Raw genomic sequence first — 144,179 nt, forward strand, 5'->3', positions numbered from 1 at the left:
TCTCTATCACTCTCAGACTCTCTCAGACACTCCCTGACACTCTTGGACACTCAGACACTCTCTATCACTCTCTGACACTCTCAGACACTCGCTTTCACTCTCTGACATTCTCTGACACTCTCAAACACTCTCTGACACTCTCACACATTCTCTATCACTCTCTGACGCTCTCTGACACTCTCAATCACTCTCTGACAAGCTCTGAAACTCTCTGACACTCTCTGACACACTCTTTCACTCTCTGAAACACTCTGACACTCTCTGACACTCTCAGACACTCCCTAACACTCTCTGACACTCTCTGACTCTGTCTATCACTATCTGAGAAGCTCTGATACTCTCTGACACTCTCTGACACTCTCTTTCACTCTCTGAAACTCTCTGACACTCTCTGACACTCTCAGACACTCCCTATCACTCTCTGACAATCTCTGACTCTCTCTATCACTCTCTGACAAGCTCTGACACTCTCTGACACTCTCTTTCACTCTCTGAAACTCTCTGACACTCTCAGACACTCTCAATCACTCTCTGACACTCTCAGACACTCCCTATCACTCTCTGACACTCTCTGAATCTCTCTATCACTCTCTGACAAGCTCTGAAACTCTCTATCAATCTCTGACACTCTCTGACAATCTTAGACACTCCCTATCACTCTCTGACAATCTCTGACTCTCTCTATCACTCTCTGACAAGCTCTGACACTCTCTGACACTCTCTTTCACTCTCTGACACTCTCTGACACTCTCTGACACTCTCAGACACTCTCTATCACTCTCTGACACTCTCTATCACTCTCTGACCTTCTCTGAAACTCTCTATCACTCTCAGACACTCTCAATCACTCTCTGACACTCTCTGACACTCTCAGACACTCTCATACACTCTCAGACATTCTCAATCACTCTCAATCACTCTCTGACACTCTCTGGCACTCTCTATCACTCTCTACCACTCTCTGACATTCTCTGACAATCTCTATCGCTCTCAGAAACTCGCTGACACTCTCAGACACTCTCGATCTCTCTCTGACACTCTCAGACACTCTCTATCACTCTCTGACATTCTCTCTCACTCTCTATTACCCTGCGACACTCTCAGACACTCTCAGACAATCTCTGAAACTCTCTGACACTCTCTGGCACTCTCTGACACTCTCTGACACTCTCAGACACTCTCTGACACACTTTGACACTCTCTATCACTCACTTATACTCACTGACACTCTCTGACATTCTCAGACTCTCCCTGACACTTTCAGACCCTCTCAGACACTCTCTATCACTCTCTGAAACTCTCTATCACTCTCTGACCTTCTCTGACACTCTTTATCACTCTCAATCACTCTCTGACACTCTCTATCACTCTCTGACACTCTCTGAGACTCTCTAGCATTCTCTGACACTCTCTGACACTCTCAGACACTCTCTATCACTCTCTGACACTCTCTATCACTCTCTGACCTTCTCTGACACTCTCTATCACTCTCAGACACTCTCAATCACTCTCTGACACTCTCTGACACTCTCAGACACTCTCAGACATTCTCAATCACTCTCAATCACTCTCTGACACTCTCTGACACTCTCAATCACTCTCTGACACTCTCTGACACTCTCAGACACTCTCTACCACTCTCTGACATTCTCTGACAATCTCTTTCACTTTCAGACACTCGCTGACATTCTCTGACACTCTCAGACACTCTCTGATACTCTCAAGCACTCTCTATCACTCTCAGACACTCGCTGACACTATCTGACACTCTCAGACACTCTCTATCACTCTCAGACAGTCTCAGACACTCTCAGACACTCCCTGACACTCTCTGACACTCTCAGACACTCTCTATCACTCTCTGACACTCTCAGACACTCTCAGACACTCTCTATCACTCACTGACACTCGCTGACATTCTCTGACACTCTCAGACACTCTCTGATACACTCAGACACTCTCTATCACTCTCAGACTCTCTCAGACACTCCCTGACACTCTTGGACTCTCAGACACTCTCTATCACTCTCTGACACTCTCAGACACTCGCTTTCACTCTCTGACATTCTCTGACACTCTCAAACACTCTCTGACACTCTCACACATTCTCTATCACTCTCTGACGCTCTCTGACACTCTCAATCACTCTCTGACAAGCTCTGAAACTCTCTGACACACTCTTTCACTCTCTGAAACACTCTGACACTCTCTGACACTCTCAGACACTCCCTAACACTCTCTGACACTCTCTGACTCTGTCTATCACTATCTGAGAAGCTCTGATACTCTCTGACACTCTCTGACACTCTCTTTCACTCTCTGAAACTCTCTGACACTCTCTGACACTCTCAGACACTCCCTATCACTCTCTGACAATCTCTGACTCTCTCTATCACTCTCTGACAAGCTCTGACACTCTCTGACACTCTCTTTCACTCTCTGAAACTCTCTGACACTCTCAGACACTCTCAATCACTCTCTGACACTCTCAGACACTCCCTATCACTCTCTGACACTCTCTGAATCTCTCTATCACTCTCTGACAAGCTCTGACACTCTCTATCAATCTCTGACACTCTCTGACAATCTTAGACACTCCCTATCACTCTCTGACAATCTCTGACTCTCTCTATCACTCTCTGACAAGCTCTGACACTCTCTGACACTCTCTTTCACTCTCTGAAACTCTCTGACTCTCTCTGACACTCTCTGACACTCTCAGACACTCTCTATCACTCTCTGACACTCTCTATCACTCTCTGACCTTCTCTGAAACTCTCTATCACTCTCAGACACTCTCAATCACTCTCTGACACTCTCTGACACTCTCAGACACTCTCATACACTCTCAGATATTCTCAATCACTCTCAATCACTCTCTGACACTCTCTGGCACTCTCAATCACTGTCTGACACTCTCTGACACTCTCAGACACTCTCTACCACTCTCTGACATTCTCTGACAATCTCTTTCACTCTCAGACACTCGCTGACATTCTCTGACACTCTCAGATACTCTCAGGCACTCTCTATCACTCTCAGACACTCGCTGACACTATCTGACACTCTCAGACACTCTCTATCACTCTCAGACAGTCTCAGACACTCTCAGACACTCCCTGACACTCTCAGACACTCTCAGACTCCCTCTATCACTCTCTGACACTGTCAGACACTCTCTGATACACGCAGACACTCTCTATCACTCTAAGACTCTCTCAGACACTCCCTGACACTCTTGGACACTCACTGACATTCTCTGACACTCTCTATCACTCTCTGACACTCTCTGACACTCTCTATCACTCTCTGACACTCTGTATCACTCTCTGACACTCTCAGACACTCCCTATCACTCTCTGACACTCTCTGACTCTCTCTATCACTCTCTGACAAGCTCTGACACTCTCTGACACTCTCTGACACTCTCTGAAACTCTGTGACACCGTCAGACACTCTCAATTACTCTCTGACACTCTCAGACACTCTCTAACACTCTCTGACACACAGTATCACTCTCTGACGCTCTCAGACACTCTCTATCACTCTCTGACAATCACTGACACTCTCAGACACTCTCGATCACTCTCTGACACTCTCTGACACTCTCTGACTCTCTCAATCTCTCTCTGCCACTCTCAGACGCACTCAGACACTCTCTATCACTCTCTGACACTCAATGTCACTCTCTGACTTTCTCTGACACTCTCTGACAATCTCAGACACTCTCTATCACTCTCTATCACTCTATATCACTCTCTGACACTCTCTGACACTCTCAGACACTCTCTATCACTCTCGACCACTCTCTGACATTCTCAGACAATCTCTATCACTCTCAGGCACTCTTGGACTCTCTCTGACACTCTCAGACACTCTCTGACACACTCAGACACTCTTCATCACTCTCTGACACTCTCTGACACTCTCTGACACTCTCGGTCACTCTCTGACACTCTCAGACACTCTCTATCACTCTCTATCGCTCTCTGACACTCTCAGACACTCTCTATCACTCTCTACCACTCTCTGACACTCTCAGAAACTCTCCACCACTCTCTGACACTCTCTATCACTCTCTGACACTCTCAGACGCTCCCTATCACTCTCTGACACTCTCTGACTCTCTCTATCACTCTCTGACAAGATCTGAAACTCTCTGACACTCTCTGACACTCTCTTTCACTCTCTGAAACACTCTGACACTCTCTGACACTCTCAGACACTCCCTATCACTCTCTGACACACTCTGACTCTGTCTATCACTATCTGAGAAGCTCTGATACTCTCTGACACTCTCTTTCACTCTCTGAAACTCTCTGACACTCTCTATCACTCTCTGACAAGCTCTGACACTCTCTGACACTCTCTTTCACTCTCTGAAACTCTCTGACACTCTCAGACACTCTCAATCACTCTCTGACACTCTCAGACACTCCCTATCACTCTCTGACACTCACTGACACTCTTAAACACTCTCAATCACTCTCAGACACTCTATACCACTCTCTATCGCTCTCTGACACTCTCAGACACTCTCAATCACTCTCTGACACTCTCAATCACTCTCTGACACTCACAGACAAACTCAGACATTCTCAATGGCTCTCAATCACTCTCTGACACTCTCTGACTCTCTCTGATACTCTCAATCAATCTCTGACACTCTCTGACACTCTCAGACACTCTCTATCACTCTCTGACACTCTCTGATACTCTCAATCAATCTCTGACACTCTCTATCACTCTCTGACACTCTCTGACTCTTTCCGATGCTCTCTATCTCTCTATGACACTCTCTGACACTCTGCATCACTCTCTGACACTCTATATCACTCTCTGACACTCTCAATCACTCTCTGACACTCTCAATCACTCTCTGACACTCTCAGACACTCTCAGGCATTCTCAATGACTCTCAATCACTCACTGACGCTCTCTGACACTCTCTGACACTCTCTGACACTCTCTGACACTCTCTGACATTCTCTGACACTCTCTGACACTCTCTATCACTCTCTGACACTCTGTATCACTCTCTGACACTCTCAGACTCTCTCTGTCTCTCTCTGACATTCTCTGACAATCTCTATCAGTCTCAGACACTCTCTGACACTCTCAGACACTCTCTATCACTCTCTGACACTCTCAGACACTCTCTATCACTCTCTACCACTCTCTGACATTCTCTGACAATCTCTATCGCTCTCAGAAACTCGCTGACACTCTCAGACACTCTCGATCACTGTCTGACACTCTCAGACACTCTCTATCACTCTCTGACATACTCTCTCACTCTATATTACCCTGCAACACTCTCAGACACTCTCAGACAATCTCTGACACTCTCTGACACTCTCTGGCACTCTCAGACACTCTCCGACACTCCCTGACACTCTCAGACACTCTCTGACACACTTTGACACTCTCTATCACTCACTTATACCCACTGACACTCTCTGACACTCTCAGACACTCCCTATCACTCTCTGACACTCTCTGACTCTCTCTATCACTCTCTGACAATCTCTGAAACTCTCTGACACTCTCTGACACTCTCTTTCACTCTCTGAAACACTCTGACACTCTCTGACACTCTCAGACACTCCCTATCAGTCTCTGACACTCTCTGACTCTGTCTATCACTATCTGAGAAGCTCTGATACTCTCTGACACGCTATTTCACTCTCTGAAACTCTCTGACACTCTCTGACACTCTCAGACACTCCCTATCACTCTCTGACAATCTCTGACTCTCTCTATCACTCTCTGTCAAGCTCTGACAGTCTCTGACAGTCTCTTTCACTCTCTGAAACTCTCTGACACTCTCAGACACTCTCAATCACTCTCTGACTCTCTCAGACACTCCCTATCACTCTTTGACACTCTCTGAATCTCTCTATCACTCTCTGACAAGCTCAGACACTCTCTATCAATCTCTGACACTCTCTGACAATCTTAGACACTCTCAATCACTCTCAGACACTTAAACCACTCTCTATCACTCTCTGACACTCTCAGACACTCTCAATCACTCTCTGACACTCTCAGACACTCCCTATCACTCTCTGACACTCTCTGAATCTCTCTATCACTCTCTGACAAGCTCTGACATTCTCTATCAATCTCTGACACTCTCTGACACTCTTAGACACTCTCAATCACTCTCAGACACTCTCAATCACTCTCTATGACTCTCTGACACTCTCTGACACTCTCTGACACTCTCTGACACTCTCTGACACTCTCAGACACTCTCTATCACTCTCGGTCACTCTCTGACACTCTCTGACAATCTCAATCACTCTCTGACACTCTCTGACACTCTCAGACACTCTCTATCACTCTCGGTCACTCTCTGACACTCTCTGACACTCTCTATCAGTCTCTGACTTTCTCAGACACTCTCTATCAATCTCTGACACTCTCTGACACTCTTAGACACTCTCAATCACTCTCAGACACTCTATACAACTCTCTATCTCTCTCTGACACTCTCAGACACTCTCAATCACTCTCTGACACTCTCAATCACTCTCTGACACTCACAGACAAACTCAGACATTCTCAATGGCTCTCAATCAATCTCTGACACTCTCTGACACTCTCTGATACTCTCAATCAATCTCTGACACTCTCTGACACTCTCAGACACTCTCTATCACTCTCTGACACTCTCTGATACTCTCAATCAATGTCTGACACTCTCTATCACTCTCTGACACTCTCTGACACTCTCCGATGCTCTCTATCTCTCTATGACACTCTCTGACACTCTGCATCACTCTCTGACACTCTATATCACTCTCTGACACTCTCAATCACTCTCTGACACTCTCAATCACTCTCTGACACTCTCAATCACTCACTGACACTCTCTGACACTCTCTGACATTTTCTGACACTCTCTGACACTCTCTATCACTCTCTGACACTCTGTATCACTCTCTGACACTCTCAGACTCTCTCTGTCTCTCTCTGACATTCTCTGACAATCTCTATCACTCTCAGACACTCTCTGACACACTCAGACACTCTCTATCACTCTCTACCACTCTCTGACATTCTCTGACAATCTCTATCGCTCTCAGAAACTCGCTGACACTCTCAGACACTCTCGATCTCTCTCTGACACTCTCAGACACTCTCTATCACTCTCTGACATTCTCTCTCACTCTCTATTACCCTGCGACACTCTCAGACACTCTCAGACAATCTCTGAAACTCTCTGACACTCTCTGGCACTCTCTGACACTCTCTGACACTCTCAGACACTCTCTGACACACTTTGACACTCTCTATCACTCTCTGACACTATCTATCACTCTCTGACCTTCTCTGACACTCTTTATCACTCTCAATCACTCTCTGACACTCTCTATCACTCTCTGACACTCTCTGAGACTCTCTAGCATTCTCTGACACTCTCTGACACTCTCAGACACTCTCTATCACTCTCTGACACTATCTATCACTCTCTGACCTTCTCTGACACTCTCTATCACTCTCAGACACTCTCAATCACTCTCTGACACTCTCTGACACTCTCAGACACTCTCAGACATTCTCAATCACTCTCAATCACTCTCTGACACTCTCTGACACTCTCAATCACTCTCTGACACTCTCTGACACTCTCAGACACTCTCTACCACTCTCTGACATTCTCTGACAATCTCTTTCACTTTCAGACACTCGCTGACATTCTCTGACACTCTTAGACACTCTCTGATACTCTCAAGCACTCTCTATCACTCTCAGACACTCGCTGACACTATCTGACACTCTCAGACACTCTCTATCACTCTCAGACAGTCTCAGACACTCTCAGACACTCCCTGACACTCTCAGACACTCTCAGACACTCTCTATCACTCTCTGACACTCTCAGACACTCTCTATCACTCTCCACCACTCTCTGATATTCTCTGACAATCTCTATCACTCACTGACACTCGCTGACATTCTCTGACACTCTCAGACACTCTCTGATACACTCAGACACTCTCTATCACTCTCAGACTCTCTCAGACACTCCCTGACACTCTTGGACACTCTCAGACACTCTCTATCACTCTCTGACACTCTCAGACACTCGCTTTCACTCTCTGACATTCTCTGACACTCTCAAACACTCTCTGACACTCTCACACATTCTCTATCACTCTCTGACGCTCTCTGACACTCTCAATCACTCTCTGACAAGCTCTGAAACTCTCTAACACTCTCTGACACACTCTTTCACTCTCTGAAACACTCTGACACTCTCTGACACTCTCAGACACTCCCTAACACTCTCTGACACTCTCTGACTCTGTCTATCACTATCTGAGAAGCTCTGATACTCTCTGACACTCTCTGACACTCTCTTTCACTCTCTGAAACTCTCTGACACTCTCTGACACTCTCAGACACTCCCTATCACTCTCTGACAATCTCTGACTCTCTCTATCACTCTCTGACAAGCTCTGACACTCTCTGACACTCTCTTTCACTCTCTGAAACTCTCTGACACTCTCAGACACTCTCAATCACTCTCTGACACTCTCAGACACTCCCTATCACTCTCTGACACTCTCTGAATCTCTCTATCACTCTCTGACAAGCTCTGACACTCTCTATCAATCTCTGACACTCTCTGACAATCTTAGACACTCTCAATCACTCTCAGACACTTAAACCACTCTCTATCACTCTCTGACACTCTCAGACACTCTCAATCACTCTCTGACACTCTCTGACACTCCCTATCACTCTCTGACACTCTCTGAATCTCTCTATCACTCTCTGACACTCTCTATCAATCTCTGACACTCTCTGACACTCTTAGACACTCTCAATCACTCTCAGACACTCTATACCACTCTCTATGACTCTCTGACACTCTCTGACACTCTCAATCACTCTCTGACACTCTCTGACACTCTCAGACACTCTCTATCACTCTCGGTCACTCTCTGACACTCTCTGACAATCTCAATCACTCTCTGACACTCTCTGACACTCTCAGACAATCTCTATCACTCTCGGTCACTCTCTGACACTCTCTGACACTCTCTATCAGTCTCTCACTTTCTCAGACACTCTCTATCAATCTCTGACACTCTCTGACACTCTTAGACACTCTCAATCACTCTCAGACACTCTATACCACTCTCTATCTCTCTCTGACACTCTCAGACACTCTCAATCACTCTCTGACACTCTCAATCACTCTCTGACACTCACAGACAAACTCAGACATTCTCAATGGCTCTCAATCACTCTCTGACACTCTCTGACACTCTCTGATACTCTCAATCAATCTCTGACAATCTCTGACACTCTCAGACACTCTCTATCACTCTCTGACACTCTCTGATACTCTCAATCAATCTCTGACACTCTCTATCACTCTCTGACACTCTCTGACACTCTCCGATGCTCTCTATCTCTCTATGACACTCTCTGACACTCTGCATCACTCTCTGACACTCTATATCACTCTCTGACACTCTCAATCACTCTCTGACACTCTCAATCACTCTCTGACACTCTCAATCACTCACTGACACTCTCTATCACTCTCTACCACTCTCTGACATTCTCTGACAATCTCTATCGCTCTCAGACACACTCTGACACACTTTGACACTCTCTATCACTCACTTATACTCACTGACACTCTCTGACACTCTCAGACTCTCCCTGACACTCTCAGGCACTCTCAGACACTCTCTATCACTCTCTGAAACTCTCTATCACTCTCTGACCTTCTCTGACACTCTTTATCACTCTCAATCACTCTCTGACACTCTCTATCACTCTCTGACACGCTCTGGCATTCTCTGACACTCTCTGACACTCTCAGACAGTCTCTATCACTCTCTGACACTCTCTATCACTCTCTGACCTTCTCTGACACTCTCAGACACTCTCAGACATTCTCAATCACTCTCAATCACTCTCTGACACTCTCTGACACTCTCAATCACTCTCTGACACTCTCTGACACTCTCAGACACTCTCTACCGCTCTCTGACATTCTCTGACAATCTCTTTCACTTTCAGACACTCGCTGACATTCTCTGACACTCTCAGACACTCTCTGATACTCTCAAGCACTCTCTATCACTCTCAGACACTCGCTGACACTATCTGACACTCTCAGACACTCTCTATCACTCTCAGACAGTCTCAGACACTCTCAGACACTCCCTGACACTCTCCGACACTCTCAGACACTCTCTATCACTCTCTGACACTCTCATACACTCTCTATCTCTCTCTACCACTCTCTGATATTCTCTGACAATCTCTATCACTCACTGACACTCGCTGACATTCTCTGACACTCTCAGACACTCTCTGATACACTCTGACACTCTCTATCACTCTCAGACTCTCTCAGACACTCCCTGACACTCTTGGACACTCTCAGACACTCTCGATCACTCTCTGACACTCTCTGACACTCTCGGTCACTCTCTGACACTCTCTGACACTCTCAGACACTCTCTATCACTCTTGGTCACTCTCTGACACTCTCTGACAATCTCAATCACTCTCTGACACTCTCTGACACTCTCAGACAATCTCTATCACTCTCGGTCACTCTCTGACACTCTCTGACACTCTCTATCAGTCTCTCACTTTCTCAGACACTCTCTATCAATCTCTGACACTCTCTGACACTCTTAGACACTCTCAATCACTCTCAGACACTCTATACCACTCTCTATCTCTCTCTGACACTCTCAGACACTCTCAATCACTCTCTGACACTCTCAATCACTCTCTGACACTCACAGACAAACTCAGACATTCTCAATGGCTCTCAATCACTCTCTGACACTCTCTGACACTCTCTGATACTCTCAATCAATCTCTGACAATCTCTGACACTCTCAGACACTCTCTATCACTCTCTGACACTCTCTGATACTCTCAATCAATCTCTGACACTCTCTATCACTCTCTGACACTCTCTGACACTCTCCGATGCTCTCTATTTCTCTATGACACTCTCTGACACTCTGCATCACTCTCTGACACTCTATATCACTCTCTGACACTCTCAATCACTCTTTGACACTCTCAATCACTCTCTGACACTCTCAATCACTCACTGACACTCTCTATCACTCTCTACCACTCTCTGACATTCTCTGACAATCTCTATCGCTCTCAGACACACTCTGACACACTTTGACACTCTCTATCACTCACTTATACTCACTGACACTCTCTGACACTCTCAGACTCTCCCTGACACTCTCAGGCACTCTCAGACACTCTCTATCACTCTCTGAAACTCTCTATCACTCTCTGACCTTCTCTGACACTCTTTATCACTCTCAATCACTCTCTGACACTCTCTATCACTCTCTGACACGCTCTGGCATTCTCTGACACTCTCTGACACTCTCAGACAGTCTCTATCACTCTCTGACACTCTCTATCACTCTCTGACCTTCTCTGACACTCTCAGACACTCTCAGACATTCTCAATCACTCTCAATCACTCTCTGACACTCTCTGACACTCTCAATCACTCTCTGACACTCTCTGACACTCTCAGACACTCTCTACCGCTCTCTGACATTCTCTGACAATCTCTTTCACTTTCAGACACTCGCTGACATTCTCTGACACTCTCAGACACTCTCTGATACTCTCAAGCACTCTCTATCACTCTCAGACACTCGCTGACACTATCTGACACTCTCAGACACTCTCTATCACTCTCAGACAGTCTCAGACACTCTCAGACACTCCCTGACACTCTCCGACACTCTCAGACACTCTCTATCACTCTCTGACACTCTCATACACTCTCTATCTCTCTCTACCACTCTCTGATATTCTCTGACAATCTCTATCACTCACTGACACTCGCTGACATTCTCTGACACTCTCAGACACTCTCTGATACACTCTGACACTCTCTATCACTCTCAGACTCTCTCAAACACTCCCTGACACTCTTGGACACTCTCAGACACTCTCGATCACTCTCTGACACTCTCTGACACTCTCGGTCACACTCTGACACTCTCAGACACTCTCTATCACTCTCTATCACTCTCTGACACTCTCTGACACTCTCAGACACTCTCTATCACTCTCTACCACTCTCTGACACTCTCAGAAACTCTCCACCACTCTCTGACACTCTCTATCACTCTCTGACACTCTCAGACACTCCCTATCCCTCTCTGACACTCTCTGACTCTCTCTATCACTCTCTGACAAGCTCTGAAACTCTCTGACACTATCTATCACTCTCTATCACTCTCTGACACTCTATGACACTCTCTGACACTCTCAGACACTCTCTATCACTCTCGACCACTCTCTGACATTCTCAGACAATCTCTATCACTCTCAGGCACTCGTTGACTCTCTCTGACACTCTCAGACACTCTCTGACACTCTCAGACACTCTTCATCACTCTCTGACACTCTCTGACACTCTCGGTCACTCTCTGACACTCTCAAACACTCTCTATCACTCTCTATCACTCTCTGACACTCTCTGACACTCTCAGACACTCTCTATCACTCTCTACCACTCTCTGACACTCTCAGAAACTCTCCACCACTCTCTGACACTCTCTGACACTCTCTATCACTCTCTGACACTCTCAGACACTCCCTATCCCTCTCTGACACTCTGTGACTGTCTCTATCACTCTCTGACAAGCTCTGAAACTCTCTGACACTCTCGGACACTCTCTTTCACTCTCTGAAACACTCTGACACTCTCTGACACTCTCAGACACTCCCTATCACTCTCTGACAATCTCTGACTCTCTCTATCACTCTCTGACAAGCTCTGACACTCTCTGACACTCTCTTTCACTCTCTACCACTCTCTGACACTCTCAGAAACTCTCCACCACACTCTGACACTCTCTGACACTCTCAGACACTCCCTATCACTCTCTGACACTCTCTGACTCTGTCTATCACTATCTGAGAAGCTCTGATACTCTCTGACACTCTCTTTCACTCTCTGAAACTCTCTGACACTCTCTGACACTCTCAGACACTCCCTATCACTCTCTGACAATCTCTGACTCTCTCTATCACTCTCTGACAAGCTCTGATACTCTCTGACACTCTTTTTCACTCTCTGAAACTCTCTGACACTCTCAGACAATCTCAATCACTCTCTGACAATCTCAGACACTCTCAATCACGCACTGACACTCTCTGACACTCTCAGACACTCTCGATCACTCTCGGTCACTCTCTGACACTCTCTGACAATCTCAATCACTCTCTGACACTCTCAGACACTCTAATTCACTCTCTGACACTCTCTGACTCTCTCTATCACTCTTTGACAAGCTCTGATACTCTCTGACACTCTCTTTCACTCTCTGAAACTCTCTGACACTCTCTGACTCTGTCTATCACTATCTGAGAAGCTCTGATACTCTCTGACACTCTCTTTCACTCTCTGAAACTCTCTGACACTCTCTGACACTCTCAGACACTCCCTATCACTCTCTGACAATCTCTGACTCTCTCTATCACTCTCTGACAAGCTCTGATACTCTCTGACACTCTCTTTCACTCTCTGAAACTCTCTGACACTCTCAGACAATCTCAATCACTCTCTGACAATCTCAAACACTCTCAATCACGCACTGACACTCTCTGACACTCTCAGACACTCTCGATCACTCTCGGTCACTCTCTGACACTCTCTGACAATCTCAATCACTCTCTGACACTCTCAGACACTCTAATTCACTCTCTGACACTCTCTGACTCTCTCTATCACTCTTTGACAAGCTCTGATACTCTCTGACACTCTCTTTCACTCTCTGAAACTCTCTGACACTCTCAGACACTCTCAATCACTCTCTGACACTCTCAGACACTCTCAATCACGCACTGACACTCTCTGACACTCTCAGACACTCTCGATCACTCTCGGTCACTCTCTGACACTCTCTGACAATCTCAATCACTCTCTGACACTCTCAGACACTCTAATTCACTCTCTGACACTCTCTGACACTCTCTGACACTCTCTGACATTCTCTGACACTCCATATCACTCTCTGACACTCTCTGACACTCTCTATCACTCACTGACACTCTCTGACACTCTCCGATGCTCTCTATCTCTCTATGACACTCTCTGACACTCTCTATCACTCTCTGACACTCTGCATCACTCTCTGACACTCTATATCACTCTCTGGCACTCTCAGAAACTCTCAATCACTCTCTGACATTCTCTGACACTCTCTATCACTCTCTGACATTCTCTGACACTCTCTATCACTCTCTGACACTCTGTATCACTCTGTGACACTCTCAGACACTCTCTGACACTCTCAGACACTCTCAATCACTCTCTGACACTCTCAGACACTCTCAGACATTCTCAATTACTCTCAATCAATCTCTGACACTCTCAATCACTCTCTGACACACTCAGACACTCTCTGACACTCTCAATCACTCTCTGACAATCTCAGACAATCTCAGACATTCTCAGACACTCTCAGACACTCTCAGACACTCTCTATCACTCTCAATCACTATCTGAAACTCTCAATCACTCTCTGACACTCTCTGACACTCTCAGACACTCTCTATAACTCTCTGACACTCTCTGACACTCTGAATCACTCTCTGACACTCTCAGACATTCTCAATTACTCTCAATCACTCTCTGACACTCTCTGACACTCTCAATCACTCTCTGAGACACTCAGACACTCTCTGACACTCTCAATCACTCTCTGACTCTCTCAATCACTCTCTGACACTCTCAATCACTCACTGACACTCTCAATCACTCTCTGACACTCTCTGACACTCTCTGACACTCTGAATCACTCTCTGACACTCTAAGACACTCCCTATCACTCTCTGACACTCTATGACTCTCTCTATCACTCTCTGACAAGCTCTGACACTCTCTGACACTCTCAATCACTCTCTGACACTATCAGACACTCCCTATTAATCTCTGAAACGCTCATACACTCTCTATCACTCTCTGACACACAGTATCACTCTCTGACGCTCTCAGACACTCTCTATCACTCTCTGACAATCACTGACACTCTCAGACACTCTCGATCACTCTCTGACACTCTCTGACACTCTCGGTCACACTCTGACACTCTCAGACACTCTCTATCACTCTCTGACACTCTCTGACACTCTCAGACACTCTCTATCACTCTCTACCACTCTCTGACACTCTCAGAAACTCTCCACCACTCTCTGACACTCTCTATCACTCTCTGACACTCTCAGACACTCCCTATCCCTCTCTGAAACTCTCTGACTCTCTCTATCACTCTCTGACAAGCTCTGAAACTCTCTGACACTATCTATCACTCTCTATCACTCTCTATCACTCTCTGACACTCTCTGACACTCTCTGACACTCTCAGACACTCTCTATCACTCTCGACCACTCTCTGACATTCTCAGACAATCTCTATCACTCTCAGGCACTCGTTGACTCTCTCTGACATTCTCAGACACTCTCTGACACTCTCAGACACTCTTCATCACTCTCTGACACTCTCTGACACTCTCGGTCACTCTCTGACACTCTCAAACACTCTCTATCACTCTCTATCACTCTCTGACACTCTCTGACACTCTCTGACACTCTCAGACACTCTCTATCACTCTCTACCACTCTCTGACACTCTCAGAAACTCTCCACCACTCTCTGACACTCTCTGACACTCTCTATCACTCTCTGACACTCTCAGACACTCCCTATCCCTCTCTGACACTCTGTGACTGTCTCTATCACTCTCTGACAAGCTCTGAAACTCTCTGACACTCTCGGACACTCTCTTTCACTCTCTGAAACACTCTGACACTCTCTGACACTCTCAGACACTCCCTATCACTCTCTGACAATCTCTGACTCTCTCTATCACTCTCTGACAAGCTCTGACACTCTCTGACACTCTCTTTCACTCTCTACCACTCTCTGACACTCTCAGAAACTCTCCACCACACTCTGACACTCTCTGACACTCTCAGAAACTCCCTATCACTCTCTGACACTCTCTGACTCTGTCTATCACTATCTGAGAAGCTCTGATACTCTCTGACACTCTCTTTCACTCTCTGAAACTCTCTGACACTCTCTGACACTCTCAGACACTCCCTATCACTCTCTGACAATCTCTGACTCTCTCTATCACTCTCTGACAAGCTCTGATACTCTCTGACACTCTCTTTCACTCTCTGAAACTCTCTGACACTCTCAGAAACTCTCCACCACACTCTGACACTCTCTGACACTCTCAGACACTCCCTATCACTCTCTGACACTCTCTGACTCTGTCTATCACTATCTGAGAAGCTCTGATACTCTCTGACACTCTCTTTCACTCTCTGAAACTCTCTGACACTCTCTGACACTCTCAGACACTCCCTATCACTCTCTGACAATCTCTGACTCTCTCTATCACTCTCTGACAAGCTCTGATACTCTCTGACACTCTTTTTCACTCTCTGAAACTCTCTGACACTCTCAGACAATCTCAATCACTCTCTGACAATCTCAGACACTCTCAATCACGCACTGACACTCTCTGACACTCTCAGACACTCTCGATCACTCTCGGTCACTCTCTGACACTCTCTGACAATCTCAATCACTCTCTGACACTCTCAGACACTCTAATTCACTCTCTGACACTCTCTGACTCTCTCTATCACTCTTTGACAAGCTCTGATACTCTCTGACACTCTCTTTCACTCTCTGAAACTCTCTGACACTCTCTGACTCTGTCTATCACTATCTGAGAAGCTCTGATACTCTCTGACACTCTCTTTCACTCTCTGAAACTCTCTGACACTCTCTGACACTCTCAGACACTCCCTATCACTCTCTGACAATCTCTGACTCTCTCTATCACTCTCTGACAAGCTCTGATACTCTCTGACACTCTCTTTCACTCTCTGAAACTCTCTGACACTCTCAGACAATCTCAATCACTCTCTGACAATCTCAAACACTCTCAATCACGCACTGACACTCTCTGACACTCTCAGACACTCTCGATCACTCTCGGTCACTCTCTGACACTCTCTGACAATCTCAATCACTCTCTGACACTCTCAGACACTCTAATTCACTCTCTGACACTCTCTGACTCTCTCTATCACTCTTTGACAAGCTCTGATACTCTCTGACACTCTCTTTCACTCTCTGAAACTCTCTGACACTCTCAGACACTCTCAATCACTCTCTGACACTCTCAGACACTCTCAATCACGCACTGACACTCTCTGACACTCTCAGACACTCTCGATCACTCTCGGTCACTCTCTGACACTCTCTGACAATCTCAATCACTCTCTGACACTCTCAGACACTCTAATTCACTCTCTGACACTCTCTGACACTCTCTGACACTCTCTGACATTCTCTGACACTCCATATCACTCTCTGACACTCTCTGACACTCTCTATCACTCACTGACACTCTCTGACACTCTCCGATGCTCTCTATCTCTCTATGACACTCTCTGACACTCTCTATCACTCTCTGACACTCTGCATCACTCTCTGACACTCTATATCACTCTCTGGCACTCTCAGAAACTCTCAATCACTCTCTGACATTCTCTGACACTCTCTATCACTCTCTGACATTCTCTGACACTCTCTATCACTCTCTGACACTCTGTATCACTCTGTGACACTCTCAGACACTCTCTGACACTCTCAGACACTCTCAATCACTCTCTGACACTCTCAGACACTCTCAGACATTCTCAATTACTCTCAATCAATCTCTGACACTCTCAATCACTCTCTGACACACTCAGACACTCTCTGACACTCTCAATCACTCTCTGACAATCTCAGACAATCTCAGACATTCTCAGACACTCTCAGACACTCTCAGACACTCTCTATCACTCTCAATCACTATCTGAAACTCTCAATCACTCTCTGACACTCTCTGACACTCTCAGACACTCTCTATAACTCTCTGACACTCTCTGACACTCTGAATCACTCTCTGACACTCTCAGACATTCTCAATTACTCTCAATCACTCTCTGACACTCTCTGACACTCTCAATCACTCTCTGAGACACTCAGACACTCTCTGACACTCTCAATCACTCTCTGACTCTCTCAATCACTCTCTGACACTCTCAATCACTCACTGACACTCTCAATCACTCTCTGACACTCTCTGACACTCTCTGACACTCTGAATCACTCTCTGACACTCTAAGACACTCCCTATCACTCTCTGACACTCTATGACTCTCTCTATCACTCTCTGACAAGCTCTGACACTCTCTGACACTCTCAATCACTCTCTGACACTATCAGACACTCCCTATTAATCTCTGAAACGCTCATACACTCTCTATCACTCTCTGACACACAGTATCACTCTCTGACGCTCTCAGACACTCTCTATCACTCTCTGACAATCACTGACACTCTCAGACACTCTCGATCACTCTCTGACACTCTCTGACACTCTCGGTCACACTCTGACACTCTCAGACACTCTCTATCACTCTCTGACACTCTCTGACACTCTCAGACACTCTCTATCACTCTCTACCACTCTCTGACACTCTCAGAAACTCTCCACCACTCTCTGACACTCTCTATCACTCTCTGACACTCTCAGACACTCCCTATCCCTCTCTGAAACTCTCTGACTCTCTCTATCACTCTCTGACAAGCTCTGAAACTCTCTGACACTATCTATCACTCTCTATCACTCTCTATCACTCTCTGACACTCTCTGACACTCTCTGACACTCTCAGACACTCTCTATCACTCTCGACCACTCTCTGACATTCTCAGACAATCTCTATCACTCTCAGGCACTCGTTGACTCTCTCTGACATTCTCAGACACTCTCTGACACTCTCAGACACTCTTCATCACTCTCTGACACTCTCTGACACTCTCGGTCACTCTCTGACACTCTCAAACACTCTCTATCACTCTCTATCACTCTCTGACACTCTCTGACACTCTCTGACACTCTCAGACACTCTCTATCACTCTCTACCACTCTCTGACACTCTCAGAAACTCTCCACCACTCTCTGACACTCTCTGACACTCTCTATCACTCTCTGACACTCTCAGACACTCCCTATCCCTCTCTGACACTCTGTGACTGTCTCTATCACTCTCTGACAAGCTCTGAAACTCTCTGACACTCTCGGACACTCTCTTTCACTCTCTGAAACACTCTGACACTCTCTGACACTCTCAGACACTCCCTATCACTCTCTGACAATCTCTGACTCTCTCTATCACTCTCTGACAAGCTCTGACACTCTCTGACACTCTCTTTCACTCTCTACCACTCTCTGACACTCTCAGAAACTCTCCACCACACTCTGACACTCTCTGACACTCTCAGAAACTCCCTATCACTCTCTGACACTCTCTGACTCTGTCTATCACTATCTGAGAAGCTCTGATACTCTCTGACACTCTCTTTCACTCTCTGAAACTCTCTGACACTCTCTGACACTCTCAGACACTCCCTATCACTCTCTGACAATCTCTGACTCTCTCTATCACTCTCTGACAAGCTCTGATACTCTCTGACACTCTCTTTCACTCTCTGAAACTCTCTGACACTCTCAGACACTCTCAATCACTCTCTGACACTCTCAGACACTCTCAATCACGCACTGACACTCTCTGACACTCTCAGACACTCTCGATCACTCTCGGTCACTCTCTGACACTCTCTGACAATCTCAATCACTCTCTGACACTCTCAGACACTCTCTATCACTCTCGGTCACTCTCTGACACTCTCTGACACTCTCGATCAGTCTCTGACATTCTCAGACACTCTGTATCAATCTCTGACACTCTCTGACACTCTTAGACACTCTCAATCACTCTCAGACACTCTATACCACTCTCTATCTCTCTCTGACACTCTCAGACACTCTCAATCACTCTCTGACACTCACAGACACACTCAGACATTCTCAATGGCTCTCAATCACTCGCTGACACTCTCTGACGCACTCTGATACTCTCAATCAATCTCTGACACTCTCTGACACTCTCAGACACTCTCTATCACTCTCTGACACTCTCTGATACTCTCAATCAATCTCTGACACTCTCTATCACTCTCTGACACTCTCTGACACTCTCCGATGCTCTCTATCTCTCTATGACACTCTCTGACACTCTGCATCACTCTCTGACACTCTATATCACTCTCTGACACTCTCAATCATTCTCTGACACTCTCAATCACTCTCTGACACTCTCAGACACTCTCAGACATTCTCAATGACTCTCAATCACTCACTGATACTCTCTGACACTCTCTGACACTCTCTGACATTCTCTGACACTCTCTGACACTCTCTAGCACTCTCTGACACTCTGTATCACTCTCTGACACTCTCAGACTCTCTCTGTCTCTCTCTGACATTCTCTGACAATCTCTATCACCCTCAGACACTCTCTGACACTCTCAGATACTCTCTATCACTCTCTGACACTCTCAGACACTCTCTATCACTCTCTACCACTCTCTGACATTCTCTGACAATCTCTATCGCTCTCAGAAACTAGCTGACACTCACAGATACTCTCGATCACTCTCTGACACTCTCTGACACTCTCAGGCACTCTCAGACACTCTCTGACACTCTTTGACACTCTCAGACACTCTCTGACACACTTTGACACTCTCTATCACTCACTTATACTGACTGACACTCTCTGACAATCTCAGACACTCTCTATCACTCTCTGACACTCTCTGATACTCTCAATCAATCTCTGACACTCTCTATCACTCTCTGACACTCTCTGACACTCTCCGATGCTCTCTATCTCTCTATGACACTCTCTGACACTCTGCATCACTCTCTGACACTCTATATCACTCTCTGACACTCTCAATCATTCTCTGACACTCTCAATCACTCTCTGACACTCTCAGACACTCTCAGACATTCTCAATGACTCTCAATCACTCACTGATACTCTCTGACACTCTCTGACACTCTCTGACATTCTCTGACACTCTCTGACACTCTCTAGCACTCTCTGACACTCTGTATCACTCTCTGACACTCTCAGACTCTCTCTGTCTCTCTCTGACATTCTCTGACAATCTCTATCACCCTCAGACACTCTCTGACACTCTCAGATACTCTCTATCACTCTCTGACACTCTCAGACACTCTCTATCACTCTCTACCACTCTCTGACATTCTCTGACAATCTCTATCGCTCTCAGAAACTAGCTGACACTCACAGATACTCTCGATCACTCTCTGACACTCTCTGACACTCTCAGGCACTCTCAGACACTCTCTGACACTCTTTGACACTCTCAGACACTCTCTGACACACTTTGACACTCTCTATCACTCACTTATACTGACTGACACTCTCTGACAATCTCAGACACTCCCTGACACTCTCAGACACTCTCAGACACTCTCTATCACTCTCTGACACTCTCGATCACGCTCTGACCTTCTCTGACATTCTCTATCACTGTCAATCACTCTCTGACACTCTCTATCACTCTCTGACACTCTCTGACTCTCTCTGACACTCTCTGACATTCTCTGACACTCTCTATCACTCTCTGACACTGTCTATCACTCTCTGACCTTCTCTGACAGTCTCTATCACTCTCAGACACTCTCAATCACTCTCTGACACTCTCTGACACTCTCAGACACTCTTAGACATTCTCAGACATTCTCAATCACTCTCAATCACTCTCTGACACTCTCTGACACTTTCAGACACTCTCAATCACTCTCTGACACTCTCTGACACTCTCATACACTCTCTGCCACTCTCTGACATTCTCTGACAATCTCTTTCACTCTCAGACACTCGCTGACATTCTCTGACACTCTCAGACACTCTCTGATACTCTCAGGCACTCTCTATCACTCTCAGACACTCGCTGACACTATGTGACATTCTCAGACACTCTCTATCACTCTCAGACAGTCTCAGACACTCTCAGACACTCCCTGACACTCTCAGACACTCTCAGAAACTCTCTATCACTCTCTGGCACTCTCAGACACTCTCTATCACTCTCTACCACTCTCTGACATTCTCTGACAATCTCTATCACTCTCAGACACTCGCTGACACTCTCAGACACTCTCTGATACACTCAGACACTCTCCATCACTCTCAGACTCTCTCAGACACTCCCTGACACTCTTGGACACTCTCAGACACTCTCTATCACTCTCTGACACTCTCAGACACTCGCTAACACTCTCTGACATTCTCTGACACTCTCTGACACTCTCAATCACTCTCTGACACTCTCAGACATTCTCTATCACTCTCTGACGCTCTCTGACACTCTCAATCACTCTCTGACACTCTCACACACTCCCTATCACTCTCTGACACTCTTGACTCTCTCTGTCACTCTCTGACAAGCTCTGACACTCTCTGACACTCTCTTTCACTCTCTACCACTCTCTGACACTCTCAGAAACTCTCCACCACACTCTGACACTCTCTGACACTCTCAGACACTCCCTATCACTCTCTGACACTCTCTGACTCTGTCTATCACTATCTGAGAAGCTCTGATACTCTCTGACACTCTCTTTCACTCTCTGAAACTCTCTGACACTCTCTGACACTCTCAGACACTCCCTATCACTCTCTGACAATCTCTGACTCTCTCTATCACTCTCTGACAAGCTCTGATACTCTCTGACACTCTCTTTCACTCTCTGAAACTCTCTGACACTCTCAGACACTCTCAATCACTCTCTGACACTCTCAGACACTCTCAATCACGCACTGACACTCTCTGACACTCTCAGACACTCTCGATCACTCTCGGTCACTCTCTGACACTCTCTGACAATCTCAATCACTCTCTGACACTCTCAGACACTCTCTATCACTCTCGGTCACTCTCTGACACTCTCTGACACTCTCGATCAGTCTCTGACATTCTCAGACACTCTGTATCAATCTCTGACACTCTCTGACACTCTTAGACACTCTCAATCACTCTCAGACACTCTATACCACTCTCTATCTCTCTCTGACACTCTCAGACACTCTCAATCACTCTCTGACACTCACAGACACACTCAGACATTCTCAATGGCTCTCAATCACTCGCTGACACTCTCTGACACACTCTGATACTCTCAATCAATCTCTGACACTCTCTGACACTCTCAGACACTCTCTATCACTCTCTGACACTCTCTGATACTCTCAATCATTCTCTGACACTCTCTATCACTCTCTGACACTCTCTGACACTCTCCGATGCTCTCTATCTCTCTATGACACTCTCTGACACTCTGCATCACTCTCTGACACTCTATATCACTCTCTGACACTCTCAATCATTCTCTGACACTCTCAATCACTCTCTGACACTCTCAGACACTCTCAGACATTCTCAATGACTCTCAATCACTCACTGATACTCTCTGACACTCTCTGACACTCTCTGACATTCTCTGACACTCTCTGACACTCTCTAGCACTCTCTGACACTCTGTATCACTCTCTGACACTCTCAGACTCTCTCTGTCTCTCTCTGACATTCTCTGACAATCTCTATCACCCTCAGACACTCTCTGACACTCTCAGATACTCTCTATCACTCTCTGACACTCTCAGACACTCTCTATCACTCTCTACCACTCTCTGACATTCTCTGACAATCTCTATCGCTCTCAGAAACTAGCTGACACTCACAGATACTCTCGATCACTCTCTGACACTCTCTGACACTCTCAGGCACTCTCAGACACTCTCTGACACTCTTTGACACTCTCAGACACTCTCTGACACACTTTGACACTCTCTATCACTCACTTATACTGACTGACACTCTCTGACAATCTCAGACACTCCCTGACACTCTCAGACACTCTCAGACACTCTCTATCACTCTCTGACACTCTCGATCACGCTCTGACCTTCTCTGACATTCTCTATCACTGTCAATCACTCTCTGACACTCTCTATCACTCTCTGACACTCTCTTACTCTCTCTGACACTCTCTGACATTCTCTGACACTCTCTGACACTCTCTGACACTCTCAGACACTCTCTATCACTCTCTGACACTGTCTATCACTCTCTGACCTTCTCTGACAGTCTCTATCACTCTCAGACACTCTCAATCACTCTCTGACACTCTCTGACACTCTCAGACACTCTTAGACATTCTCAGACATTCTCAATCACTCTCAATCACTCTCTGACACTCTCTGACACTTTCAGACACTCTCAATCACTCTCTGACACTCTCTGACACTCTCAGACACTCTCTGCCACTCTCTGACATTCTCTGACAATCTCTTTCACTCTCAGACACTCGCTGACATTCTCTGACACTCTCAGACACTCTCTGATACTCTCAGGCACTCTCTATCACTCTCAGACACTCGCTGACACTATGTGACATTCTCAGACACTCTCTATCACTCTCAGACAGTCTCAGACACTCTCAGACACTCCCTGACACTCTCAGACACTCTCAGAAACTCTCTATCACTCTCTGGCACTCTCAGACACTCTCTATCACTCTCTACCACTCTCTGACATTCTCTGACAATCTCTATCACTCTCAGACACTCGCTGACACTCTCAGACACTCTCTGATACACTCAGACACTCTCCATCACTCTCAGACTCTCTCAGACACTCCCTGACACTCTTGGACACTCTCAGACACTCTCTATCACTCTCTGACACTCTCAGACACTCGCTATCACTCTCTGACATTCTCTGACATTCTCTGACACTCTCAATCACTCTCTGACACTCTCAGACATTCTCTATCACTCTCTGACGCTCTCTGACACTCTCAATCACTCTCTGACACTCTCACACACTCCCTATCACTCTCTGACACTCTTGACTCTCTCTGTCACTCTCTGACAAGCTCGGACGCTCTCTGCAACTTTCTGACACTCTCTATCAATCTGGGTCACTCTCTGACACACTCTATCTCTCTCTACCACTCTCTGACATTCTCTGACAATCTCTATCACTCTCTGACACTCGCTGACACTCTCTGACACTCTCAGACACTCTCAAACATTCTCAATCACTCTCTGACACTCTCCGATGCTCTCTATCTCTCTATGACACTCTCTGACACTCTCTATCACTCTCTGACACACTGCATCACTCTCTGACACTCTATATCACTCTCTGGCACTCTCAGACACTCTCAATCACTCTCTGACATTCTCTGACACTCTCTATCACTCTCTGACATTCTCTGACACTCTCTAATACTCTCTGACACTCTGTATCACTCTGTGACACTCTCAGACACTCTCTGACACTCTCAGACACTCTCAATCACTCTCTGACATTCTCTGACACTCCATATCACTCTCTGACACTCTCTGACACACTCTATCACTCTCTGACACTCTCTGACACTCTCCGATGCTCTCTATCTCTCTATGACACTCTCTGACACTCTCTATCACTCTGTGACACTCTGCATCACTCTCTGACACTCTATATCACTCTCTGGCACTCTCAGACACTCTCAATCACTCTCTGACATTCTCTGACACTCTCTATCACTCTCTGACATTCTCTGACACTCTCTATCACTCTCTGACACTCTGTATCACTCTGTGACACTCTCAGACACTCTCTGACACTCTCAGACACTCTCAATCACTCTCTGACACTCTCAGACACTCTCAGACATTCTCAATTACTCTCAATCACTCTCTGACACTCCCAATCACTCTCTGACACACTCAGACACTCTCTGACACCCTCAATCACTCTCTGACACTCTCAATCACTCTCTGACACTCTCTGACACTCTCAGACACTCTCTATAACTCTCTGACACTCTCTGACACTCTGAATCACTCTCTGACACTCTCAGACATTCCCTATCACACTCTGAAACGCTCAGACAATCTCTATCACTCTCTGACACACAGTATCACTCTCTGACGCTCTCAGACACTCTCTATCACTCTCTGACAATCACTGACACTCTCAGACACTCTCGATCACTCTCTGACACTCTCTGACACTCTGTGACTCTCTCTATCACTCTCTGACACTCTCTGACACTCTCAGACGCACTCAGACACTCTCTATCATTCTCTGACACTCTCTGTCACTCTCTGACATTCTCTGACACTCTCTGACAATCTCAGACACTCTCTATCACTCTCTATCACTCTCTGACACTCTCAGACACTCTCTATCACTCTGTGACATTCTCAGACAATTTCTATCACTCTCAGGCACTCGTTGACTCTCTCTGACACTCTCAGACACTCTCTGACACTCTCAGACACTCTTCATCACTCTCTGACACTCTATATCACTCTCTGACACTCTATATCAATCTCTGACACTCTCAGACACTCTCAGACACTCTCAATCACTCTCTGACACTCTCAGACACTCTAATTCACTCTCTGACACTCTCTGACACTCTCTGACACTCTCTGACATTCTCTGACACTCTATATCACTCTCTGACACTCTCTGACACTCTCTGACACTCTCTATCACTCTCTGACACACTCTGACACTCTCCGATGCTCTCTATCTCTCTATGACACTCTCTGACACTCTCTATCACTCTCTGACACGCTGCATCACTCTCTGACACTCTATATCACTCTCTGGCACTGTCAGACACTCTCAATCACTCTCTGACATTCTCTGACACTCTCTATCACTCTCTGACATTCTCTGACACTCTCTATCACTCTCTGACAATCTGTATCAATCTGTGACACTCTCAGACACTCTCTGACACTCTCAGACTCTCTCAATCACTCTCTGACACTCTCAGACACTCTCAGACATTCTCAATTACTCTCAATCACTCTCTGACACTCTCAATCACTCTCTGAGACACTCAGACACTCTCTGACACTCTCAATCACTCTCTGACACTCTCAATCACTCTCTGACACTCTCAATCACTCTCTGACACTCTCAGACAATCTCTATCACTCTCAATCACTCTCTGACACTCTCAATCACTCTCTGACACTCTCTGACACTCTCAGACACTCTAATTCACTCTCTGACACTCTCTGACACTCTCTGACATTCTCTGACACTCTCTGACACTCTTAATCACTCTCTGACACTATCAGACACTCCCTATTACTCTCTGAAACGCTCATACACTCTCTATCACTCTCTGACACACAGTATCACTCTCGGACACTCTCCGATGCTCTCTATCTCTCTATGACACTCTCTGACACTCTCAGACACTCTTAGACATTCTCAGACATTCTCAATCACTCTCAATCACTCTCTGACACTCTCTGACACTTTCAGACACTCTCAATCACTCTCTGACACTCTCTGACACTCTCAGACACTCTCTGCCACTCTCTGACATTCTCTGACAATCTCTTTCACTCTCAGACACTCGCTGACATTCTCTGACACTCTCAGACACTCTCTGATACTCTCAGGCACTCTCTATCACTCTCAGACACTCGCTGACACTATGTGACATTCTCAGACACTCTCTATCACTCTCAGACAGTCTCAGACACTCTCAGACACTCCCTGACACTCTCAGACACTCTCAGAAACTCTCTATCACTCTCTGGCACTCTCAGACACTCTCTATCACTCTCTACCACTCTCTGACATTCTCTGACAATCTCTATCACTCTCAGACACTCGCTGACACTCTCAGACACTCTCTGATACACTCAGACACTCTCCATCACTCTCAGACTCTCTCAGACACTCCCTGACACTCTTGGACACTCTCAGACACTCTCTATCACTCTCTGACACTCTCAGACACTCGCTATCACTCTCTGACATTCTCTGACATTCTCTGACACTCTCAATCACTCTCTGACACTCTCAGACATTCTCTATCACTCTCTGACGCTCTCTGACACTCTCAATCACTCTCTGACACTCTCACACACTCCCTATCACTCTCTGACACTCTTGACTCTCTCTGTCACTCTCTGACAAGCTCGGACGCTCTCTGCAACTTTCTGACACTCTCTATCAATCTGGGTCACTCTCTGACACACTCTATCTCTCTCTACCACTCTCTGACATTCTCTGACAATCTCTATCACTCTCTGACACTCGCTGACACTCTCTGACACTCTCAGACACTCTCAAACATTCTCAATCACTCTCTGACACTCTCCGATGCTCTCTATCTCTCTATGACACTCTCTGACACTCTCTATCACTCTCTGACACACTGCATCACTCTCTGACACTCTATATCACTCTCTGGCACTCTCAGACACTCTCAATCACTCTCTGACATTCTCTGACACTCTCTATCACTCTCTGACATTCTCTGACACTCTCTAATACTCTCTGACACTCTGTATCACTCTGTGAAACTCTCAGACACTCTCTGACACTCTCAGACACTCTCAATCACTCTCTGACATTCTCTGACACTCCATATCACTCTCTGACACTCTCTGACACACTCTATCACTCTCTGACACTCTCTGACACTCTCCGATGCTCTCTATCTCTCTATGACACTCTCTGACACTCTCTATCACTCTGTGACACTCTGCATCACTCTCTGACACTCTATATCACTCTCTGGCACTCTCAGACACTCTCAATCACTCTCTGACATTCTCTGACACTCTCTATCACTCTCTGACATTCTCTGACACTCTCTATCACTCTCTGACACTCTGTATCACTCTGTGACACTCTCAGACACTCTCTGACACTCTCAGACACTCTCAATCACTCTCTGACACTCTCAGACACTCTCAGACATTCTCAATTACTCTCAATCACTCTCTGACACTCCCAATCACTCTCTGACACACTCAGACACTCTCTGACACTCTCAATCAATCTCTGACACTCTCAATCACTCTCTGACACTCTCTGACACTCTCAGACACTCTCTATAACTCTCTGACACTCTCTGACACTCTGAATCACTCTCTGACACTCTCAGACATTCCCTATCACACTCTGAAACGCTCAGACAATCTCTATCACTCTCTGACACACAGTATCACTCTCTGACGCTCTCAGACACTCTCTATCACTCTCTGACAATCACTGACACTCTCAGACACTCTCGATCACTCTCTGACACTCTCTGACACTCTGTGACTCTCTCTATCACTCTCTGACACTCTCTGACACTCTCAGACGCACTCAGACACTCTCTATCATTCTCTGACACTCTCTGTCACTCTCTGACATTCTCTGACACTCTCTGACAATCTCAGACACTCTCTATCACTCTCTATCACTCTCTGACACTCTCAGACACTCTCTATCACTCTGTGACATTCTCAGACAATTTCTATCACTCTCAGGCACTCGTTGACTCTCTCTGACACTCTCAGACACTCTCTGACACTCTCAGACACTCTTCATCACTCTCTGACACTCTATATCACTCTCTGACACTCTATATCAATCTCTGACACTCTCAGACACTCTCAGACACTCTCAATCACTCTCTGACACTCTCAGACACTCTAATTCACTCTCTGACACTCTCTGACACTCTCTGACACTCTCTGACATTCTCTGACACTCTATATCACTCTCTGACACTCTCTGACACTCTCTATCACTCTCTGACACACTCTGACACTCTCCGATGCTCTCTATCTCTCTATGACACTCTCTGACACTCTCTATCACTCTCTGACACGCTGCATCACTCTCTGACACTCTATATCACTCTCTGGCACTGTCAGACACTCTCAATCACTCTCTGACATTCTCTGACACTCTCTATCACTCTCTGACATTCTCTGACACTCTCTATCACTCTCTGACAATCTGTATCAATCTGTGACACTCTCAGACACTCTCTGACACTCTCAGACTCTCTCAATCACTCTCTGACACTCTCAGACACTCTCAGACATTCTCAATTACTCTCAATCACTCTCTGACACTCTCAATCACTCTCTGAGACACTCAGACACTCTCTGACACTCTCAATCACTCTCTGACACTCTCAATCACTCTCTGACACTCTCAATCACTCTCTGACACTCTCAGACAATCTCTATCACTCTCAATCACTCTCTGACACTCTCAATCACTCTCTGACACTCTCTGACACTCTCAGACACTCTAATTCACTCTCTGACACTCTCTGACACTCTCTGACACTCTCTGACATTCTCTGACACTCTCTGACACTCTTAATCACTCTCTGACACTATCAGACACTCCCTATTACTCTCTGAAACGCTCATACACTCTCTATCACTCTCTGACACACAGTATCACTCTCGGACGCTCTCAGACACTCTCTATCACTCTCTGACAAACACTGACACTCTCAGACACTCTCGATCACTCTCTGACACTCTCTGACAATCTCTCACTCTCTCTATCACTCTCTGCCACACTCTGACACTCTCAGACGCACTCAGACACTCTCTATCACTCTCTGACAATTTCTGTCACAAACTGACTTTCTATGACACTCTCTGACACTCTCTGACACTCTCAATCACTCTCTGACACTATCAGACACTCCCTATTACTCTCTAAAACGCTCATACACTCTCTATCACTCTCTGACACACAGTATCACTCTCTGACGCTCTCAGACACTCTCTATCACTCTCTGACACTCTCTGACAATCTCTCACTCTCTCTATCACACTCTATCACTCTCTGACACTCTCTGACACTCTCAGACACTCTCTATCACTCTCGACCACTCTCTGACATTCTCAGACAATCTCTATCACTCTCAGGCACTCGTTGACTCTCTCTAACACTCTCAGACACTCTCTGACACTCTCAGATACTCTTCATCACTCTCTATCACTCTCTGACACTCTCGGTCTCTCTCTGACACTCTCAGACACTCTCTATCACTCTCTATCACTCTCTGACACTCTCAGACACTCTCTATCACTCTCTACCACTCTCTGACACTCTCAGAAACTCTCCACCACTCTCTGACACTCTCTGACACTCTCTATCACTCTCTGACATTCTCTGACACTCCCTATCCCTCTCTGACACTCTCTGACTCTATCTATCACTCTCTGACAAGCTCTGAAACTCTCTGACACTCTCTGACACTCTCTTTCACTCTCTGAAACACTCTGACACTCTCTGACACTCTCAGACACTCCCTATCACTCTCTGACACTCTCTGACTCTGTCTATCACTATCTGAGAAGCTCTGATACTCTCTGACAATCTCTTTCACTCTCTGAAACTCTCTGACACTCTCTGACATCTCAGACACTCCCCATCACTCTCTGACAATCTCTGACTCTCTCTATCACTCTCTGACAAGCTCTGACACTCTCTGACACTCTCTTTCACTCTCTGAAACTCTCTGACACTCTCAGACACTCTCAATCACGCACTGACACTCTCTGACACTCTCAGACACTCTCTATCACTCTCGGTCACTCTCTGACACTCTCTGACAATCTCAATCAGTCTCTTACACTCTCTGACACTCTCTGACACTCTCTGACACTCTCTTTCAATCTCTGACACTCTCTGACGCTCTTAGAGACTCTCAATCACTCTCAGACGCTCTATACCACTCTCTATCTCTCTCTGACACTCTCAGACACTCTCAATCACTCTCTGACACTCTCAATCACTCTCTGACACTCACAGACACACTCAGACATTCTCAATGGCTCTCAATCACTCTCTGACACTCTCTGACACTCTCTGACACTCTCAATCAATCTCTGACACTCTCTGACACTCTCAGACACTCTCTATCACTCTCTGACACTCTCTGATACTCTCAATCAATCTCTGACACTCTCTATCACTCTCTGACACTCTCTGACACTCTCCGATGCTCTCTATCTCTCGATGACACTCTCTGAACTCTGCATCACTCTCTGACACTCTATATCACTCTCTGACACGCTCAATCATTCTCTGACACTCTCAATCACTCGCTGACACTCTCAGACACTCTCAGACATTCTCAATGACTCTCAATCTCTCACTGACACTCTCTGAAACTCTCTGACACTCTCTGACATTCTCTGACACTCTCTGACACTCTCTATCACTCTCTGACACTCTGTGTCACTCTCTGACACTCTCAGACTCTCTCTGTCTCTCTCTGACATTCTCTGACAATCTCTATCACTCTCAGACACTCTCTGACACTCTCACACACTCTCTATCACACTCTGACACTCTCAGACACTCTCTATCACTCTCTACCACTCTCTGACATTCTCTGACAATCTCTATCGCTCTCAGAAACTCGCTGACACTCTCAGACACTCTCGATCACTCTCTGACACTCTCAGACACTCTCTATCACTCTCTGACATTCTCTCTCACTCTGCATAACCCTGCAACACTCTCAGACACTCTCAGACACTCTCTGACACTCTCTGACACTCTCAGACACTCTCTGACACACTTTGACACTCTCTACCACTCACTTATACTGACTGACACTCTCTGACACTCTCAGACACTCCCTGACACTCTCAGACACTGTCAGACACTCTCTATCACTCTCTGACACACTCTATCACTCTCTGACCTTCTCTGACACTCTCTATCACTCTCAATCACTCTCTGACACTCTCTATCACTCTCTGACACTCTCTGACACTCTCTGACTCTCTCTGACATTCTCTGACACTCTCTGACACTCTCAGACACTCTCAGACACTCTCTATCACTCTCTGACACTCTCTATCACTCTCTGACCTTCTCTGACACTCTCTGACACTCTCTGACATTCTCTGACACTCTCTGACACTCTCTGACACTCTCAGACACTCTCTATCACTCTCTGACACTCTCTATCACTCTCTATCACTCTCTGACCTTCTCTGACACTCTCTGACACTCTCTGACATTCTCTGACACTCTCTGACACTCTCTGACACTCTCAGACATTCTCTATCACTCTCGGTCACTCTCTGACACTCTCTGACACTCTCTATCAGTCTCTGACATTCTCAGACACTCTCTATCAATCTCTGATACTCTCTGACACTCTTAGACACTCTCAATCACTCTCAGACACTCTATACCACTCTCTATCGCTCTCTGACACTCTCAGACACTCTCAATCACTCTCTGACACACTCAATCACTCTCTGACACTCACAGACAAACTCAGACATTCTCAATGGCTCTCAATCACTCTCTGACACTCTCTGACACTCTCTGATACTCTCAATCAATCTCTGACACTCTCTGACACTCTCAGACACTCTCTATCACTCTCTGACACTCTCTGATACTCTCAATCAATCTCTGACACTTTCTATCACTCTCTGACACTCTCTGACACTCTCTGACACTCTCCGATGCTCTCTATCTCTCTATGACACTCTCTGACACTCTGCATCACTCTCTGACACTCTGTATCACTCTCTGACAGTCTCAATCACTCTCTGACACTCTCAATCACTCTCTGACACTCTCAGACACTCTCAGGCATTCTCAATGACTCTCAATCACTCACTGACACTCTCTGACACTCTCTGACACTCTCTGACATTCTCTGACACTCTCTGACACTCTCTATCACTCTCTGACACTCTGTATCACTCTCTGACACTCTCAGACTCTCTCTGTCTCTCTCTGACATTCTCTGACAATCTCTATCAGTCTCAGACACTCTCTGACACTCTCAGACACTCTCTATCACTCTCTGACACTCTCAGACACTCTCTATCACTCTCTACCACTCTCTGACATTCTCTGACAATCTCTATCGCTCTCAGAAACTCGCTGACACTCTCAGACACTCTCGATCACTGTCTGACACTCTCAGACACTCTCTATCACTCTCTATCACTCTCTGACATACTCTCTCACTCTATATTACCCTGCAACACTCTCAGACACTCTCAGACAATCTCTGACACTCTCTGACACTCTCTGGCACTCTCAGACACTCTCCGACACTCCCTGACACTCTCAGACACTCTCTGACACACTTTGACACTCTCTATCACTCACTTATACCCACTGACACTCTCTGACGCTCTCAGACACTCCCTATCACTCTCTGACACTCTCTGACTCTCTCTATCACTCTCTGACAAGCTCTGAAACTCTCTGACACTCTCTGACACTCTCTTTCACTCTCTGAAACACTCTGACACTCTCTGACACTCTCAGACACTCCCTATCAGTCTCTGACACTCTCTATCACTCTCTGACCTTCTCTGACACTCTCTATCACTCTCAGACACTCTCAATCACTCTCTGACACTCTCTGACACTCTCAGACACTCTCAGACATTCTCAATCACTCGCAATCACTCTCTGACACTCTCTGACACTCTCAATCACTCTCTGACACTCTCTGACACTCTCAGACACTCTCTACCACTCTCTGACATTCTCTGACAATCTCTTTCACTTTCAGACACTCGCTGACATTCTCTGACACTCTCAGACACTCTCTGATACTCTCAAGCACTCTCTATCACTCTCAGACACTCGCTGACACAATCTGACACTCTCAGACACTCTCTATCACTCTCAGACAGTCTCAGACACTCCCAGACACTCCCTGACACTCTCAGACACTCTCAGACACTCTCTATCACTCTCTGACACTCTCAGACACTCTCTATCACTCTCCACCGTTCTCTGATATTCTCTGACAATCTCTATCACTCACTGACACTCGCTGACATTCTCTGACACTCTCAGACACTCTCTGATACACTCAGACACTCTCTATCACTCTCAGACTCTCTCAGACACTCCCTGACACTCTTGGACACTCTCAGACACTCTCTATCACTCTCTGACACTCTCAGACACTCGCTTTCACTCTCTGACATTCTCTGACACTCTCTGACACTCTCAATCACTCTCTGACACTCTCAGACATTCTCTATCACTCTCTGACGCTCTCTGACACTCTCAATCACTCTCTGACAAGCTCTGAAACTCTCTGACACTCTCTGACACACTCTTTCATTCTCTGAAACACTCTGACACTCTCTGACACTCTCAGACACTCCCTAACACTCTCTGACACTCTCTGACTCTGTCTATCACTATCTGAGAAGCTCTGATACTCTCTGACACTCTCTGACACTGTCAGACACTCCCTATCACTCTCTGACAATCTCTGACTCTCTCTATCACTCTCTGACAAGCTCTGACACTCTCTGACACTCTCTTTCACTCTCTACCACTCTCTGAAACTCTCAGAAACTCTCCACCACACTCTGACACTCTCTGACACTCTCAGACACTCCCTATCACTCTCTGACACTCTCTGACTCTGTCTATCACTATCTGAGAAGCTCTGATACTCTCAGACACTCTCTTTCACTCTCTGAAACTCTCTGACACTCTCTGACACTCTCAGACACTCCCTATCACACTCTGACAATCTCTGACTCTCTCTATCACTCTCTGACAAGCTCTGACACTCTCTGACACTCTCTTTCACTCTCTGAAACTCTCTGACACTCTCAGACATTCTCAATCACTCTCTGACACTCTCAGACACTCCCTATCACTCTCTGACACTCTCTGAATCTCTCTATCACTCTCTGACAAGCTCTGACACTCTCTATCAATCTCTGACACTCTCTGACAATCTTACACACTCTCAATCACTCTCAGACACTTAAACCACTCTCTATCACTCTCTGACACTCTCAGACACTCTCAATCACTCTCTGACACTCTCATACACTCTCAATCACTCTCTGACACTCTCTGAATCTCTCTATCACTCTCTGACAAGCTCTGACACTCTCTATCAATCTCTGACACTCTCTGACAATCTTAGACACTCTCAATCACTCTCAGACACTTAAACCACTCTCTATCACTCTCTGACACTCTCAGACACTCTCAATCACTCTCTGACACTCTCAGACACTCCCTATCACTCTCTGACACTCTCTGAATCTCTCTATCACTCTCTGACAAGCTCTGACACTCTCTATCAATCTCTGACACTCTCTGACACTCTTAGAAACTCTCAATCACTCTCAGACACTCTATACCACTCTCTATGACTCTCTGACACTCTCTGACACTCTCAATCACTCTCTGACACTCTCTGACACTCTCAGACACTCTCTATCACTCTCGGTCACTCTCTGACACTCTCTGACATTCTCAATCACTCTCTGACACTCTCTGACACTCTCAGACACTCTCTATCACTCTCGGTCACTCTCTGACACTCTCTGACACTCTCTATCAGTTTCTGACTTTCTCAGACACTCTCTATCAATCTCTGACACTCTCTGACACTCTTAGACACTCTCAATCACTCTCAGACACTCTATACCACTCTCTATCTCTCTCTGACACTCTCAGACACTCTCAATCACTCTCTGACACTCTCAATCACTCTCTGACACTCTCAGACAAACTCAGACATTCTCAATGGCTCTCAATCACTCTCTGACACTCTCTGACACTCTCTGATACTCTCAATCAATCTCTGACAATCTCTGACACTCTCAGACACTCTCTATCACTCTCTGACACTCTCTGATACTCACAATCAATCTCTGACACTCTCTATAACTCTCTGACACTCTCTGACACTCTCCGATGCTCTCTATCTCTCTATGACACTCTCTGACACTTTGCATCACTCTCTGACACTCTATATCACTCTCTGACACTCTCAATCACTCTCTGACACTCTCAATCACTCACTGACACTCTCTGACACTCTCTGACATTCTCTGACACTCTCTGACACTCTCTATCACTCTCTGACACTCTGTATCACTCTCTGACACTCTCAGACTCTCTCTGTCTCTCTCTGACATTCTCTGACAATCTCTATCACTCTCAGACACTCTCTGACACACTCAGACACTCTCTATCACTCTCTACCACTCTCTGACATTCTCTGACAATCTCTATCGCTCTCAGAAACTCGCTGACACTCTCAGACACTCTCGATCTCTCTCTGACACTCTCAGACACTCTCTATCACTCTCTGACATTCTCTCTCACTCTCTATTACCCTGCGACACTCTCAGACACTCTCAGACAATCTCTGACACTCTCTGACACTCTCTGGCACTCTCAGACACTCTCTGACACTCTCTGACACTCTCAGACACACTCTGACACACTTTGACACTCTCTATCACTCACCTATACTCACTGACACTCTCTGACACTCTCAGACTCTCCCTGACACTCTCAGGCACTCTCAGACACTGTCTATCCCTCTCTGAAACTCTCTATCACTCTCTGACCTTCTCTGACACTCTTTATCACTCTCAATCACTCTCTGACACTCTCTATCACTCTCTGACACTCTCTGACACGCTCTGGCATTCTCTGACACTCTCTGACACTCTCAGACACTCTCTATCACTCTCTGACACTCTCTATCACTCTCTGACCTTCTCTGACACTCTCAGACACTCTCAGACATTCTCAATCACTCTCAATCACTCTCTGACACTCTCTGACACTCTCAATCACTCTCTGACACTCTCTGACACTCTCAGACACTCTCTACCGCTCTCTGACATTCTCTGACAATCTCTTTCACTTTCAGACACTCGCTGACATTCTCTGACACTCTCAGACACTCTCTGATACTCTCAAGCACTCTCTATCACTCTCAGACACTCGCTGACACTATCTGACACTCTCAGACACTCTCTATCACTCTCAGACTCTCTCAGACACTCCCTGACACTCTTGGACACTCTCAGACACTCTCTATCACTCTCTGACACTCTCAGACACTCGCTTTCACTCTCTGACATTCTCTGACACTCTCTGACACTCTCAATCACTCTCTGACACTCTCAGACATTCTATATCACTCTCTGACGCTCTCTGACACTCTCAATCACTCTCTGACAAGCTCTGAAACTCTCTGATACTCTCTGACACACTCTTTCACTCTCTGAAACACTCTGACACTCCCTAACACTCTCTGACACTCTCTGACTCTGTCCATCACTATCTGAGAAGCTCTGATACTCTTAGACACTCTCTTTCACTCTCTGAAACTCTCTGACACTCTCTGACACTCTCAGACACTCCCTATCACTCTCTGACAATCTCTGACTCTCTCTATCACTCTCTGACAAGCTCTGACACTCTCTGACACTCTCTTTCACTCTCTGAAACTCTCTGACACTCTCAGACATTCTCAATCACTCTCTGACACTCTCAGACACTCCCTATCACTCTCTGACACTCTCTGAATCTCTCTATCACTCTCTGACAAGCTCTGACACTCTCTATCAATCTCTGACACTCTCTGACAATCTTAGACACTCTCAATCACTCTCAGACACTTAAACCACTCTCTATCACTCTCTGACACTCTCAGACACTCTCAATCACTCTCTGACACTCTCAGACACTCTCAATCACTCTCTGACACTCTCTGAATCTCTCTATCACTCTCTGACAAGCTCTGACACTCTCTATCAATCTCTGACACTCTCTGACAATCTTAGACACTCTCAATCACTCTCAGACACTTAAACCACTCTCTATCACTCTCTGACACTCTCAGACCCTCTCAATCACTCTCTGACACTCTCAGACACTCCCTATCACTCTCTGACACTCTCTGAATCTCTCTATCACTCTCTGACAAGCTCTGACACTCTCTATCAATCTCTGACACTCTCTGACACTCTTAGACACTCTCAATCACTCTCAGACACTCTATACCACTCTCTATGACTCTCTGACACTCTCTGACACTCTCAATCACTCTCTGACACTCTCTGACACTCTCAGACACTCTCTATCACTCTCGGTCACTCTCTGACACTCTCTGACAATCTCAATCACTCTCTGACACTCTCTGACACTCTCAGACACTCTCTATCACTCTCGGTCACTCTCTGACACTCTCTGACACTCTCTATCAGTTTCTGACTTTCTCAGACACTCTCTATCACTCTCTGTCATTCTCTCTCACTCTGCATAACCCTGCAACACTCTCAGACACTCTCAGACACTCTCTGACACTCTCTGACACTCTCTGACACTCTCAGACACTCTCTGACACACTTTGACACTCTCTATCACTCACTTATACTGACTGACACTCTCTGACACTCTCAGACACTCCCTGACACTCTCAGACACTGTCAGACACTCTCTATCACTCTCTGACACACTCTATCACTCTCTGACCTTCTCTGACACTCTCTATCACTCTCAATCACTCTCAATCACTCTCTGACACTCTCTATCACTCTCTGACACTCTCTGACACTCTCTGACTCTCTCTGACATTCTCTGACACTCTCTGACACTCTCTGACACTCTCAGACACTCTCTATCACTCTCTGACACTCTCTATCACTCTCTGACCTTCTCTGACACTCTCTGACACTCTATGACATTCTCTGACACTCTCTGACACTCTCTGACACTCTCAGACACTCTCTATCACTCTCTGACACTCTCTATCACTCTCTGACCTTCTCTGACCTTCTCTGACACTCTCTGACACTCTCAGACACTCTCTATCACTCTCGGTCACTCTCTGACACTCTCTGACACTCTCTATCAGTCTCTGACATTCTCAGACACTCTCTATCAATCTCTGATACTCTCTGACACTCTTAGACACTCTCAATCACTCTCAGACACTCTATACCACTCTCTATCGCTCTCTGACACTCTCAGACACTCTCAATCACTCTCTGACACTCTCAATCACTCTCTGACACTCACAGACAAACTCAGACATTCTCAATGGCTCTCAATCACTCTCTGACACTCTCTGACACTCTCTGATACTCTCAATCAATCTCTGGCACTCTCTGACACTCTCAGACACTCTCTATCACTCTCTGACACTCTCTGATACTCTCAATCAATCTCTGACACTTTCTATCACTCTCTGACACTCTCTGACACTCTCCGATGCTCTCTATCTCTCTATGACACTCTCTGACACTCTATATCACTCTCTGACACTCTCAATCACTCTCTGACACTCTCAGACACTCTCAGGCATTCTCAATGACTCTCAATCACTCACTGACACTCTCTGACACTCTCTGACACTCTCTGACATTCTCTGACACTCTCTGACACTCTCTATCACTCTCTGACACTCTGTATCACTCTCTGACACTCTCAGACTCTCTCTGTCTCTCTCTGACATTCTCTGACAATCTCTATCGCTCTCAGAAACTCGCTGACACTCTCAGACACTCTCGATCACTGTCTGACACTCTCAGACACTCTCTATCACTCTCTATCACTCTCTGACATACTCTCTCACTCTATATTACCCTGCAACACTCTCAGACACTCTCAGACAATCTCTGACACTCTCTGACACTCTCTGGCACTCTCAGACACTCTCCGACACTTCCTGACACTCTCAGACACTCTCTGACACACTTTGACACTCTCTATCACTCACTTATACCCACTGACACTCTCTGACGCTCTCAGACACTCCCTATCACTCTCTGACACTCTCTGACTCTCTCTATCACTCTCTGACAAGCTCTGAAACTCTCTGACACTCTCTGACACTCTCTTTCACTCTCTGAAACACTCTGACACTCTCTGACACTCTCAGACACTCCCTATCAGTCTCTGACACTCTCTATCACTCTCTGACCTTCTCTGACACTCTCTATCACTCTCAGACACTCTCAATCACTCTCTGACACTCTCTGACACTCTCAGACACTCTCAGACATTCTCAATCACTCGCAATCACTCTCTGACACTCTCTGACACTCTCAATCACTCTCTGACACTCTCTGACACTCTCAGACACTCTCTACCACTCTCTGCATTCTCTGACAATCTCTTTCACTTTCAGACACTCGCTGACATTCTCTGACACTCTCAGACACTCTCTGATACTCTCAAGCACTCTCTATCACTCTCAGACACTCGCTGACACAATCTGACACTCTCAGACACTCTCTATCACTCTCAGACAGTCTCAGACACTCTCAGACACTCCCTGACACTCTCAGACACTCTCAGACACTCTCTAACACTCTCTGACACTCTCAGACACTCTCTATCACTCTCCACCATTCTCTGATATTCTCTGACAATCTCTATCACTCACTGACACTCGCTGACATTCTCTGACACTCTCAGACACTCTCTGATACACTCAGACACTCTCTATCACTCTCAGACTCTCTCAGACACTCGCTTTCACTCTCTGACATTCTCTGACACTCTCTGACACTCTCAATCACTCTCTGACACTCTCAGACATTCTCTATCACTCTCTGACGCTCTCTGACACTCTCAATCACTCTCTGACAAGCTCTGAAACTCTCTGATACTCTCTGACACACTCTTTCACTCTCTGAAACACTCTGACACTCCCTAACACTCTCTGACACTCTCTGACTCTGTCCATCACTATCTGAGAAGCTCTGATACTCTTAGACACTCTCTTTCACTCTCTGAAACTCTCTGACACTCTCTGACACTCTCAGACACTCCCTATCACTCTCTGACAATCTCTGACTCTCTCTATCACTCTCTGACAAGCTCTGACACTCTCTGACACTCTCTTTCACTCTCTGAAACTCTCTGACACTCTCAGACATTCTCAATCACTCTCTGACACTCTCAGACACTCCCTATCACTCTCTGACACTCTCTGAATCTCTCTATCACTCTCTGACAAGCTCTGACACTCTCTATCAATCTCTGACACTCTCTGACAATCTTAGACACTCTCAATCACTCTCAGACACTTAAACCACTCTCTATCACTCTCTGACACTCTCAGACACTCTCAATCACTCTCTGACACTCTCAGACACTCTCAATCACTCTCTGACACTCTCTGAATCTCTCTATCACTCTCTGACAAGCTCTGACACTCTCTATCAATCTCTGACACTCTCTGACAATCTTAGACACTCTCAATCACTCTCAGACACTTAAACCACTCTCTATCACTCTCTGACACTCTCAGACCCTCTCAATCACTCTCTGACACTCTCAGACACTCCCTATCACTCTCTGACACTCTCTGAATCTCTCTATCACTCTCTGACAAGCTCTGACACTCTCTATCAATCTCTGACACTCTCTGACACTCTTAGACACTCTCAATCACTCTCAGACACTCTATACCACTCTCTATGACTCTCTGACACTCTCTGACACTCTCAATCACTCTCTGACACTCTCTGACACTCTCAGACACTCTCTATCACTCTCGGTCACTCTCTGACACTCTCTGACAATCTCAATCACTCTCTGACACTCTCTGACACTCTCAGACACTCTCTATCACTCTCGGTCACTCTCTGACACTCTCTGACACTCTCTATCAGTTTCTGACTTTCTCAGACACTCTCTATCACTCTCTGACATTCTCTCTCACTCTGCATAACCCTGCAACACTCTCAGACACTCTCAGACACTCTCTGACACTCTCTGACACTCTCTGACACTCTCAGACACTCTCTGACACACTTTGACACTCTCTATCACTCACTTATACTGACTGACACTCTCTGACACTCTCAGACACTCCCTGACACTCTCAGACACTGTCAGACAGTCTCTATCACTCTCTGACACACTCTATCACTCTCTGACCTTCTCTGACACTCTCTATCACTCTCAATCACTCTCTGACACTCTCTATCACTCTCTGACACTCTCTGACACTCTCTGACTCTCTCTGACATTCTCTGACACTCTCTGACACTCTCTGACACTCTCAGACACTCTCTATCACTCTCTGACACTCTCTATCACTCTCTGACCTTCTCTGACACTCTCTGACACTCTATGACATTCTCTGACACTCTCTGACACTCTCTGACACTCTCAGACACTCTCTATCACTCTCTGACACTCTCTATCACTCTCTGACCTTCTCTGACCTTCTCTGACACTCTCTGACACTCTCAGACACTCTCTATCACTCTCGGTCACTCTCTGACACTCTCTGACACTCTCTATCAGTCTCTGACATTCTCAGACACTCTCTATCAATCTCTGATACTCTCTGACACTCTTAGACACTCTCAATCACTCTCAGACACTCTATACCACTCTCTATCGCTCTCTGACACTCTCAGACACTCTCAATCACTCTCTGACACTCTCAATCACTCTCTGACACTCACAGACAAACTCAGACATTCTCAATGGCTCTCAATCACTCTCTGACACTCTCTGATACTCTCAATCAATCTCTGGCACTCTCTGACACTCTCAGACACTCTCTATCACTCTCTGACACTCTCTGATACTCTCAATCAATCTCTGACACTTTCTATCACTCTCTGACACTCTCTGACACTCTCCGATGCTCTCTATCTCTCTATGACACTCTCTGACACTCTATATCACTCTCTGACACTCTCAATCACTCTCTGACACTCTCAATCACTCTCTGACACTCTCAGACACTCTCAGGCATTCTCAATGACTCTCAATCACTCACTGACACTCTCTGACACTCTCTGACACTCTCTGACATTCTCTGACACTCTCTGACACTCTCTATCACTCTCTGACACTCTGTATCACTCTCTGACACTCTCAGACTCTCTCTGTCTCTCTCTGACATTCTCTGACAATCTCTATCGCTCTCAGAAACTCGCTGACACTCTCAGACACTCTCGATCACTGTCTGACACTCTCAGACACTCTCTATCACTCTCTATCACTCTCTGACATACCCTCTCACTCTATATTACCCTGCAACACTCTCAGACACTCTCAGACAATCTCTGACACTCTCTGACAATCTCTGGCACTCTCAGACACTCTCCGACACTCCCTGACACTCTCAGACACTCTCTGACACACTTTGACACTCTCTATCACTCACTTATACCCACTGACACTCTCTGACGCTCTCAGACACTCCCTATCACTCTCTGACACTCTCTGACTCTCTCTATCACTCACTGACAAGCTCTGAAACTCTCTGACACTCTCTGACACTCTCTTTCACTCTCTGAAACACTCTGACACTCTCTGACACTATCAGACACTCCCTATCAGTCTCTGACACTCTCTATCACTCTCTGACCTTCTCTGACACTCTCTATCACTCTCAGACACTCTCAATCACTCTCTGACACTCTCTGACACTCTCAGACACTCTCAGACATTCTCAATCACTCGCAATCACTCTCTGACACTCTCTGACACTCTCAATCACTCTCTGACACTCTCTGACACTCTCAGACACTCTCTACCACTCTCTGCATTCTCTGACAATCTCTTTCACTTTCAGACACTCGCTGACATTCTCTGACACTCTCAGACACTCTCTGATACTCTCAAGCACTCTCTGTCACTCTCAGACACTCGCTGACACAATCTGACACTCTCAGACACTCTCTATCACTCTCAGACAGTCTCAGACACTCTCAGACACTCCCTGACACTCTCAGACACTCTCAGACACTCTCTATCACTCTCTGACACTCTCAGACACTCTCTATCACTCTCCACCATTCTCTGATATTCTCTGACAATCTCTATCACTCACTGACACTCGCTGACATTCTCTGACACTCTCAGACACTCTCTGATACACTCAGACACTCTCTATCACTCTCAGACTCTCTCAGACACTCCCTGACACTCTTGGACACTCTCAGACACTCTCTATCACTCTCTGACACTCTCAGACACTCGCTTTCACTCTCTGACATTCTCTGACACTCTCTGACACTCTCAATCACTCTCTGACACTCTCAGACATTCTCTATCACTCTCTGACGCTCTCTGACACTCTCAATCACTCTCTGACAAGCTCTGACACTCTCTGACACTCTCAGACACTCCCTAACACTCTCTGACACTCTCTGACTCTGTCTATCACTATCTGAGAAGCTCTGATACTCTCTGACACTCTCTGACACTGTCAGACACTCCCTATCACTCTCTGACAATCTCTGACTCTCTCTATCACTCTCTGACAAGCTCTGACACTCTCTGACACTCTATTTCACTCTCTACCACTCTCTGACACTCTCAGAAACTCTCCACCACACTCTGACACTCTCTGACACTCTCAGACACTCCCTATCACTCTCTGACACTCTCTGACTCTGTCTATCACTATCTGAGAAGCTCTGATACTCTCAGACACTCTCTTTCACTCTCTGAAACTCTCTGACACTCTCTGACACTCTCAGACACTCCCTATCACTCTCTGACAATCTCTGACTCTCTCTATCACTCTCTGACAAGCTCTGACACTCTCTGACACTCTCTTTCACTCTCTGAAACTCTCTGACACTCTCAGACATTCTCAATCACTCTCTGACACTCTCAGACACTCCCTATCACTCTCTGACACTCTCTGAATCTCTCTATCACTCTCTGACAAGCTCTGACACTCTCTATCAATCTCTGACACTCTCTGACAATCTTAGACACTCTCAATCACTCTCAGACACTTAAACCACTCTCTATCACTCTCTGACACTCTCAGACACTCTCAATCACTCTCTGACACTCTCAGACACTCTCAATCACTCTCTGAAACTCTCTGAATCTCTCTATCACTCTCTGACAAGCTCTGACACTCTCTATCAATCTCTGACACTCTCTGACACTCTTAGACACTCTCAATCACTCTCAGACACTCTATACCACTCTCTATGACTCTCTGACACTCTCTGACACTCTCAATCACTCTCTGACACTCTCTGACACTCTCAGACACTCTCTATCACTCTCGGTCACTCTCTGACACTCTCTGACAATCTCAATCACTCTCTGACACTCTCTGACACTCTCAGACACTCTCTATCACTCTCGGTCACTCTCTGACACTCTCTGACACTCTCTATCAGTTTCTGACTTTCTCAGACACACTCTATCAATCTCTGACACTCTCTGACACTCTTAGACACTCTCAATCACTCTCAGACACTCTATACCACTCTCTATCTCTCTCTGACACTCTCCGACACTCTCAATCACTCTCTGACACTCTCAATCACTCTCTGACACTCACAGACAAACTCAGACATTCTCAATGGCTCTCAATCTCTCTCTGACACTCTCTGACACTCTCTGATACTCTCAATCAATCTCCTACAATCTCTGACACTCTCAGACACTCTCTATCACTCTCTGACACTCTCTGATACTCACAATCAATCTCTGACAGTCTCTATCACTCTCTGACACTCTCTGACACTCTCCGATGCTCTCTATCTCTCTATGACACTCTCTGACACTCTGCATCACTCTCTGACACTCTATATCACTCTCTGACACTCTCAATCACTCTCTGACACTCTCAATCACTCACTGACACTCTCTGACACTCTCTGAAATTCTCTGACACTCTCTGACACTCTCTAGCACTCTCTGACACTCTGTATCACTCTCTGACACTCTCAGACTCTCTCTGTCTCTCTCTGACATTCTCTGTCAATCTCTATCACTCTCAGACACTCTCTGACACACTCAGACACTCTCTATCACTCTCTACCACTCTCTGACATTCTCTGACAATCTCTATCGCTCTCAGAAACTCGCTGACACTCTCAGACACTCTCGATCTCTCTCTGACACTCTCAGACACTCTCTATCACTCTCTGACATTCTCTCTCACTCTCTATTACCCTGCGACACTCTCAGACACTCTCAGACAATCTCTGACACTCTCTGACACTCTCTGGCACTCTCAGACACTCTCTGACACTCTCTGACACTCTCAGACACACTCTGACACACTTTGACACTCTCTATCACTCACTTATACTCACTGACACTCTCTGACACTCTCAGACTCTCCCTGACACTCTCAGGAACTCTCAGACACTCTCTATCACTCTCTGAAACTCTGTATCACTCTCTGACCTTCTCTGACACTCTTTATCACTCTCAATCACTCTCTGACACTCTCAATCACTCTCTGACACTCTCTGACACGCTCTGGCATTCTCTGACACTCTCTGACACTCTCAGACACTCTCTATCACTCTCTGACACTCTCTATCACTCTCTGACCTTCTCTGACACTCTCAGACACTCTCAGACATTCTCAATCACTCTCAATCACTCTCTGACACTCTCTGACACTCTCAATCACTCTCTGACACTCTCTGACACTCTCAGACACTCTCTACCGCTCTCTGACATTCTCTGACAATCTCTTTCACTTTCAGACACTCGCTGACATTCTCTGACACTCTCAGACACTCTCTGATACTCTCAAGCACTCTCTATCACTCTCAGACACTCGCTGACACTATCTGACACTCTCAGACACTCTCTATCACTCTCAGACAGTCTCAGACACTCTCAGACACTCCCTGACACTCCCTGACACTCTCCAACACTCTCAGACACACTCTATCACTCTCTGACACTCTCAGACACTCTCTATCACTCTCTACCACTCTCTGATATTCTCTGACAATCTCTATCACTCACTGACACTCGCTGACATTCTCTGACACTCTCAGACACTCTCTGATACACTCAGACAGTCTCTATCACTCTCAGACTCTCTCAGACACTCCCTGACACTCTTGGACACTCTCAGACACTCTCTATCACTCTCTGACACTCTCAGACACTCACTTTCGCTATCTGACATTCTCTGACACTCTCTGACACTCTCAATCACTCTCTGACACTCTCAGACATTCTCTATCACTCTCTGACGCTCTCTGACACTCTCAATCACTCTCTGACAAGCTCTGAAACTCTCTGATACTCTCTGACACACTCTTTCACTCTCTGAAACACTCTGACACTCCCTAACACTCTCTGACACTCTCTGACTCTGTCCATCACTATCTGAGAAGCTCTGATTCTCTCAGACACTTTCTGACACTCTCTTTCACTCTCTGAAACTCTCTGACACTCTCAGACACTCCCTATCACTCTCTGACAATCTCTGACGCTCTCTATCACTCTCTGACAAGCTCTGACACTCTCTTTCACTCTCTGAAACTCTCTGACACTCTCTGACACTCTCTGACATTTTCTGACACTCTATATCACTCTCTGACACTCTCTGACATTCTCTGACACTCTATATCACACTCTGACACTCTCTGACACTCTCTGACACTCTCTTTCACTCTCTGAAACTCTCTGACACTCTGACACTCTCAGACACTCTCTATCATTCTCTGACACTCTTTGACATTCTGTGACACTCTCTGACATTCTCTCACACTCTCTATCACTCTCTGACACTCTCTGACACTCTCTATCACTCTCTGACACTCTGTATCACTCTCTGACACTCTCAGACACTCTTTATCTCTCTCTGACCCTCTCTGACACTCTCAGACGCTCTCTGACACTCTCTGATTCTCTCTGACACTCTCCGACACACTCCATGTCTATCCGACACTCTCTATCACTCTCTGACGCACTATATCACTCTCTGACACTCTATATCAATCTCTGACACTCTCAGACACTCACAGACACTCTCAATCACTCTCTGACACTCTCAGACACTCTAATTCACTCTCTGACACTCTCTGACACTCTCTGACATTCTCTGACACTCCATATCACTCTCTGACACTCTCTGACACTCTCTATCACTCTCTGACACTCTCTGACACTCTCCGATGCTCTCTATCTCTCTATGACACTCTCTGACACTCTCTATCACTCTCTGACACTCTGCATCACTCTCTGACACTCTATATCACTCTCTGGCACTCTCAGACACTCTCAATCACTCTCTGACATTCTCTGACACTCTCTATCACTCTCTGACATTCTCTGACACTCTCTAATACTCTCTGACACTCTGTATCACTCTGTGACACTCTCAGACACTCTCTGATACTCTCAGACACTCTCAATCACTCTCTGACATTCTCTGACACTCCATATCACTCTCTGACACTCTCTGACACTCTCTATCACTCTCTGACACTCTCTGACCCTCTCTATCACTCTCTGACGCACTATATCACTCTCTGACACTCTATATCAATCTCTGACACTCTCAGACACTCTCAGACACTCTCAGACACTCTCAGTCACTCTCTGACACTCTCAGACACTCTAATTCACTCTCTGACACTCTCTGACACTCTCTGACATTCTCTGACACTCCATATCACTCTCTGACACTCTCTGACACTCTCTACCACTCTCTGACACTCTCAATCACTCTCCGATGCTCTCTATCTCTCTATGACACTCTCTGACACTCTCTATCACTCTCTGACACTCTGCATCACTCTCTGACACTCTATATCACTCTCTGGCACTCTCAGAAACTCTCAATCACTCTCTGACATTCTCTGACACTCTCTATCACTCTCTGACATTCTCTGACACTCTCTATCACTCTCTGACACTCTGTATCACTCTGTGACACTCTCAGACACTCTCTGACACTCTCAGACACTCTCAATCACTCTCTGACACTCTCAGACACTCTCAGACATTCTCAATTACTCTCAATCACTCTCTGACACTCTCAATCACTCTCTGACACACTCAGACACTCTCTGACACTCTCAATCACTCTCTGACACTCTCAGACACTCTCAGACATTCTCAATTACTCTCAATCACTCTCTGACACTCTCAATCACTCTCTGACACACTCAGACACTCTCTGACACTCTCAATCACTCTCTGACACTCTCAGACAATCTCAGACATTCTCAGACACTCTCAGACACTCTCAGACACTCTCTATCACTCTCAATCACTATCTGAAACTCTCAATCACTCTCTGACACTCTCTGACGCTCTCAGACACTCTCTATAACTCTCTGACACTCTCTGACACTCTGAATCACTCTCTGACACTCTCAGACACTCCCTATCACACTCTGAAACGCTCAGACACTCTCTATCACTCTCTGACACACAGTATCACTCTCTGACGCTCTCAGACACTCTCAATCACTCTCTGACAATCACTGACACTCTCAGACACTCTCGATCATTCTCTGACACTCTCTGACACTCTCTATCATTCTCTGACACTCTCTGTCACTCTCTGACACACTCTGACACTCTCAGACGCTCTCTATCACTCTCTATCACTCTCTATCACTCTCTGACACTCTCAGACACTCTCTACCACTCTGTGACATTCTCAGACAATTTCTATCACTCTCAGGCACTCGTTGACTCTCTCTGACACTCTCAGACACTCTCTGACACTCTCAGACACTCTTCATCTCTCTCTGAAACTCTCTGACACTCTCGGTCACTCTCTGACACTCTCAGACACTCTCTATCACTCTCTGACACTCTATATCACTCTCTGACACTCCATATCAATCTCTGACACTCTCAGACACTCTCAGACACTCTCAATCACTCTCTGACACTCTCAGACACTCTAATTCACTCTCTGACACTCTCTGACACTCTCTGACACACTCTATCACTCTCTGACACAATCTGACACTCTCCGATGCTCTCTATCTCTCTATGACACTCTCTGACACTCTCTATCACTCTCTGACACTCTGCATCACTCTCTGACACTCTATATCACTCTCTGGCACTGTCAGACACTCTCAATCACTCTCTGACATACTCTGACACTCTCTATCACTCTCTGACATTCTCTGACACTCTCTATCACTCTCTGACACTCTGTATCACTCTGTGACACTCTCAGACACTCTCTGACACTCTCAGACACTCTCAATCACTCTCTGACACTCTCAGACATTCTCAATTACTCTGAATCACTCTCTGACACTCTCTGACACTCTCAATCACTCTCTGAGACACTCAGACACTCTCTGACACTCTCAATCACTCTCTGAGTCTCTCAATCACTCTCTGACACTCCCAATCACTCAGTGACACTCTCAATCACTCTCTGACACTCTCTGACACTCTCAGACACTCTCTATCACTCTCTGACACTCTCTGACACTCTGAATCACTCTCTGACACTCTAAGACACTCCCTATCACTCTCTGACACTCTATGACTCTCTCTATCACTCTCTGACAAGCTCTGACACTCTCTGACACTCTCAATCACTCTCTGACACTATCAGACACTCCCTATTAATCTCTGAAACGCTCATACACTCTCTATCACTCTCTGACACACAGTATCACTCTCTGACTCTCTCAGACACTCTCTATCACTCTCTGACAATCACTGATACTCTCAGACACTCTCGATCACTCTCTGACACTCTCTGACACTCTCGGTCACACTCTGACACTCTCAGACAATCTCTATCACTCTCTATCACTCTCTGACACTCTCTGACACTCTCAGACACTCTCTATCACTCTCTACCACTCTCTGACACTCTCAGAAACTCTCCACCACTCTCTGACACTCTCTATCACTCTCTGACACTCTCAGACACTCCCTATCCCTCTCTGACACTCTCTGACTCTCTCTATCACTCTCTGACAAGCTCTGAAACTCTCTGACACTATCTATCACTCTCTATCACTCTCTATCACTCTCTGACACTCTCTGACACTCTCTGACACTCTCAGACACTCTCTATCACTCTCGACCACTCTCTGACATTCTCAGACAATCTCTATCACTCTCTGGCACTCGTTGACTCTCTCTGACACTCTCAGACACTCTCTGACACTCTCAGACACTCTTCATCACTCTCTGACACTCTCTGATACTCTCTGACACTCTCAGACACTCTCTATCACTCTCTACCACTCTCTGACACTCTCAGAAACTCTCCACCACTCTCTGACACTCTCTGACACTCTCTATCACTCTCTGACACTCTCAGACACTCCCTATCCCTCTCTGACACTCTGTGACTGTCTCTATCACTCTCTGACAAGCTCTGAAACTCTCTGACACTCTCTTTCACTCTCTGAAACACTCTGACACTCTCTGACACTCTCAGACACTCCCTATCACTCTCTGACAATCTCTGACTCTCTCTATCACTCTCTGACAAGCTCTGACACTCTCTGACACTCTCTTTCACTCTCTACCACTCTCTGACACTCTCAGAAACTCTCCACCACACACTGACACTCTCTGACACTCTCAGACACTCCCTATCACTCTCTGACACTCTCTGACTCTGTCTATCACTATCTGAGAAGCTCTGATACTCTCTGACACTCTCTTTCACTCTCTGAAACTCTCTGACAATCTCTGACACTCTCAGACACTCCCTATCACTCTCTGACAATCTCTGACTCTCTCTATCACTCTCTGACAAGCTCTGACACTCTCTGACACTCTCTTTCACTCTCTGAAACTCTCTGACACTCTCAGACACTCTCATTCACTCTCTGACACTCTCAGACACTCCCAATCACGCACTGACACTCTCTGACACTCTCAGACACTCTCGATCACTCTCGGTCACTCTCTGACACTCTCTGACAATCTCAATCACTCTCTGACACTCTCAGACACTCTCTATCACTCTCGGTCACTCTCTGACACTCTCTGACACTCTCTATCAGTCTCTGACATTCTCAGACACTCTGTATCAATCTCTGACACTCTCTGACACTCTTTGACACTCTCAATCACTCTCAGACACTCTATACCACTGTCTATCTCTCTCTGACACTCTCAGACACTCTCAATCATTCTCTGACACTCTCAATCACTCTCTGACACTCACAGACACACTCAGACATTCTCAATGGCTCTCAATCACTCGCTGACACTCTCTGACACACTCTGATACTCTCAATCAATCTCTGACACTCTCTGACACTCTCAGACACTCTCTATCACTCTCTGACACTCTCTGATACTCTCAATCAATCTCTGACACTCTCTATCACTCTCTATCACTCTCTGACACTCTCTGACACTCTGCATCACTCTCTGACACTCTATATCACTCTCTGACACTCTCAATAATTCTCTGACACTCTCAATCACTCTCTGACACTCTCAGACACTCTCAGACATTCTCAATGACTCTCAATCACTCACTGACACTCTCTGACACTCTCTGACATTCTCTGACACTCTCTGACACTCTCTAGCACTCTCTGACACTCTGTATCACTCTCTGACACTCTCAGACTCTCTCTGTCTCTCCCTGACATTCTCTGACAATCTCTATCACTCTCAGACACTCTCTGACACTCTCAGACACTCTCTATCACTCTCTGACACTCTCAGACACTCTCTATCACTCTCTACCACTCTCTGACATTCTCTGACAATCTCTATCGCTCTCAGAAACTCGCTGACACTCTCAGATACTCTCGATCACTCTCTGACACTCTCTGACACTCTCTGGCACTCTCAGACACTCTCTGACACTCTCTGACACTCTCAGACACTCTCTGACACACTTTGACACTCTCTATCACTCACTTATACTGACTGACACTCTCTGACAGTCTCAGACACTCCCTGACACTCTCAGACACTCTCAGACACTCTCTATCACTCTCTGACACTCTCGATCACGCTCTGACCTTCTCTGACATTCTCTATCACTGTCAATCACTCTCTGAGACTCTCTATCACTCTCTGACACTCTCTGACTCTCTCTGACACTCTCTGACATTCTTTGACACTCTCTGACACTCTCTGACACTCTCAGACACTCTCCATCACTCTGACATTGTCTATCACACTCTGTCCTTCTCTGACAGTCTCTATCACTCTCAGACACTCTCAATCACTCTCTGACACTCTCTGACACTCTCAGACACTCTTAGACATTCTCAGACATTCTCAATCACTCTCAATCACTCTCTGACACTCTCTGGCACTTTCAGACACTCTCAATCACTCTCTGACACTCTCTGACACTCTCAGACACTCTCTGCCACTCTCTGACATTCTCTGACAATCTCTTTCACTCTCAGACACTCGCTGACATTCTCTGACACTCTCGGACACTCTCTGATACTCTCAGGCACTCTCTATCACTCTCAGACACTCGCTGACACTACGTGACAATCTCAGACACTCTCTATCACTCTCAGACAGTCTCAGACACTCTCAGACACTCCCTGACACTCTCAGACACTCTCAGAAACTCTCTATCACTCTCTGGCACTCTCAGACACTCTCTATCACTCTCTACCACTCTCTGACATTCTCTGACAATCTCTATCACTCTCAGACACTCGCTGACATTCTCTGACACTTTCAGACACTCTCTGATACACTCAGACACTCTCCATCACTCTCAGACTCTCTCAGACACTCCCTGACACTCTTGGACACTCTCAGACACTCTCTATCAGTCTCTGATACTCTCAGACACTCGCTATCACTCTCTGACATTCTCTGACACTCTCTGACACTCTCAATCACTCTCTGACACTCTCAGGCATTCTCTATCACTCTCTGACGCTCTCTGACACTCTCAATCACTCTCTGACACTCTCACACACTGCCTATCACTCTCTGACACTCTTGACTCTCTCTGTCACTCTCTGACAAGCTCGGACGCTCTCTGCAACTTTCTGACACTCTCTATCAATCTCGGTCACTCTCTGACACACTCTATCTCTCTCTACCACTCTCTGACATTCTCTGACAATCTCTATCACTCTCTGACACTCTCTGACACTCTCTGACACTCTCAGACACTCTCAGACATTCTCAATCACTCTCTGACACTCTCCGATGCTCTCTATCTCTCTATGACACTCTCTGACACTCTCTATCACTCTCTGACACTCTGCATCACTCTCTGACACTCTATATCACTCTCTGGCACTCTCAGACACTCTCAATCACTCTCTGACATTCTCTGACACTCTCTATCACTCTCTGACATTCTCTGACACTCTCTAATACTCTCTGACACTCTGTATCACTCTGTGACACTCTCAGACACTCTCTGACACTCTCAGACACTCTCAATCACTCTCTGACACTCTCTGACACTCTCAGACACTCTCAATCACTCTCTGACATTCTCTGACACTCCATATCACTCTCTGACACTCTCTGACACTCTCTATCACTCTCAGACACTCTCAATCACTCTCTGACACTCTCAGACACACTCAGAGATTCTCAATGGCTCTCAATCACTCTCTGACACTCTCAGACAATCTCAATCAATCTCTGACACTTTGTGAGACTCTCTGACATTCTCTGACACTCTCTATCACTCTCTGACATCTCTGACACTCTCTTAAACTCTCTGACACTCTGTGACACTCTCTGACAGTCTCTATCACTCTCTGACACTCTGTATCACTCTCTGAAACTCTCTGACACTCTCAGACACTCTCTATCACTCTCTGACGTTCCCTGACACTCTCTGACACTCTCTGACACTCTCTATCACTCTCTGACACTCTCTGGCACTCTCTGACACTCTCTATCACTCGCTGACACTCTGTATCACTCTCTATCACTCTCTGACACTCTCAGACACTCTCAATGACTCTCAATCACTTTCTGACACTCTCTTTCACTCTCTGACTCTCTCTGACACTCTGTGACAATCTCTGACACACTCTATCATTCTCTGACACTCTCAGACACTCTCTGTCACTCTCTGACACACTGTATCACTCTCTGACGCTCTCAGACACTCTCTATCACTCTCTGACACTCTCAGACACTCTCTATCTATCTCTGACACTCTCTGACTCTCTCTTTCACTCTCTGAAACACTCAGACACTCTCTGACAATCTCAGACACTCCCTGTCACTCTCTGACACTCTCTGACTCTGTCTATCACTATCTGAGAAGCTCTGATACTCTCTGACACTCTCTGACACTCTCTTTCACTCTCTGAAACTCTCTGACACTCTCTGACACTCTCAGACACTCCCTGTCACTCTCTGACAATCTCTGACTCTCTCTATCACTCTCTGACAGGCTCTGACTCTCTCTGACACTCTCTTTCACTCTCTGACACTCTCAGACACTCCCTATCACTCTCTGACACTCTCCGACTCTCTCTATCACTCTCTGACAAGCTCTGAAACTCTCTGACACTCTCTGAAACTCTCTGACGCTCTCAGACACTCTCAATCACTCTCTGACGCTCTCAGACACTCTCAATCACTCTCTGACACTCTCTGACACTCTCTGACTCTCTCTATCACTCTCAGACACTCTCTGACACTCTCAGACGCAATCAGACACTCTCTCTCACTCTCTGACCTACTCTTTCACTCTCCGACTTTCTCTGACATTCTCTGACACTCTCAGACACTCTCTATCACTCTCTGACACACTGTATCACTCTCTGACGCTCTCAGACTCTCTCTATCACTCTCTGACAATCTCTGACACTCTCAAACACTCTCAATCACTCTCTGACACTCTCTGACACTCTCTGACTCTCTCTATCACTCTCAGACACTCTCTGACACTCTCAGACGCAATCAGACACTCTCTCTCACTCTCTGACCTACTCTTTCACTCTCCGACTTTCTCTGACATTCTCTGACACTCTCAGACACTATCTACCACTCTCTATCACCCTCTATCACTCTCTATCACTCTCTGACACTCTCTAACACTCTCAGACTCTCTCTATCATTCTCTACCACTCTCTGACATTCTGTGACAATCTCTATCACTCTCAGACACTCGCTGACATTCTCTGACACTCTCAGACACATTATCAAAAGGATGTGGATGCTTTGGAGAGGGTGCAGAGGAGGTTCACCAGGATGTTGCCTGGTATGGAGGGTGCTAGCTATGAAGAGAGGTTGAGTAGATTAGGATTATTTTCATTAGAAAGACGGAGGTTGAGGGGGGACCTGATTGAGGTGTACAAAATCATGAGAGGTATAGACAGGGTGGATAGCAAGAAGCTTTTTCCCAGAGTGGGGGTTTCAATTACTAGAGGACACGAGTTCAAAGTGAAAGGGGAAAAGTTTAGGGGGGATATGCGTGGAAAGTTCTTTACGCAGAGGGTGGTGGGCACCTGGAACGCATTGCCAGCGGAGGTGGTAGATGCGGGCACGATGGAGTCTTTTAAGATGTATCTGGACAGATACATGAATGGGCAGGAAGAAAAGAGATACAGAAGCTTAGAAAATAGGCGACATGTTTAGAGAGAGGATCTGGATCGGCGCAGGCTTGGAGGGCCGAAGGGCCTGTTCCTGTGCTGTAATTATCTTTGTTCTTTGTTCTATCACTCTGACACTCTCAGACACTCTCAATCACTCTCAGACACTCTATATCACGTTCGATCACTCTCTGACACTCTCTGACAATCTCAATCTCTCTCTGACACTCTCTGACACTCTCTGACACTCTCTATCACTCTCGGTCACTCTCTGACACTCTCTGACACTCTCTACCAGTCTCTGACATTCTCAGACACTCTCGATCAATCTCTGACACTCTCTGACACTCTTAGACACTCTCAATCACTCTCAGACACTCTATACCACTCTCTATCTCTCTCTGACACTCTCAGACACTCTCAATCACTTTCTGACACTCTCAATCACTCTCTGACACTCTCAGACACACTCAGAGATTCTCAATGGCTCTCAATCACTCTCTGACACTCTCTGACACTCTCTGACACTCTCAGACACTCTCAATCAATCTCTGACACTCTGTGACACTCTCTGACATTCTCTGACACTCTCTATCACTCTCTGACATCTCTGACACTCTCTTAAACTCTCTGACACTCTGTGACACTCACTGACACTCTCTGACACTCTCTGACAGTCTCTATCACTCTCTGACACTCTGTATCACTCTCTGAAACTCTCTGACACTGTCAGACACTCTCTATCACTCTCTGACGTTCCCTGACACTCTCTGACACTCTCTATCACTCTCTGACACTCTCTGGCACTCTCTGACACTCGCTATCACTCTCTGACACTCTGTATCACTCTCTATCACTCTCTGACACTCTCAGACACTCTCAATCACTCTCTGACACTCTCAGACATTCTCAATGACTCTCAATCACTCTCTGACACTCTCTTTCACTCTCTGACTCTCTCTGACACTCTGTGACAATCTCTGACACACTCTATCATTCTCTGACACTCTCAGACACACTCTGTCACTCTCTGACACACTGTATCACTCTCTGACGCTCTCAGACACTCTCTATCACTCTCTGACACTCTCAGACACTCTCGATCTCTCTCTGACACTCTCTGACACTCTCTTTCACTCTCTGAAACACTCAGACACTCTCTGACACTCTCAGACACTCCCTGTCACTCTCTGACACTCTCTGACTCTGTCTATCACTATCTGAGAAGCTCTGATACTCTCTGATACTCTCTGACACTCTCTGACACTCTCTTTCACTCTCTGAAACTCTCTGACACTCTCTGACACTCTCAGACACTCCCTGTCACTCTCTGACAATCTCTGACTCTCTCTATCACTCTCTGACAAGCTCTGACTCTCTCTGACACTCTCTTTCACTCTCTGACACTCTCAGACACTCCCTATCACTCTCTGACACTCTCCGACTCTCTCATTCACTCTCTGACAAGCTCTGACACTCTCTATCAATCTCTGACACTCTCTGACACTCTTAGACACTCTCAATCACTCTCAGACACTCTATACCACTCTCTATCCCTCTCTGACACTCTCAGACACTCTCAATCACTCGCTGACACTCTCAGACACACTCAGACATTCTCAATCACTCTCAATCACTCTCTGACACTCTCAATCACTCTCTGACACTCTCTGACACTCTCAGACACTCTCTATCACTCTCGGTCACTCTCTGACACTCTCAGACACTCTCTATCACTCTCGGTCACTCTCTGACACTCTCTGACACTCTCTACCAGTCTCTGACCTCCTCAGACACACTCGATCAATCTCTGACACTCACTGACTCTCTTAGGCACTCTCAATCACTCTCAGACACTCGATACCACTCAATATCTCTCTCTGACACTCTCAGACACTCTCAGACACTCTCTGACACTCTCAATCACTCTCAGACACTCTCAGACACACTCAGACATTCTCAATGACTCTCAATCACTCTCTGACACTCTCAATCACTCTCTGACACTCTCTGACACTCTCAGACACTCTCTATCACTCTCGGTCACTCTCTGACACTCTCTGACAATCTCAATCACTCTCTGACACTCTCAGACACTCTCTATCACTCTCGGTCACTCTCTGACACTCTCTGACACTCTCTACCAGTCTCTGACATTCTCAGACACTCTCGATCAATCTCTGACACTCTCTGACACTCTTAGACACTCTCAATCACTCTCAGACACTCTATACCACTCTCTATCTCTCTCTGACACTCTCAGACACTCTCAATCACTTTCTGACACTCTCAATCACTCTCTGACACTCTCAGACACACTCAGAGATTCTCAATGGCTCTCAATCACTCTCTGACACTCTCTGACACTCTCAGACACTCTCAATCAATCTCTGACACTCTGTGACACTCTCTGACATTCTCTGACACTCTCTATCACTCTCTGACATTTCTGACACTCTCTTAAACTCTCTGACACTCTGTGACACTCACTGACACTCTCTGACACTCTCTGAAAGTCTCTATCACTCTCTGACACTCTGTATCACTCTCTGAAACTCTCTGACACTCTCAGACACTCTCTATCACTCTCTGACGTTCCCTGACACTCTCTGACACTCTCTGACACTCTCTATCACTCTCTGACACTCTCTGGCATTCTCTGACACTCTCTATCACTCGCTGACACTCTGTATCACTCTCTATCACTCTCTGACACTCTCAGACACTCTCAATCACTCTCTGACACTCTCTGACACTCTCAGACATTCTCAATGACTCTCAATCACTCTCTGACACTCTCTTTCACTCTCTGACTCTCTCTGACACTCTGTGACAATCTCTGACACACTCTATCATTCTCTGACACTCTCAGACACTCTCTGTCACTATCTGACACACTGTATCACTCTCTGACGCTCTCAGACACTCTCTATCACTCTCTGACACTCTCAGACACTCTCTATCTCTCTCTGACACTCTCTGACACTCTCTTTCACTCTCTGAAACACTCAGACACTCTCTGACACTCTCAGACACTCCCTGTCACTCTCTGACACTCTCTGACTCTGTCTATCACTATCTGAGAAGCTCTGATACTCTCTGACACTCTCTATCACTCTCTGACACTCTCTGGCACTCTCTGACACTCTCTATCACTCGCTGACACTCTGTATCACTCTCTATCACTCTCTGACACTCTCAGACACTCTCAATCACTCTCTGACACTCTCTGACACTCTCAGACATTCTCAATGACTCTCAATCACTCTCTGACACTCTCTTTCACTCTCTGACTCTCTCTGACACTCTGTGACAATCTCTGACACACTCTATCATTCTCTGACACTCTCAGACACTCTATGTCACTCTCTGACACACTGTATCACTCTCTGACGCTCTCAGACACTCTCTATCACTCTCTGACACTCTCAGACACTCTCTATCTCTCTCTGACACTCTCTGACACTCTCTTTCACTCTCTGAAACACTCAGACACTCTCTGACACTCTCAGACACTCCCTGTCACTCTCTGACACTCTCTGACTCTGTCTATCACTATCTGATACTCTCTGATACTCTCTGACACTCTCTGACACTCTCTTTCACTCTCTGAAACTCTCTGACACTCTCTGACACTCTCAGACACTCCCTGTCACTCTCTGACAATCTCTGACTCTCTCTATCACTCTCTGACAAGCTCTGACTCTCTCTGACACTCTCTTTCACTCTCTGACACTCTCAGACACTCCCTATCACTCTCTGACACTCTCCGACTCTCTCTATCACTCTCTGACAAGCTCTGAAACTCTCTGACACTCTCTGAAACTCTCTGACGCTCTCAGACACTCTCAATCACTCTCTGACACTCTCAGACACTCCCTATCACTCTCTGACACTCTTTGACTCTCTCTATCACTCTCTGACAAGCTCTGACACTCTCTATCAATCTCTGACACTCTCTGACACTCTTAGACACTCTCAATCACTCTCAGACACTCTATACCACTCTCTATCCCTCTCTGACACGCTCAATCACTCGCTGACACTCAGACACACTCAGACATTCTCAATCACTCTCAATCACTCTCTGACACTTTCAATCACTCTCTGACACTCTCTGACACTCTCAGACACTCTCTATCACTCTCGGTCACTCTCTGACACTCTCTGACAATCTCAATCACTCTCTGGCACTCTCTGACACTCTCAGACACTCTCTATCACTCTCGGTCACTCTCTGACACTCTCTGACAATCTCTACCAGTCTCTGACCTCCTCAGACACACTCGATCAATCTCTGACACTCACTGACTCTCTTAGGCACTCTCAATCACTCTCAGACACTCGATACCACTCAATATCTCTCTCTGACACTCTCTGACACTCTCAGACACTCTCTGACACTCTCAATCACTCTCAGACACTCTCAGACACACTCAGACATTCTCAATGACTCTCAATCACTCTCTGACACTCTCAATCACTCTCTGACACTCTCTGACACTCTCAGACACTCTCTATCACTCTCGGTCACTCTCTGACACTCTCTGACAATCTCAATCACTCTCTGACACTCTCAGACACTCTCTATCACTCTCGGTCACTCTCTGACACTCACTGACAATCTCAATCACTCTCTGACACTCTCTGACTCTCTCTATCACTCTCAGACACTCTCTGACACTCTCAGACGCAATCAGACACTCTCTCTCACTCTCTGACCTACTCTTTCACTCTCCGACTTTCTCTGACATTCTCTGACACTCTCAGACACTCTCTATCACTCTCTGACACACTGTATCACTCTCTGACGCTCTCAGACTCTCTCTATCACTCTCTGACAATCTCTGACACTCTCAAACACTCTCAATCACTCTCTGACACTCTCTGACACTCTCTGACTCTCTCTATCACTCTCAGACACTCTCTGACACTCTCAGACGCAATCAGACACTCTCTCTCACTCTCTGACCTACTCTTTCACTCTCCGACTTTCTCTGACATTCTCTGACACTCTCAGACACTCTCTATCACTCTCTGACACACTGTATCACTCTCTGACGCTCTCAGACTCTCTCTATCACTCTCTGACAATCTCTGACACTCTCAAACACTCTCAATCACTCTCTGACACTCTCTGACACTCTCTGACTCTCTCTATCACTCTCAGACACTCTCTGACACTCTCAGACGCAATCAGACACTCTCTCTCACTCTCTGACCTACTCTTTCACTCTCCGACTTTCTCTGACATTCTCTGACACTCTCAGACACTATCTACCACTCTCTATCACCCTCTATCACTCTCTATCACTCTCTGACACTCTCTAACACTCTCAGACTCTCTCTATCATTCTCTACCACTCTCTGACATTCTGTGACAATCTCTATCACTCTCAGACACTCGCTGACATTCTCTGACACTCTCAGACACATTATCAAAAGGATGTGGATGCTTTGGAGAGTGTGCAGAGGAGGTTCACCAGGATGTTGCCTGGTATGGAGGGCGCTAGCTATGAAGAGAGGTTGAGTAGATTAGGATTATTTTCATTAGAAAGACGGAGGTTGAGGGGGGACCTGATTGAGGTGTACAAAATCATGAGAGGTATAGACAGGGTGGATAGCAAGAAGCTTTTTCCCAGAGTGGGGGTTTCAATTACTAGAGGACACGAGTTCAAAGTGAAAGGGGAAAAGTTTAGGGGGGATATGCGTGGAAAGTTCTTTACGCAGAGGGTGGTGGGCACCTGGAACGCATTGCCAGCGGAGGTGGTAGATGCGGGCACGATGGAGTCTTTTAAAATGTATCTGGACAGATACATGAATGGGCAGGAAGAAAAGAGATACAGACGCTTAGAAAATAGGCGACATGTTTAGAGAGAGGATCTGGATCGGCGCAGGCTTGGAGGGCCGAAGGGCCTGTTCCTGTGCTGTAATTATCTTTGTTCTTTGTTCTATCACTCTGACACTCTCAGACACTCTCAATCACTCTCAGACACTCTATATCACGTTCGATCACTCTCTGACACTCTCAGACATTCTCAATCACTCTCTGACACTCTCTGACACTCTCTGACATTCTCAGACACTCTCTATCACTCTCTACCACTCTCTGACATTCTCTGACAATCTCTTTCACTCTCAGACACTCGCTGACATTCTCTGACACTCTCAGACACTCTCTGATACTCTCAGACAGTCTCTATCACTCTCAGACACTCGCTGACACTATCTGACACTCTCAGACAATCTCGATCACTCTCAGACAGTCTCAGACACTCTCAGACACTCCCTGACACTCTCAGACAATCTCAGACACTCTCTATCACTCTCTGACACTCTCAGACACTCTCTATCGCTCTCTACCACTCTCTGACAGTCTCTGACAATCTCTATCACTCTCAGACACTCGCTGACATTCTCTGACACTCTCAGACACTCTCTGATACACTCAGACACTCTATCACTCTCAGACTCTCTCAGACACTCCCTGACACTCTTAGACACTCTCAGAAACTCTCTATCACTATCTGACTTTCTCAGACACTCGCTATCACTCTCTGACATTCTCTGACACTCTCTGACACTCTCAGACTCTCTCTATCACTCTCAATCAGTATCTGACACTCTCAGACACTCCCTATCACTCTCTGACAATCTTGACTCTCTCTATCACTCTCTGACAAGCTCGGACGCTCTCTGGCACTTTCTGACACTCTCTATCAATCTCGGTCACTCTCTGACACACTATATCTCTCTCTACCACTCTCTGACATTCTCTGACAATCTCTATCACTCTCTGACACCCGCTGACACTCTCTGACACTCTCAGACACTCTCAGACATTCTCAATCACTCTCAATCACTCTCTGACACTCTCTGACACTTTCAGACGCTCTCTATCACTCTCTGACACTCTCAGACACTCTCAGTCACTCTCTGAAACTCTCAGACACTCCCTATCACTCTCTGACACTCTCTGACTGTCTCTATCACACTCTGACAAGCTCTGACACTCTCAGACACTCTCAATCACTCTCTGACACTCTCAGACACTATCTATCACTCTCTGACACTCTTAAACACTCTCAATCACTCTCAGACAATCTATATCACTTTCTATCACTCTCTGACACTCTCAGACACTCTCAATCACTCTCAGACACTCTATATCACTTTCGATCACTCTCTGACACTCTCAGACATTCTCAATCACTCTCTGACACTCTCTGACTCTCTCTGACATTCTCAGACACTCTCTGACACTCTCTGACACTCTCTGACACTCTCAGACATTCTCAATGACTCTCAATCACTCTCTGACACTCTCTGACACTCTCAATCACTCTCTGACACTCTCTGACACTCTCTGACACTCTCTGAAACTCTCTGACATTCTCTGACACTCTCTGACACTCTCTGACACTCTCTATCACTCTCTGACACTCTGTATCACTCTCAGACACTCTCAGACTCTCTCTGTCTCTCTCTGACATTCTCTGACAATCTCGATCACTCCCAGACACTCGCTGACACTCTCTGACACTCTCAGACACTCTCTGACACTCTCAGACACTCTCTATCACTCTCTGAAACTCTCTATCACTCTCTACAACTCTCTGACATTCTCTGACAATCTCTATCGCTCTCAGAAAATCGCTGACACTCTCTGACACTCTCAGACACTCTCTGACACTCTCAGACACTCTCAATCACTGTCTGACACTCTCAGACACTGTCAGACATTCTCAATGTCTCTCAATCACACTCTGACACTCTCTGATACTCTCTGACACTCCCTGTCACTCTCTGACAAGCTCTGACACTCTCTGAAACTCTCTGACTCTCTGTATTGCTCTCTGACAAGCTCTGACACTCTCTGACACTCTCTGACACTCTCTGATACTCTCTATCTCTCTCTGACAAGCTCTGACACTCTCTGACACTCTCTGACACTCTCTATCACTCTTGGTCACTCTCAGACACTCGCTGACATTCTAAAAACACTCTCAGACACTCTCTGATACTCTCACACACTCTCTATCACTCTCAGACACTCGCTGACACTCTCTGACATTCTCAGACACTCTCTGTCACTCTCAGACAGTCTAAGACACTCGCAGAAACTCGCTGACACTCTCAGACACTCTAAGACACTCTCTATCACTCTCTGACACTCTCAGACACTCGCTATCACTCTCTGACATTCTCTGACACTCTCAGACACACTCTATCACTCTCGATCACTGTCTATTATTCTCTACCACTCTCTGACATTCTCTGACAATCACTATCATTCTCAGACACTCGCTGACACTCTCTGACACTCTCTGACACTCTCAGACAATCTCTATCATTCTCTGACACTCTCTGACACTCTCTGACACTCTCTATCACTCTCCGACACTCTGTATCACTCTCAGACACTCTCAGACTCTCTCTGTCTCTCTCTGACATTCTCTGACAATCTCGATCACTCCCAGACACTCGCTGACACTCTCTGACACTCTCAGACACTCTCTGACACTCTCAGACACTCTCTATCACTCTCTGAAACTCTCTATCACTCTCTACAACTCTCTGACATTCTCTGACAATCTCTATCGCTCTCAGAAAATCGCTGACACTCTCTGACACTCTCAGACACTCTCTGACACTCTCAGACACTCTCAATCACTGTCTGACACTCTCAGACACTGTCAGACATTCTCAATGTCTCTCAATCACACTCTGACACTCTCTGATACTCTCTGACACTCCCTGTCACTCTCTGACAAGCTCTGACACTCTCTGAAACTCTCTGACTCTCTGTATTGCTCTCTGACAAGCTCTGACACTCTCTGACACTCTCTGACACTCTCTGATTCTCTCTATCTCTCTCTGACAAGCTCTGACACTCTCTGACACTCTCTGACACTCTCTATCACTCTTGGTCACTCTCAGACACTCGCTGACATTCTAAAAACACTCTCAGACACTCTCTGATACTCTCACACACTCTCTATCACTCTCAGACACTCGCTGACACTCTCTGACATTCTCAGACACTCTCTATCACTCTCAGACAGTCTAAGACACTCGCAGAAACTCGCTGACACTCTCAGACACTCTAAGACACTCTCTATCACTCTCTGACACTCTCAGACACTCGCTATCACTCTCTGACATTCTCTGACACTCTCAGACACACTCTATCACTCTCGATCACTGTCTATTATTCTCTACCACTCTCTGACATTCTCTGACAATCACTATCATTCTCAGACACTCGCTGACACTCTCTGACACTCTCTGACACTCTCAGACAATCTCTATCATTCTCTGAAACTCTCTATCACTCTCTGACACTCTCAGACAATCTCTATCACTCTCTGACACTCTCTGACATTCTCTGACAATCTCTATCGCTCTCAGACACTCTCTGACACTCTCTGACTCTCTCTATCACTCTCTGACAAGCTCTGAAAATCTCTGACACTCTCTGACACTCTCTGACACTCTCTTTCACTCTCTGAAACACTCAGACACTCTCTGACACTCTCAGACACTCCCTATCACTCTCTGACACTCTCTGACTCTGTCTATCACTATCTGAGAAGCTCTGATACTATCTGACACTCTCTGACACTCTCTTTCACTCTCAGACACTCTCAGTCACTCTCTGACACTCTCAGACACTCCCTATCACTCTCTGACACTCTCTGACTCTCTCTATCACTCTCTGACAAGCTCTGACACTCTCAATCACTCTCAGACACTCTATATCACTTTCGATCACTCTCTGACAAGCTCTGACACACTCTATCACTCTCTGACACTCTCTGACATTCTCAGACACTCTCTATCAATCTCTGACACTCTGTGACACTCTCTAACACTCTCTGACACTCTCTATCACTCTCTGACACTCTCAGACACTCTCTATCTCTCTCTGACACTCTCTGACACTCTCAGGCACTCTCGATCACTCTCTGATATCCCCTGACACTCTCAAAAACTCCCTGACATTCTCTGACACTCTCTGACACTCTCAGAAGCTCTCAGACACACTCTATCACTCTCTGACACTCTCGATCAATCTCTGACACTCTCTGACACTCTCAGACGCTCTCAGACACTCTCTGTCACTCTCTGACACTCTCTGTCACTCTCTGACATTCTCTGTCACTCTCTATCACTCTCTGACATTCTCTGACAATCTCTATCACTCTCTGACACTCTCTAAAACTCTCTGACACTCTCAGACACTCTCTGGCACTCTCAGACATTCTCAGACACTCTCTATCACTCTCTGACACTCTCAGACACTCTCTATCACTCTCTAAAACTCTCTGACATTCTCTGACAATCTCTATCACTCTCAGACACTCGCTGACACTCTCTGAAACTCTCAGACACTCTCTGAGACTCTCAGACACTCTCTATCATTCTCTGAAACTCTCTATCACTATCTGACACTCTCAGACACTCTCGATCACTCTCTACCACTCTCTGACATTCTCTGACAATCTCTATCGCTCTCAGAAAGTCGCTGACACTCTCTGACACTCTCAGACACTCTCTGACACTCTCAGACACTCTCAATCACTGTCTGACACTCTCAGACACTCTCAGACATTCTCAATGTCTCTCAATCGCACTCTGACACTCTCAGAGACTCTCTGATACTCCCTATCACTCTCTGACAAGCTCTGACACTCTCTGACACTCTCTGACACTCTCTTTCACTCTCTGACACTCTGTATCACTCTCTGACACTCTCAGACACTGTTTATCTCTCTCTGACACTCTCCATCACTCTCTGACTCTCTCTGACACTCTCTGACACTCTCCGACACACTCTATCTCTCTCTGACACTCTCTATCACTCTCTGACACTCTATATCACTCTCTGACACTCTATATCACACGCTGACACTCTCAGACAATCTCAATCACTCTCTGACACTCTCAGACACTCTCAATCACTCTCTGACACTCTGACACTCACTGACACTCTCTATCACTCTAACACTCTCTGACACTCTCTGACGTCCTCTGACACTCTCTATCACTCTCTGACACTCTCTGACATTCTCCGATCTCTCTATCTCTCTCTGACACTCTCTGACACTCTCCATCACTCTCTGACACTCTCTGACACTCTCAGATATTCTCAATGACTCTCAATCACTCTCTGAAACTCTCTGACACTCTCAATCACTCTCTGACACTCTCTGACACTCTCTGACACTCTCTGAAACTCTCTGACATTCTCTGACACTCTCTGACACTCTCTGACACTCTTTATCACTCTCCGACACTCTGTATCACTCTCTGACACTCTCAGACTCTCTCTGTCTCTCTCTGACATTTTCTGACAATCTCTATCACTCTCAGACACTCGCTGACACTCTCTGACACTCTCAGACACTCTCTGACACTCTCAGACACTCTCTATCATTCCCTGAAACTCTCTATCACTCTCTACAACTCTCTGACATTCTCTGACAATCTCTATCGCTCTCAGTAAATCGCTGACACTCTCAGACACTCTCTGACACTCTCAGACACTCTCAATCACTGTCTGACACTCTCAGACACTGTCAGACATTCTCAATGTCTCTCAATCACACTCTGAAACTCTCTGATACTCTCTGACACTCCCTGTCACTCTCTGACAAGCTCTGACACTCTCTGAAACTCTCTGACTCTCTGTATTGCTCTCTGACAAGCTCTGACACTCTCTGACACTCTCTGACACTCTCTGATTCTCTATATCTCTCTCTGACAAGCTCTGACACTCTCTGACACTCTCTGACACTCTCTATCACTCTTGGTCACTCTCAGACACTCGCTGACATTCTAAAAACACTCTCAGACACTCTCTGATACTCTCAGACACTCTCTATCACTCTCAGACACTCGCTGACACTCTCTGACATTCTCAGACACTCTCTATCACTCTCAGACAGTCTAAGACACTCGCAGAAACTCCCTGACACTCTCAGACACTCTCAGACACTCTCTATCACTCTCTGACACTCTCAGACACTCGCTATCACTCTCTGACATTCTCTGACACTCTCAGACACACTCTATCACTCTCGATCACTCTCTATTATTCTCTACCACTCTCTGACATTCTCTGACAATCTCTATCATTCTCAGACACTCGCTGACACTCTCTGACACTCTCTGACACTCTCAGACACTCTCTATCAATCTCTGAAACTCTCTATCACTCTCTGACACTCTCAGACACTCTCTATCACTCTCTGACACTCTCTGACATTCTCTGACAATCTCTATCGCTCTCAGACACTCTCTGACACTCTCTGACTCTCTCTATCACTCTCTGACAAGCTCTGAAACTCTCTGACACTCTCTTTCACTCTCTGAAACACTCAGACACTCTCTGACACTCTCAGACACTCCCTATCACTCTCTGACACTCTCTGACTCAGTCTATCACTATCTGAGAAGCTCTGATACCATCTGACACTCTCTGACACTCTTTTTCACTCTCAGACACTCTCAGTCACTCTCTGACACTCTCAGACACTCCCTATCACTCTCTGACACTCTCTGACTCTCTCTATCACTCTCTGACAAGCTCTGACACTCTCTATCAATCTCTGACACTCTCTGAAACTCTTAGACACTCTCAATCACTCTCAGACACTCTATACCACTCTCGATCCCTCTCTGACACTCTCAGACACTCTCAATCACTCGCTGACACTCTCAGACACACTCAGACATTCTCAATGACTCTCAATAACTCTCTGACACTCTCTGACACTCTCTGACAATCTCAATCACTCTCTGACACTCTCTGCCACTCTCAGAAACTCTCTATCACTCTCGGTCACTCTCTGACACTCTCTGACACTCTCTACCAGTCTCTGACATTATCAGACACTCTCGATCAATCTCTGACACTCTGTGACACTCTTAGACACTCTCATTCACTCTCAGACACTCTATACCACTCTCTATCTCTCTCTGACACTCTCAGACACTCTCAATCACTCTCTGACACTCTCAATCACTCTCTGACACTCTCAGACACACTCAGACATTCTCAATGGCTCTCAATCAATCTCTGACACTCTCTGACACTTTCTGATACTCTCAATCAATCTCTGACACTCTCTGACACTCACAGACACTCTCTATCACTCTCTGACACTCTCTGATACTCTCAATCAATCTCTGACACTCTGTGACACTCTCTGAAATTCTCTGACACTCTCTATCACTCTATGACATCTCTGAAACTCTCTTACACTCTCTGACACTCTGTGACACTCTCTGACACTCTCTAACACTCTCTGACACTCTCTATCACTCTCTGACACTCTGTATCACTCTCTGAAACTCTCTGACACTCTCAGACACTCTCTATCACTCTCTGACGTTCCCTGACACTCTCTGACACTCTCTATCACTCTCTGACACTCTCTGGCAATCTCTGACACTCTCTATCACTCGCTGACACTCTCTGACACTCTCAGACATTCTCAATGACTCTCAATCACTCTCTGACACTCTCTGACACTCTCTGACAATCTCTGACACTCTCTTTCACTCTCTGACTCTCTCTGACACTCTGTTGCAATCTCTGACACTCTCTATCATTCTCTGACACTCTCAGACACTCTCTATCACTCTCTGACACACTGTATCACTCTCTGACGCTCTCAGACACTCTCTATCACTCTCTGACAATCTCTGACACTCTCAAACACTCTCAATCACTCTCTGACACTCTCTGACACTCTCTGACGCTCTCTATCACTCTCAGACACTCTCTGACACTCTCAGACGCAATCAGACACTCTCGCTCACTCTCTGACCTTCTCTTTCACTCTCCGACTTTCTCTGACATTCTCTGACACTCTCAGACACTATCTATCACTCTCTATCACTCTCTATCACTCTCTATCACTCTCTATCACTCTCTATCACTCTCTGACACACTCTTACACTCTCAGACTCTCTCTATCATTCTCTACCACTCTCTGACATTCTCTGACAATCTCTATCACTCTCAGACACTCTCTGACATTCTCAGACACTCTCCATCACTCTCTGACACTCTCTGAATCTCTCTATCACTCTCTGACACTCTCAGACACTCTCTATCACTCTCTACCACTCTCTGACATTCTCTGACAATCTATTTCACTGTCAGACACTCGCTGACATTCTCTGACACTCTCAGACACTCTCTGATACTCTCAGACAGTCTCCATCACTCTCAGACACTCGCTGACACTATCTGACACTCTCAGACACTCTCGATCACTCTCAGACAGTCTCAGACAATCTCAGACACTCCCTGACACTCTCAGACTCTCTCAGACATTCTCTATCACTCTCTGACACTCTCTATCGCTCTCTACCACTCTCAACATTCTCTGACAATCTCTATCGCTCTCAGACACTCTCTGACACTCTCTGACTCTCTCTATCACTCTCTGACAAGCTCTGAAACTCTCTGACACTCTCTGACACTCTCTTTCACTCTCTGAAACACTCAGACACTCTCTGACACTCTCAGACACTCCCTATCACTCTGTGACACTCTCTGACTCTGTCTATCACAATCAGAGAAGCTCTGATACTCTCTGACACTCTCTGACACTCTCTTTCACTCTCTGAAACTCTCTGACACTCTCTGACACTCTCAGACACTCCCTGTCACTCTCTGACAATCTCTGACTCTCTCTATCACTCTCTGACAAGCTCTGACTCTCTCTGACACTCTCTTTCACTCTCTGACACTCTCAGACACTCTCAGTCACTCTCTGACACTCTCAGACACTCCCTATCACTCTCTGACAAGCTCTGAAACTCTCTGACACTCTCTTTCACTCTCTGAAACACTCAGACACTCTCTGACACTCTCAGACACTCCCTATCACTCTCTGACACTCTCTGACTCAGTCTATCACTATCTGAGAAGCTCTGATACTATCTGACACTCTCTGACACTCTTTTTCACTCTCAGACACTCTCAGTCACTCTCTGACACTCTCAGACACTCCCTATCACTCTCTGACACTCTCTGACTCTCTCTATCACTCTCTGACAAGCTCTGACACTCTCTATCAATCTCTGACACTCTCTGAAACTCTTAGACACTCTCAATCACTCTCAGACACACTATACCACTCTCGATCCCTCTCTGACACTCTCGGACACTCTCAATCACTCGCTGACACTCTCAGACACACTCAGACATTCTCAATGACTCTCAATCACTCTCTGACACTCTCTGACACTCTCTGACACTCTCTGACAATCTCAATCACTCTCTGACACTCTCTGCCACTCTCAGAAACTCTCTATCACTCTCGGTCACTCTCTGACACTCTCTGACACTCTCTACCAGTCTCTGACATTATCAGACACTCTCGATCAATCTCTGACACTCTGTGACACTCTTAGACACTCTCATTCACTCTCAGACACTCTATACCACTCTCTATCTCTCTCTGACACTCTCAGACACTCTCAATCACTCTCTGACACTCTCAATCACTCTCTGACACTCTCAGACACACTCAGACATTCTCAATGGCTCTCAATCAATCTCTGACACTCTGACACTTTCTGATACTCTCAATCAATCTCTGACACTCTCTGACACTCACAGACACTCTCTATCACTCTCTGACACTCTCTGATACTCTCAATCAATCTCTGACACTCTGTGACACTCTCTGAAATTCTCTGACACTCTCTATCACTCTATGACATCTCTGAAACTCTCTTACACTCTCTGACACTCTGTGACACTCTCTGACACTCTCTAACACTCTCTGACACTCTCTATCACTCTCTGACACTCTGTATCACTCTCTGAAACTCTCTGACACTCTCAGACACTCTCTATCACTCTCTGACGTTCCCTGACACTCTCTGACACTCTCTATCACTCTCTGACACTCTCTGGCAATCTCTGACACTCTCTATCACTCGCTGACACTCTCTGACACTCTCAGACATTCTCAATGACTCTCAATCACTCTCTGACACTCTCTGACACTCTCTGACAATCTCTGACACTCTCTTTCACTCTCTGACTCTCTCTGACACTCTGTTGCAATCTCTGACACTCTCTATCATTCTCTGACACTCTCAGACACTCTCTATCACTCTCTGACACACTGTATCACTCTCTGACGCTCTCAGACACTCTCTATCACTCTCTGACAATCTCTGACACTCTCAAACACTCTCAATCACTCTCTGACACTCTCTGACACTCTCTGACGCTCTCTATCACTCTCAGACACTCTCTGACACTCTCAGACGCAATCAGACACTCTCGCTCACTCTCTGACCTTCTCTTTCACTCTCCGACTTTCTCTGACATTCTCTGACACTCTCAGACACTATCTATCACTCTCTATCACTCTCTATCACTCTCTATCACTCTCTATCACTCCCTATCACTCTCTGATACACTCTTACACTCTCAGACTCTCTCTATCATTCTCTACCACTCTGTGACATTCTCTGACATTCTCTATCACTCTCAGACACTCTCTGACATTCTCAGACACTCTCCATCACTCTCTGACACTCTCTGAATCTCTCTATCACTCTCTGACACTCTCAGACACTCTCTATCACTCTCTACCACTCTCTGACATTCTCTGACAATCTATTTCACTGTCAGACACTCGCTGACATTCTCTGACACTCTCAGACACTCTCTGATACTCTCAGAAAGTCTCCATCACTCTCAGACACTCGCTGACACTATCTGACACTCTCAGACACTCTCGATCACTCTCAGACAGTCTCAGACAATCTCAGACACTCCCTGACACTCTCAGACTCTCTCAGACATTCTCTATCACTCTCTGACACTCTCTATCGCTCTCTACCACTCTCAACATTCTCTGACAATCTCTATCGCTCTCAGACACTCTCTGACACTCTCTGACTCTCTCTATCACTCTCTGACAAGCTCTGAAACTCTCTGACACTCTCTGACACTCTCTTTCACTCTCTGAAACACTCAGACACTCTCTGACACTCTCAGACACTCCCTATCACTCTGTGACACTCTCTGACTCTGTCTATCACTATCAGAGAAGCTCTGATACTCTCTGACACTCTCTGACACTCTCTTTCACTCTCTGAAACTCTCTGACACTCTCTGACACTCTCAGACACTCCCTGTCACTCTCTGACAATCTCTGACTCTCTCTATCACTCTCTGACAAGCTCTGACTCTCTCTGACACTCTCTTTCACTCTCTGACACTCTCAGACACTCTCAGTCACTCTCTGACACTCTCAGACACTCCCTATCACTCTCTGACACTCTCTGACTCTCTCTATCACTCTCTGACAAGCTCTGACACTCTCTATCAATCTCTGACACTCTTTGACACTCTCAGACACTCGCTGACACTCTCAGACACACTCAGACATTCTCAATGACTCTCAATCACTCTCTGACACTCTGAATCACTCTCTGACACTCTCAGACACTCTCTATCACTCTCTATCACTCTTGGTCACTCTCTGACAATCTCAATCTCTCTCTGACACTCTCTGACACTCTCGGTCACTCTCTGACACTCTCTGACACTCTCTACCAGTCTCTGACATTCTCAGACACTCTCGATCAATCTCTGACACTCTCTGACACACTTAGACACTCTCAATCACTCTCAGACACTCTATACCACTCTCTATCTCTCTCTGACACTCTCAGACACTCTCAATCACTCTCTGACACTCTCAATCATTCTCTGACACTCTCAGACACACTCAGACATTCTCAATGGCTCTCAATCACTCTCTGACACTTTCTGATACTCTCAATCAATCTCTGACACTCTCTGACACTCTAAGACACTCTCTATCACTCTCTGACACTCTGATACTCTCAATCAATCTCTGACACTCTGTGACACTCTCTGAAATTCTCTGACACTCTCTATCACTCTCTGACATCTCTGACACTCTCTTACACTCTCTGACTCTCTGTATTGCTCTATGACAAGCTCTGACACTCTCTGACAATCTCTGACACTCTCTATCAATCTCGGTGACTCTCAGACACTCGCTGACATTCTCTGACACTCTCTGACTCTCTCTATCACTCTCTGACAAGCTCTGACACTCTCTGACACTCTCTGATTCTCTCTATCTCTCTCTGACAAGCTCTGACACTCTCTGACACTCTCTATCACTCTTGGTCACTCTCAGACACTCTCTGACATTCTAAAAACACTCTCAGACACTCTCTGATACTCTCAGACACTCTCTATCACTCTCAGACACTCGCTGACACTCTCTGACATTCTCAGACGCTCTCTATCACTCTCAGACAGTCTAAGACACTCGCAGAAACTCCCTGACACTCTCAGACACTCTCTATCACTCTCTATCACTCTCTGACACTCTCAGACACTCGCTATCACTCTCTGACATTCTCTGACACTCTCAGACACACTCTATCACTCTCTATCACTCTCTATTATTCTCTACCACTCTCTGACAATCTCTATCATTCTCAGACACTCGCTGACACTCTCTGACACTCTCTGAAACTCTCAGACACTCTCCATCAATCTCTGAAACTCTCTATCACTCTCTGACACTCTCAGACACTCTCTATCACTCTCTGACACTCTCTGACATTCTCTGACAATCTCTATCGCTCTCAGACACTCTCTGACACTCTCTGACTCTCTCTATCACTCTCTGACAAGCTCTGAAACTCTCTGACACTCTCTTTCACTCTCTGAAACACTCAGACACTCTCTGACACTCTCAGACACTCCCTATCACTCTCTGACACTCTCTGACTCTGTCTATCACTATCAGAGAAGCTCTGATACTATCTGACACTCTCTGACACTCTCTTTCACTCTCAGACACTCTCAGTCACTCTCTGACACTCTCAGACACTCCCTATCACTCTCTGACACTCTCTGACTCTCTCTATCACTCTCTGACAAGCTCTGACATTCTCTATCAATCTCTGACACTCTCTGAAACTCTTAGACACTCTCAATCACTCTCAGACACTCTATACCACTCTCGATCCCTCTCTGACACTCTCAGACACTCTCAATCACTCACTGACACTCTCAGACACACTCAGACATTCTCAATGACTCTCAATCACTCTCTGACACTCTCTGACAATCTCAATCACTCTCTGACACTCTCTGCCACTCTCAGACACTCTCTATCACTCTTGGTCACTCTCTGACACTCTCTGACACTCTCTACCAGTCTCTGACATTCTCAGACACTCTCGATCAATCTCTGACACTCTGTGACACTCTTAGACACTCTCAATCACTCTCAGACACTCTATACCACTCTCTATCTCTCTCTGACACTCTCAGACACTCTCAATCACTCTCTGACACTCTCAATCACTCTCTGACACTCTCAGACACACTCAGACATTCTCAATGGCTCTCAATCACTCTCTGACACTCTCTGACACTTTCTGATACTCTCAATCAATCTCTGACACTCTCTGACACTCTCAGACACTCTCTATCACTCTCTGACACTCTCTGATACTCTCAATCAATCTCTGACACTCTGTGACACTCTCTGAAATTCTCTGACACTCTCTATCACTCTATGACATCTCTGACACTCTCTTACACTCTCTGACACTCTGTGACACTCTCTGACACTCTCTAACACTCTCTGACACTCTCTATCTCTCTCTGACACTCTGTATCACTCTCTGAAACTCTCTGACACTCTCAGACACTCTCTATCACTCTCTGACGTTCCCTGACACTCTCTGACACTCTCTATCACTCTCTGACACTCTCTGGCACTCTCTGACAGTCTCTATCACTCGCTGACACTCTGTGTCACTCGCTATCACTCTCTGACACTCTCAGACACTCTCAATCACTCTCTGACACTCTCTGACACTCTCAGACATTCTCAATGACTCTCAATCACTCTCTGACACTCTCTGACAATCTCTGACACTCTCTTTCACTCTCTGACTCTCTCTGACACTCTGTGACAATCTCTGACACTCTCTATCATTCTCTGACACTCTCAGACACTCTCTATCACTCTCTGACACACTGTATCACTCTCTGACGCTCTCAGACTCTCTCTATCACTCTCTGACAATCTCTGACACTCTCAAACACTCTCAATCACTCTCTGCACTCTCTGACACTCTCTGACTCTCTCTATCACTCTCAGACACTCTCTGACACTCTCAGAAACAATCAGACACTCTCGCTCACTCTCTGACCTTCTCTTTCACTCTCCGACTTTCTCTGACATTCTCTGACACTCTCAGACACTATCTATCACTCTCTATCACTCTCTATCACTCTCTATCACTCTCTATCACTCTCTGACACACTCTTACACTCTCAGACTCTCTCTATCATTCTCTACCACTCTCTGACATTCTCTGACAATCTCTATCACTCTCAGACACTCTCTGACATTCTCAGACACTCTCCATCACTCTCTGACACTCTCTGAATCTCTCTATCACTCTCTCACACTCTCAGACACTCTCTATCACTCTCTACCACTCTCTGACATTCTCTGACAATCTCTTTCACTGTCAGACACTCGCTGACATTCTCTGACACTCTCAGACACTCTCTGATACTCTCAGACTGTCTCTATCACTCTCAGACACTCGCTGACACTATCTGACACTCTCAGACACTCTCGATCACTCTCAGACAGTCTCAGACAATCTCAGACACTCCCTGACACTCTGAGACTCTCTCAGACATTCTCTATCACTCTCTGACACTCTCTATCGCTCTCTACCACTCTCAACATTCTCTGACAATCTCTGACTCTCTCTATCACTCTCTGACAAGCTCTGAAACTCTCTGACACTCTCTGACACTCTCTTTCACTCTCTGGAACACTCAGACACTCTCTGACACTCTCAGACACTCCCTATCACTCTGTGACACTCTCTGACTCTGTCTATCACTATCTGAGAAGCTCTGATACTCTCTGACACTCTCTGACACTCTCTTTCACTCTCTGAAACTCTCTGACACTCTCTGACACTCTCAGACACTCCCTGTCACTCTCTGACAATCTCTGACTCTCTCTATCACTCTCTGACAAGCTCTGACTCTCTCTGACACTCTCTTTCACTCTCTGACACTCTCAGACACTCTCAGTCACTCTCTGACACTCTCAGACACTCCCTATCACTCTCTGACACTCTCTGACTCTCTCTATCACTCTCTGACAAGCTCTGACACTCTCTATCAATCTCTGATACTCTTTGACACTCTTAGACACTCTCAATCACTCTCAGAGACTCTATACCACTCTCTATCCCTCTCTGACACTCTCAGACACTCTCAATCACTCGCTGACACTCTCAGACACACTCAGACATTCTCAATGACTCTCAATCACTCTCTGACACTCTCAATCACTCTCTGACACTCTCTGACACTCTCAGACACTCTCTATCACTCTCGGTCACTCTCTGACACTCTCTGACAATCTCAATCTCTCTCTGACACTCTCTGACGTTCCCTGACACTCTCTGACACTCTCTATCACTCTCTGACACTCTCTGGCACTCTCTGACAGTCTCTATCACTCGCTGACACTCTGTGTCACTCGCTATCACTCTCTGACACTCTCAGACACTCTCAATCACTCTCTGACACTCTCTGACACTCTCGGTCACTCTCTGACACTCTCTGACAATCTCAATCTCTCTCTGACACTCTCTGACGTTCCCTGACACTCTCTGACACTCTCTATCACTCTCTGACACTCTCTGGCACTCTCTGACAGTCTCTATCACTCCCTGACACTCTCTGACACTCTCGGTCACTCTCTGACACTCTCTGACACTCTCTACCAGCCTCTGACACTCTCAGACACTCTCGATCAATCTCTGACACTCTCTGACACTCTTAGACACTCTCAATCACTCTCAGACACTCTATACCACTCTCTATCTCTCTCTGACACTCTCAGACACTCTCAATCACTCTCTGACACTCTCAATCACTCTCTGACACTCTCAGACACACTCAGACATTCTCAATGGCTCTCAATCACTCTCTGACACTTTCTGATACTCTCAATCACTCTCTGACACTCTCTGACACTCTCAGACACTCTCTATCACTCTCTGACACTCTGATACTCTCAATCAATCTCTGACACTCTGTGACACTCTCTGAAATTCTCTGACACTCTCCATCACTCTCTGATATCTCTGACACTCTCTTACACTCTCTGACACTCTGTGACACTCTCTGACACTCTCTAACACTCTCTGACACTCTCTATCACTCTCTGACACTCTGTATCACTCTCTGAAACTCTCTGACACTCTCAGACACTCTCTATCACTCTCTGACGTTCCATGACACTCTCTGACACTCTTTATCACTCTCTGACACTCTCTGGCACTCTCTGACACTCTCTATCACTCGCTGACACTCTCTATCACTCTCTATCACTCTCTATCACTCTCTGACACTCTCAGACACTCTCAATCACTCTCTGACACACTCTGATACTCTCAGACATTCTCAATGACTCTCAATCACTCTCTGACTCTCTCTGACAATCTCTGACACTCTCTTTCACTCTCTGACTCTCTCTGACACTCTGTGACAATCTCTGACACTCTCTATCATTCTCTGACACTCTCAGACACTCTCTATCACTCTCTACCACTCTCTGACATTCTCTGACAATCTCTTTCACTGTCAGACACTCGCTGACATTCTCTGACACTCTCAGACACTCTCTGATAGTCTCAGACAGTCTCTATCACTCTCAGACACTCGCTGACAATATCTGACACTCTCAGACACTCTCGATCACTCTCAGACAATCTCAGACAATCTCAGACACTCCCTGACACTCTGAGACTCTCTCAGACATTCTCTATCACTCTCTGACACTCTCTATCGCTCTCTACCACTCTCAACATTCTCTGACAATCTCTATCGCTCTCAGACACTCTCTGACACTCTCTGACTCTCTCTATCACTCTCTGACAAGCTCTGAAACTCTCTGACACTCTCTGACACTCTCTTTCACTCTCTGAAACACTCAGACACTCTCTGACACTCTCAGCCACTCCCTATCACTCTGTGACACTCTCTGACTCTGTCTATCACTATCTGAGAAGCTCTGATACTCTCTGACACTCTCTGACACTCTCTTTCACTCTCTGAAACTCTCTGACACTCTCTGACACTCTCAGACACTCCATGTCACTCTCTGACAATCTCTGACTCTCTCTATCACTCTCTGAGAAGCTCTGACACTCTCTGACACTCTCTTTCACTCTCTGACACTCTCAGACACTCTCAGTCACTCTCTGACACTCTCAGACACTCCCTATCACTCTCTGACAAGCTCTGACACTCTCTATCAATCTCTGACACTCTTAGACACTCTCAATCACTCTCAGACACTCTATACCACTCTCTGTCCCTCTCTGACACTCTCAGACACTCTCAATCACTCGCTGACACTCTCAGACACACTCAGACATTCTCAATGACTCTCAATCACTCTCTGACACTCTCAATCACTCTCTGACACTCTCTGACACTCTCAGACACTCTCTATCACTCTCGGTCACTCTCTGACACTCTCTGACAATCTCAATCTCTCTCTGACACTCTCTGACACTCTCAGACACTCTCTGTCACTCTCGGTCACTCTCTGACACTCTCTGACACTCTCTACCAGTCTCTGACATTCTCAGACACTCTCGATCAATCTCTGACACTCTCTGACACTCTTAGACACTCTCAATCACTCTCAGACACTCTATACCACTCTCTATCTCTCTCTGACACTCTCAGACACTCTCAATCACTCTCTGACACTCGCAATCACTCTCTGACACTCTCAGACACACTCAGACATTCTCAATGGCTCTCCATCACTCTCTGACACTTTCTGATACTCTCAATCAATCTCTGACACTCTCTGACACTCTCAGACACTCTCTATCACTCTCTGACACTCTGATACTCTCAATCAATCTCTGACACTCTGTGACACTCTCTGAAATTCTCTGACACTCTCCATCACTCTCTGACATCTCTGACACTCTCTTGCACTCTCTGACACTCTGTGACACTCTCTGACACTCTCTGACACTCTCTAACACTCTCTGACACTCTCTATCACTCTCTGACACTCTGTATCACTCTCTGAAACTCTCTGACACTCTCAGACACTCTCTATCACTCTCTGATGTTCCCTGACACTCTCTGACACTCTCTATCACTCTCTGACACTCTCTGGCACTCTCTGACACTCTCTATCACTCGCTGACACTCTCTGTCACTCTCTATCACTCTGACACACTCTGATACTCTCAGACATTCTCAATGACTCTCAATCACTCTCTGACTCTCTCTGACAATCTCTGACACTCTCTTTCACTCTCTGACTCTCTCTGACACTCTGTGACAATCTCTGACACTCTCTATCATTCTCTGACACTCTCAGACACTCTCTATCACTCTCTACCACTCTCTGACATTCTCTGACAATCTCTTTCACTGTCAGACACTCGCTGACATTCTCTGACACTCTCAGACACTCTCTGATAGTCTCAGACAGTCTCTATCACTCTCAGACACTCGCTGACACTATCTGACACTCTCAGACACTCTCGATCACTCTCAGACATTCTCAGACAATCTCAGACACTCCCTGACACTCTGAGACTCTCTCAGACATTCTCTATCACTCTCTGACACTCTCTATCGCTCTCTACCACTCTCAACATTCTCTGACAATCTCTTTCGCTCTCAGACACTCTCTGACACTCTCTGACTCTCTCTATAACTCTCTGACAAGCTCTGAAACTCTCTGACACTCTCTGACACTCTCTTTCACTCTCTGAAACACTCAGACACTCTCTGACACTCTCAGACACTCCCTATCACTCTGTGACACTCTCTGACTCTGTCTATCACTATCTGAGAAGCTCTGATACTCTCTGACACTCTCTGACACTCTCTTTCACTCTCTGAAACTCTCTGACACTCTCTGACACTCTCAGACACTCCATGTCACTCTCTGACAATCTCTGACTCTCTCTATCACTCTCTGAGAAGCTCTGACACTCTCTGACACTCTCTTTCACTCTCTGACACTCTCAGACACTCTCAGTCACTCTCTGACACTCTCAGACACTCCCTATCACTCTCTGACAAGCTCTGACACTCTCTATCACTCTCTGACACACTCTTACACTCTCAGACTCTCTCTATCATTCTCTACCACTCTCTGACATTCTCTGACAATCTCTATCACTCTCAGACACTCTCTGACATTCTCAGACACTCTCCATCACTCTCTGACACTCTCTGAATCTCTCTATCACTATCTCACACTCTCAGACACTCTCTATCACTCTCTACCACTCTCTGACATTCTCTGACAATCTCTTTCACTGTCAGACACTCGCTGACATTCTCTGACACTCTCAGACACTCTCTGATACTCTCAGACTGTCTCTATCACTCTCAGACACTCGCTGACACTATCTGACACTCTCAGACACTCTCGATCACTCTCAGACAGTCTCAGACAATCTCAGACACTCCCTGACACTCTGAGACTCTCTCAGACATTCTCTATCACTCTCTGACACTCTCTATCGCTCTCTACCACTCTCAACATTCTCTGACAATCTCTATCGCTCTCAGACACTCTCTGACACTCTCTGATTCTCTCTATCACTCTCTGACAAGCTCTGAAACGCTCTGACACTCTCTGACACTCTCTTTCACTCTCTGGAACACTCAGACACTCTCTGACACTCTCAGACACTCCCTATCACTCTGTGACACTCTCTGACTCTGTCTATCACTATCTGAGAAGCTCTGATACTCTCTGACACTCTCTGACACTCTCTTTCACTCTCTGAAACTCTCTGACACTCTCTGACACTCTCAGACACTCCCTGTCACTCTCTGACAATCTCTGACTCTCTCTATCACTCTCTGACAAGCTCTGACTCTCTCTGACACTCTCTTTCACTCTCTGACACTCTCAGACACTCTCAGTCAGTCTCAGACACTCTCAGACACTCCCTATCACTCTCTGACACTCTCTGACTCTCTCTATCACTCTCTGACAAGCTCTGACACTCTCTATCAATCTCTGATACTCTTTGACACTCTTAGACACTCTCAATCACTCTCAGAGACTCTATACCACTCTCTATCCCTCTCTGACACTCTCAGACACTCTCAATCACTCGCTGACACTCTCAGACACACTCAGACATTCTCAATGACTCTCAATCACTCTCTGACACTCTCAATCACTCTCTGACACTCTCTGACACTCTCAGACACTCTCTATCACTCTCGGTCACTCTCTGACACTCTCTGACAATCTCAATCTCTCTCTGACACTCTCTGACGTTCCCTGACACTCTCTGACACTCTCTATCACTCTCTGACTCTCTCTGGCACTCTCTGACAGTCTCTATCACTCGCTGACACTCTGTGTCACTCGCTATCACTCTCTGACACTCTCAGACACTCTCAATCACTCTCTGACACTCTCTGACACTCTCGGTCACTCTCTGACACTCTCTGACAATCTCAATCTCTCTCTGACACTCTCTGACGTTCCCTGACACTCTCTGACACTCTCTATCACTCTCTGACACTCTCTGGCACTCTCTGACAGTCTCTATCACTCCCTGACACTCTCTGTCACTCTCGGTCACTCTCTGACACTCTCTGACACTCTCTACCAGCCTCTGACACTCTCAGACACTCTCGATCAATCTCTGACACTCTCTGACACTCTTAGACACTCTCAATCACTCTCAGACAATCTATACCACTCTCTATCTCTCTCTGACACTCTCAGACACTCTCAATCACTCTCTGACACTCGCAATCACTCTCTGACACTCTCAGACACACTCAGACATTCTCAATGGCTCTCAATCACTCTCTGATACTTTCTGATACTCTCAATCACTCTCTGACACTCTCTGACACTCTCAGACACTCTCTATCACTCTCTGACACTCTGATACTCTCAATCAATCTCTGACACTCTGTGAGACTCTCTGAAATTCTCTGACACTCTCCATCACTCTCTGACATCTCTGACACTCTCTTACACTCTCTGACACTCTGTGAAACTCTCGGACACTCTCTAACACTCTCTGACACTCTCTATCACTCCCTGACACTCTGTATCACTCTCTGAAACTCTCTGACACTCTCAGACACTCTCTATCACTCTCTGACGTTCCCTGACACTCTCTGACACTCTTTATCACTCTCTGACACTCTCTGGCACTCTCTGACACTCTCTATCACTCGCTGACACTCTCTATCACTCTCTATCACTCTCTATCACTCTCTGACACTCTCAGACACTCTCAATCACGCTCTGACACACTCTGATACTCTCAGACATTCTCAATGACTCTCAATCACTCTCTGACTCTCTCTGACAATCTCTGACACTCTCTTTCACTCTCTGACTCTCTCTGACACTCTCAGACACTCTCTATCACTCTCTACCACTCTCTGACATTCTCTGACAATCTCTTTCACTGTCAGACACTCGCTGACATTCTCTGACACTCTCAGACACTCTCTGATAGTCTCAGACAGTCTCTATCACTCTCAGACACTCGCTGACAATATCTGACACTCTCAGACACTCTCGATCACTCTCAGACAGTCTCAGACAATCTCAGACACTCCCTGACACTCTGAGACTCTCTCAGACATTCTCTATCACTCTCTGACACTCTCTATCGCTCTCTACCACTCTCAACATTCTCTGACAATCTCTATCGCTCTCAGACACTCTCTGACACTCTCTGACTCTCTCTATCACTCTCTGACAAGCTCTGAAACTCTCTGACACTCTCTGACACTCTCTTTCACTCTCTGAAACACTCAGACACTCTCTGACACTCTCAGACACTCCCTATCACTCTGTGACACTCTCTGACTCTGTCTATCACTATCTGAGAAGCTCTGATACTCTCTGACACTCTCTGACACTCTCTTTCACTCTCTGAAACTCTCTGACACTCTCTGACACTCTCAGACACTCCATGTCACTCTCTGACAATCTCTGACTCTCTCTATCACTCTCTGAGAAGCTCTGACACTCTCTGACACTCTCTTTCACTCTCTGACACTCTCAGACACTCTCAGTCACTCTCTGACACTCTCAGACACTCCCTATCACTCTCTGACAAGCTCTGACACTCTCTATCAATCTCTGACACTCTTAGACACTCTCAATCACTCTCAGACACTCTATACCACTCTCTGTCCCTCTCTGACACTCTCAGACACTCTCAATCACTCGCTGACACTCTCAGACACACTCAGACATTCTCAATGACTCTCAATCACTCTCTGACACTCTCAATCACTCTCTGACACTCTCTGACACTCTCAGACACTCTCTATCACTCTCGGTCACTCTCTGACACTCTCTGACAATCTCAATCTCTCTCTGACACTCTCTGACACTCTCAGACACTCTCTGTCACTCTCGGTCACTCTCTGACACTCTCTGACACTCTCTACCAGTCTCTGACATTCTCAGACACTCTCGATCAATCTCTGACACTCTCTGACACTCTTAGACACTCTCAATCACTCTCAGACACTCTATACCACTCTCTATCTCTCTCTGACACTCTCAGACACTCTCAATCACTCTCTGACACTCGCAATCACTCTCTGACACTCTCAGACACACTCAGACATTCTCAATGGCTCTCAATCACTCTCTGACACTTTCTGATACTCTCAATCAATCTCTGACACTCTCTGACACTCTCAGACACTCTCTATCACTCTCTGACACTCTGATACTCTCAATCAATCTCTGACACTCTGTGACACTCTCTGAAATTCTCTGACACTCTCCATCACTCTCTGACATATCTGACACTCTCTTGCACTCTCTGACACACTGTGACACTCTCTGACACTCTCTAACACTCTCTAACACTCTCTGACACTCTCTATCACTCTCTGACACTCTGTATCACTCTCTGAAACTCTCTGACACTCTCAGACACTCTCTATCACTCTCTGACGTACCCTGACACTCTCTGACACTCTCTATCACTCTCTGACACTCTCTGGCACTCTCTGACACTCTCTATCACTCGCTGACACTCTCTATCACTCTCTATCACTCTCTGACACTCTCAGACACTCTCAATCACTCTCTGACACTCTCTGACACTCTCAGACATTCTCAATGACTCTCAATCACTCTCTGACTCTCTCTGACAATCTCTGACACTCTCTTTCACTCTCTGACTCTCTCTGACACTCTGTGACAATCTCTGACACTCTCTATCATTCTCTGACATTCTCAGACACTCTTGATCAATCTCTGACACTCTGTGACACTCTTAGACACTCTCAATCACTCTCAGACACTCTATACCACTCTCTATCTCTCTCTGACACTCTCAGACACTCTCAATCACTCTCTGACACTCTCAATCACTCTCTGACACTCTCAGACACACTCAGACATTCTCAATGGCTCTCCATCACTCTCTGACACTCTCTGACACTTTCTGATACTCTCAATCAATCTCTGACACTCTCTGACACTCTCAGACACTCTCTATCACTCTCTGACACACTCTGATACTCTCAATCAATCTCTGACACTCTGTGACACTCTCTGAAGTTCTCTGACACTCTCTATCACTCTATGACATCTCTGACACTCTCTTACATCTCTGACACTCTGTGACACTCTCTGACACTCTCTAACACTCTCTGACACTCTCTATCACTCTCAGACACTCTCGATCACTCTCTGACGTTCCCTGACACTCTCTGACACACTCTATCACTCTCTGACACTCTCTGGCACTCTCTGACACTCTCTATCACTCGCTAACACTCTGTGTCACTCGCTATCACTCTCTGACACTCTCTGACACTCTCAATCACTCTCTGACACTCTCTGACACTCTCAGACATTCTCAAAATGACTCTCAATCACTCTCTGACACTCTCTGACACTCTCTGACAATCTCTGACACTCTCTTTCACTCTCTGACTCTCTCTGACACTCTGTGACAATCTCTGACACTCTCTATCATTCTCTGACACTCTCAGACACTCTCTATCACTCTCTGACACACTGTATCACTCTCTGACGCTCTCAGACTCTCTCTATCACTCTCTGACAATCTCTGACACTCTCAAACACTCTCAATCACTCTCTGACACTCTCTGACACTCTCTGACTCTCTCTATGACTCTCAGACACTCTCTGACACTCTCAGACGCAATCAGACACTCTCGCTCACTCTCTGACCTTCTCTTTCACTCTCCGACTTTCTCTGACATTCTGACACTCTCAGACACTATCTATCACTCTCTATCACTCTCTATCACTCTCTATCACTCTCTGACACACTCTTACACTCTCAGACTCTCTCTATCATTCTCTACCACTCTCTGACATTCTCTGACAATCTCTATCACTCTCAGACACTCTCTGACATTCTCAGACACTCTCCATCACTCTCTGACACTCTCTGAATCTATCTATCACTCTCTGACACTCTCAGACACTCTCTATCACTCTCTACCACTCTCTGACATTCTCTGACAATCTCTTTCACTGTCAGACACTCGCTGACATTCTCTGACACTCTCAGACACTCTCTGATACTCTCAGACAGTCTCTATCACTCTCAGACACTCGCTGACACTATCTGACACTCTCAGACACTCTCGATCACTCTCAGACAGTCTCAGACAATCTCAGACACTCCCTGACACTCTCAGACTCTCTCAGACATTCTCTATCACTCTCTGACACTCTCTATCGCTCTCTACCACTCTCAACATTCTCTGAAAATCTCTATCGCTCTCAGACACTCTCTGACACTCTCTGACTCTCTCTATCACTCTCTGACAAGCTCTGAAACTCTCTGACACTCTCTGACACTCTCTTTCACTCTCTGAAACACTCAGACACTCTCTGACACTCTCAGACACTCCCTATCACTCTCTGACACTCTCTGACTCTGTCTATCACTATCTGAGAAGCTCTGATGCTCTCTGACACTCTCTGACACTCTCTTTCACTCTCTGAAACTCTCTGACACTCTCTGACACTCTCAGACACTCCCTGTCACTCTCTGACAATCTCTGACTCTCTCTATCACTCTCTGACAAGCTCTGACTCTCTCTGACACTCTCTTTCACTCTCTGACACTCTCAGACACTCTCAGTCACTCTCTGACACTCTCAGACACTCCCTATCACTCTCTGACACTCTCAGACACTCCCTATCACTCTCTGACACTCTCTGACTCTCTCTATCACTCTCTGACAAGCTCTGACTCTCTCTATCAATCTCTGACACTCTCTGACACTCTTAGACACTCTCAATCACTCTCAGAGACTCTATACCACTCTCTATCCCTCTCTGACACTCTCAGACACTCTCAATCACTCGCTGACACTCTCAGACCCACTCAGACATTCTCAATGACTCTCAATCACTCTCTGACACTCTCAATCACTCTCTGACACTCTCTGACACTCTCAGACACTCTCTATCACTCTCGGTCACTCTCTGACACTCTCTGACAATCTCAATCACTCTCTGACACTCTCTGACACTCTCAGACACTCTCTATCGCTCTCGGTCACTTTCTGACACTCTCTGACACTCTCTACCAGTCTCTGACATTCTCAGACACTCTCGATCAATCTCTGACACTCTCTGACACACTTAGACACTCTCAATCACTCTCAGACACTATATACCACTCTCTATCTCTCTCTGACACTCTCAGACACTCTCAATCACTCTCTGACAATCTCAATCACTCTCTGACACTCTCTGACACTTTCTGATACTCTCAATCAATCTCTGACACTCTCTGACACTCTCAGACACTCTCTATCACTCTCTGACACTCTCTGATACTCTCAATCAATCTCTGACACTCTGTGACACTCTCTGAAATTCTCTGACACTCTCTATCACACTCTGACATCTCTGACACTCTCTTACACTCTCTGATACTCTGTGACACTCGCTGACACTCTCTAACATTCTCTGACACTCTCTATCACTCTCTGACACTCTGTATCACTGTCTGAAACTCTCTGACACTCTCAGACACTCTCCATCACTCTCTGACGTTCCCTGACACTCTCTATCACTCTCTGACACTCTCTGGCACTCTCTGACACTCTCTATCACTCGCTGACACTCTGTATCACTCTCTATCACTCTCAGACACTCTCAATCACTCTCTGACACTCTCAGACATTCTCAATGACTCTCAATCACCCTCTGACACTCTCTTTCACTTTCTGACTCTCTCTGACACTCTGTGACAATCTCTGACACTCTCTATCATTCTCTGACACTCTCAGACACTCTCTATCACTCTCTGACACACTGTATCACTCTCTGACGCTCTCAGACTCTCTCTATCACTCTCTGACAATCGCTGACACTCCCAAACACTCTCCATCACTCTCTGACACTCTCTGACACTCTCAGACGCAATCAGACACTATCTCTCACTCTCTGACCTTCTCTTTCACTCTCCGACTTTCTCTGACATTCTCTGACACTCTCAGACACTATCTATCACTCTCTATCACTCTCTATCACTCTCTATCACTCTCTGACACACTCTTACACTCTCAGACTCTCTCTATCATTCTCTACCACTCTCTGACATTCTCTGACAATCTCTATCACTCTCAGACACTCTCTGACATTCTCAGACACTCTCCATCACTCTCTGACACTCTCTGAATTTCTCGATCACTCTCTGACACTCTCTATCACTCTCTACCACTCGCTGACATTCTCTGACTATCTCTTTCACTTTCAGACACTCGCTGACTTTCTCTGACACTCTCAGAAACTCTCTGATACTCTCAGACAGTCCCTATCACTCTCAGACACTCGCTGACACTATCTGACACTCTCAGACACTCTCGATCACTCTCAGACAGCCTCAGACAATCTCAGACACTCCCTGACACTCTCAGACACTCTCAGACACTCTCTATCACTCTCTGACACTCTCTATCACTCTCTGACACTCTCTATCGCTCTCTACCACTCTCTGACATTCTCTGACAATCTGTATCACTCTCAGACACTCGCTGACATTCTCTGACACTCCCAGACACTCTCTGATGCACTCAGACACTCTCTATCACTCTCAGACTCTCTCAGACACTCCCTGACACTCTTAGACACTCTCAGAAACTCTCTATCACTATCTGACATTCTCAGACACTCGCTATCACTCTCTGACATTCTCTGACATTCTCTGACACTCTCAGACACTCTCTATCACTCTCAATCAGTATCTGACACTCTCAGACACTCCCTATCACTCTCTGACACTCTTGACTCTCTCTATCACTCTCTGACAAGCTCGGACGCACTCTGGCACTGTCTGACACTCTCTATCAATCTCGGTCACTCTCTGACACACTCTATCTCTCTCTACCACTCTCTGACATTCTCTGACAATCTCTATCACTCTCTGACAATCGCTGACACTCTCTGACACTCTCAAACACTCTCAGACATTCTCAATCACTCTCAATCACTCTCTGACACTCTCAGACGCTCTCTATCACTCACTGACACTCTCAATCACTCTCTGACACTCTCAGACACTCCCTATCACTCTCTGACACTCTCTGACTGTCTCTATCACACTCTGACAACTCTGACACTCTCTGACATTCTCAGACACTCTCGATCACTCTCTGACACTCTCTGACACTCTTAAACACTCCCAATCACTCTCAGACAATCTATATCACATTCTATCACTCTGACACTCTCAGACACTCTCAATCACTCTCAGACACTCGATATCACTTTCGATGACTCTCTGACACTCTCAGACATTCTCAATCACTCTCTGACACTCTCTGACACTCTCTGACATTCTCAGACACTCTCTGCCACTCTCTGACATTCTCTGACAATCTCTTTCACTCTCAGACACTCGCTGACATTCTCTGACACTCTCAGACACTCCCTGACACTCTCAGACACTCTCAGACACTCCCTATCACTCTCTGACACTCTTGACTCTCTCTATCTCTCTCTGACAGGCTCGGACGCTCTCTGGCACTGTCTGACACTCTCTATCAATCTCGGTCACTCTCTGATACACTCTATCTCTCTCTACCACTCTCTGACATTCTCTGACAATCTCTATCACTCTCTGACACTCGCTGACACTCTCTGACACTCTCAGACACTCTCAGACACTCTCAGACATTGTCAATCACTCTCAATCACTCTCTGACACTCTCTGACACTCTCAGACGCTCTCTATCACTCTCTGACACTCTCAGACACTCTCAATCACTCTCTGACACTCTCAGACACTCCCTATCACTCTCTGACATTATCTGACAATCTCTTTCACTGTCAGACACTCGCTGACATTCTCTGACACTCTCAGACACTCTCTGATACTCTCAGACAGTCTCTATCACTCTCAGACACTCGCTGACACTATCTGACACTCTCAGGCACTCTCGATCACTCTCAGACAGTCTCAGACAATCTCAGACACTCCCTGACACTCTCAGACACTCTCAGACACTCTCTATCACTCTCTGACACTCTCAGACACTCTCTATCGCTCTCTACCACTCTCTGACATTCTCTGACAATCTCTATCACTCTCAGACACTCTCAGACACTCTCTATCACTCTCAGACTCTCTCAGACACTCCCTGACACTCTTCGACACTCTCAGAAACTCTCTATCACTATCTGACATTCTCAGACACTCGCTATCACTCTCTGACATTCTCTGACACTCTCTGACACTCTCAGACTCTCTCTATCACTCTCAATCAGTATCTGACACTCTCAGACACTCCCTATCACTCTCTGACACTCTTCACTCTCTCTATCACTCTCTGACAAGCTCGGACGCTCTCTGGCACTGTCTGACAATCTCTATCAATCTCGGTCACTCACTGACACACTCTATCTCTCTCTACCACTCACTGACATTCTCTGACAATCTCTATCACTCTCTGACACTCGCTGACACACTCTGACACTCTCAGACATTCTCAATCACTCTCAATCACTCTCTGACACTCTCTGACACTCTCTGACACTCTCTGACACTCTCAGACGCTCTCGATCACTCTCTGACACTCTCAGACAGTCTCAGACGCTCTCGATCACTCTCTGACACTCTCAGACACTCTCAATCACTCTCTGACACTCTCAGACACTCTCTATCGCTCTCTACCACTCTCTGACATTCTCTGACAATCTCTATCACTCTCAGACACTCTCAGACACTCTCTATCACTCTCAGACTCTCTCAGACACTCCCTGACACTCTTCGACACTCTCAGAAACTCTCTATCACTATCTGACATTCTCAGACACTCGCTATCACTCTCTGACATTCTCTGACACTCTCTGACACTCTCAGACTCTCTCTATCACTCTCAATCAGTATCTGACACTCTCAGACACTCCCTATCACTCTCTGACACTCTTCACTCTCTCTATCACTCTCTGACAAGCTCGGACGCTCTCTGGCACTGTCTGACAATCTCTATCAATCTCGGTCACTCACTGACACACTCTATCTCTCTCTACCACTCACTGACATTCTCTGACAATCTCTATCACTCTCTGACACTCGCTGACACACTCTGACACTCTCAGACATTCTCAATCACTCTCAATCACTCTCTGACACTCTCTGACACTCTCTGACACTCTCAGACGCTCTCGATCACTCTCTGACACTCTCAGACACTCTCAATCACTCTCTGACACTCTCAGACACTCCCTATCACTCTCTGACACTCTCTGACTGTCTCTATCACACTCTGACAAGCTCTGACACTCTCAGACACTCTCAATCACTCTCTGACACACTCAGACACTCTCTATCACTCTCTGACACTCTCTGACACTCTTAAACACTCCCAATCACTCTCAGACAATCTATATCACTTTCTATCACTCTCTGACACTCTCAGACACTCTCAATCACTCTCAGACACTCGATATTACCTTCGATCTCTCTCTGACACTCTCAGACATTCTCAATCACTCTCTGACATTCTCTGACATTCTCAGACACTCTCTATCACTCGCTGACACTCTCTGACAGTCTCTAACACTCTCTGACACTCTCTATCACTCTCTATCACTCTCCGACACTCTCTGACGGTCTCTGATATTCTCTGACACTCTCTATCACTCTCTGACACTCTCAGACACTCTCTATCTCTCTCTGACACTCTCTGACACTCTCAGGCACTCTCTATCTCTCTCTGATATCCCCTGACACTCTCAGAAACTCCCTGACATTCTCTGACACACTCTGACACTCTCAGAAGCTCTCAGACACCCTCTATCACTCTCTGACACTCTCGATCAATCTCTGACACTCTCTGACAATCTCAGACGCTCTCAGACACTCTCTGTCACTCTCTGACACCCTCTGACACTCTCTGTCACCCTCTGACATTCTCTGTCACTCTCTATCACTCTCTAACACTCTCTGACATTCTCTAACAATCTCTATCACTCTCTGATACTCTCTAAAACTCTCTGACAATCTCAGACAATCTCTGACACTCTCAGACACTCTCAGACACTCTCTATCACTCTCTGACACTCTCTGACACTCTCAGACACTCTCTATCACTCTCTACCACTCTCTGACATTCTCTGACAATCTCTATCACTCTCAGACACTCGCTGACACTCTCTGACACTTTCAGACACTCTCTGACATTCTCGATCACTCTCTACCACTCTCTGACATTCTCTGACAATCTCTATCGCTCTCAGAAAGTCGCTGACACTCTCTGACACTCTCAGACACTCTCTGACACTCTCAGACACTCTCAATCACTGTCTGACACTCTCAGACACTCTCAGACATTCTCAATGTCTCTCAATCGCACTCTGACACTCTCTGATACTCTCTGACACTCCCTATCACTCTCTGACACTCTTTGACACTCTGTGACACTCTCTGACATTCTCTGACACTCTCTATCACTCACTGACATTCTCTGACACTCTCTATCACTCTCTGACACTCTGTATCACTCTCTGACACTCTCAGACACTCTTTATCTCTCTCTGACACTCTCTATCACTCTCTGACTCTCTCTGACACTCTCTATCACTCTCTGACACTCTATATCACTCTCTGACACTCTACATCACACTCTGACTCTCTCAGACAATCTCAATCCCTCTCTGACACTCTCAGACACTCTCAATCAGTCTCTGACACTCTGACACTCTCTATAACTCTCTGTAACTCTCTGACACTCTCTGACATCCTCTGACACTCTCTATCACTCTCTGACACTCTCTGACACTCTCCATCACTCTCTGACACTCTCTGACACTCTCTGACACTCTCAGACATTCTCAATGACTCTCAATCACTCTCTGACACTCTCTGACACTCTCAATCACTCTCTGACACTCTCTGACACTCTCTGACACTCTCTGAAACTCTCTGACATTCTCTGACACGCTCTGACACTCCCTGACACTCTCTATCACTCTCCGACACTCTGTATCACTCTCTGACACTCTCAGACTCTCTCTGTCTCTCTCTGTCTCTCTCTAACATTCTCTGACACTCTCTGACACTCTCTGACACTCTCTATCACTCTCCGACACTCTCCATCACTCTCTGACACTCTCTGACACTCTCAGACATTCTCAATGACTCTCAATCACTCTCTGACACTCTCTGACACTCTGAATCACTCTCTGACACTATCTGACACTCTCTGACACTCTCTGACACTCTCTGAAACTCTCAGACACTCTCTGAAACTCTCAGACACTCGCTGACACTCTCTGACATTCTCAGACACTCTCTATCACTCTCAGACAGTCTAAGACACTCGCAGAAACTCCCTGACACTCTCAGACACTCTCAGACACTCTCCATCACTCTCTGACACTCTCAGACACTCGCTATCACTCTCTGACATTCTCTGACACTCTCAGACACACTCTATCACTCTCTATCACTCTCTATTATTCTCTACCATCCTCTGACATTCTCTGACAATCTCTATCATTCTCAGACACTCGCTGACACTCTCTGACACTCTCTGACACTCTCAGACACTCTCTATCATTGTCTGACACTCTCTATCACTCTCTGACACTCTCTGACATTCTCTGACAATCTCTCTCGCTCTCAGACACTCTCTGACACTCTCAGACACTCTCTATAACTCTCTGACACTCTCTGACACTCTCAGACACTCTCAGACACTCTCTATCACTCTCTGACACTCTCTGACACTCTCCGATGCTCTCTATCCCTCTCTGACACTCTCTGACACTCTATATCACTCTCTGACACTCTATATCACTCTCTGACACTCTCAGACTCTCTCTGTCTCTCTCTGACATTCTCCGACAATCTCTATCACTCTCAGACACTCGCTGACACTCTCTGACACTCTCAGACACTCTCTGACACTCTCAGACACTCTCTATCATTCTCTGAAACTCTCTATCACTCTCTACAACTCTCTGACATTCTCTGACAATCTCTATCGCTCTCAGAAAATCGCTGACACTCTCTGACACTCTCAGACACTCTCTGACACTCTCAGACACTCTCAATCACTGTCTGACACTCTCAGACACTGTCAGACATTCTCAATGTCTCTCAATCACACTCTGACACTCTCTGATACTCTCTGACACTCCCTATCACTCTCTGACAAGCTCTGACACTCTCTGAAACTCTCTGACTCTCTGTATCGCTCTCTGACAAGCTCTGACACTCTCTGACAATCTCTGACACTCTCTATCAATCTCGGTGACTCTCAGACACTCGCTGACATTCTCTGACACTCTCTGACTCTCTCTATCACTCTCTGACAAGCTCTGACACTCTCTGACACTCTCTGACTCTCTCTATCTCTCTCTGACAAGCTCTGACACTCTCTGACACTCTCTGACACTCTCTATCACTCTTGGTCACTCTCAGACATTTGCTGACATTCTAAAAATACTCTCAGACACTCACTGATACTCTCAGACACTCTCTATCACTCTCTGATACTCTCTGACACTCTCCGATGCTCTCTATCCCTCTCTGACACTCTCTGACACTCTATATCACTCTCTGACACTCTATATCACTCTCTGACACTCGCAGACACTCTCAATCACTCTCAATCACTCTCTGACAATCTCTGACACTATCTATCACTCTCTGACACTCTCTGACACTCTCTGACACTCTCTATCACTCTCTGACACTCTCTATCACTCTCTGACACTCTCTATCACTCTCTGACCTTCTCTGACATTCTCCATCACTCTCAGAATCTCTCAATCAGTCTCTGACACTCTCTGACACTCTCAATCACTCTCTGACACTCTCAGACACTCTCTATCACTCTCTGGCACTCTCAGACACTCTCAATCACTCTCTCACACACTCAGACACTCCCTATCACTCTCTGACACTCTCTGACTCTCTCTATCACTCTCTGACAAGCTCTGACACTCTCTGACACTCTCTGACTCTCTCTATCACTCTCTGACAAGCTCTGACACTCTCTGACACTCTCTGACTCTCTCTATCTCTCTCTGACAAGCTCTGACACTCTCTGACACTCTCTGACACTCTCTATCACTCTTGGTCACTCTCAGACATTTGCTGACATTCTAAAAATACTCTCAGGCACTCACTGATACTCTCAGACACTCACTATCACTCTCTGACACTCTCTGACACTCTCTGACACTCTATATCACTCTCTGACACTCTATATCACTCTCTGACACTCGCAGACACTCTCAATCACTCTCAATCACTCTCTGACAATCTCTGACACTCTCTATCACTCTCTGACACTCTCTGACACTCTCTATCACTCTCTGACACTCTCTATCACTCTCTGACCTTCTCTGACACTCTCCATCACTCTCAGAATCTCTCAATCACTCTCTGACACTCTCTGACACTCTCAGACACTCTCAGACATTCTCAATCACTCTCAATCACTCTCTGACACTCTCTGACACTCTCTGACACTCTCAATCACTCTCTGACACTCTCAGACACTCTCTATCACTCTCCATCACTCTCAGAATCTCTCAATCACTCTCTGACACTCTCTGACACTCTCAGACACTCTCAGACATTCTCAATCACTCTCAATCACTCTCTGACAAGCTCTGACACTCTCTGACACTCTCTGACTCTCTCTATCACTCTCTGACAAGCTCTGACACTGTCTGACAATTTCTGACACTCTCTATCACTCTCGGTCACTCGCAGACACTCCCTGACACTCTCAGAAACTCTCAGACACTCTCTGTCACTCTCTGACACTCTCAGACACTCGCTATCACTCTCTGACATTCTCTGACACACTCAGACACTCTCTATCACTCTCTGACACTCTCAATCACTCTCACACACTCTCTATCACTCTCTGGCACTCTCAGACATTCTCAATCACTCTCTGACACTCTCTGACTCTCTCTCTCACTCTCCGACAATCTCTGACACTCTCTGACACTCTCTGACTCTCTCTATCACTCTCTGACAAGCTCTGACACTGTCTGACAATCTCTGACACTCTCTATCACTCTCGGTCACTCTCAGACACTCGCTGACATTCTCTGACACTCTCTATCACTCTCTATCACTCTCCGACACTCTCTGACGGTCTCTGATATTCTCTGACACTCTCTATCACTCTCTGACACTCTCAGACACTCTCTATCTCTCTCTGACACTCTCTGACACTCTCAGGCACTCTCTATCTCTCTCTGATATCCCCTGACACTCTCAGAAACTCCCTGACATTCTCTGACACTCTCTGACACTCTCAGAAGCTCTCAGACACTCTCTATCACTATCTGACACTCTCGATCAATCTCTGACACTCTCTGACAATCTCAGACGCTCTCAGACACTCTCTGTCACTCTCTGACACCCTCTGACACTCTCTGTCACCCTCTGACATTCTCTGTCACTATCACTCCCTAACACTCTCTGACATTCTCTAACAATCTCTATCACTCTCTGACACTCTCTAAAACTCTCTGACAATCTCAGACAATCTCTGACACTCTCAGACACTCTCAGACACTCTCTATCACTCTCTGACACTCTCTGACACTCTCAGACACTCTCTATCGTTCTCTACCACTCTCTGACATTCTCTGACAATCTCTATCACTCTCAGACACTCGCTGACACTCTCTGACACTCTCAGATACTCTCTGACACTCTCGATCACACTCTACCACTCTCTGACATTCTCTGACAATCTCTATCGCTCTCAGAAAGTCGCTGACACTCTCTGACACTCTCAGACACTCTCTGACACTCTCAGACACTCTCAATCACTGTCTGACACTCTCAGACACTCTCAGACATTCTCAATGTCTCTCAATCGCACTCTGACACTCTCTGATACTCTCTGACACTCCCTATCACTCTCTGACACTCATTGACACTCTGTGACACTCTCTGACATTCTCTGACACTCTCTATCACTCTCTGACACTCTCTGACACTCTCTCTCACTCTCTGACACTCAGTATCACTCTCTTACACTCTCAGACACTCTTTATCTCTCTCTGACACTCTCTATCACTCTCTGACTCTCTCTGACACTCTCTGACACTCTAAGACACACTCTATCTCTCTCTGACACTCTCTATCACTCTCTGACACTCTATATCACTCTCTGACACTCTATATCACACTCTGACACTCTCAGACAATCTCAATCCCTCTCTGACACTCTCAGACACTCTCAATCACTCTCTGACACTCTGACACTCTCTATAACTCTCTGTAACTCTCTGACACTCTCTGACATCCTCTGACACTCTCTATCTCTCTCTGACACTCTCTGACACTCTCCATCACTCTCTGACACTCTCTGACACTCTCAGACATTCTCAATGACTCTCAATCACTCTCTGACACTCTCTGACACTCTCAATCACTCTCTGACACTCTCTGACACTCTCTGTAACTCTCTGACACTCTCTGACATCCTCTGACACTCTCTATCTCTCTCTGACACTCTCTGACACTCTCCATCACTCTCTGACACTCTCTGACACTCTCAGACATTCTCAATGACTCTCAATCACTCTCTGACACTCTCTGACACTCTCAATCACTCTCTGACACTCTCTGACACTCTCTGACACTCTCTGAAACTCTCTGACATTCTCAGACACTCACTATCACTCTCTGACACTCTCTGACGCTCCCTATCACTCTCTGACAAGCTCTGACTCTCTCTGAAACTCTCTGACTCTCTGTATCGCTCTCTGACAAGCTCTGACACTCTCTGACAATCTCTGACACTCTCTATCAATCTCGGTGACTCTCAGACACTCGCTGACATTCTCTGACACTCTCTGACTCTCTCTATCACTCTCTGACAAGCTCTGACACTCTCTGACACTCTCTGACTCTCTCTATCTCTCTCTGACAAGCTCTGACACTCTGACACTCTCTGAGACTCTCTATCACTCTTGGTCACTCTCAGACACTCGCTGACATTCTAAAATCACTCTCAGACACTCTCTGATACTCTCAGACACGCTCCATCACTCTCAGTCACTCGCTGACACTCTCTGACATTCTCAGACACTCTCGATCACTCTCAGACAGTCTAAGACACTCGCAGAAACTCCCTGACAATCTCAGACACTCTCAGACACTCTCTATCACTCTCTGACACTCTCAGACACTCGCTATCACTCTCTGACATTCTCTGACACTCTCATACACACTCTATCACTCTCTATCACTCTCTATTCTTCTCTACCACTCTCTGACATTCTCTGACAATCTCTATCATTCTCGGACACTCGCTGACACTCTCTGACACTCTCTGACACTCTCAGACACTCTCTATCATTCTCTGAAACTCTCTATCACTCTCTGACACTCACAGACACTCTCAATCACTCTCTGACACTCTCTGACATTCTTTGACAATCTCTATCGCTCTCAGACACTCTCAGACACTCTCAGACACTCTCTATCACTCTCTGACACTCTCTGACACTCTCCGATGCTCTCTATCCCTCTCTGACACTCTCTGACACTCTATATCACTCTCTGACAATCTCTGACACTCTCTATCACTCTCTGACACTCTCTGACACTCTCTGACACTCTCTATCACTCTCTGACACTCTCTATCACTCTCTGACACTCTCTATCACTCTCTGACCTTCTCTGACACTCTCCATCACTCTCAGAATCTCTCAATCACTCTCTGACACTCTCTGACACTCTCAGACACTCTCATACATTCTCAATCACTCTCAATCACTCTCTGACACTTTCAATCACTCTCTGACACTCTCAATCACTCTCTGACACTCGCTATCACTCTCTGGCACTCTCAGACACTCTCAATCACTCTCTCACACACTCAGACACTCCCTATCACTCTCTGACACTCTCTGACTCTCTCTATCACTCTCTGACAAGCTCTGACACTCTCTGACACTCTCTGACTCTCTCTATCACTCTATGACAAGCTCTGACACTGTCTGACAATTTCTGACACTCTCTATCACTCGCAGACACTCCCTGACACTCTCAGAATCTCTCAGCCACTCTCTGTCACTCTCAGACACTCGCTATCACTCTCTGACATTCTCTGACACTCTCAGACACTTTCTATCACTCTCTGACACTCTCAATCACTCTCACACACTCTCTATCACTCTCTGGCACTCTCAGACACTCTCAATCACTCTCTGACACTCTCTGACTCTCTCTCTCACTCTCCGACAATCTCTGACACTCTCTGACACTCTCTGACACTCTCTGACTCTCTCTATCACTCTCTGACAAGCTCTGACACTGTCTGACAATCTCTGACACTCTCTATCACTCTCGGTCACTCTCAGACACTCGCTGACATTCTCTGACACTCTCTGACACTCTCTGACACTCTCAGAAACTCTCTATCATTCTCTACCACTCTCTGACATTCTCTGACAATCTCTATCGCTCTCAGACACTCGCTTACACGCTCTGACACTCTCAGACACTCTCTGACACTCTCAGACACTCTCTATCATACTCTGAAACTTTCTATCACTCTCTGACACTCTCATACACTCTCTATCACTCTCTACCACACTCTGATATTCTCTGACAAACTCTATCGCTCTCAGAAAGTCGCTGACACTCTCTGACTCTCTCAGACACTCTCTGACAATCTCAGACACTCTCTATAAATTTCTGACACTCTCTGACTCTCTCAGACACTCTCAATCACTATGTCACACTCTCAGACACTCTCAGACATTCTCAATGTCTCTCAATCACTCTCTGACACTCTCAGACACTCTCTATCACTCGCTGACACTCTCTATCACTCTCTGGCACTCTATATCACTCTCTGACCTTCTCTGACACTCTCCATCACTCTCAGACACTCTCAATCACTCTCTGACACTCTCAGACTCTCTCAGACATTCTCAATCACTCTCAATCACGCTCTGACACTCTCTGAGACTCTCAATCACTCTCTGACACTCCCTGAGACTCCACGACACTCTCCATCACTCTCTGGCACTCAGACACTCTCAATCACTCTCTGACACTCTCAGACACTCCCTATTACTCTCTGAAACACTCTGACTCTCTCTATCACTCTCTGACAAGCTCTGACACTCTCTGACACTCTCTGACTCTCTCTATCACTCTCTGACAAGCTCTGACACTCTCTATCAATCTCGGTGACTCTCAGACACTCGCTGACATTCTCTGACACTCTCTGACTCTCTCTATCACTCTCTAACAAGCTCTGACACTCTCTGACACTCTCTGACTCTCTCTATCTCTCTCTGACAAGCTCTGACACTCTCTGACACTCTCTGACACTCTCTATCACTCTTGGTCACTCTCAGACACTCGCTGACATTCTAAAAACACTCTCAGGCACTCTCTGATACACTCAGACACGCTCTATCACTCTCAGACACTCGCTGACACTCTCTGACATTCTCAGACACTCTCTATCACTCTCAGACAGTCTAAGACACTCGCAGAAACTCCCTGACACTCTCAGACACTCTCAGACACTCTCAGACACTCTCAGACACTCTCTATCACTCTCTGACACTCTCAGACACTCGCTATCACTCTCTGACATTCTCTGACACTCTCAGACACACTCTATCACTCTCTATTATTCTCTACCACTCTCTGACATTCTCTGACAATCTCTATCATTCTCGGACACTCGCAGACACTCTCAATCACTCTCAATCACTCTCTGACAATCTCTGACACTCTCTATCACTCTCTGACACTCTCTGAAACTCCCTGACACTCTCTATCACTCTCTGACACTCTCTATCACTCTCTGACACTCTCAGACACTCTCAGACACTCTCAGACATTCTCAATCACTCTCAATCACTCTCTGACACTCTCTGACACTCTCTGACACTCTCAATCACTCTCTGACACTCTCAGACACTCTCTATCACTCTCTGGCACTCTCAGACACTCTCAATCACTCTCTCACACACTCAGACACTCCCTATCACTCTCTGACACTCCCTATCACTCTCTGACACTCTCTGACAAGCTCTGACACTCTCTGACAATCTCTGACTCTCTCTATCACTCTCTGACAAGCTCTGACACTCTCTGACACTCTCAGACACTCTCTATCACTCTCTGACACTCTTTGACACTCTGTGACACTCTCTATCACTCTCTGACACTCTCTATCACTCTCAGACACTCTCAATCACTCTCTGACACTCTCTGACACTCTCAGTCACTCTCTGACACTTTCTGAGACTCTCAGACACTCTCCATCACTCTCTGGCACTCAGACACTCTCAATCACTCTCTGACACTCTCAGACACTCCCTATTACTCTCTGACACACTCTGACTCTCTCTATCACTCTCTGACAAGCTCTGACACTCTCTGACACTCTCTGACTCTCTCTATCACTCTCTGACAAGCTCTGACACTCTCTGACACTCTCTATCACTCTCGGTCACTCTCAGACCCTCGCTGACATTCTCTGACACACTCTGACTCTCTCTATCACTCTCTGACAAGCTCTGAAACTCTCTGACACTCTCTGACTCTCTCTATCACTCTCTGACAAGCTCTGACACTCTCTGACACGCTCTATGACTCTTGGTCACTCTCAGAGTCTCGCTGACATTCTCTGACACTCTCAGGCACTCTCTGATCCACTCAGACACTCTCTATCACTTTCAGACAGTCTCAGACACTTGGAGACACTCCCTGACACTCTCAGACACTCTCTATCACTCTCTGACACTCTCAGACACTCGCTATCACTCTCTGACATTCTCTGACACTCTCTATCACTCTCTGACACTCTCAATCACTCTCAGACACTCTTTATCAGTCTCTGGCACTCTCAGACACTCTCAATCACTCTCTGACACTCTCTGACACTCTCTATCACTCTCTGACACTCTCAATCACTCTCAGACACTCTTTATCACTCTCTGGCACTCTCAGACACTCTCAATCACTCTCTGACACACTCAGACACTCTCAGACACTCCCTATCACTCTCTGACACTCTCTGACTCTCTCTATCACTCTCTGACAATCTCTGACATTCTCTGACAATCTCAGAAACTCCCTATCATTCTCTACCACTCTCTGACATTCTCTGACAATCTCTATCACTCTCAGACTCTCGCTGACACGCTCTGACACTCTCAGACACTCTCTGACACTCTCAGACACTCTCTATCATACTCTGAAACATTCTATCACTCTCTGACACTCTCAGACACTCTCTATCACTCTCTACCACACTCTGATATTCTCTGACAAAATCTATGGCTCTCAGAAACTCCCTGACACTCTCTGACACTCTCAGACACTCTCTGACACTCTCAGACACTCTCTATAACTTTCTGACACCCTCTGACAATCTCAGACACTCTCAATCACTGTCTGACACTCTCAGACAATCTCAGACATTCTCAATGTCTCTCAATCACTCTCTGACACTCTCTGACACTCTCTGACACTCTCTATCACTCTCTGACACTCTTTGACACTCTGTGACACTCTCTGACATTCTCTGACACTCTCTATCACTCTCTGACACTCTCTGACACTCTCTATCACTCTCTGACACTCTGTATCACTCTCTGACACTCTCAGACACTCTCTATCTCTCTCTGACACTCTCTGACACTCTCAGACACTCTCTATCGCTCTCTGACACTCTCTGACACTCCATGACATCCTCTGACACTCTATATCACTCTCTGACACTCTCTGACACTCTCTATCACTCTCTGACACTCTCTGACATTCTCCAATACACTCTATCTCTCTCTGACACTCTCTGACACACTCTATCACTCTCTGACACACTATATCACTCTCTGACACTTTCAGACACACTCAATCTCTCTCTGACACACTCAGACACTCTCAGACATTCTCATTGACTCTCAATCACCCTCTGACACACTCAATCACTCTCTGACACTCTCTGACACGCTCTGACACTCTCTATCACTCTCTGACACTCTCTGACATTCTCTGACACTCTATATGACTCTCTGACACTCTCTGACACTCTCCGATGCTCTCTATCTCTCTCTGACTCTCTATGACACTCTCTATCACTCTCCGACACTCTCTATAACTCTCTGACACTCTCAGACACTCTCAATAACTCTCTGACACTCTCTGATTCTCTCAAGCACTCTCTGACACTCTCTGACACTCTCTATCACTCTCTGACACTCTCTATCACTCTCTGACACTCTCTGACAGTCTCTGACAATCTCAGACACTCTCAGACACTCTCTATCACTCTCTTACACTCAATGACACTCTCAGACACTCTCTGTCACTCTCAGACACTCTCTATCACTCTCTATCACTCTCTGACACTCTCTATCACTCTCTGACACTCTCTGACAGTCTCTGACAATCTCAGACACTCTCAGACACTCTCTATCACTCTCTTACACTCAATGACACTCTCTGACACTCTCTGACACTCTCAGACACTCTTTATCTCTCTCTGACGCTCTGTATCACTCTCTATCACTCTCTGACACTCTCAGACACTCTCTATCAATATCTGACACTCTCTATCACTCTCTATCACACTCTATCACTCTCTGACACACACTGACACACTCTATCACTCTCTATCACTCTCTGACACACTCTGACACTCTCTATCACTCTCACACACTCTGACACTCTCTATCACTCTCTGACACTCAAAGACACTCTCGATCACATTCTATCACTCTCCATCACTCTCTTACACTCTCAGACACTCTCCATCACTCTCTGACACACTCTGACACACTCTGACACACCCTGACAATCTCTGAGACTCTCAGATACTCTCAGACACGGTCTGTCACTCTCAGACAATCTCAGACACTCTTTCACTCTCTGACATTATCTATCACTCTCTGACACTAGCTGACACTCATAGACACTCTCTATCACACTCTATCACTCTCCATCAATCTCTTACACTCTCTGACACTCTCAGACACTCGCTGAAACTCTCTATCACGCTCTGACTCTTTCTGACACTCTCAGACACTCTCTATCACTCTCTGAATCTCTCTATCACTCTCTGACACACTCTGACACTCTCGGACACTCTCTGACACTCTCAGACACTCACTGAGCCTCTCAGACACGCTCTGTCACTCTCTGACCCACTCTGACAGTCTCTGACAATCTCAGACAATCTCAGACACTCTCTATCACTCTCTGACACTCAATGACACTCTCAGACACTCTCTGTCACTCTCAGACACTCTCTATCACTCTCTGACACTCTCTGACACTCTCTGACACTCTCAGACACTCACTGAGCCTCTCAGACACGCACTGTCACTCTCAGACACTCTTTATCACTCTCTGGCACTCTCAGACACTCTCAATCACTCTCTGACACTCTCAGAAACTCTCAGACACTCCCTATCACTCTCTGACACTCTCTGACTCTCTCTATCTCTCTCTGACAAGCTCTGACACTGTCTGACAATCTCTGACACTCTCTATCACTCTAGGTCACTCTCAGACACTCGCTGACATTCTCTGACACTCTCTGACACTCTCTGACAATCTCAGAAACTCTCTACCATTCTCTACCACTCTCTGACATTCTCTGACAATCTCTATCACTCTCAGACACTCGCTGACACGCTCTGACACTCTCAGACACTCTCTGACACTCTCAGACACTCTCTATCATACTCTGAAACATTCTATCACTCTCTGACACTCTCAGACACTCTCTATCACTCTCTACCACACTCTGATATTCTCTGACAAAATCTATGGCTCTCAGAAACTCCCTGACACTCTCTGACACTCTCAGACACTCTCTGACACTCTCAGACACTCTCTATAACTTTCTGACACCCTCTGACAATCTCAGACACTCTCAATCACTGTCTGACACTCTCAGACAATCTCAGACATTCTCAATGTCTCTCAATCACTCTCTGACACTCTCTGACACTCTCTGACACTCTCTATCACTCTCTGACACTCTTTGACACTCTCTGACATTCTCTGACACTCTCTATCACTCGCTGACACTCTCTGACACTCTCTATCACTCTCTGACACTCTGTATCACTCTCTGACACTCTCAGACACTCTCTATCTCTCTCTGACACTCTCTGACACTCTCAGACACTCTCTATCGCTCTCTGACACTCTCTGACACTCCATGACATTCTCTGACACTCTATATCACTCTCTGACACTCTCTGACACTCTCTATCACTCTCTGACACTCTCTGACATTCTCCAATACACTCTATCTCTCTCTGACACTCTCTGACACACTCTATCACTCTCTGACACACTCTATCACTCTCTGACACTCTCTGACACTCTCAGACACACTCAATCACTCTCTGACACTCTCAGACACTCTCAGAAATTCTCATTGACTCTCAATCACTCTCTGACACACTCAATCACTCTCTGACACTCTCTGACACGCTCTGACACTCTCTATCACTCTCTGACACTCTCTGACACTCTCTGACATTCTCTGACACTCTATATGACTCTCTGACACTCTCTGACACTCTCCGATGCTCTCTATCTCTCTCTGACTCTCTCTGACAATCTCCATCACTCTCCGACACTCTATATCACTCTCTGACACTCTCAGACACTCTCAATCACTCTCTGACACTCTCTGATTCTCTCAAGCACTCTCTGACACTCTCTGACACTCTCTATCACTCTCTGACACTCTCTATCACTCTCTGACACTCTCTGACAGTCTCTGACAATCTCAGACACTCTCAGACACTCTCTATCACTCTCTTACACTCAATGACACTCTCAGACACTCTCTGTCACTCTCAGACACTCTCTATCACTCTCTATCACTCTCTGACACTCTCTATCACTCTCTGACACTCTCTGACAGTCTCTGACAATCTCAGACACTCTCAGACACTCTCTATCACTCTCTTACACTCAATGACACTCTCTGACACTCTCTGACACTCTCAGACACTCTCTATCAATATCTGACACTCTCTATCACTCTCTAACACACTCTATCACTCTCTGACACACTCTGACACACTCTATCACTCTCTATCACTCTCTGACACACTCTGACACTCTCTATCACTCTCACACACTCTGACACTCTCTATCACTCTCTGACACTCAAAGACACTCTCTATCACTCTCCATCACTCTCTTACACTCTCAGACACTCTCCATCACTCTCTGACACACTCTGACACACTCTGACACACCCTGACAATCTCTGAGACTCTCAGATACTCTCAGACACGGTCTGTCACTCTCAGACAATCTCAGACACTCTTTCACTCTCTGACATTATCTATCACTCTCTGACACTAGCTGACACTCATAGACACTCTCTATCACACTCTATCACTCTCCATCAATCTCTTACACTCTCTGACACTCTCAGACACTCGCTGAAACTCTCTATCACGCTCTGACTCTTTCTGACACTCTCAGATACTCTCGATCACTCTCTGAATCTCACTATCACTCTCTGACACACTCTGACACTCTCGGACACTCTCTGACACTCTCAGACACTCACTGAGCCTCTCAGACACGCTCTGTCACTCTCTGACACTCTCAGACACTCTCCATCACTCTCTGACCCACTCTGACAGTCTCTGACAATCTCAGACAATCTCAGACACTCTCTATCACTCTCTGACACTCAATGACACTCTCAGACACTCTCTGTCACTCTCAGACACTCTCTATCACTCTCTGACACTCTCTGTCACTCTCAGACACTCTCTATCACTCTCTATCACTCTCTGTCACTCTCTGACACTCGCAGACACTCTCAGAAACTCTATGTCACTCACTGACACTCGCAGACACTCTCAGACACTTTCAGACACTCTCAGACACTCTCTATCACTCTCTGACACTCGCAGACACTCTCAGACACTCTCTATCATTCTCCGACACTCTCAGACACTCTCTATCACTCTCTATCACTCTCTGGCACTCTCAGACACTCTCAATCACTCTCTCACACACTCAGACACTCCCTATCACTCTCTGACACTCCCTATCACTCTCTGACACTCTCTGACAAGCTCTGACACTCTCTGACAATCTCTGACTCTCTCTATCACTCTCTGACAAGCTCTGACACTCTCTGACACTCTCAGACACTCTCTATCACTCTCTGACACTCTTTGACACTCTGTGACACTCTCTATCACTCTCTGACACTCTCTATCACTCTCAGACACTCTCAATCACTCTCTGACACTCTCTGACACTCTCAGTCACTCTCTGACACTTTCTGAGACTCTCAGACACTCTCCATCACTCTCTGGCACTCAGACACTCTCAATCACTCTCTGACACTCTCAGACACTCCCTATTACTCTCTGACACACTCTGACTCTCTCTATCACTCTCTGACAAGCTCTGACACTCTCTGACACTCTCTGACTCTCTCTATCACTCTCTGACAAGCTCTGACACTCTCTGACACTCTCTATCACTCTCGGTCACTCTCAGACCCTCGCTGACATTCTCTGACACACTCTGACTCTCTCTATCACTCTCTGACAAGCTCTGAAACTCTCTGACACTCTCTGACTCTCTCTATCACTCTCTGACAAGCTCTGACACTCTCTGACACGCTCTATGACTCTTGGTCACTCTCAGAGTCTCGCTGACATTCTCTGACACTCTCAGGCACTCTCTGATCCACTCAGACACTCTCTATCACTTTCAGACAGTCTCAGACACTTGGAGACACTCCCTGACACTCTCAGACACTCTCTATCACTCTCTGACACTCTCAGACACTCGCTATCACTCTCTGACATTCTCTGACACTCTCTATCACTCTCTGACACTCTCAATCACTCTCAGACACTCTTTATCAGTCTCTGGCACTCTCAGACACTCTCAATCACTCTCTGACACTCTCTGACACTCTCTATCACTCTCTGACACTCTCAATCACTCTCAGACACTCTTTATCACTCTCTGGCACTCTCAGACACTCTCAATCACTCTCTGACACACTCAGACACTCTCAGACACTCCCTATCACTCTCCGACACTCTCTGACTCTCTATATCACTCTCTGACAATCTCTGACATTCTCTGACAATCTCAGAAACTCCCTATCATTCTCTACCACTCTCTGACATTCTCTGACAATCTCTATCACTCTCAGACTCTCGCTGACACGCTCTGACACTCTCAGACACTCTCTGACACTCTCAGACACTCTCTATCATACTCTGAAACATTCTATCACTCTCTGACACTCTCAGACACTCTCTATCACTCTCTACCACACTCTGATATTCTCTGACAAAATCTATGGCTCTCAGAAACTCCCTGACACTCTCTGACACTCTCAGACACTCTCTGACACTCTCAGACACTCTCTATAACTTTCTGACACCCTCTGACAATCTCAGACACTCTCAATCACTGTCTGACACTCTCAGACAATCTCAGACATTCTCAATGTCTCTCAATCACTCTCTGACACTCTCTGACACTCTCTGACACTCTCTATCACTCTCTGACACTCTTTGACACTCTGTGACACTCTCTGACATTCTCTGACACTCTCTATCACTCTCTGACACTCTCTGACACTCTCTATCACTCTCTGACACTCTGTATCACTCTCTGACACTCTCAGACACTCTCTATCTCTCTCTGACACTCTCTGACACTCTCAGACACTCTCTATCGCTCTCTGACACTCTCTGACACTCCATGACATCCTCTGACACTCTATATCACTCTCTGACACTCTCTGACACTCTCTATCACTCTCTGACACTCTCTGACATTCTCCAATACACTCTATCTCTCTCTGACACTCTCTGACACACTCTATCACTCTCTGACACACTATATCACTCTCTGACACTTTCAGACACACTCAATCTCTCTCTGACACACTCAGACACTCTCAGACATTCTCATTGACTCTCAATCACCCTCTGACACACTCAATCACTCTCTGACACTCTCTGACACGCTCTGACACTCTCTATCACTCTCTGACACTCTCTGACATTCTCTGACACTCTATATGACTCTCTGACACTCTCTGACACTCTCCGATGCTCTCTATCTCTCTCTGACTCTCTATGACACTCTCTATCACTCTCCGACACTCTCTATAACTCTCTGACACTCTCAGACACTCTCAATAACTCTCTGACACTCTCTGATTCTCTCAAGCACTCTCTGACACTCTCTGACACTCTCTATCACTCTCTGACACTCTCTATCACTCTCTGACACTCTCTGACAGTCTCTGACAATCTCAGACACTCTCAGACACTCTCTATCACTCTCTTACACTCAATGACACTCTCAGACACTCTCTGTCACTCTCAGACACTCTCTATCACTCTCTATCACTCTCTGACACTCTCTATCACTCTCTGACACTCTCTGACAGTCTCTGACAATCTCAGACACTCTCAGACACTCTCTATCACTCTCTTACACTCAATGACACTCTCTGACACTCTCTGACACTCTCAGACACTCTTTATCTCTCTCTGACGCTCTGTATCACTCTCTATCACTCTCTGACACTCTCAGACACTCTCTATCAATATCTGACACTCTCTATCACTCTCTATCACACTCTATCACTCTCTGACACACACTGACACACTCTATCACTCTCTATCACTCTCTGACACACTCTGACACTCTCTATCACTCTCACACACTCTGACACTCTCTATCACTCTCTGACACTCAAAGACACTCTCGATCACATTCTATCACTCTCCATCACTCTCTTACACTCTCAGACACTCTCCATCACTCTCTGACACACTCTGACACACTCTGACACACCCTGACAATCTCTGAGACTCTCAGATACTCTCAGACACGGTCTGTCACTCTCAGACAATCTCAGACACTCTTTCACTCTCTGACATTATCTATCACTCTCTGACACTAGCTGACACTCATAGACACTCTCTATCACACTCTATCACTCTCCATCAATCTCTTACACTCTCTGACACTCTCAGACACTCGCTGAAACTCTCTATCACGCTCTGACTCTTTCTGACACTCTCAGACACTCTCTATCACTCTCTGAATCTCTCTATCACTCTCTGACACACTCTGACACTCTCGGACACTCTCTGACACTCTCAGACACTCACTGAGCCTCTCAGACACGCTCTGTCACTCTCTGACCCACTCTGACAGTCTCTGACAATCTCAGACAATCTCAGACACTCTCTATCACTCTCTGACACTCAATGACACTCTCAGACACTCTCTGTCACTCTCAGACACTCTCTATCACTCTCTGACACTCTCTGACACTCTCTTCTGACACTCTCAGACACTCACTGAGCCTCTCAGACACGCACTGTCACTCTCAGACACTCTTTATCACTCTCTGGCACTCTCAGACACTCTCAATCACTCTCTGACACTCTCAGAAACTCTCAGACACTCCCTATCACTCTCTGACACTCTCTGACTCTCTCTATCTCTCTCTGACAAGCTCTGACACTGTCTGACAATCTCTGACACTCTCTATCACTCTAGGTCACTCTCAGACACTCGCTGACATTCTCTGACACTCTCTGACACTCTCTGACAATCTCAGAAACTCTCTACCATTCTCTACCACTCTCTGACATTCTCTGACAATCTCTATCACTCTCAGACACTCGCTGACACGCTCTGACACTCTCAGACACTCTCTGACACTCTCAGACACTCTCTATCATACTCTGAAACATTCTATCACTCTCTGACACTCTCAGACACTCTCTATCACTCTCTACCACACTCTGATATTCTCTGACAAAATCTATGGCTCTCAGAAACTCCCTGACACTCTCTGACACTCTCAGACACTCTCTGACACTCTCAGACACTCTCTATAACTTTCTGACACCCTCTGACAATCTCAGACACTCTCAATCACTGTCTGACACTCTCAGACAATCTCAGACATTCTCAATGTCTCTCAATCACTCTCTGACACTCTCTGACACTCTCTGACACTCTCTATCACTCTCTGACACTCTTTGACACTCTCTGACATTCTCTGACACTCTCTATCACTCGCTGACACTCTCTGACACTCTCTATCACTCTCTGACACTCTGTATCACTCTCTGACACTCTCAGACACTCTCTATCTCTCTCTGACACTCTCTGACACTCTCAGACACTCTCTATCGCTCTCTGACACTCTCTGACACTCCATGACATTCTCTGACACTCTATATCACTCTCTGACACTCTCTGACACTCTCTATCACTCTCTGACACTCTCTGACATTCTCCAATACACTCTATCTCTCTCTGACACTCTCTGACACACTCTATCACTCTCTGACACACTCTATCACTCTCTGACACTCTCTGACACTCTCAGACACACTCAATCACTCTCTGACACTCTCAGACACTCTCAGAAATTCTCATTGACTCTCAATCACTCTCTGACACACTCAATCACTCTCTGACACTCTCTGACACGCTCTGACACTCTCTATCACTCTCTGACACTCTCTGACACTCTCTGACATTCTCTGACACTCTATATGACTCTCTGACACTCTCTGACACTCTCCGATGCTCTCTATCTCTCTCTGACTCTCTCTGACAATCTCCATCACTCTCCGACACTCTATATCACTCTCTGACACTCTCAGACACTCTCAATCACTCTCTGACACTCTCTGATTCTCTCAAGCACTCTCTGACACTCTCTGACACTCTCTATCACTCTCTGACACTCTCTATCACTCTCTGACACTCTCTGACAGTCTCTGACAATCTCAGACACTCTCAGACACTCTCTATCACTCTCTTACACTCAATGACACTCTCAGACACTCTCTGTCACTCTCAGACACTCTCTATCACTCTCTATCACTCTCTGACACTCTCTATCACTCTCTGACACTCTCTGACAGTCTCTGACAATCTCAGACACTCTCAGACACTCTCTATCACTCTCTTACACTCAATGACACTCTCTGACACTCTCTGACACTCTCAGACACTCTCTATCAATATCTGACACTCTCTATCACTCTCTAACACACTCTATCACTCTCTGACACACTCTGACACACTCTATCACTCTCTATCACTCTCTGACACACTCTGACACTCTCTATCACTCTCACACACTCTGACACTCTCTATCACTCTCTGACACTCAAAGACACTCTCTATCACTCTCCATCACTCTCTTACACTCTCAGACACTCTCCATCACTCTCTGACACACTCTGACACACCCTGACAATCTCTGAGACTCTCAGATACTCTCAGACACGGTCTGTCACTCTCAGACAATCTCAGACACTCTTTCACTCTCTGACATTATCTATCACTCTCTGACACTAGCTGACACTCATAGACACTCTCTATCACACTCTATCACTCTCCATCAATCTCTTACACTCTCTGACACTCTCAGACACTCGCTGAAACTCTCTATCACGCTCTGACTCTTTCTGACACTCTCAGATACTCTCGATCACTCTCTGAATCTCACTATCACTCTCTGACACACTCTGACACTCTCGGACACTCTCTGACACTCTCAGACACTCACTGAGCCTCTCAGACACGCTCTGTCACTCTCTGACACTCTCAGACACTCTCCATCACTCTCTGACCCACTCTGACAGTCTCTGACAATCTCAGACAATCTCAGACACTCTCTATCACTCTCTGACACTCAATGACACTCTCAGACACTCTCTGTCACTCTCAGACACACTCTATCACTCTCTGACACTCTCTGTCACTCTCAGACACTCTCTATCACTCTCTATCACTCTCTGTCACTCTCTGACACTCGCAGACACTCTCAGAAACTCTATGTCACTCACTGACACTCGCAGACACTCTCAGACACTTTCAGACACTCTCAGACACTCTCTATCACTCTCTGACACTCGCAGACACTCTCAGACACTCTCTATCATTCTCCGACACTCTCAGACACTCTCTATCACTCTCTATCACTCTCCGACACTCTCAGACACTCTCTAACACACTCTGACACACTCTGACACACTCTGACACTCACTGACCCTCTCAGACACGCTCTGTCACTCTCTGACACTCTCAGACACTCTCTATCACTCTCTGAAACTCTCTGACACTCTCAGACACTCTCTGTCACTCACTGACACTCGCAGACACTCTCAGACAGTCTCAGACACTCTCAGACACTCTCAGACACTCTCTATCACTCTCTATCACTCTCTGACACTCTCAGACACTCTCTATCACTCTCTATCACTCTCCAACACTCTCAGACACTCTCTGAATCTCTCTATCACTCTCTGACTCTTTCTGACACTCTCAGACACTCTCTATCACTCTCTGAATCTCTCTATCACTCTCTGACACACTCTGACACTCTCGGACACTCTCTATCACTCTCCATCACTCTCTGACCCACTCTGACAGTCTCTGACGATCTCAGACACTCTCAGACACTCTCTATCACTCTCTGACACTCTCAGACACTCTCTATCACTATCTGACACTCTCTATCACTCTCTGACACACTCTGACACACTCTGAAACTCTCTATCACTCTCTGGCACTCTCAGTCACTCTCTATCACTCTCTGACACACTCTGACAAACTCTGACACTCTCTATCACTCTCTGACACTCTCTGACACTCTCTATCACTTTCTCTCACTCTCTGACACTCTCAGAGACTCTCTATCACTCTCTGACACTCTCTGACACTCTCAGACACTCGCTGAAACTCTCTATCACGCTCTATCACTCTCTGACACTCTCTGACACACTGACATTCTCTGACACTCTCAGACACTCTCTATCACTCTCTTTCACTCTCTGACTCATTCTGACAATCTCTGACACTCTCAGACACTCTCAGACACTCTCAGACACTCTCTAAACACTCTCTGACACTCACTGACACTCTCAGACACGCTCTGTCACTCTCTGACACTCTCAGACAGTCTCTATCACTCTCTGACACTCTCTGACACACTGACAGTCTCTGACACTCTCAGACACTCTCTATCACTCTCTTTCACTCTCTGACACACTCTGACAATCTCTGACATTCTCAGACACTCTCAGACACTCTCTAAACACTCTCTGACACTCACTGACACTCACTGACACTCTCAGACACTCTCTGTCACTTTCAGACACTCTCAGACACTCTCTATAACTCTCTGACTCTCCATATCACACTCTGACACTCTCTGACACTCTCTGACTCTTTCAGACACTCTCTATCACTCTCGATCACTCTCTGACACTCTCTGACACTCTCTATAACTCTCTGACACTCTCTATCATCTCTGATACTCTCAGACTCTCTCTATCAATCTCTGACACTCTCTGAAACTCTCAGACACTCTCTCTCACTCTCTGCCACTCTCTGATGCTCTCTGACACTCTCAGACACTCTATATCACTCCCTATCACTCTCTGACACACTCTGACACTCTCAGACACTCTCTATCACTCTCTGACACTCACTGAAAAGCTCAGACACTCTCTGTCACTCTCAGACACCCTGTCTCACTCTCTGGCACTCTCTGAAACTCTCTGACACACTCACACTCTCTCTGACACTCTCTGACACACTGACAGTCTCTGACACTCTCAGACACTCTCTATCACTCTCTTTCACTCTCTGACACACTCTGACACTCTCTGACACTCTCAGACAGTCTCTATCACACTCTGACACTCTCTATCACTCTCTATCACTCTCTGACACTCTCAGACACTCTCTATCACTCTCTGACACTCTATATCACTCTCTATCACTCTCTGACACTCTCTATCACTCTCTGACACTCTCTATCACTCTCTGCCACTCTCTGACAATCTCTGACACTCTCAGACACTCTATATCACTCCTTATCACTCTCTGACACACTCTGACACTCTCAGACACTCTCTATCACTCTCTGACACTCACTGAAATGCTCAGACACTCTCTGTCACTCTCAGACACTCTGTCTCACTCTCTGGCACTCTCTGAAACTCTCTGACACACTCACACTCTCTCTGACACTCTCTATCACTCTCTGACACTCTCTGACATGCTCTGACACTCTCTGACACTCTCTATCACTCTCTGACAGTCTCTGACACTCTCTGACACTCTCTGACACACTCTGACACACTCTATCGCTCTCTGACACTCTCTGACACAATCTGACACTCTCTGACACTCTTAGACACTCTCTATCACTCTCTATCACTCTCTGACACACTCTGACACAATCTGACAATAGCTGATACTCTCTATCACTCTCTGGCACTCAGTGACACTCTCAGACACTCTCTGTCACTCTCAGACACTCTCTATCACTCTCTGACACTCTCTTACACTCTCAGACAGTCTATATCACTCTCTGACACTCTCTATCACTCTCTGGCACTCAGTGACACTCTCAGACACTCTCTGACACTCTCAGACACTCTCTATCACTCTCTGACACTCTCGATCACTCTCTATCACTCTCTGACACTCTCTATCACTCTCTGACACTCTCTATCACTCTCTGCCACTCTCTGACAATCTCTGACACTCTCAGACACTCTATATCACTCCCTATCACTCTCTGACACACTCTGACACTCTCTGACACTCTCTGACTCTTTCAGACACTCTCTATCACTCTCGATCACTCTCTGACACTCTCTGACACTCTCTATAACTCTCTGACACTCTCTATCATCTCTGATACTCTCAGACTCTCTCTATCAATCTCTGACACTCTCTGAAACTCTCAGACACTCTCTCTCACTCTCTGCCACTCTCTGATGCTCTCTGACACTCTCAGACACTCTATATCACTCCCTATCACTCTCTGACACACTCTGACACTCTCAGACACTCTCTATAACTCTCTGACACTCTCTATCATCTCTGATACTCTCAGACTCTCTCTATCAATCTCTGACACTCTCTGAAACTCTCAGACACTCTCTATCACTCTCTGACACTCTCTTACACTCTCAGACAGTCTATATCACTCTCTGACACTCTCTATCACTCTCTATCACTCTCTGAAACTCTCAGACACTCTCTATCACTCTCTGACACTCTCTATCACTCTCTATCACTCTCTGACACTCTCTGACACTCTCTGACACTCTCAGACACTCTATATCACTCCCTATCACTCTCTGACACACTCTGACACTCTCAGACACTCTCTATCACTCTCTGACACTCACTGAAAAGCTCAGACACTCTCTGTCACTCTCAGACACCCTGTCTCACTCTCTGGCAATCTCTGAAACTCTCTGACACACTCACACACTCTCTGACACTCTCTATCACTCTCTGACACACTCTGACACAATCTGACTATCTCTGACACTCTCTATCACTCTCTGGCACTCAGTGGCACTCTCAGACACTCTCTGTCACTCTCAGACACTCTCTATCACTCTCTGACACTCTCTGACACTCTCAGACAGTCTCTATCACTCTCTGACACTCTCTATCAATCTCTATCACTCTCTGACACTCTCAGACACTCTCCATCACTCTCTGACACTCTCTATCACTCTCTATCACTCTCTGACACTCTCTATCACTCTCTGACACTCTCTATCACTGTCTGACACTCTCTATCACTCTCTGACACTCTCTATCACTCTCTGACATTCTCAGACATTCTCTATCACTCTCTGACACTCTCTATCACTCTCTGACACTCTCTGACACTCTCTATCTCTCTCTGACACTCTCTATCACTCTCTATCACTCTCTGACACTCTCTATCACTCTCTGACACTCTCTATCACTCTCTGCCACTCTCTGACACTCTCTGACACTCTCTGACACTCTCAGACACTCTATATCACTCCCTATCACTCTCTGACACTCTCTGACACTCTCAGACCCTCTCTATCACTCTCTGACACTCACTGAAAAGCTCAGACACTCTCTGTCACTCTCAGACACCCTGTCTCACTCTCTGGCACTCTCTGAAACTCTCTGACACACTCACACTCTCTCTGACACTCTCTATAACTCTCTGACACTCTCTGACATACTCTGACACTCTCTGACACTCTCTATCACTCTCTGACAGTCTCTGACACTCTCTGACACACTCTGACACACTCTATCACTCTCTGACACTCTCTGACACAATCTGACACTCTCTGACACTCTTAGAAACTCTCTATCACTCTCTATCACTCTCTGACACACTCTGACACAATCTGACACTCTCTGACACTCTCTATCACTCTCTGACAGTCTCTGACACTCTCTGACACACTCTGACACACTCTATCACTCTCTGACACTCTCTGACACAATCTGAGACTCTCTGACACTCTTAGAAACTCTCTATCACTCTCTATCACTCTCTGACACACTCTGACACAATCTGACAATCTCTGACACTCTCTATCACTCTCTGGCACTCAGTGACACTCTCAGACACTCTCTGTCACTCTCAGACACTCTCTATCACTCTCTGACACTCTCTTACACTCTCAGACAGTCTCTATCACTCTCTGACACTCTCTATCACTCACTATCACTCTCTGAAACTCTCAGACACTCTCTATCACTCTCTGACACTCTCTATCACTCTCTGAAACTCTCTATCACTCTCTGCCACTCTCTGATGCTCTCTGACACTCTCAGACACTCTATATCACTCCCTATCACTCTCTGACACACTCTGACACTCTCAGACACTCTCTATCACTCTCTGACACTCACTGAAAAGCTCAGACAATCTCTGTCACTCTCAGACACCCTGTCTCACTCTCTGGCAATCTCTGAAACTCTCTGACACACTCACACTCTCTCTGACACTCTCTATCACTTTCTTTCACTCTCTGACACTCCCATACAATCTCTTTCACTCTCTATCACTCGCTGACACTCGCAGACACTCTCAGACACTATCTATCACTCTCTGACACTCTCAGACACTCTCTATCACCCTCTGACACACTATGACACTCTATGACACTCTCTGAATCTCTCTTTCTCTCTCTGAAACTCTCTGGCACTCTCAGACACTCTCTATCACTCTCTGACACTCTCTCTAACTCTCGATAACTCTCTATCACTCACTGACACACTCTGGCACACTCTGGATATCTCTGACACTCTCAGACACTCTCCATCTCTCTCTGACACTCACTGACACTCTCAGACACTCTCTGTCACTTTCAGACTCTCTCAGACACTCTCTATAACTCTCTGACTCTCTCTATCACTCTCTGACACTCTCTGACACACTCTGACACTCTCTGACACTCTCTGACTCTTTCAGACACTCTCTATCACTCTCGATCACTCTCTGACACTCTCTGACACTCTCTATCACTCTCTGACACTCTCTATCATCTCTGATACTCTCAGACTTTCTCTATCAATCTCTGACACTCTCTGAAACTCTCAGACACTCTCTATCAATCTCTGACACACTCTGATACTCTCACACACTCTCTATCACTCTCTATCACTCTCTGACACACTCTGACAGTCGCTGACACTCTCAGACGCTCTCAGACGCTCACAGACACTCTCTATCACTCTCTGACACTCAGTGACAGTCTCAGACACTCTCTGTCACTCTCAGACACTCTCTGACACTCTCAGACACTCTCAGACATTCTCTAAACACTCTCTGACACTCACTGAGACTCTCAGACACGCTCTGTCACTCTCTGACACTCTCAGACACTCTCTATCACTCTCTATCACTCTCTGACACTCTCTGACACTCTCAGACAATCTCTATCACTCTCTATCACTCGCTGACACTCGCAGACACTCTCAGACACTCTCTATCACTCTCTGATACTCTCAGACACTCTCTATCACCCTCTGACACTCTATGACACTCTATGACACTCTCTGAATCTCTCTGACACTCTCAGACACTCTCTATCACTCTCTGAATCTCTCTATCACTCTCTGACACTCTATGACACTCTCTGACTCACTCTGACACTCTCTATCACTCTCTGACACTCTCTATAACTCTCTATCACTCACTGACACACTCTGGCACACTCTGGCAATCTCTGACACTCTCAGACACTCTCTGTCACTTTCAGACACTCTCAGACACTCTCTATAACTCTCTGACACTCTCAAACACTCTCTGACACACTCAGACACTCTCTATCACTCTCAATCACTCTCAGGCACTCTCTATCACTCTCTATCACTCTTTGACACTCTCTATCATCTCTGATACTCTCAGACTCTCTCTATCAATCTCTGACACTCTCTGAAACTCTCAGACACTCTCTATCACTCTCTGACACTCTCTGACACTCTCAGACACTCTCTATCACTCTCTATCACTCTCTGACACACTCTGACAGTCGCTGACACTCTCAAACGCTCTCAGACGCTCTCAGACTCTCTCTATCAATCTCTGACACTCAGTGACACTCTCAGACACTCTCTGTCACTCTCAGACACTCTCTATCACTCTCTGACACTCTCTGACACGCTCAGACAGTCTCTATCACTCTCTGACACTCTCGATCACTCTCTATCACTCTCTGACACTCTCAGACACTCTCTGACACTCTCTATCACTCTCTATCACTCTCTGACACTCTCTATCACTCTCTGACACTCTCTATCACTCTCTGCCACTCTCTGACACTCTCTGACACTCTCAGACACTCTATATCACTCCCTATCTCTCTCTGACACACTCTGACACTCTCAGACACTCTCTGTCACTCTCTGACACTCACTGAAAAGCTCAGACACTCTCTGTCAATCTCAGACACTCTGTCTTACTCTCTGGCACTCTCTGAAACTCTCTGACACACTCACACTCTCTCTGACACTCTCTATCACTCTCTGACACTCTCTGACACACTCTGACAATCTCTGACACTCTCTATCACTCTCTGACAGTCTCTGACACTCTCTGACACACTCTGACACACTCTATCGCTCTCTGACACTCTCTGACACTCTCTGACACAATCTGACACACTCTGACACTCTTAGACACTCTCTATCACTCTATATCACTCTCTGACACACTCTGACACAATCTGACAATCTCTGACTCTCTCTTTCACTCTCTGAAACTCTCTGAATCTCTCTATCACTCTCAGACAATCTCTATCACTCTATGACACTCTCTGACATTGTCTATCAGTCTCTGACACACTCTGACACATTCTGACACTCTCAGACATTCTCAGACACTCTCTATCACTCTCAGACAATCTCTATCACTCTATGACACTCTCTGACATTGTCTATCAGTCTCTGACACACTCTGACACATTCTGACACTCCCAGACACTCTCTATCACTCTCTTACACACTCTGAAAGTCTCTGACACTCTCAGACACTCTCAGACACTCTCTATCACTCTTTGACACTCAATGACACTCTCAGACACTCTCTGTCACTCTCAGACACTCTCTATCACTCTCTACCACTCTCTATCACTCTCTACCACTCTCTATCACTCTCTGACACTCTCTATCACTCTCTGACACTCTCAGACACTCTCTATCACTCTCTGACTCTCTGTATCACTCTCTATCACTCTCTATCACTCTCTGACACACTCTGAAACTCTCTATCACTCTCACACACTCTGACACTCTCTAAAACTTTCTGACACTCAAAGACACTCTCTATCACACTCTATCACTCTCTATCACTTTCTATCACTCTCTGACACCCTCAGACACTCTCTGACACTCTCAGACACTCTCTATCACTCTCTGACACTCTCAGACACTCTCTGACACTCTCAGACATTCTCAGACACTCTCTATCACTCTCTGACACTCTCTGTCACTCTCTATCGCATTCTGACACTCTCAAACACTCTCTATCACTCTCTGACACTCTCAGAAACTCTCTATCACTCTCTGACACTCTCTCACACTCTCTGACATTCTCTTTCATCCTCTGACACTCTCAGACACTCTCTGTCGCCCTCTGACACTCTCTGACAATCTCTGACACTCTCAGACACTCTCTGACACTCTCTATCTCTCTCTATCACTCTCTGATACTCTCTGACACTTTCTGACACTCTCTGACACTCTCTGACACTTTCTGACACTCTCTGACACTCTCTGATTCTTTCAAACACTCTCTATCACTCTCTATCACTCTCTGACACTCTCAGACACTCTCTATCACTCTCTGACACTCTCTTTCATCTCTGACACTCTCAGACTCTCTCTATCAATCTCCGACACTCTCTGACACTCTCAGACACTCTCTATCACTCTCTGACACACTCTGACACTCTCTGACACTCTGAGACACTCTCTGTCACTCTCTGTCACTCTCTGAGACACTCTGACAGTCCCTGGCACTCTCAGACGCTCTCAGACACTCTCAGACACACTCTATCACTCTCTGACACTCTCTATCACTCTCTTTCACTCTCTGACACTCACTGACACTCTCAGACACTCTCTGTCACTTTCAGACACTCTCAGACACTCTATAACTCTCTGACTCTCTCTATCACTCTCTGACACTCTCAGACTCTCTCTGAATCTCTCTATCACTGTCTGACACTCTCTGACACTCTCAGACACTCCCTATCACTCTCTGAATCTCTCTATCACTCTCTGACACTCTCTGACTCACTCTGACACTCTCTATCACTCTCTGACACTCTCTATCACTCTCTATCACTCACTGACACACTCTGATACACTCTGGCAATCGCTGACACTCTCAGATACTCTCTATCACTCTGTGACACTCACTGACACTCTCAGACACTCTCTGTCACTTTCAGACACTCTCAGACACTCTCTATCACTCTCTGACACTCTCTCACACTCTCTGACATTCTCTTTCATCCTCTGACACTCTCAGACACTCTCTGTCGCCCTCTGACACTCTCTGACAATCTCTGACACTCTCAGACACTCTCTGACACTCTCTATCTCTCTCTATCACTCTCTGATACTCTCTGACACTTTCTGACACTCTCTGACACTCTCTGACACTTTCTGACACTCTCTGACACTCTCTGATTCTTTCAGACACTCTCTATCACTCTCTATCACTCTCTGACACTCTCAGACACTCTCTATCACTCTCTGACACTCTCTTTCATCTCTGACACTCTCAGACTCTCTCTATCAATCTCCGACACTCTCTGACACTCTCAGACACTCTCTGTCACTCTCTATCACTCTCTGAGACACTCTGACAGTCCCTGGCACTCTCAGACGCTCTCAGACACTCTCAGACACACTCTATCACTCTCTGACACTCTCTATCACTCTCTTTCACTCTCTGACACTCACTGACACTCTCAGACACTCTCTGTCACTTTCAGACACTCTCAGACACTCTATAACTCTCTGACTCTCTCTATCACTCTCTGACACTCTCAGACTCTCTCTGAATCTCTCTATCACTGTCTGACACTCTCTGACACTCTCAGACACTCCCTATCACTCTCTGAATCTCTCTATCACTCTCTGACACTCTCTGACTCACTCTGACACTCTCTATCACTCTCTGACACTCTCTATCACTCTCTGACACTGTCTGACACTCTCAGACAGTCTCTATCACTCTCTGACACACTCTGACACTCTCTGCCACTCTCTGACACTCTCTATCACTCTCTATCACTCTCTGACACTCTCTGACACTCTCTGACACTCTCCATCACTCAATGACACTCTGTGACACTCTCTATCACACTCCATCAAACTCTGACACTCTGTGAAACTCTCTATCACTCTCCATCACTCTCTGACACTCTCAGACACCCTGTATCACACTCCGTATCACTCTCTGACACCCAATGACACTCTCTATCACTCTCTGACACTCTATATCACTCTCTATCTCTCTCTGACTCTCTCTGACACTCTCTATCACTCTCTGACACTCTCTGACACTCTCTATCACTCAATGACACTCTGTGACACTCTCTATCACTCTCTGACACTCTCTGACACAATCAGACACTCTGTGACACACTCTGACACTCTATATCACTCTATGACACTCTCTGACGCTCTCTATCACTCTCTATTACACTTTGACACTCTCTGACACACTCTGACACTCTCTATCACTCTCTGACACACTCTGACAACCTCTGACACACTCTGGCACACTCTGACACTCTCTGGCACTCTCTGACACTCTCTATCACTCTCTGACACTCTCTGACACCCTCTGACACACTCTGACACACTCTGACACTCTCTGACACTCTCTATCACTCTCTGACACTCTCTGACACTCTCAGAGGCTCTCTATCACTCGCTATCTCTCTCTGTCACTCTCAGACACCCTCTGTCACACTCTGTCACTCTCAGACACTCTCAGACACTCCCTATCACTGTCTGACACTCTCTAATCACTCTCTGACACACTCTGACACTCTCTATCACTCTCTATCACTTTCTGACACTCTCTATCACTCTCTGACACTCTCTGACACTCTCTATCACTCAATGACACTCTCTGACACTCCCTATCACTCTCTGACACTCTCTGACACTCTCTGACAATCTCAGACACTCTCTATCGCTCTTTGTCACTGTCTGACACTCTCTGACACTTTCAGGCACTCTCTGACAATCACAGACAATCTCAGACACTCTCTATCACTCTCTATCACTCTCTGACTCTCTCTGACACTCTCGATCACTCTCTGACACTCTCTGACATACTCTATCAAACAATGACTCTCTCTGACATAATCTATCACTCTCAGGCACTCTCTATCACTCTTTATCACTCTCTGACACTCTCTGACAATCTCTGACACTCTCTAGCACGCTCTGACACTCTCTATCACTCTCTAACACTCTCTGACACTCTCTGACACTCTCTATCACTCTCTATCACTCTCTGACGCTCTCTGACACTCTATAGAATTCTCTATCACTCTCTGACACTCAGTGACACACTCAGACACTCTGTGAATCACTCTGACACTCTATATCACTCTCTGACACTCTCTGACACTCTCTGACACTCTCTATCAATCTCTATCACTCTCTGACACTCTCTGACACTCTCCATCACTCGATGACACTCTGTGACACTCTCTATCACTCTCTGACACTCTCTATCACTCTCTGACACTCTCTGACACTCTCTATCACTCTCTGACACTCTCTGACACACTCAGACACTCTGTGACTCACTCTGACACTCTCTATCACTCTCTGACACTCTCTATCACTCTCTGACATTCTCTGACACTCTCTATCACACTCTCTCACTCTCTGACACTCTCCATCACTCGATGACACTCTGTGACACTCTCTATCACTCTCCATCACTCTCTGACACACTCTGACACTCTCAGACTCTCTCTATCACTCTCTGTATCACTCTCTGACACCCAATGACACTCTCTATCACTCTCTGACACTCTATCTCACTTTCTATCACTCTATGACACTCTCTGACACTCTCAGTCAATCTCTATCACTCTCTGACTCTCTCTGACACTCTCTATCACTCTCTATCACTGTCTGACACTCTCTGACACTCTCTGACACTCCCTATCACTCTCTGACACTCTCTGACACTCTCCGACACTTCCTATCACTCTCTGACACACTCTGACATTCTCTGACACTCTCTGTCACTCTCTGTCACTCTCTATCACTCTCTGACACACTCTGACAGTCGCTGACAGTCTCAGAGCCTCTCAGACACTCTCTGTCACTCTCTGACACTCACTGACACTCTCAGGCACTCTCAGACACTCTCAGACACTCTCTATCTCTCTCTGACACTCTCAAACAGTCTCTATCACTCTCTGACACTCTCTATCACTCTCTATCTCTCTCTGACACTCTCAGACAGTCTCTATCACTCTCTGACACTCTCTATCACTCTCTATCACTCTCTGACACACTCTGACAACCTCTGACACACTCTGACACTCTCTGACACTCTCTGACACTCTCTATCACTCTCTGACACTCTCGATCACTCTCTGACACTCTCTGACACTCTCTGACACTTTCCATCACTCAATGACACTCTGTGACACTCTCTATCACACTCCATCAAACTCTGACTCTCTGTGAAACTCTCTATCACTCTCCATCACTCTCTGACACTCTCAGACACCCTGTATCACACTCCGTATCACTCTCTGACACCCAATGACACTCTCTATCACTCTCTGACACTCTATATCACACTCTATCTCTCTCTGACTCTCTCTGACACTCTCTATCACTCTCTATCACTCTCTGACACTCTCTGACACTCTCTATCACTCAATGACACTCTGTGACACTCTCTATCACTCTCTGACACTCTCTGACACAATCAGACACTCTGTGACACACTCTGACACTCTATATCACTCTATGACACTCTCTGACGCTCTCTATCACTCTCTATTACGCTCTGACACTCTCTGACAATCTCTGACACTCTCTGATACTCTCATACACTCTCTATCACTCTCTGACACTCTCTGACACTCTCAGACACTATCTGACACTCTCTGACACTTTCTATCACTCAATGACACTCTCTGACACTCTCTATCACTCTCTGACACACTCTGACACTCTCTGACACTCTCAGACACTCTCTATCACTCTCTATCACTCTTTATCACTCTCTGGTGCTCTCTGACACTCTCAGACAAATTCAATCACTTTCTATCACTCAATGTCACTCTTTGACAATCTCTATCACTCCATGACACTCTCTGACACTCTCTGACAATCCCTATCACTCTCAGACACTCTCTATCACTCTCTGACACTCTCTGACACTCTCAGACAGTCTCTATCACTCTCTGACACTCTCTATCACTCTCTATCACTCTCTGATACTCTCAGACACTCTCCATCACTCTCTGACACTCTCTATCACTCTCTATCACTCTCTGACACTCTCTATCACTCTCTGACACTCTCTATCACTCTCTGCCACTCTCTGATGCTCTCTGACACTCTCAGACACTCTATATCACTCCCTATCACTCTCTGACACACTCTGACACTCTCAGACACTCTCTATCACTCTCTGACACTCACTGAAAAGCTCAGACACTCTCTGTCACTCTCAGACACCCTGTCTCACTCTCTGGCACTCTCTGAAACTCTCTGACACACTCACACTCTCTCTGACACTCTCTGACACACTGACAGTCTCTGACACTCTCAGACACTCTCTATCACTCTCTTTCACTCTCTGACACACTCTGACAGTCACTGACACTCTCAGACGCTCACAGACACTCTCTATCACTCTCTGACACTCAGTGACACTCTCAGACACTCTCTGTCACTCTCAGACAATCTCTGACACTCTCAGACAGTCTCTATCACACTCTGACACTCTCTATCACTCTCTATCACTCTCTATCACTCTCTGACACTCTCAGACACTCTCTGACACTCTCAGACAGTCTCTATCACTCTCTGACACTCTCTATCACTCACTATCACTCTCTGACACTCTCTATCACTCTCTGACACTCTCTATCACTCTCTGCCACTCTCTGACAATCTCTGACACTCTCAGACACTCTATATCACTCCCTATCTCTCTCTGACACACTCTGACACTCTCAGACACTCTATATCACTCTCTGACACTCACTGAAATGCTCAGACACTCTCTGTCACTCTCAGACACTCTGTCTCACTCTCTGGCACTCTCTATCACTCTCTGACACTCTCAGACACTCTCTATCACTCTCTGACACTCTCGATCACTCTCTATCACTCTCTGACACTCTCTATCACTCTCTGACACTCTCTATCACTCTCTGCCACTCTCTGACAATCTCTGACACTCTCAGACACTCTATATCACTCTCTCTCACTCTCTGACACTCTCTATCGCTCTCTGACACTCTCTGACACACTCAATCACTCTCTGTCACTCTCTGACACACTCTGACACTATCTATCACTCTATGACACTCTCTGACACTCTCTATCACTCTCTATCACTCTCTGACGCACTCGGACACTCTCTGACAATCTCAGACACTCTCTGTCACTCTCTATCACTCTCTGACACTCTCTATCACTCTCTGACACTCTCTATCACTCCATCACTCTGTTACACTCTCTATCACTCTCTGACACTCTCTGACACTCTCTGACACTCTCAGACACTCTCAGACACTCTCTGTCACTCTCTATCACTCTCTGACACTCTCTATCACTCTCTATCTATCTGTTACACTCTCTATCACTCTCTGACACTCTCTATCACACTCTGACACTGTCTGACACTCTCTGTCACTCAATGACACACTCTGAAACCCTCTATCACTCTCCATCACTCTCTATCACTCTCTGACACTCACTGACACTCTCAGACACTCGCTGTCACTCTCAGACACACTCTGTCACTCTCTGACACACTCTATCACTGTCTGACACTCTCTTTCGCTCTCAGACACTCTCTGACACACTCTGACACTCTCTGACACTCTCAGACACTCTCTCTCTCACACGCTATCACTCTCTGACACTCTCTATCACTCTCTGACACTCGCTGACACTATCTATCACTCTATGACACTCTCTGACACTCTCTATCACTCTCTATCACTCTCTGATGCTCTCAGACACTCTCTGTCACTCTCTATCACTCTCTGACACTCTCTATCACTCTCTGACACTCTCTATCACTCTCTATCACTCTGTTACACTCTCTATCACTCTCAGACACTCTCTGTCACTCTCTATCACTCTCTGACACTCTCTATCACTCTCTGACACTCTCTATCACTCCCTATCACTCTCTTACTCTCTCTATCACTCTCTGACACTCTCTGACACTCTCTATCACACTCTGACACTGTCTGACACTCTCTATCACTCTATGACACTCTCTGACACTCTCTATCACTCTCTGACACACTCTGACACTCTCTGACACTCTCAGAAACTTTCTGTCACTCTCGATCACTCTCTGACACTCTATCACTCTCTGACACTCTCTATCACTCTCTATCACTCTCTTACACTCTCTATCACTCTCTGACACTCTCTATCACACTCTGACTCTGTCTGACACACTCTATCACTCAATGACACACTCTGAAACTCTCTATCACTCTCTATCACTCTCTGACACTCACTGACACTCTCAGACATTCGCTGTCACTCTCAGACACTCTCTGTCACTCTCAGACACTCTCTATCACTCTCTTACACTCTCTATCACTCTCTGACACTCTCTGACACTCTCTATCACACTCTGACTCTGTCTGACACACTCTATCACTCAATGACACACTCTGAAACTATCTATCACTCTCTATCACTCTCTGACACTCACTGACACTCTCAGACATTTGGTGTCACTCTCAGACACTCTCTGTCACTCTCAGACACTCTCTATCACTCTCTGACACTCTCCATCACTCTCTGAAACTCTCTTTCGCTCTCTGACACTCTCTGAAACTCTCTGACACTCGCAGACACTCTCTACCACTCTCTGTCACTCTCTGACACTCTCAGACACTCTCAGAGTCTCTCTCTCACTCGCTGAAACTCTCAGACACTCTCTATCACTCTCTGACACTCTCTATCGCCCTCTGACATTCTCAGACACTCTCTATCACTCTCTGACACTCTCTATCACTCTCTGACACTCTCTATCACTCTGACACTCTCTGACACTCTCAGACACTCTCTATCACTCTCTATCACTCTCTGACACTCTCTGAAACTCTCAGATCTCTCTCTCACTCTCTGTCACTCTCAGACACTCTTGATCACTCTCTGACACTCTCTATCACTCTCTGACATTCTCAGACACTCTCTATCACTCTCTGACACACTCTATCACTCTCTGACACTCTCTATCACTCTCTGACACTCACTCACACTTTCAGACGCTCTCTGTCACTCTCAGACACTCTCTATCACTCTCTATCACTCTCTGACACTCTCTGACACTCTCCATCACTCAATGACACTCTGTGACACTCTCGATCACTCTCTATCACTCTCTGACACTCTCTGACACACTCAGACACTCTGTGACAGACTCTGACACTCTCTATCACTCTATTACACTCTCTTACGCTCTCTATCACTCTCTGACACTCTCTGACACACTCTGACACTCTCTATCACTCTCTATCACTCTCTGACACTCTCTGACAATCTCTGACACTCTCTATCACTCTATGACACTTTCTGACTCGCTCTTACACTCTCTATCACTCTCTATAACGCTCTGACACTCTCTGACACACTCTGACACTCTCAGAGGCTCTCTATCACTCTCTATCACTCACTGACACTCTCAGACACTCTCTCACACTCTGACACTCACTGACACTCTCAGACACTCTCTTTCACACTCTGTCACTCTCAGACACTCCCAGACACTCTCTCTCACTCTCTGACACTCTCTATCACTCTCTGACACTCTCTTTCGCTCTCTGACACTCTCTGACACACTCAATCACTCTCTATCACTCTCTGACACACTCTGACACTATCTATCACTCTATGACACTCTCTGACACTCTCTATCACTCTCTATCACTCTCTGACGCACTCGGACACTCTCTGACACTCTCAGACACTCTCTGTCACTCTCTATCACTCTCTGACACTCTCTATCACTCTCTGACACTCTCTATCACTCTATCACTCTGTTACACTCTCTATCACTCTCTGACACTCTCTGACACTCTCAGACACTCTCAGACACTCTCTGTCACTCTCTATCACTCTCTGACACTCTCTATCACTCTCTATCACTCTGTTACACTCTCTATCACTCTCTGACACTCTCTATCACACTCTGACACTGTCTGACACTCTCTGTCACTCAATGACACACACTGAAACCCTCTATCACTCTCCATCACTCTCTATCACTCTCTGACACTCACTGACACTCTCAGACACTCGCTGTCACTCTCAGACACACTCTGTCACTCTCTGACACTCTCTTTCACTGTCTGACACTCTCTTTCGCTCTCAGACACTCTCTGACACACTCTGACACTCTCTGACACTATCAGACACTCTCTCTCTCACACGCTATCACTCTCTGACACTCTCTATCACTCTCTGACACTCTCTGACACTATCTATCACTCTAGGACACTCTCTGACACTCTCTATCACTCTCTATCACTCTCTGATGCTCTCAGACACTCTCTGTCACTCTCTATCACTCTCTGACACTCTCTATCCCTCTCTGACACTCTCTATCACTCTCTATCACTCTGTTACACACTCTATCACTCTCTGACACTCTCTGACACTCTCAGACACTCTCTGTCACTCTCTATCACTCTCTGACACTCTCTATCACTCTCTGACACTCTCTATCACTCCCTATCACTCTCTTACTCTCTCCATCACTCTCTGACACTCTCTATCACACTCTGACACTGTCTGACACTCTCTATCACTCAATGACACACTCTGAAACCCCCTATCACTCTCTGACACTCTCTGTCACTCTCTGACACTCACTGACACTCTCAGACACTCGCTGTCACTCTCAGACACTCTCTGTTACACTCAGACACTCTCAGACACTCTCTATCACTCTCTGACACTCTCTATCACTCTCTTCCACTCTCTGACACTCTCTGACACTCTCTATCACACTCTGACACTGTCTGACACTCTCTATCACTCAATGACACACTCTGAAACCCTCTATCACTCTCTATCACTCTCTATCACTCTCTGACACTCACTGACACTCTCAGACACTCGCTGTCACTCTCAGACACACTCTGTCACTCTCAGACACTCTCAGACACTCTCTATCACTCTCTGACACTCTCGATCACTGTCTGACACTCTCTTTCGCTCTCAGACAATCTCTATCACTCTCTGACACTCTCTATCACTCTCTGACACTCTCTATCACTCTCTGACATACTCAGACACTCTCTATCACTCTCTGACACTCTCTATCACTCTCTGACACTCTCTGACACTCTCTTTCTCTCTCTGACACATTCTGACACTCTCAGACACTCTCTACCACTCTCTATCACTCTCTGAAACTCTCTGACACTCTCTGACACTCTCAGAATCTCTCTCTCACTCTCTGACACTCTCAAGCACTCTCGATCACTCTCTATCACTCTCTGACACTCTCTGACAATCTCTGACACTCTCTATCACTCTATGACACTTTCTGACTCGCTCTTACACTCTCTATCACTCTCTATCACGCTCTGACACTCTCTGACACACTCTGACACTCTCAGAGGCTCTCTATCACTCTCTATCACTCACTGACACTCTCAGACACTCTCTCACACTCTGACACTCACTGACACTCTCAGACACTCTCTTTCACTCTCTGTCACTCTCAGACACTCCCAGACACTCTCTCTCACTCTCTGACACTCTCTATCACTCTCTGACACTCTCTATCGCTCTCTGACACTCTCTGACACACTCAATCACTCTCTATCACTCTCTGACACACTCTGACACTATCTATCACTCTATGACACTCTCTGAAACTCTCTATCACTCTCTATCACTCTCTGACGCACTCGGACACTCTCTGACACTCTCAGACACTCTCTGTCACTCTCTATCACTCTCTGACACTCTCTATCACTCTCTGAAACTCTCTATCACTCTATCACTCTGTTACACTCTCTACCACCCTCTGACACTCTCTGACACTCTCTGACACTCTCAGACACTCTCAGACACTCTCTGTCACTCTCTATCACTCTCTGACACTCTCTATCACTCTCTATCACTCTGTTACACTCTCTATCACTCTGTTACACTCTCTATCACTCTCTGACACTCTCTATCACACTCTGACACTGTCTGACACCCTCTGTCACTCAATGACACATTCTGAAACCCTCTATCACTCTCCATCACTCTCTATCACTCTCTGACACTCACTGACACTCTCAGACACTCGCTGTCACTCTCAGACACACTCTGTCACTCTCTGACACTCTCTATCACTGTCTGACACTCTCTTTCGCTCTCAGACACTCTCTGACACTCTCTATCACTCTCTGACACTCTCTGACACTCTCTGACACTCTCAGACACTCTCAGACACTCTCTGTCACTCTCTATCACTCTCTGACACTCTCTATCACTCTCTATCACTCTGTTACACCCTCTATCACTCTCTGACACTCTCTATCACACTCTGACACTGTCTGACACTCTCTGTCACTCAATGACACACTCTGAAACCCTATATTACTCTCCATCACTCTCTATCACTCTCCGACACTCACTGACACTCTCAGACACCCGCTGTCACTCTCAGACACACTCTGTCACTCTCTGACACTCTCTATCACTGTCTGACACTCTCTTTCGCTCTCAGACACTCTCTGACACACTCTGACACTCTCTGACACCATCAGACACTCTCTCTCTCACACGCTATCACTCTCTGACACTCTCTATCACTCTCTGACACTCTCTGACACTATCTATCACTCTATGACACTCTCTGACACTCTCTATCACTCTCTATCACTCTCTGATGCTCTCAGACACTCTCTGTCACTCTCTATCACTCTCTGACACTCTCTATCACTCTCTGACACTCTCTATCACTCTCTATCACTCTGTTACACTCTCTATCACTCTCTGACACTCTCTGACACTCTCTGACACTCTCTGACACTCTCAGACACTCTCTGTCACTCTCTATCACTCTCTGACACTCTCTATCACTCTCTGACACTCTCTATCACTCCCTATCACTCTCTTACTCTCTCTATCACTCTCTGACACTCTCTGACACTCTCTATCACACTCTGACACTGTCTGACACTCTCTATCACTCAATGACACACTCTGAAACCCCCTATCACTCTCTGACACTCTCTGTCACTCTCTGACACTCACTGACACTCTCAGACACTCGCTGTCACTCTCAGACACTCTCTGTTACTCTCAGACACTCTCAGACACTCTCTATCACTCTCTGACACTCTCTATCACTCTCTTCCACTCTCTGACACTCTCTGACTCTCTCTATCACACTCTGACACTGTCTGACACTCTCTATCACTCAATGACACACTCTGAATCCCTCTATCACTCTCTATCACTCTCTGACACTCACTGACACTCTCAGACACTCACTGTCACTCTCAGACACACTCTGTCACTCTCAGACACTCTCAGACACTCTCTATCACTCTCTGACACTCTCTATCACTGTCTGACACTCTCTTTCGCTCTCAGACACTCTCTATCACTCTCTGACACTCTCCATCACTCTCTGACACTCTCTATCACTCTCTGACATTCTCAGACACTCTCTATCACTCTCTGACACTCTCTATCACTCTCTGACACTCTCTTTCGCTCTCTGACACATTCTGACACTCTCAGACACTCTCTACCCCTCTCTATCACTCTCTGAAACTCTCTGACACTCTCTGACACTCTCAGAATCTCTCTCTCACTCTCTGACACTCTCAAGCACTCTCGATCACTCTCTGACATTCTCAGACACTCTCTATCACTCTCTGACACTCTACATCACTCTCTGACACTCACTGACACTCTCAGACGCTCTCTGTCACTCTCAGACACTCTCTATCACTCTCTGACACTCTATATCTCTCTCTGACACTCTCTGTCGCTCTCTGATACTCTCTGACACACTCAATCACTCTCTATCACTCTCTGACACACCCTGACACTCTCTATCACTCTATGACACTCTCTGACACTCTCTATCACTCTCTATCACTCTCTATCACTCTCTATCACTCTCTGACACTCTCTATCACTCTCTAACACTCTCTATCACTCTCTATCACTCTCTGACTCTCTCTATCACTCTCTGACACTCTCTGACACTCTCTATCACACTCTGACACTGTCTGACACTCTCAATCACTCAATGACACACTCTGAAACCCCCTATCACTCTCCATCACTCTCTATCACTCTCTGACACTCATTGACACTCTCAGACGTTCGCTGTCACTCTCAGTCACTCTCTGTTACTCTCAGACACTCTCTGTCACTCTCAGACACTCTCAGACACTCTCTATCACTCTCTGACACTCTCTATCACTCTCTTCCACTCTCTGACACTCTCTGACACTCTCTATCACACTCTGACACTGTCTGACACTCTCTATCACTTAATGACACACTTTGAAACCCTCTTTCCCTCTCTATCACTCTCTATCACTCTCTGAAACTCACTGACACTCTCAGACACTCGCTGTCACTCTCAGACACACTCTGTCACTCTCAGACACTCTCAGACACTCTCTATCACTCTCTGACACTCTCTATCACTGTCTGACACTCTCTTTCGCTCTCAGACACTCTCTATCACTCTCTGACAATCTCTATCACTGTCTGACACTCTCTATCACTCTCTGACACTCTCTATCACTCTCTGACACTCTTTCGCTCTCTGACACATTCTGACACTCTCAGACACTCTCTACCCCTCTCTATCACTCTCTGAAACTCTCTGACACTCTCTGACACTCTCAGAATCTCTCTCTCACTCTCTGACACTCTCAAGCACTCTCGATCACTCTCTGACATTCTCAGACACTCTCTATCACTCTCTGACACTCTACATCACTCTCTGACACTCACTGACACTCTCAGACGCTCTCTGTCACTCTCAGACACTCTCTATCACTCTCTGACACTCTATATCTCTCTCTGACACTCTCTGTCGCTCTCTGATACTCTCTGACACACTCAATCACTCTCTATCACTCTCTGACACACCCTGACACTCTCTATCACTCTATGACACTCACTGACACTCTCTATCACTCTCTATCACTCTCTATCACTCTCTATCACTCTCTGACACTCTCTATCACTCTCTAACACTCTCTATCACTCTCTATCACTCTCTGACTCTCTCTATCACTCTCTGACACTCTCTGACACTCTCTATCACACTCTGACACTGTCTGACACTCTCAATCACTCAATGACACACTCTGAAACCCCCTATCACTCTCCATCACTCTCTATCACTCTCTGACACTCATTGACACTCTCAGACGTTCGCTGTCACTCTCAGTCACTCTCTGTTACTCTCAGACACTCTCTGTCACTCTCAGACACTCTCAGACACTCTCTATCACTCTCTGACACTCTCTATCACTCTCTTCCACTCTCTGACACTCTCTGACACTCTCTATCACACTCTGACACTGTCTGACACTCTCTATCACTTAATGACACACTTTGAAACCCTCTTTCCCTCTCTATCACTCTCTATCACTCTCTGAAACTCACTGACACTCTCAGACACTCGCTGTCACTCTCAGACACACTCTGCCACTCTCAGACACTCTCAGACACTCTCTATCACTCTCTGACACTCTCTATCACTGTCTGACACTCTCTTTCGCTCTCAGACACTCTCTATCACTCTCTGACAATCTCTATCACTGTCTGACACTCTCTATCACTCTCTGACACTCTCTATCACTCTCTGACATTCTCAGACATTCTCTATCACTCTCTGACACTCTCTATCACTCTCTGACACTCTCTGACACTCTCTTTCGCTCTCTGACACATTCTGACACTCTCAGACACTCTCTACCACTCTCTATCACTCTCTGACACTCTCTGACACTCTCAGAATCTCTCTCTCACTCTCTGACACTCTCAAGCACTCTCGATCACTCTCTGACATTCTCAGACACTCTCTATCACTCTCTGACACTCTACATCACTCTCTGACACTCACTGACACTCTCAGACGCTCTCTGTCACTCTCAGACACTCTCTATCACTCTCTGACACTCTATATCTCTCTCTGACACTCTCTGTCGCTCTCTGATACTCTCTGACACACTCAATCACTCTCTATCACTCTCTGACACACCCTGACACTCTCTATCACTCTATGACACTCTCTGACACTCTCTATCACTCTCTATCACTCTCTATCACTCTCTATCACTCTCTGACACTCTCTATCACTCTCTAACACTCTCCATCACTCTCTATCACTCTCTGACTCTCTCTATCACTCTCTGACACTCTCTGACACTCTCTATCACACTCTGACACTGTCTGACACTCTCAATCACTCAATGACACACTCTGAAACCCCCTATCACTCTCCATCACTCTCTATCACTCTCTGACACTCATTGACACTCTCAGACGTTCGCTGTCACTCTCAGTCACTCTCTGTTACTCTCAGACACTCTCTGTCACTCTCAGACACTCTCAGACACTCTCTATCACTCTCTGACACTCTCTATCACTCTCTTCCACTCTCTGACACTCTCTGACACTCTCTATCACACTCTGACACTGTCTGACACTCTCTATCACTTAATGACACACTTTGAAACCCTCTTTCCCTCTCTATCACTCTCTATCACTCTCTGAAACTCACTGACACTCTCAGACACTCGCTGTCACTCTCAGACACACTCTGTCACTCTCAGACACTCTCAGACACTCTCTATCACTCTCTGACACTCTCTATCACTGTCTGACTCTCTCTTTCGCTCTCAGACACTCTCTATCACTCTCTGACAATCTCTATCACTGTCTGACACTCTCTATCACTCTCTGACACTCTCTATCACTCTCTGACATTCTCAGACATTCTCTATCACTCTCTGACACTCTCTATCACTCTCTGACACTCTCTGACACTCTCTTTCGCTCTCTGACACATTCTGACACTCTCAGACACTCTCTACCACTCTCTATCACTCTCTGACACTCTCTGACACTCTCAGAATCTCTCTCTCACTCTCTGACACTCTCAAGCACTCTCGATCACTCTCTGACATTCTCAGACACTCTCTATCACTCTCTGACACTCTACATCACTCTCTGACACTCACTGACACTCTCAGACGCTCTCTGTCACTCTCAGACACTCTCTATCACTCTCTGACACTCTATATCTCTCTCTGACACTCTCTATCGCTCTCTGATACTCTCTGACACACTCAATCACTCTCTATCACTCTCTGACACTCTCTATCACTCTCTGACATTCTCAGACACTCTCTATCACTCTCTGACACTCTCTATCACTCTCTGACACTCTCTTTCGCTCTCTGACACGTTCTGACACTCTCAGACACTCTCCACCACTCTCTATCACTCTCTGAAACTCTCTGACACTCTCTGACACTCTCAGAATGGCTCTCTCACTCGCTGACACTCTCAAGCACTCTCGATCACTCTCTGACATTCGCAGACACTCTCTATCACTCTCTTACACTCTACATCACTCTCTGACACTCACTGACAATCTCAGACGCTCTCTGTCACTCTCAGACACTCTCTATCACTCTCTGACACTCTATATCTCTCTCTGACACTCTCCATCGCTCTCTGATACTCTCTGACACACTCAATCACTCTCTATCACTCTCTGACACTCTCTATCACTCTCTATCACTCTCTGATGCTCTCAGACACTCTCTGTCACTCTCTATCACTCTCTGACACTCTCTATCCCTCTCTGACACTCTCTATCACTCTCTATCACTCTGTTACACACTCTATCACTCTCTGACACTCTCTGACACTCTCAGACACTCTCTGTCACTCTCTATCACTCTCTGACACTCTCTATCACTCTCTGACACTCTCTATCACTCCCTATCACTCTCTTACTCTCTCCATCACTCTCTGACACTCTCTATCACACTCTGACACTGTCTGACACTCTCTATCACTCAATGACACACTCTGAAACCCCCTATCACTCTCTGACACTCTCTGTCACTCTCTGACACTCACTGACACTCTCAGACACTCGCTGTCACTCTCAGACACTCTCTGTTACACTCAGACACTCTCAGAAACTCTCTATCACTCTCTGACACTCTCTATCACTCTCTTCCACTCTCTGACACTCTCTGACACTCTCTATCACACTCTGACACTGTCTGACACTCTCTATCACTCAATGACACACTCTGAAACCCTCTATCACTCTCTATCACTCTCTATCACTCTCTGACACTCACTGACACTCTCAGACACTCGCTGTCACTCTCAGACACACTCTGTCACTCTCAGACACTCTCAGACACTCTCTATCACTCTCTGACACTCTCGATCACTGTCTGACACTCTCTTTCGCTCTCAGACACTCTCTATCACTCTCTGACACTCTCTCTCACTCTCTGACACTCTCTATCACTCTCTGACATACTCAGACACTCTCTATCACTCTCTGACACTCTCTATCACTCTCTGACACTCTCTGACACTCTCTTTCTCTCTCTGACACATTCTGACACTCTCAGACACTCTCTACCACTCTCTATCACTCTCTGAAACTCTCTGACACTCTCTGACACTCTCAGAATCTCTCTCTCACTCTCTGACACTCTCAAGCACTCTCGATCACTCTATATCACTCTCTGACACTCTCTGACAATCTCTGACACTCTCTATCACTCTATGACACTTTCTGACTCGCTCTTACACTCTCTATCACTCTCTATCACGCTCTGACACTCTCTGACACACTCTGACACTCTCAGAGGCTCTCAATCACTCTCTATCACTCAGTGACACTCTCAGACACTCTCTCACACTCTGACACTCACTGACACTCTCAGACACTCTCTTTCACTCTCTGTCACTCTCAGACACTCCCAGACACTCTCTCTCACTCTCTGACACTCTCTATCACTCTCTGACACTCTCTATCGCTCTCTGACACTCTCTGACACACTCAATCACTCTCTATCACTCTCTGACACACTCTGACACTATCTATCACTCTATGACACTCTCTGAAACTCTCTATCACTCTCTATCACTCTCTGACGCACTCGGACACTCTCTGACACTCTCAGACACTCTCTGTCACTCTCTATCACTCTCTCACACTCTCTATCACTCTCTGAAACTCTCTATCACTCTATCACTCTGTTACACTCTCTATCACCCTCTGACACTCTCTGACACTCTCTGACACTCTCAGACACTCTCAGACACTCTCTGTCACTCTCTATCACTCTCTGACACTCTCTATCACTCTCTATCACTCTGTTACACTCTCTATCACTCTGTTACACTCTCTATCACTCTCTGACACTCTCTATCACACTCCGACACTGTCTGACACCCTCTGTCACTCGATGACACATTCTGAAACCCTCTATCACTCTCCATCACTCTCTATCACTCTCTGACACTCACTGACACTCTCAGACACTCGCTGTCACTCTCAGACACACTCTGTCACTCTCTGACACTCTCTATCACTGTCTGACACTCTCTTTCGCTCTCAGACACTCTCTGACACTCTCTATCACTCTCTGACACTCTCTGACACTCTCTGACACTCTCAGACACTCTCAGACACTCTCTGTCACTCTCTATCACTCTCTGACACTCTCTATCACTCTCTATCACTCTGTTACACCCTCTATCACTCTCTGACACTCTCTATCACACTCTGACACTGTCTGACACTCTCTGTCACTCAATGACACACTCTGAAACCCTATATCACTCTCCATCACTCTCTATCACTCTCCGACACTCACTGACACTCTCAGACACCCGCTGTCACTCTCAGACACACTCTGACACACTCTGACACTCTCTGACACCATCAGACACACTCTCTCTCACACGCTATCACTCTCTGACACTCTCTATCACTCTCTGACACTCTCTGACACTATCTATCACTCTATGACACTCTCTGACACTCTCTATCACTCTCTATCACTCTCTGATGCTCTCAGACACTCTCTGTCACTCTCTATCACTCTCTGACACTCTCTATCACTCTCTGACACTCTCTATCACTCTCTATCACTCTGTTACACTCTCTATCACTCTCTGACACTCTCTGACACTCTCTGACACTCTCTGACACTCTCAGACACTCTCTGTCACTCTCTATCACTCTCTGACACTCTCTATCACTCTCTGACACTCTCTATCACTCCCTATCACTCTCTTACTCTCTCTATCACTCTCTGACACTCTCTGACACTCTCTATCACACTCTGACACTGTCTGACACTCTCTATCACTCAATGAAACACTCTGAAACCCCCTATCACTCTCTGACACTCTCTGTCACTCTCTGACACTCACTGACACTCTCAGACACTCGCTGTCACTCTCAGACACTCTCTGTTACTCTCAGACACTCTCAGACACTCTCTATCACTCTCTGACACTCTCCATCACTCTCTTCCACTCTCTGACACTCTCTGACACTCTCTATCACACTCTGACACTGTCTGACACTCTCTATCACTCAATGACACACTCTGAATCCCTCTATCACTCTCTATCACTCTCTGACACTCACTGACACTCTCAGACACTCACTGTCACTCTCAGACACAATCTGTCACTCTCAGACACTCTCAGACACTCTCTATCACTCTCTGACACTCTCTATCACTGTCTGACACTCTCTTTCGCTCTCAGACACTCTCTATCACTCTCTGACACTCTCTATCACTCTCTGACACTCTCTGACACTCTCTATCACTCTCTGACATTCTCAGACACTCTCTATCACTCTCTGACACTCTCTATCACTCTCTGACACTCTCTGACACTCTCTTTCGCTCTCTGACACATTCTGACACTCTCAGACACTCTCTACCCCTCTCTATCACTCTCTGAAACTCTCTGACACTCTCTGACACTCTCAGAATCTCTCTCTCACTCTCTGACACTCTCAAGCACTCTCGATCACTCTCTGACATTCTCAGACACTCTCTATCACTCTCTGACACTCTACATCACTCTCTGACACTCACTGACACTCTCAGACGCTCTCTGTCACTCTCAGACACTCTCTATCACTCTCTGACACTCTATATCTCTCTCTGACACTCTCTATCGCTCTCTGATACTCTCTGACACACTCAATCACTCTCTATCACTCTCTGACACACCCTGACACTCTCTATCACTCTATGACACTCTCTGACACTCTCTATCACTCTCTATCACTCTCTATCACTCTCTGACACTCTCTATCACTCTCTAACACTCTCTATCACTCTCTATCACTCTCTTACTCTCTCTATCACTCTCTGACACTCTCTGACACTCTCTATCACACTCTGACACTGTCTGACACTCTCAATCACTCAATGACACACTCTGAAACCCCCTATCACTCTCCATCACTCTCTATCACTCTCTGACACTCATTGACACTCTCAGACACTCGCTGTCACTCTCAGTCACTCTCTGTTACTCTCAGACACTCTCTGTCACTCTCAGACACTCTCAGACACTCTCTATCACTCTCTGACACTCTCTATCACTCTCTTCCACTCTCTGACACTCTCTGACACTCTCTATCACACTCTGACACTGTCTGACACTCTCTATCACTTAATGACACACTTTGAAACCCTCTTTCCCTCTCTATCACTCTCTATCACTCTCTGAAACTCACTGACACTCTCAGACACTCGCTGTCACTCTCAGACACACTCTGTCACTCTCAGACACTCTCAGACACTCTCTATCACTCTCTGACACTCTCTATCACTGTCTGACACTCTCTTTCGCTCTCAGACACTCTCTATCACTCTCTGACACTCTCTATCACTGTCTGACACTCTCTATCACTCTCTGACACTCTCTATCACTCTATGACATTCTCAGACATTCTCTATCACTCTCTGACACTCTCTATCACTCTCTGACACTCTCTGACACTCTCTTTCGCTCTCTGACACATTCTGACACTCTCAGACACTCTCTACCACTCTCAATCACTCTCTGACACTCTCTGACACTCTCAGAATCTCTCTCTCACTCTCTGACACTCTCAAGCACTCTCGATCACTCTCTGACATTCTCAGACACACTCTATCACTCTCTGACACTCTCTATCACTCTCTGACACTCACTGACACTCTCAGACGCTCTCTGTCACTCTCAGACACTCTCTATCACTCTCTGACACTCTATATCTCTCTCTGACACTCTCTATCGCTCTCTGATACTCTCTGACACACTCAATCACTCTCTATCACTCTCTGACACTCTCTATCACTCTCTGACATTCTCAGACACTCTCTATCACTCTCTGACACTCTCTATCACTCTCTGACACTCTCTGACACTCTCTTTCGCTCTCTGACACATTCTGACACTCTCAGACACTCTCCACCACTCTCTATCACTCTCTGAAACTCTCTGACACTCTCTGACACTCTCAGAATGGCTCTCTCACTCGCTGACACTCTCAAGCACTCTCGATCACTCTCTGACATTCTCAGACACTCTCTATCACTCTCTTACACTCTACATCGCTCTCTGACACTCACTGACAATCTCAGACGCTCTCTGTCACTCTCAGACACTCTCTATCACTCTCTGACACTCTATATCTCTCTCTGACACTCTCTATCGCTCTCTGATACTCTCTGACACACTCAATCACTCTCTATCACTCTCTGACACACCCTGACACTCTTTATCACTCTCTGACACTCTCTGACACTCTCTATCACTCTCTGACACTCTCTGACACTCTCTTTCGCTCTCTGACACATTCTGACACTCTCAGACACTCTCTACCACTCTCTATCACTCTCTGAAACTCTCTGACACTCTCTGACACTCTCTATCACTCTCTGACACTCTCTATCACTCTCTATCACTCTCTTACTCTCTCTATCACTCTCTGACA

This window comes from Heterodontus francisci, chromosome 35, assembly GCF_036365525.1.
Source record: "Heterodontus francisci isolate sHetFra1 chromosome 35, sHetFra1.hap1, whole genome shotgun sequence".
Lineage (NCBI taxonomy): Eukaryota > Metazoa > Chordata > Chondrichthyes > Heterodontiformes > Heterodontidae > Heterodontus > Heterodontus francisci.